The following is a 133,822-nucleotide window of genomic DNA, read 5'->3' as shown; positions in this document are numbered from 1 at the left end:
AAGTAATTATTAATGTATTGATATTTATTTTATATTTTTTTAAAATATAAATAAAAAAAATTAGAAAAAAACATTTTACCTAATCGCTCGATCAGCGGCCGCACTCTAATCCAAAAGAACACACATTGAATATAATTCCAACAACTACTCATTTTAATATGGTTTAGGAGAACGAGGACAAGTCAAACTAAAATTCGGTACGATATATATATATATATATATATATATATATCAATTTAAAAAACATAACGTGGGCACACAATTTGCAGGCTACTTTTGTTTGATCTCATGTTTCCAAGAAAATGTAAGATTGCTTGATCAAAGCTTGGAATGTGAAGAAACATGGAACGTATTTTTTTTTTCCTCAGCAAAAAAGATTTGGAGGGGGCGATGATGGTTTTTCTACCAATATGTGACCATAGTCGCACTCAATTCGTTGGAGAGCTAAACAGGAGAGACTTAGACGGCGAGAACCACAAGTGCTCCTACAAGTTGAACTTAAGCCATAACTTGACCTCAATCCCACAAGGGCATCAATTATCCATGAGTCAATAGGTCACTAATAATCTTGAACACTTTCCGTAGTAGAATTCAACCCCAAGACCTAGTTCCCACTACCAAATTCATGGACTACTGAGCCACCACCCTCTCAGTGGTTGGAACGTACCTTTCATGTACATGTATTTTTTTTCCCAAATATATTGGCCTCTCGTTGTTCTTGAGTTATCTGATCAAATTTAGCCAGACTTGTCATCAACTGCCCTTATTTTATTAATATTTATAAATTTTACATTTCATCTATTTTATTTTAATATTATAACGTAGTAAAAATATAATTTGATAAATAATAATACTAAAAAAAATTATTTATTTATGATAAATTATTTTCTATAAAAATTTTCACCACAAATAGTTATTATCCAAAATAATATGCATGTTTTTGAATGATCTCCCATAATTCCAATATGATTTAAGAGGAAGTGGACAAGTCAAACTGAAATTAGGTATGATGGATGCAGCAGCGATATTTTAATAAACACTTGTGGAGGCGGCCTTCCAATTTTAATGGTTCTTTTTTTCTTTCGGTCCAAAAGGTAAAAACAATTGCAGTACTATCTCATGAATAATTCCAAAACAACGTCACACAATTCCGACAACAATAATTTTAATATGATTTTTAGGGACGAGGACAAGTCAAACTAAAATTACGAACCATCGGATTTGTAAAAAAGAAAAAAAAAAAAAAAGTGGCCCCACCCAATTTACCGGCTACTTTTGTTTGATCTCTTGTTTCCAAGAAGGAAATGGAAGATCGCTCGAGCAAAGCTTGGAACGTAACTTTTTTTTTATACACGTATTTTTTTTAAAGAGAAATATTTTAACTATAAATAAATTATATAAAAATAATTATATATGTAATTGTTTTTGTCTAATCTCTTTATTACTATAGCAGTCATCTTTTTCAAATATATTGACCGCCAGTTTACCGTGAGTCCTCCTCCAATCAAATGGGACCAGACTTTACTTGCCATCCAAGACAACCGCCTTTAAATTCGACACTGCAAGTCCATGGAGTCTTCATACCAAATTACCAGTTAGTGTACTTCTCTTGATTCCCACACAGCCTCAATATACGTGTACCTAGAAAAACCTTCCAACCTCAAAAGATCTCGAACATCCAACCCCTCCGGCCTTCAAAACAAAAAAAAAAAAAAAAAAAAACAAATCCCACAATGTTGGCAACACCTATGACTCTGTTGTGGGCATCACTGACCTCTTCCGTAACCAGCATCCTGCTTCTGTGGCCAATCTTTGAACGATCTTGTCCTGATGGCCTTCGACGATACTTTGATAAATATACAAGCATAATCACCGGCTACTTCAATCCCTACATTGATATTTCGTTCTCTGATGTCTCTGAAGTTTGGTTCAAGCGTAGCGATGCCTATTTAACTGTTGAGACTTACCTCAGCAACAAGGCTCCCAAGAGCGCTAAACGACTCAAAGCTGAGTTGGGAAAAGAAAGTAGCAAAGTGGTTTTGAGTCTGGATGTGAATCAGAGAGTGGTGGATGAGTTTCGAGGTGTCAAAATTTGGTGGACGTCAAACAAAGATGTCAACAGATCAAGATTCTCCAATTCTCCCGACGAGACCACGATGTCGTACATGCTCACGTTTCATAAGAGATACCGTGACCTAATGGTTGACTCATATTTGGAGCATGTTATGAAGGAAGGGAAGGAAATTGGTGTGAGGAATCGGCAGAGGAAGCTCTACACGAATTGTCCTAATGACAAGTTGCCATGGTACATGAATCGAAGCCTGTGGAGTAGCATCTTTTTCGAGCATCCAGCTAACTTTGAAAGAATCGGTTTGGATCCAGAGACAAAGCAGGATATTGTTGACGACCTGTTGACTTTCAGCAAGAGTAAGAACTATTATGAAAAGATTGGGAAGCCATGGAAGAGGGGTTATCTTCTCTATGGCCCTCCTGGGACAGGGAAGTCAACGATGATTGCAGCAATAGCAAACCTGTTGGAGTATGATGTCTATGATCTTGAGCTCACAGCAGTGAAGGATAACACGGAGCTGCGAAAGCTTATGATCGAGACTACTGCTAAGTCCATCATCGTGATCGAGGACATCGACTGCTCACTTGATCTTACTGGTCAAAGAAAGAAGAAAACAAAGAAATCTTCAGATGATGATGATGAGAACGAAATTCCCAAGAAAGGTGCCAAGGAAGAGGAGAAAAGTAATAAGGTCACACTTTCTGGGCTGTTGAATGTTATTGATGGACTGTGGTCGGCTTGTGGGGGAGAGAGGCTGATTATTTTTACTACAAATTTTGTGGAGAAGCTGGATCCTGCACTCATAAGGAAAGGTAGAATGGACAAGCATATTGAGCTCTCTTACTGCAGTTTTGAGGCATTCAAGGTGCTCGCAAAGAATTACCTGGATCTTGAAAAGCATCCGATGTTTGACACAATACAGAGGTTGATCGGGGAGACGAAGATCATACCTGCTGATGTTGCAGAGAACCTTATGCCAAAGTCGTCAAAAGATGATGCAGATAAATGCCTATCGAAGTTGATAAAGGCTCTAGAGCAAGCAAAGGAAGAAGCAGCAAAGAAGAAAGATGAAGAGAAACTGAAAGAGGAAGAAGCGGCAAAGAAGAAAGATGCAGGAGAATTGAAAGGACTGAATGTGAAAGAAGAAGCCCAGAAGAAAGAAAATGATGAGGTGAAAGTGAAAGAGGAAGATCAAGCAGCAAAGGGGAAAGATGAAGATGTGAAAGTGGAATAGAATGAACCGAACCTATGGCCCGGAAGTGTTCGCCATGACCAAAAAAAATATATATATATATTCTAGCTCCATATTTAATTTGTATAGTGTGCGCATGTGGTCATGTTTATTATTTCTCGTCCAAAAAAAGTGTGTATATGTATATAGTGTGATGTGTGATGAATTTATTATTTGATCTAATGTAAGTATAAATTAGTCGTTGTAATGAATTAGCTATATATATTGTAATATTAGAATTTAAAATTGTTTTCTTGTAAGTAATAATATTCGTATATTACAAACTGTACTAGTTCTCGTTCTTCATTGCCCAAGTACTTAAACGTACTCCTGCTCACTTTTATCAATGCACGGAATTTTCGCAATTAATTAATCGTCACTAATGATGATCTTCAGGATCATCTGTTCACGTATTTATAAGGATAGTACGTACGTACATTAACATTAATAATGTTTATATACATATGAGACAATACTGTAGGTAGGTGTTCAATATTAATTAGATTCAGTCCAAATATATATATACATATATATTGTCGATTTATTGATCAATAAATATTGAATATTAAAATAATACCACTCCTCGACCATTGTGGATTGGAAGTTCCTCATCAACCGTCCGACCATTGTGGATTGCCATTTTTTTTTCATTATCTGCCACTTGTTTGCAATTTGCAAACCATAAAAAGCACCAGGCCAAGGGATAAGTTATAGTGGGAGGTTGACTATGAGTCCCAATGATTCAAGTTCCTTTTCTTAAGAAAGCCAACTTGATCAATAACTTCATAAACCTTATCAACTCAGAAAGATAATTTCTAATCACATATTAATTTCAATATATGCACTAAGATCCTGGATAATAATAAGAATTATTCAAGAAAAAAAAAAACATCTTTAAATTTGGAGAGATCCGACTTGGTTAGAAATTAATGGGCATATCTTAATATTTTACTTTAGCTCTAAGGCTTTACCAAACTAGAGTGACTTCTATGTTGTAATATCATATAACTTTTGTGACTTCTATGTTTTGGTAGTGTTATTTTTATTGATTGATTTGAAATTATTTTACGTTGTAACGAAGGATCTTATGTTGAGTTCGAATAATGATAAAATTGAGATAATAATTAGTAGAAACTGTCCAGAAGTTGAAGATAAAAGCATCGAGGCTGAAATTGTCGAAGAACAATGTGATGTAAATGTGAAGAGATAGAGTGAATGTAGGAGATGAACTGGATGTGGGGGATGGAGTGAATGTGGAAGCCCAAGTAGATCGAGTGAATGTCGAGGATGGAGTAAATGTGAGAGATTGAGATGTAGTCAATGTGATTTCTACTTCCAGTAGTGGTCTTTTTGAGCCATTCGTTAGGAAGGGATTTGATCAGGTAGAAGATGCCCAAACATTTTATAAAGCATATGCAAGACGAAAAAGTTTTGCAATGAGGACCAACCATACTCGATTATCAAAAAATGATAGAAAACCAATTGGAGTAGAATATGCTTGCTAAAGGGAAGGGTTTCGGTGTGAAAGTTGCAAACAAAAAAAAGGAAAAAATATTGAACCTACTGAGACAAAGATTGGGTATAAAGCAATAATGTACATAAAAAAAGGATGGTAAAAAGTAGACAGTATGGAAGTTTGTGCCTAAATACAACCGTAAGCTACTCACACTAAGAAGTACTAGTTTGCTCCGTGCACATAGAGGAGTGACATGTGTCTAAAAAAACCTTATTCTCTCTTTAAATGAAACCGGTGTACCGACAAAGAAGATAATGTCGGTGTTGAGCAAAGAATCTGATGGTGATATTAACATTGGTTGTATTGGTATGGACGTAAAAAATTATTTGAGAAATAAAAGAGGAAAATTGTTTGAAGAGAAAGATGCACAAATGTTGTATGTCTACTTTCTTGATAGACAGGGTAAAGAACTTGAGTTTGTGTACTCCATACAAGTTGATGAGAATGAGTGTATGAGAAGTTTTTAGGCGGAAGTAAGATCAAGGACTTCATATCAATATTTAGGATATCACATTTGATACGACGTGTCTAACAAATATTTATAAAATGTCATTTGTGCCATTTTTAGGAGTTAATCATTAGCACAAAACCATAATGTTTGGTTGTGCATTCTTAGTTAATGAAACAGCTGAATCCTATATATGGTTATTGAGAACATGGGAAGTGGCAATGGTTGGGCATGCCCCATTCAACCATAATTACTGATGATGACAAGGCGATGACCAAGGTTATTGTAAAGGTACTCCCAAATACAACTCATAGGTTGTACTTGTGGCATATTTTGCGAAAAGTTCTAGAATATTTGACACATGTATATAACAAGTTTCTAGGCTTTCAAAAAGAGTTCCGTTATTGTATGATACAATAACGAGTGATGAGTTCGAGTATGAATGAAGTTCAATATTAGTGAAGTATGGTCTAGTAAATAATGATTGGATGCAAAATCTTTATAGCCAACGGAATAAGTGGGTTTCGGCTTACTTGCGAACCAGATTTTGTGCCGGTATGTCAACGACTCAAAGAAACGAAAGCATGAATAAATTTTGTAAGGATTATGTTCATTCAATCACGATGGTGAGTAACTTTGTGCATCAATACAGAAAAGCATTAGATGTACGTTATTTCAAAGAGAAAGAGAATGACGTACGAACAAAATCGACACAGAAAATTCTGAAAATGTGTTACAAAATTGAAGAAGAGACGGCCTTAGTTTATTTAAGGAAGTCTTTCATGATCTTCCATGGGCTATTCAATAGCCAACGGTTCAAATCAACCAACTATTACAAAGATGGTGAAAGTAAGATGTATAGAGTGGCATCGCATGACAAAGAAAAGCCTATTTATTATGTAACCTTGGAAAGTGGAGAAGTGAAGGAAATATGTACATGTCATATGTTTGAGTTTATTAAGACTCTTTGTAGGCATATCCTATGTGTCATTGGAAAGAATTTGAAATTAGATACGTTGTCACATCAATATATTCTAGAGAGATGGGCAATCAATACTAAGAATCAAGTTATTCTTGACATACCAAATGTTGATGGGTATGTAATGACACAGGATGATTTGAGGATGAAAAAAAGTCAGTTGATGATGCCATTTTATGATATTATAGAACTTGGCTCACAATCAATATACAAATAGAACCACCTCTCTCTTGCCTTAGATAAGGTCCACAAACAGTTGCTCTTGATGGAAGATATTATTCCTTAGCTTGTAGAAGATGGCAACTACAATTAGAATAAGTAATAACACACGTGCAATTCTTTTTATAATTCTTTATATAACTATGTTTTAAATTGTAGGTATTTCTGTAAAATGATGTTACTTTTATAAATTATTTTACAAAAATGCCTCTCATTTAAAACAAGGTAGTGTATGTTAATCATTTTCCATTAGAATAATTTGCTATGGAATAACATCAGGCAAAGAATACTTAATGAAAAAATTAAGCATGATCATAATGGATATAAGTTTTATCAATTTTTTGAAGCAGTTATAAGTACTACTACATAAATCTCTCCCATATATATAAATATATATATATATATATATATATATATATATATATATATATATATACTTTCTAGATCAATTTTTACTCATTCCTTTCAGCTACATAAATATTCAACCACAAGTAGGGCAGTCTTCTTCAAGAGAGAAGTTTCCACCTCTCTTAATATAATGAGTCTCATATTCTGGCTTGGTGTGCGTGAAGTTTAAATTCACTATATAGATGGTCTTGTTTCATAATTTCTTTTAAACGTATGAAAAAGAAGAACCCAATCGGTACTCTAAGATTATATGCAACGTCTAATCCAAGTGTTAACATGCTTCCAAAAATATAATGAATTGCCTTAAAACAATCATCAAGTAGTTGGTTTTATTTTGGACCAAAGATCAATCCAAAAAAGGGACGATGTTGTGTATAAACCAAATCAGATTCTTATACGAATATAGGAAAATAAACAAAACAGATATGTTCTTTACAAAAACGACAAAGCAACTCTTCGTAAATCTCAAAGATCACATGCAAATGGAAGGAAAATTTCATTCAATGAGTGCTTTATAATCAAGCTTGATTTATGGAAACTTGGTTTTTCTAGTGGAAACCAAGTGCAATAAAGGTAGAATTGAGGAAGTCAGAGCCAAGTTGAGTTTTGATTGCTATTTGGCTGTGGAAAGTAGAGGGAATAGTGGTGGGCTTGGCCTTTTATGGAAAAAGGATTTGGAAGTGTTACTCATTAATTTTTCAACATGGCATATAAGCATTGCAGTCAAGGAAGCAAGCACTAATAACCAATGGATGTTTACTGGTTTTTATGGCCACCCTAACACGTCTAAAAGGGAATCTAGTTGGGAGCTACTTAAGCACATTAAGCATGTTACTAACATCCCATGGATATGTGCGAGGGACTTTAATGAAATCACATGTCAATATGAAAAAGTGGGTGTTGCTTTAAGACTTTACAAACAAATGGAAAGATTTTGTGAAGTCTTAGATTTATGTTCTCTCAATAAGATTCTTACAAAGGGTCCTAAGTTCACATGAACTAATAATATAAGGGATAAAAGATTTACCAAGGAGAAACTGAATAGAGCTGTTGAAAATCCAGAGTGGCATCAACATTTCCTAGATTCTCACTGCAATGTATTGCCAGTTGTCAAATCAGATCATAGTCCCCTCTTGATAGTGCTTGATGAAAGAGAAATGAGGTTAAGGAGAAAGCCTTTTTTGTTCAGGTATGAAGCCTCATGGAATCTAATGGAGGATTGCTCAAAGATTTTCAAGGATTGGGGATTTGTAGAAGGGCCAGATATATGTAGAAGGATTCAAACATGTCAAGATGCTTTGAAATAATGGAACCACTCTTCTAACAAGAAGACCACATGTGTTGTTAGAGAAAGAATGGAGAGAATCTCATACTTGCAAGGCTTAGCAAATGAAGATCAAGTCAACACCATAAAGCAATTGCAAAAGGAAGTAGACAACCTAATAGAAGAGGAAGAGCTCAAGTGGAAGCAAAAAAGCAAAGCAACATTGGTTAGCACATGTAAGTTCTATCACTTGTATGCTAACTAGTGGAAAAAGGCAAACTATATCAAGCATATCATTAATAATGAAGGAGTTTTAAACTCAAATCAATCAATTATAGGTGATATTTTCAATTTCAATTCTTACTTTAATGATCTGTTTCACTCTTCTAATTCTGCAGAGATAGACAATTGCTTGGTTCATATAGAGCCTAGAGTTACTCATGATATGAATTGCATGCTTTTATTTGAATTTTCTGAATTTAGAAGTGAAAGAAGCAATTTTTCAAATGGCCCTTCTAAGCTCACCAGGCTCTGGTGGTTTTCCTACTCAATTTTATCAAACTCACTGGGAGGTTGTTGGTAAGGATGTTTGCAAATTTGTGTTGAATTATCTCATGAAGGGAGGTTCTATTAGAAGTGTTAATAACACTTAAATCACTCTTACTCCTAAAATGAAGGAGCTCAAGAGAGTCACTGAATATAGACCTATTAGTCTGTGTAATGTTCTTCATAAAATAGTGGCCAAAGTACATGCTAATAGATTGAAACAGGTGTTGCCAATGATCATCTCTCCAAATCAAAGTGTATTCATTCAAGGGAGGCGTATAACTAATAATATTCTTATGGCATATGAGACTCTTTATACCTTGAACACTAGTAAGAAAGTTAATGAGAGTTATATGGCTCTTAAACTTGACATGAGCAAGACATATAATTGAGTGGATTGGAGTTTCCTTGAGGCAGTGCTGAATAAAATGGGTTTTCAACACAGATGGGTCTCTCTCATCATGGAATGCATTTATTCAGTTTCCTATTCTATATTAATCAATGGTGAATCTCAGAGCTCATTTTCTCCTTCAAAGGATCTAAGGCAGGGAGACCCCATTTCTCTATATCTATTTATCATTTATGCTGAGGCTCTTACTTCCTTATTGAATCAATTTAAGAGAGTTGGCAACATTTCAGGTGTGCCTATTGGAAGATCTTCAGTCACTATATATCAGCTATTATTCACTGATGATGGTATGTTATTCTGTAAGGCAAACTCTCTAGAGCGGAGTAGATTATTATCCATTTTGGGAGAATATAAAAAGGCATCTAGTCATATGGTTAATAAAGATAAGACATCAATTTTCTTCAGCAGGAACACTCCACCAAAAGTTAAAAGTATTATTGTGCAAGTGGCAAGTGTGAGATCAACAGGTACTTATGAAAAATATTTGGGACTTCCGGTTGCTGTGGGTAGATCTAATTTTTCAGCTTTTAACTCTCCCTTAGAAAAAATTTGGGCTTGAATATCCAATTGGAAAACCAAATTTTTATCTGTTGCAAGTAAAGAGATTTTAATGTAAGCAATCATTCAAGCCATCCCTACTTACACCATGGGCATTTTTCTACTATCCTCCTCTATCACTCAGAGCTTGAACAAAATGTTGAGAAAATTCTGGTCGGGAACCGAATGAGGAACATATAAAAATTCAATGGATAAACAGGGAACATATGAGACTATCTAAGGAGGCAGGAGGATTGAGATTTAGAGATTTCAAAAGTTTTAATCTAGCTATGTTCGACAAACAAAGCTAGAGGATGCTTACATATCCTTAATCCTTGCTTACAAGTGTTTAAACAAAAATATTTCCCACATAAAGATCTACTAGAGGCTACTTTGGGTAACAGACCATTATATGTTTGGAGGAGCATCATAGCAGGGCAAAAATCATTGAAAAAGGGTCTAATATGAAGGATTGGTGATGGAAGGAAAGTCATAATTTGGAAAGATCAATGGATCCAAAAACCTCACTCTTTGAGGATTCAATCTCCTACGATGAATGCTAATGAAGATGCAAAGGTAGTTGAGGTTATTGACAATGAAATGAATGGTTGGAATTTGAGTTAGCTGAATCTCCTCTTCTCAACCCAAGAGACTGCTGATCTAATTCAAATAATTCCAATTTGCATTGGAAGAAAGGAGGACAGACATGTGTGGTATTACACAAAGGATGACATTTTTTCTGTTAAAAGTGCATATCACTTAAACAGAGATATTGAACAGATAAATCAATGGGAGTAGCTCTAATGACAAAAGGAAGGAAGATGTATGGAAGACAATCTAGAAGCTGAATGTCCCAAATGTAGTTAAAATGTTCATATGGAGGGCTTGCAAACCTGCATTACCTACTCTTTCTAATTTGTGTAGAAGGAAGGTTATGGAGGAAGATATATGTCCCATATGTAAGCTACATTCAGAATCAGTGGGTTACTCTTTGGAGTTATGAAGGAGCAAAGGATGTTTCAGGCCAAGGATGATTTGGCACAGAAGAAATGATTTCATCCATTGTAAAAATTTTAGACATCCTATATATCTTCATCCTCAACAAAGCAAAGGAGAGTTGGCAAGCTTTTTAACATGCTCAGATTCCAAACAAGCCTTAACATCAGCATATTGCACATATTCAACAGAGATGGATAAAGTCTCCTGATTTAGTTTATAAAATTAATTGGGATGTTGTTATCAATAAGGAGAAGGGAAAGACTGGCATAGGAGTGATTATTTGTGATGGAAGAAGGCAGGTAATTGGATCTCTTTATGCTCCCAGAGCTGTAAATGCTACACCTCAGGTGGCTAAGTCCTATGCAGTTATGGTGGCAGCTAATTTTTATAAAGACATGGACATTAATTCATTCATATTAGAAGGAGATGCTTTGCAAGTTGTGAATAATTTGTCGTGCAAGCTCAGATTGGAGCCAGGTAGGTTGGTTAATTGAGGACACCAAAGCTTTGCTCAATTCCTTTGCTAAATGGTCAGTTAAACACACTAGAAGAGTCAGCAATCAAGCTACTCGTATTCTTGCTCGGGAAGTTTTATCTCTACGAAAGGATCTTATACGCATGGAAGAAATCCCATCTTGCATTCAAGCGATTGTATCCCAAGAGATGTTGTAAGACTTGTTGAGCAATAAAATTATTCCTTTTACCCAAAAAACAAAAAAAAAAAAAAAAGCAACTTAAAATGACCCTAGACTTGCCTTTTTATATAAAGTCCTGCAATTGAAGACCTTAAAATAAATATAACTCTACGATTAATCTTAATCAAATTCTGATAAAGCCTAAAGTATATATATATATATATATATATATATATATATATAATTAAACTCTTAATAATAATTACCAATTTCATAAAAAGTCCTAACTATCTCATACTCCTTAAAACTCAAATTGAACTAAAACTCTATAAATGATACGGATTTAAACTAATTTAGCCATGCTCGGTCGGTCGAGCTTCAAACGAGCTCTTTGCTAGCATGTCTTATTTATATTCTTGAAATATTACAGCAGGTAATGACCTGTACAAGGGAGGAAGTAAAACAGATTTCAGACCTATTCACCCCCTTAAATATATTTAAGATATGAACCATTGATTTTTTATCAACTAAATGTAAATTTAGGAAATGTGGATTAATGAATCTGATGGAGCTTATAATTTTATTTTCTTTTTAGGTAATTTATTTTACTATAAAAAAACTGTTTACTTGTAATCAATTATTTTTTATTAAAATAATTATTTTATGTTAAAATAGATTTATACTCGTCATAAATAATTATTCTCGTTATAAATAATTCATCATAAATATTATTTTTTTAATAGTATTTAGAGAGGTTGAATGCCCCTCACGCCATCTTATTAATATTATTATTGCGAAGAGGCATGATGAGATAATGACAGCGTGATTAAAATTTAAAATTTAAATATGTATCGGTATCATTAAATAATGCATTATATATATATAATATATATAACTATCCGGTGTCTTTATTTTTCAAAAGAAAAACATCTCAAATAATTGACAAGACCTAAAAAGCAAGACTAGATATATAATTTCAAGATTGCCAAAATAGATAATTTAAAGATTAGAAGGACAACCTTTAGAAGGACTCAAAAGTCGTACTTACGTTCCAAAAATATATGCCGTCTGCATGCTCTGCCAATCAACATTACATCACCAAAATAATTTGCAGTTTTGACATCTCAAGCACGCATGCACGCATGCATGATATATATCAATTATTTTATAGATTAATTACTTAATATATGAATATGCGAGAAAAAATTTGAATATAGATGAAAAAAGTTGAATATAGTTGAATATATATAGATGACTACGTACAACAGTCCACGCGGTAGTCCATCCACGACGCATTAATAAACTAAAAGTAGATGCGAAGAATTTAGGATTAATTTGTTTTTAAAAAACTTCTCTAACTCATATCATCTCATTTCTTTTAATTATTATAATTTTTTTAAATTTTAATAAAAAATTAAATAAATCAATTTTTTCAAATCACAAAACAAAAATAATATCAAAAAATATATTCTAACAATATTTTTTTCAACTTTTTAACTTTAATCTCAACTTTAAAATTGTTTTTTCTTGTAAGTAATAAGGAAAAGAGATAACTTGCAGACCGGTCGGGCTGTTTTAAGCAAATAATAAAATTGTGACACGTAGAGTTCTATTGAAAGTACTGTGTGGAACCCCCGCATCAGATTGTTTTTTTCTCATTTGTTTTTCCTCCTCACTTTCCCGAATTCCTTCCCATTTCGTAAGACCTCCTATCTCTGTTTTTACTCCCCCCAGTTTCCCATTTCGCAATCCCCCCAATTTCTCATTTCGCAAACCCTAACCATTTCGCACCCCCTCTCACAGCGCAAACCCTCACCATTTCACAGCCCCCGTAGCAAGGCCTCTCATAGTCGAGTTGCACAGCCCTCTCGCAGCCGAGTCACACGGCCTCTCGCAGCCTAGTCGCACAGCCCTTACTCCTCAACGTCCCTCGACACCAACGCGACTTGTGGAATTTCTCTGGTATGCCCTACCCTAACCTAGGTCTCTACTGTGATTTTGTTAGCATTTTTTAGGCCTCCTACAAACTTGGCAAAGGTCTCTTGGATTAATGTTGTTTTTGGTTTGCATTTTACGTGTTATCAGCCATCTCGCAGTCGAGTCGCACGACCCTCACTCCTCAATGTCCCTCAACGCCGCCGCGACTCGTGGAATATTCTCTGGTATGCAGCTGACTCGTGGAACTACATGGTACTTCATGAGCGGCTACGCATAGAAGAATCCAAATTTAAACCAATGGAGAAGAAGTACAACAGAGTCTTGAAACTGTTAATTTTATCATGGTTATTTTTTATTATTGTTTGTGGTGCTATTTTTATGTATCCTAATAATTACAATGTATTTTAGTCAACGCTACGACTCATGTAACCCGTTGTACTTTTTGTAACACTTTAATGTAATGGCTACTTTCTTTTTGTTATGATAGTTTGTGCTGTTTTGAAGATATTTTTCATCGTTGAGGTACAATTTATAGATAATTTGTATTCTGGAGCATTGATGTAAATTATCAATTAACGGTACTTGGTCCTATAATTACTTTGTGCTTACTTATTGTACTTTACCAAGTGAGTGCATTGAGTTAGAAGGACATTTGCTGGCACACAGAGATGCTAGTCTTATAGATGTAAACAAATATTTCTTTTGCATTTTCCCTAATTGGAAATTATAAAGAAGAGAATAAATTCAATAAAACAAAGTGCCTTTTAACTTTAATGGCTTCTAGCGAACTCCATCTTGTAATAGATGCAGAACTCCATCTTCTACATTTTCAGCCTCAAGTTCATCACTATCAATATTATAAATTAGTTCCTACCATATAAAACCACACGATTATAAACAAGCAAGTTTTGAAAAATTACCAAAATACATTGTCATTTGAATCTAAGGGCAAATTATAGATCGCAGAAAATAAAATAAACAAGTAGAATATTGTATTGTTGGTTTTTGATGCTAGGTTCTCTGAAGATGCAGCTCAATAGGTATATGACGTATCCTGACAAAATAAGTCATACTTTTTCTTTTTAATTTGTTTGAAAATGAATGGAGTTCTTGTTTCATCATCGGAGGCATTTATCTCATTGCCATTACCATTTACCAGCCCCATATATTTATCCTCTGCTTATATCAACCTCTAAGAAATGTTTTCTTTGCCTTGCAAAATATTTTTTTGCAAATAGCTTATTAAAGATTGTTTATTCTTTGTGGTATTGTTGTACTAGTTTTGCAGCTCCACTGGAATTTTCTTGAACGTCCATTAATTAAAGAGATTCCACTACCTACAACCCAGATCTTACATTAGCTTCTAAGAACAATCTCACAATAAATTCAAATGCTAGTATGGAAACAGTACCATGTATTCATTAGCCATCAAGCAAGATCAAGACTTGAAAAGATGAAAAGAAATCTTAAAGATTATAACCGTTGAGATCCGGATGTGTTTTTCAAACATTTTGTCAAACACATGGTCAGTCATGAACAACCAAAGCATATAACGTAAGAGAAATACCTGAGCAACACCAAAGCCACTAGACTCGGCCATGAACAACCATTGGTTGGTGAATGCTATGGTGGGCAATGGACCAATGGTGGTGGAGTGGCAGTGCATAGTGGAAAAAATTGTGGGCGACGGACCAGTGGCAAGGAACTCGTGGAATAAATTGGGAGAACTCGGTTGCGGTCGGTTGCGGTTGCGTAGTGGCCAACGGAGAACTCGGGGACATGGTGAACTGGTGGCAGTTGCCTTTAGACATGGAGGCAAGTTCATGTTCTGGAAGCAAACAGACGACAATCGCATTGACTGGAAGCAAAAACGCTAAGCTGAAGCCTGAAGAAGCACAACCTATCCCATGCGCACGAGTCTACCGTTACTTTCCTATATTTGCTGAGGTGTCGAGACATAACTAGAGAGTTGTTATTCATCTATTATCGGACCGACCGCTTAGCAGCAGAACTGTAAGGAAAATGCTTGGCCACCAAAGGAGGTTTTAGACAATTTTTTATTTATTTATTTAGTGATTAAGAAAATATTTTTTAACGGTATTGTGAATTTTTTATTTAAAAATATTGAAAAATATAAAAAAATGTATGAAAAAAAATTTTAAAAAACGATCAAATGACTTTCTCGAAAGAATTTATGAGACTGCATCCAGTGTAGCACCATTGATCCCGGTAATAATATTCCTATTACAAACAGTACTAGTACAGCTTGTTTCTCATTGCCCAAGTACTACTTATAATACGTATACGTACTCCTGTTCATGACTTAATTTTTTATCAATACGTACGAAAGCCATGCATGCCACCAATTAAGAATATTTCGCAATTAATTAATCGTCACTAAGTAATGATCTTCAGGATCATCTCATGTTCACGTACGTTTTTAGGTAAGTACGTACAATATTAATTACGTATACCGGCCTAACGAATATGAGACATGAATATTGTACGTGCTCAAATGTATTAAGACTCGGTTCAAATACACACACACACATATATATATATATATATATATCTCCTCTTTGTCCGATTGATCAATAAATATTGAATATTGTTGGGGTCATGTCTCAATAATACCACTCCTCGACCATTGTGGATTGGAAGGATCGGCTTTCCAATATAATATTAATTTTTCCAAAAGGTCAAACATTAATTACATTACAAAAAGAAAGAGAGAGATAAAAACATTAGAAAGGGGACAATCCAACAATCATATCAAAACAATATATAAAATTATTCAGAAAATAAATACAATTCGAAAATTTACATCATGGTGATGAGCTTCCATATATAATTCATTCAACATGATTTAGGAGGGCACGGACAAATCAAACCAACATTAATTAGGTACGTATGATCGATCGATGTATACGTATAATATAGCAATATTTAATTAAAAAACATGCCGTAGCCTGCCCCGGCCAACTTGCATGCCGGCATTTCTTTGATCTCATGTTTTCATCGAATTATATAGTGGAATATATATATATATATATATATATATATATTTATATATACATAGCTTGATGAGAGGAAAAAGAAGGAAAGCCATATCCAGAAAATGCAGAGGGATGAAGAGCAATTTCAAAAGCACCGAGAGGCGAGATGTTTGTGTGTAAAAGTGAGGAATAAAAAAGGCGAGAAGAGGAAGCAAAATATTAAAGATGAAAAAGTTCCAATTGGTGAGAGGAAACGATAAACTTAAAAAATGTAAGAAGACCAAACAGTTAGTCGGCAAAGCAAAAACACGAAGAAAAGAGAATGAAATAGGTTAAAAAGATAGGGTTAAAAATGGAAAAATAAAAAAGACAAAACAGACAGCTGATGAGAAAAGCATGGAAACTTTAGAAATAAAATGAAACGGCACCGTTTTCCATTTTTTTTTTTCTTTTTTACCAAAATCGCAAATTCGTTTCCCCCATTTCAGACTTGAGAAAAGCATTCCCTTCGTCTTCCCCACAGGCAAGGTTCCCCCATTTCTTCCAGTCACTCCATAGCTCTTCGTTCTCCAAAACCCACAACAGCTCATACCCTTAAAACAGAGAAGAGCAAGGTGGTGTCGTTGGGCTGGAAGATCCAGCTAGCCTCCTTGGTGAGCTCGCAGAGGACCTCGTTGATGTCGGTGCAAGGGGAGAGGTGGTAGTCGCCGTGCTTTCGCAAGCCGTGAAAGATGTTGGTGTTAATGGCCCTCCTCTGCCTCTCCCTCATCTTCGTCTTCTCCTTCTTGCTATCAGTCATTCCCATTGCACCCAGTTTCCAATAGATCTCTTCATGATCCCAGCATGGTCCTTTCTAGTGCCCCACCACTCGTGATGGGGGGAAGGGGAGACGAAGTGAACGACTGGAGGAGAAGGAACAGTCGAAGATGGGCAGTGTTTGCTGGCGATGAGGGGTAGGGACGACCACTATAGAAAAGAGGCGATTTCTGAGATTGAGAATGAGAATGAGGGATGAGGATGAGGTATTGTAGCTCTGATGTTTTTGAAAATATGACACATGAAATGGTTTTGGAAAAATCCATTACCCATCTTGTTCGCAGCAAATAAAAGTCAAGTTTTGGGGGAAACTATTGACGGGATTGCGAAATATTGTGGCAGGTATGGGATGGCTTGTCGAGTTATGATGGTGGTTGGAATCAGACTCAGTTGGCCGATGCTGCCCAAGCGAAGTATAGGCATTCAAATGGACAAGGGCACTGGCCTGCGAATGAAGAACCTGTCATCACCTTGCCATATCGAGTTGATCTTGTCTGAAAAGGAAGAACCTGGGAAGAAAGAGCCCGAGACCCAGTTGACAACTAACAAGTCTAAGAAGTCTCAAGCTCTACGAAGTGGTGCTTCATCTTGAGTGGCAGTTTTAGAACCTGTTATGTAGTTGATTTGGGTCACATTTATCTTATTTCAAATTTTGGTTAGTTCAATCTTCAGTGATATTTTTGTTGGATATTTTTGGTTGAAAAGACTATTAATTCAAGCGTTCTATATACAAGACCTCTCTCTGCTTCTTTTCTCCTACCCACGCAGACGACCACTCTCTCCGCTTTTTCTCCTACACGAAGACAAAGATCTGTCTTATTTCTTCATCTCGTGTTATTTCTTCAATGACAAATGATAGTTACAGTTATGATAGTTATCGTTGTAAGTGCGTAAATTTCATACAATCACTTTAAAAAAATTGAATAAATAGGAGACTCGTATAAAAAAAATTAATTTTTTTAATAATAAACCACACTCTTTATCAAAGAGACTGCATGATACTTGTATATATCATGACTGCATGTAGCATTATTCTATATATATAATCTTTCCAAATGTATTGAGCGCCCCTTGACCTAGCTAGCAAGACTATTGCTTTTAAATTCTACGCCGCACGTCCATGGAGTCTTCCCTCCCCCACCCAATAGTCTCTTGTACTTGATCACGCCTACCCGAACCCTCATTCAAAAAAGACGAAAAAACACTGATCCTTTTGACATTGACGCTTTTAATATAGAATATATATATATATATATATAATGTTTCCAAATGTATTGACCGCCCCTTGACCTAGCTAGAGCCCTCCTCCAATCAAATGCAACTAGATCTCACTTGTTATCCTAGACTATTGCTTTTAAATTCTACACCGCACGTCCATGGAATCTACATCGCTCACGTTTTAAATTCCAGCAGGAGAAGTTGTCGTGCATGCTCACGTTTCATAAGAAGTACCGTGACCTAATCACTGAGTCATAGCTGGAGCATGTTATGAAGGAAGGGAAGCAAATTGGTGTGAGGAATCGGCAGAGGAAACTCTACACCAATTGTCCTACTGAACAGTGGCCAATTCACAAGCGAAGCTTGTGGAGTAGCATCGTTTTTGAGCACCCAGCTAACTTTGAAACAATGGGTATGGATCCGGAGAAGAAGCAGGAGATTGTTGACGATCTGTTAACCTTCAGCAATAGTAAGAACTTTTATGCAAAGATTGGGAAGCCATGGAAGAGAGGTTATCTTCTCTATGGCCCTCCCGGGACAGGAAAGTCAACGATGATTGCAGCAATGGCAAACCTGTTGGACTATGACGTCTATGATCTTGAGCTCACAGCAGTGAAGGATAACACGGAGCTGAGGAAGCTTTTGATCGAGACTACCACTAAGTCTATCATCGTGATTGAGGATATTGATTGCTCACTTGATCTTACAGGTCAAAGAAAGAAGAAAACAAAGAAGTCTTCAGAGGATAATGATGAGAACGAAAGTCCCAAGAAAGATGTCGAGGAAGAGAAGAAGAGCAACAAAGTCACACTTTCAGGGCTGTTAAATTTCGTCGATGGACTGTGGTCTGCTTGTGGGGGAGAGAGGTTGATTGTTTTTACTACAAATTATGTGGAGAAGCTGGATCCTGCACTCATAAGGAAAGGTAGAATGGACAAGCATATTGAGCTCTCTTACTGCAGTTTTGAGGCATTCAAGGGGCTTGCAAAGAATTACCTGGATCTTGAAAAGCATCCTAGGTTTGACACAATACAGAGGTTGATGGAGGAGACCAAGATCACACCTGCTGATGTTGCGGAGAACCTTATGCCAAAGTCCTCATTAGATGATGCAGATAAGTGCTTATTGAAGTTGATACGGGCTCTTGAGCAAGCAAAGGAAGAAGCACAAAAGAAGAAAGCTGAAGAAGAAGAGAAACTGAAAGAGGAAGAAGCGGCAAAGAAGAAAGATGAAGAGGTGAAAGTGAAAGAGGAAGAAGTAGCAAAGAAGAAAGATGAAGATCAGGTGAAAGTTAAAGAGGAAGAAGCAGCAAAGAAGAAGGATGAATAGGTGAAAGTGAAATTAGAGAATATTGAACCAAGCTTGCAAAATGTTTCGGAATTAATTTATGTCAGAATAAATGTTTTGTTTATAAGTACTAGGTCCTATGGTTTTTAATATTTCTCTTCCAGTTGGGTCCAGCACATGAAAAAAAAAAAAAAAAAAACCAAAAAAGTGCAGTGTTTTGTGAGGAATGCATGCAGCATGTGTTACTTTGAAATGTGAGTTAGTCGTTCTAAGCTGTATATGTTATATTAGTAAAACAATATTGCTGCTGATATGTGAAATATCACACTTTATAAGAATGATTGATCTAGACAATTTCAGCATCTCTCTCTATATATATATATGAATTGATTGATCATCACTTTATAAGAATATATAGATTGAACAAATGTGAATACAAGTTTTTTAATTAATTGGTAAGATAGTTTTGTTAGAACCTAATCATTCCCTGATCTTGGTCTAGTATTTTCACTGATGGAAGATATATTCTTTGACTATATTTAGGTGGTGCCACCACATATATACATACATACATACATACATATACATATACATATATATATATATATAACAAAGCAAAAAAAATATATATATATAAAAAATTAATTTTCTATCACAACCTTATATATATGTGTGTAGTTATGAGAAGGTGACTAATATTATATCATGAAACTCAATGTGAAGTAATATATATTTTTATTAAATTTATAGGTAATTTATTATCTATATAATTTTTAAGCATACACTTTTTATTCTATTAAGCCATCTCATCATTTTATTTATTTACTTATCTCAACCCTCCACATACTATATGACCTTAATTGTATCGTATTATCTTTATTATCATAATAAACGTACCCACTCGATTTTTTAACATTGAGATTAAAAAATTGAAGGTAAATGGTTTCCTATTATGCGTTTATGATTAACAATTCAACAAATTAGAAGAGAAAAAGATTTTCATTTTTGAGAAAATCTTCACACTACAAGAAATTGGGTCTTTTCCGGCGCCACCTTTCGCCACAAATAACCCTATTTTTCGCTGCAAATACATATTAGCAGTGATTTATGCTGCACCGGAAGTTCGTCGCAATTCTAGACTCATTTAAAATATTAGCCAACGAAACAGAAAAATTGACGCGAAAAAAATTTATTTGAGGCAAAAATACTTGCCGCGGAAATTATTACGTCCGCCGCAAATATCCTTTGAATCCAAGTGTCAATTTTACAGCAAGCGGTGTTGAACTCAATTTTACACCCTTTAATAAAAGTGGACACGCTAGCTTTCTATGGTAACTACTGTAAAACTACTATTATGTAATTGTATGAAACTCTCAAGATTTTCTTTCTCCCTACTCAGTCTCTCTCTCTCTCTCTCTCTCTCTCTCCCCTCACTTGGGTATCATTTATTTTTCTTCGTTTTCCCACTGATCTATAGGGAGACCTGTAGGATGTTATGGTGCTCAATGTATAATAGGAAGGAAATAAATGACAATTCAATGTATATTGTAAATATCAGTGTAAGATTCTGTTGCCCAGAACTACACTTTCCCAAACTTCTTCCTTCCCGATCTGAGCCCCTAACATAGGATCTTGTTGGTTTGATCTAACGTTGAGGCGAGTGCTTCACATGACCGGATCATCTTTTTTCTTTTTGCATCTAATTTTCAAGAAGGGCCCATTTTTTGGATTTTGTATGCGTCTCTGAACTATCAATCGCATCTAGAATATTTTTTTTTCTCACTTTCCTTTATATTCTTTCTATACATTCTATTAAAATATAAGTTTAGAAGAAAAAAATCAAAAGAATAATTTAGGATGTGTATAGTTACTCCCCAAATTTAGGGGTGTAACTGTACACATCCTAAAATCAAAACTTAATTTGGGGAATCGGATGTAGATGAGTTTTCTTCACTTTTTTTTTTCCCCCCTATAATTTGGCTAAGGATTAGTTGTAGAGATGCGGATGAGGATGCTCTGAGTAGTTCGTTCCACTTCTTTATCTATTTTAAATCATTTTTTCCTACTTGTATTTTTGCGGACTCCATTTCTAGTAGTCTAAGCTGATACCATGCTCATGAAGTGGGTTTTGTTACTTCTTTTCTTTTCTTTCCCAACCTTCGGTGCTGGTGTTAAGGAGAGAGAAAGGGGCATGTGGAGGGAGGGCAAGAGAGAGCAAATGAGTGGAGAGAGAAAACCTTGACGGAGATTGGTACAATCACCTAAGATTAGTTTTACCGTAAGAATTATAGAAAGTTTACGTGTCTACCTTCTATTTGAGGGTGTAAAAGTGTGTTTGTCTCAATATTTTAAATACCGTTCCGGATGCCGTACTAGTCAAGATATTAGAACGAAATATTTCGATATCGATATCATTTCGTGTACCATTTTAGGATAGTCAATATATGAATAAATTATATATAAAAATATATATATAAATTATATTTCAAAATAATAGTCTATATATGAATAAATTATATATAAATACATGTATATATAAATTATAAATAACCTAGTCTAAATTGAGAGTTAAAAAATAAGCTTGTAGTTTGAAAAAAAAATAAAGGGCTAAATATCGGCCGGTACAGGCCTGTACAAGCCGAAATATAGACCGGTACGGCAAGTATTTGAGCCGGTATAGCTGGTATTTGATACCTGTACCGGCCCAATGGTCGGTATGAAAAATATCGACCGTACCGACCGATACGGTACAAGATTTAAAAAATTGATTTGTCACTCATCCAGCTAGAAGCATCACTCTTTCATTTTATAATGGTTATTGGTTTTCTATCACTCTTTCATTCTCACCTCTTAAGCCTATTTGGATTGTAAGATGGTCTCATCTAATTTCATCTCAATATTCAAATAGCATAAATAAAAACGCTTTTCAATTTTTAATTTTTAATTTTTTTTAATCATTACCTAATCATTATAATTTTCTTAAACTTCTAAATAAAATACAAAAAAAAAATTCAATTTTTTCAAATCTCAAAACAAAAATCATATTAAAAAATTATATTCTGATAATATTTTAACTTTATAATATTTTATTCAACTTTTTCTCTCTTTTTTCTCAAAATTTCATAAAATATCTTAACTCAAACCATTTCACTATTATTTACAAATTTCTTATCATATCTCATCTCAACATTCAAGCAATGCGCAATTAACCATTGTAGTTTTGGTTGACACCATAATACTTGAATACTAGTGTACTTCTTTGCAAGGCCACTAAAACCTTTTCATGACCATTTTGCCGAACCATTAATATATCTACATACGCACTTTATATTAAAAGAAATCTCGCATAGGTCGTAAAGTTTTTCTCAAATACTCATTAAAACTCAAATTGAATTAAAACTCCATATTAAGATATAGATTTAAACTAATTGATCAGTCATGTTCACTCAGTCAAGCCTCAAGTGAACTCTCTAGTTAATCCTCACTCGATCATAGGCTGTCCGAGCGAAGTCTCCAGTTGGTACTCGCTAGACTAATGATCGAGAGATCTTCAAGCGAAGTCATAGATTGGTCCTTAATTTTCTTTCCGAGTTTCTCCCCTTTTCAAGTCATTCTTGTCCTCTAAGCACTTTTATGTTTTTGATGGTCATGCACTTTGCATCATGACCGCACTACAAGGAAGAAGGCTTTTCCCGGCCTTTTTTTATGTGTCGCAAATGAAATCGATGCAACAAGCCACTTTTTGCGACAGTTCAAATTTCGTCGTTCACGAATAGTGCCATGTAACTTCTAAAGCGCGAGTTAACAGTAATTTTTCTTTTTCCAGCAATATTTCTCTTTATTACAGCAACTTTTTTTATCGCAAGTAATTGTTCTTTATTGCGTCGGCTATTTCCTTTGGTAAAGAGGATTAATTGCAGCGATTTTTTATAAAATGCCGCTAAAAACCTTAAAGCAATATATTTTTTCCCGTGTCCCGTTCTCATTCTCCTATTACTTTCCACCATCATTGACCTCCCTCTGTTATTTTCCTTTCGATTTTCCTTTCCCAAATCGAAGATGCCATCTAGCAATTCAGTGTTGTGTGGTTTGTTCCCCGAATCCTAAGGTAGGCGTAAGAAAGTCTCGAGCCCTATCTCCTTCCATTGTCTTCAATCTGTAATGTCATTCTTAGGGTTTATGGATTATTTTCTCGAATTTCTTGTTCTTCTCGGGTTTACAATCTTATCGGCACTACATTCCTTCAAATAATGCAGTAGAAGACTTTGGAGATAGGATCCCACCACTGACGAGGGAAAGCAGATCTCGATTTCTGGGAGGAGCAACAGTGACGAATATGAACTCCAGATGAATGATTTAAGGTATTTTCTTAACAGTTTCAACAGGAAAGTATATCTTATGGCGCTTGACCCAAAGATCTTTTTGTTCTCAAATCATCAAATAGTTTTTCTGTTAAATAACACGAATTGAAGATTCATGAGATATAAATTTGAAATCTAAATTTAAATGTTTGTAGCTAAATGGAAATTTGTAGTGAATTTGATGGAGCTCTTTATTTTCTTTTTGAGGTTCATCTAAATTTAGGGAATGAGATATAAATTTGAAAGATGTTGTGAGGGCTCTAATATTAGAGGCAGAGAGGTTTTTTTTTTTTTTTTTTTTTTGAAAAATAAGAGGCAGAGAGGTTGAATGGCCTTCCACGCCACCTTATTAATATTAAGATAAATAATACAAAAAAATCTTATATCACACATCTTTATCTAATTAATATGTGATTTGATATCTTTATTATTCTATTTAAATATACACATATTTAAGTATTAAAATATAATAATAAAAATAACAAATCACATATGAATTAAGTAGAAATGTATATGGAGTGAAGATTTCATATAGAATTTCTCTAATATTATTATTAGTATTGTAAAGAGGATGAGATCATGACAGCATCATGATTACAATTTAAAACTTTTAAATGGACATCATTAAGGTAAAATGTACGTTTACATGCAAGGACCTGCTAGCAGGCCCGCCAGCATAGTTAAAAATTTGTTAATTTTTTTCAATTTTTTTCTAGATTTTTTTAACATACTTAATCTTTAAGAAAAAAATAAAAAAAAATACACATCTTTATTAATGGTCAATTTCTTAATCATTAAATTAAAAAATTAAAAAATAAAAAATTAATAAAATAAAAAAATATACATAAACAATAAGATTAAGGTTACAAGTTCATAGGTTCAAGCATTTTCCTTACATGCAATTCCAAGTTTTGTATCGGTGGTATCGTGTGCATTACGTAACCATCCACCATCCACCGCGTTAATTATTTCATTAAAATAAAAAACTCTCCATTATTTTTATATAAAATATTTGACAAGACCTAAAAGCAAAATTAAAAATAATAAATAATTTTCATCTCATCTCATCATTACATATTTTTTAAATCTTCATACAAAATATAATAAATAATTCAATTTTTTTAAATCTTAATTCAAAATAATAATAATATTAAAATATAATATTTTAAATTCTCAAATAAAATACAAAATTTTTATCTCACCCTCCAAACTTGATTAGAAGGACGACCAAAAGTCCGTCCAAGTTCTGCTTTATATGCTATCACGCGTGCAATAAATCATGTAATCACACTTCCAATCATATAAAAAAAAAATAAAAAATAAAAAATTATCATTAAAAAATATTTTTTTTTCATATAAGTCTTAGGCTTTGTTTGGTAAGTAAACTTATCTTAATTCATTTCAACTCATCATTACAACTTTTTTAAATCTCAACACAAAATATAATTAATAATTCAACTTTTTCAAATTTTAAAATAATAATAATATTAAAAATTAATATTTTAATGATATTTTATCATCTTAACTCAACTCAACTCAATTCAGTTCAACATCTAAACGCAATCTAAACTTACCTACTTTTTATATGCTTTAGGACACAAGTTGAGCAATTACCTAACGCCCCCACACCACTCAACTTACTAATGATATTTATTAAAAAATAAAAGCCCTTAAAACTTCGAACAATTAATATTGATATTATAATTATTTAGAAAATAATATTAGAATGGCCCCAATTAGGAATTAAGAGACTTTCTAGCAAAGATAAAAAAAGACTAAAGAAATAAAAACATCTAGAAATACTATTTTTGATTAATTAATTTAAAAAGCAATTAACCTTATAATTAGTTTATATAAGAGAAAAGAGTTGTAAGAGTGTATTCAAGAAAATAACCTTAAAACTGCCAAAAAAAAAAAAAACTTAAAACTAAATGAAGATCAACAAAAGCAATTACAATGGTTAGTGTATAAATATCACATAATAAAAAAAAGTAAAAATTAGTTGTATTTATGTTCAACATATATAATAGTTTATTACATTATTGTGCCAAAATAAATAAAAGCAAAGCTTCTAAAGTTTTTATCTTAGACCTCAATATTGATTGAGCCAGTGGTCCTGCCTAAGACTATATAAATCTTGTAATCTTTATTTTAAATAATCTTGTTATCTTTAATCATATTACTGACGTGGCATATAAAATATTTAAATGGCAATCAATTAATATATATAGACGACAACGGTCCACGTACGTATATACGTAGTTCATCCACCACGCATGCATTGAGCCATGCATAAGAAATGGTGTGGGATTTAAAGTTGTTTTTCTCTTACGACATTTGCCTGTCAATTACAAACACTAGTTATTCCTCATTGCCCAATGTCGGCATACCCATTGATCAAGCCATAAATCACTCCAACGACATCAATACAGAATGTCAACATCCGATGATGATCAAGCTATGCAGGAATCAAGCCTGTCATTAGTGCTTCCCTTTCTTGCTGTCGTACGAGTACCGTGTCATATCCGGCATCCCACAATTTATGGCTTCATGTGTATTTATATTGTAATGGGTTGTATTATCAAATTCAATAAAAACAAGATACTGATCTGCTTTACCCAACTACTCTTGTTCACTTCTATCAAACATAAAGCCATATATATATGCATGCCAGCAAGAATACTAATCAATCGTCACTAATCATCAAAATCATCATCTTATATCTTTTCACGTATACACAACGTCATTGTTTATGCATGTCTGACTCGATTATAAGTACAAACCCAAAGGATAAAACATACATCATCATGTGATCATTCAACAAATCTTCTTAATTCTCGCTATTCTGAGCATTACCCACATCATCCTGCTTATTGAGCTAGGGATTGTTGTTCAGTCGTCTTAGGATTTTGCTCGACTAGATCAGAATTATCTTCAACATCCATCAGCAGCATCACCATCTCAAGAAATCCCACATGAAAAAACTCACATTTTTGCCTGGAAACATGGCTGAGACGTGGACATCAATGGGTTCTACCATAGCCAGCTTCATGTTTATGTGGGCGATCATTCGCCAATACTGTCCTTACGAGCTTCGCCGCTTCTTCGAGAGGTCTATACACAGATTCATGGGTTACTTCAATCCCAATATTCGGATTTCCTTCCACGAGTTCAGAGGAGATCGGCTCAAGCGTAGCAAAGCTTACTCTACCGTGGAGGCATACCTCAGCGCCAACTCTTCAACGAGCGCTAAAAGACTGAAAGCTGAGATGGGCAGCGACAGCAGCAAGCTGGTGTTGAGTATGGATGAGTACGAGAGAACCACAGATGAATTTCATGGTGTTAAGGTTCGGTGGTTGTCCAGCAAAGTTGTGTCGCAAACTGCAAGGTTGACGATTAATAATTTTCCTCAGCCGGAGACGAGGCTGTACAAGCTCACGTTTCATAATAAGTACCGAAAGATAATCACGGAGTCCTACTTGGAGCATGTTTTGATAAAAGGGAAGGAGATTAGAGTGAAGAATAGGCAGAGGAAGCTCTACACAAATACTGCTCACAGATGTTTGTCCAGCCACAAGCAAACCATGTGGAGTCATATTGTTTTTGAGCATCCAGCAACCTTCGAAACAATGGCGATGGATCGGGTGAAGAAGCAGGAGATTGTTGACGATCTGTTGACTTTCAGCAAGAGCAAGGACTTCTATAAAAAAATTGGGAAGGTGTGGAAGAGGGGTTATCTTCTTTATGGGCCTCCCGGCACAGGGAAGTCGACGATGATTGCAGCAATGGCAAACTTGTTGAACTATGATGTCTATGATCTTGAGCTCACAGCAGTGAGGGACAACATAGAGCTGAGGAAGCTTTTGATCGAGACAACAAGTAAGTCTATCATTGTGATTGAGGACATTGATTGCTCGCTTGATCTTACCGGTCAGAGGAAGAAGAAAGCAAACAAATCTTCAGAAGATGAGAATATTGATGAGAAGGTGAACAGGGAAAGTGCAAAGAAAGAAACCAGGGAAGAAGCAGGCAGCAGCAAAGTCACTCTTTCAGGGCTGTTGAACTTCATTGATGGGCTATGGTCTTCGTGTGCAGGACAGAGACTGATTGTTTTCACTACTAATTATGTAGAAAAACTGGATCCGGCACTCATAAGAAGGGGAAGAATGGATAGGCATATTGAGCTGTCTTACTGCAGTTTCGAGGGGTTTAAGCTGCTTGCCAAGAATTACCTGGATCTTGATATGCATCCCATGTTTGATGCAATCAAGAAGTTGATAGGGGAGACAGAGATTACACCGGCTGATGTTGCAGACAATCTTATGCCAAAATCTTCACTGGATGACGCGGACAAATGCCTGTCGAACTTGATACAGATTCTTGAGGAAGCGAAGGAAAAAGCAGCAAAGAAGAAAGATGAAGAGGGGAAAGTGAACGATCCGGCCATATAACCTGCTTGTTAATTAATTGTGACAAATGTCTGTATTTAGATTTTGTATGAAATACTGCGTTTCGTGGACTAAAACTCTCTACTGCTATGTTTGAGGAATGTGGTGTTAGTTTGTTATGAATGTTGTGTTTAATTTCTCTTAATCTATGGTGTAAGTTGTGTATGTCGAGTTTGTCGTGCTTTCGGGTATTGATCAGTAGGCGATCAGCTTTATGCCTGCTTTGACTTTTGTAAGGAAACACAGAATATTTTTTAAGGGATTTGTTAAATGTTTGTATCACAGTAATTGAATAAAAAGGAATTGGGAATGACATGAAAAATCAAAAATGGGAAACAATCCAACTTATCAGGGAGGAAAGAAACATCAACGAAGAAAGATTGAAGGTGTGAATGAGAATGATCCAACCACAGAATATGCTGTTCAGCTTCAAGTTCAACAAATAAACTTAAAAGCCATTGGGAATCAGAGATGCAACCTTGTTCTTGGAGATGATTTTCGTCTAAAAAAGTTAGCAGGCAGGTGCCAAGTTGGTCGGGGTTACTTTTCGCACGGTTAGGAATATATTCGAAAGCCAAAAGTTGATACACAAACCTGAGAAATTCAGGCAAAAGCAGTATAGCACAGGCGGTTTTATATGGGCATCTTCAACACAGAAATGAATTCATTAAACATTAGAGCATAAAAATTCAAAGACGATGAGAAAACAACAATGAATAAAGATACAAATTCGTTACCTTTCAAGGGAGGATGGTTCCATTACAATAAACACTACAGTTTCTAAACTGATTGCTTTACCAACAGACCCAACCAACCCAAATAATGCTCAGAGGCAGATCATTGTCATGAACACGAGAGAGAAACTACAAGGCTCGAACATCTAATCGCCAAATTTTCAGCTACAATATTTTAGCTAAAAAGGTTATTGTACATTGATTTGATGAACTACGGAACTCCAACAATTTCCTGATTCATCTGTCGTAGGTTTCTTTGAATGTAGTAGAAATGCTAAAAAATGACTACCTATTCTACATAACTCTCAGCATCACATTGCTCCCTGCAGCAAATCATGCACCAAGGTAGCACAGCTTAAACTACACCACGGAAGAATTCTGACGGTGAAATCCTCCATGGGCATATCACAAAATTTATAATCTTGACTATCGTACATACCTTCCCTGGGAGGAAACAAATCCCCATGCTTTCCAGCAGAGGGAAGCTTTAGAACTCATCTGTATCTTCATCTTTTACTACCGTGCTTGGACCATCCTCAAAACCGGAACCAGGAGCAAGCTCATTTAGGTCAAGAAAACGCCTTTTCTGTACACACTCATTTTCATCTTGGCCAGGGCTATTTGATTTATCAGGTGGCGGCTTTTGCACTTTCTCTACCGTCTCAGTATAAACTTTGACAGGCTGATCAACTTTCATTTCCTGGTCATTATCGTTGGCATCAGAATCCTGACTCTCCATTGAATAATCCCCATTCTCACTTGCATCAGTGTGTACAGCTGATGTGTTTGACTTCTCAGGCTTTGTAGACTCCGTTTCTGATTCTGAAAGCTCATACTGTCGGTAATTAATACGATTCCTAGTAGCCCTGTTACTGCGTCTTGGACCAGACTGGAGCTCATCAACTGACCTTAGTTTTGTTTCCCTCCTAGTACGGCCTGGCAATTTTCTATATTTTCGGGGCTCATCACTGTCCTCACTGATACTTGCAGAATCATCATCTTCTTCTTCATCTTCTTCTTCTTCCTCCTCTTCAGCATTTTCTTCATCCCAATGATACTCATCATCTCCTTCAGAGCTACTTGACAGCTTCCTCCTCTCTTTGCGTTTCTTCAGATATTCTTCATCATAAACAGCTTCCCCAACTATATCGTCATCACTGTCATAGTCTGCTTCATTATCTGAAACTCCTCCAACAAAATCTTTTGCAAAATACCGTTGAGGTTTCTGTCTCCGCCGATTGCTGCATTTCAATACAGATTACTCGATGCAGGGACGAGAACACACAAAAATAAATTCAGAACCATATATAAAAAAAAAATAACACCTTCGATCCAAAGGGTCTGTTTTATGCTCTTCCCGGGAATCACCAAAATCAGGTGATGTGGGAGATGGCGCACTAAAATTGACATGTTGAGAAGAATGTGAAGGGCCGCTCCATTTACCATTTGTAGAAGGTTCAGGTTTCACAACCTCTTCTCTTTTGTTTAGAGGTTCTGGGGATGGCTGTTTTCTTCTGAAACAAAAGTGAGAATGAGAATGCATCAAACGCTCGTTGCAGTAGCATGCAGATAGCCAAATCAATGTGAGAATGAAAGAGAAAAGGGAGGCTGGAGGGGAGAGTAAATCAATAACACCATATGTCTTGGTTATAAATTACATACTTGGTAATCTTGATAGCTTCATTTATGGACCGGTCATAATCATCTGCAAAGCCATGACAAACAATCAGATTGCATTATCCGTCATGTGAGAAAAGCAACCTAGCTGTAGCACTTCCAAGAAATCACTGCCAACCTCCATAAAGGTATTAGTATGTGAACCGCATATGGTACCCATAAAAGATGATACCACATATGGCTACTGCATTTTGGCTAGAGTCCAATAATTCTGTATTATGAGACACATCGAACATATGGCTATGTTCATTAAGGATACTATTAAGAAGAGAATGGCCACGGTTAACAAAAGTTCTGACTGCTTCATTCTATGCAAGACATCGTGATTTCCCATATCATGATTAGAACGGCAGAAGTCATTAGCAGTTGGAAAATAAACAGAATTAAATAAAAACAAAGTATTGACAGTTTGCTCTCACCAAAGGTATATGTGACAGGTTTTCGATCACGAAGGGAGCGTCCTGGAGCAAGCCCATCAACACTCAAGAAATTATCAAGAAGGAGAGCTTGTCTGTGTTGCTTTTTAAGCAACCTCTCTTTCCTCTGCAAAAAAAAAATTAATTTCAGCTTTTCAGTTGACATCATTTCCTTTCAGCACAGCAAAGTAACTATAAGAATATACTCCTTTTATGAACATAAATCCAGAAGACAACCCATCAAATTAAAAACGTTCTAATCAACATAAAGCTTTGGCGTACCTTATGATCCTTCTCAATCTCAGGAAGCATGTCTATCTTCAACCTTTTACCTAGAGAAGCTTCTGTTCTATTTTTACTTGAGAAAAGCTTTTCCTGCAATAGACGGACAAATTTCATATGAGCAGCAACAGTGAGAAACTTGGAATACATTTTCTTAAATTTAGCAATTGGAAACAAATTTCAAATGAGAAATGCTTGGGATCCCAATAATGGGTCCCGAGCATTTCTCCCGATAGTTTTTTTTTTTTTTTTTTTTCCCTTAGTGATTAAGTAAGTGCTTTTTATTGATGTTGTGAAATTTTTTTTTTAAAAAATTAAGAATGTCAAAAAAAAGTATGAAAAAAAATTTTAAAAAAAAAGGCAGTTTGCCTTGTAGGGAGAATCCCTCAGTGGGGATTCTCGGTGGCTGTAGTGCCACCCATTGGAAATTCACCTGAGACATAACAGGGAAATACTATAAAAGAATCATAGCAATCATCAGTACTTGGTAGCAAAATATTTTCCACACCAAAGGTCTCATCTGACAAGCTTAAATTCTACTTGACTCCTAATTAAGTATATTGGAAAATATGCACTTCATCTAATGAAAAGCTAACAGTCTTTTATAGGTAATTGAAGATTTTATTGAAAATGCATGGCCCAAGTACATAGGACATGCAAAGAGGAAACGAAAAGCTAGCATTTATGAAACAATTCAAATAAATGATCCTACATACCACCAAAAAAATCTTTTATAAGCGGTTGGTGTTTTCTTAATGAATGCAAGAGGCATAGCAAAAGTACACAAGTATTATATATGCGGTGGAACACTTATTTTTACTTTGGACAAGTAAACTCAGCTTATTACATATGAAAAGAGAAGTCGGAAAACTTAATTAGACATAGGTAAAGAGACAGGAAAATCATGAAAAATAAGCCCATTACAATCTATAGAAGCTACCCAAAGGAAAAAAAAAGTACTAAAGAAGAACGTTTTAAGCTCCTCCAATGTCTGCTCATGACCCTCAAAATTTGTGGGCCGCCATATAACCCTCTCCAATTGGTAAAGAGATCTACATCTACTATCCTTCTGGGCATAAACCAAGCTTACAGAGTCGGACTCTGACACCACCCACTAACTTTGATACCACTCCGGTAAGCCCCATTTAGCCACTAAAACCAACTCAAAGGCCCAATATTTCAGATCTAGTGACTCAAGTAACTCACTAAGTTTTACGACCTTATTAAAAATTTCTATCCTTCATTTTTGTAAAGCTTTTTAGAACAAAAGAAACCAAAAAATTCAAATTGGCATAATCCTTAATAAAAATTCTGGGATTTGGAGGGTCAATAAATCAATAAATAAATCAAGTGTATTTTTTGCTTTAGTGCACTCCGTCACGATAGACAGCTTGGCCCAATGAACCGCACACGGACAAAGAAAAGAGAGGGTTTTAAGCTTAGAAAAATAAATCAGAGATGGAGACTAAGAGAGACGTCTGGAAGAGTTTGCTTTAGTGCACGCCTTCACAATAAAAGGCTCAGCCTTATGGAATGTGCAAGAATAAATTTATTAAAAAAAAAAAAAAAGGTGTAAGCCTGGAATCGGAGAGAGAGATTGAAAGGGAGGTCTAGAAGAGTGAAGAGAATAAATTATAGGAGTTTAATTTATATGCATATATTCTATTGAATTTAATTTAAGAATTAAATTTGGAGCACTTTTTTCAAAGTCCCATTCACACTCTGACCATATAGTTAATCCTAACACAGGCTCCAACAAACTCCGACTCTGGTTGGATTAGAGATTGAGCAGGCTCAGAGCGGTGCCTTTTGCAAACCTCTACTACTCTCATTGTCGACAAGATCACCGGTGAACTTCAGATACCCTAGGCCTACCCCCAACTCAAGTATCAATTTTAGTCATGAGTTGCTTGTGTGGGAATCAAACTCAGGCCTCTCAAGTCTCAACTAGATGGTGTTGCGCTTGGACAATCCATCCAGGCCCTAAGGGGACGCAAAATTCCAGCTCAAATATGCCTTAGTCCCAACCAGCCACAACTCCTCTTTAGAAAACAAAGTGGTTGGCTTCTAGCCTCTGCTGTAATTCTTTTTCAATCACAAGAAATCCCAGAGACCGTGCAAACACAACTTGTCATTTTTTTTTTTTTTAATAGGTAAACAATTGTATTAATAAGAATAGGCATAGCCCAAGTGCACAAGATGGTACACAAGAGGTAACACCTATTTAGGAAGAAGAAATGGAAACAAGAAAATCATGAAAACCAAGGCCATTAAAATCTACAGCTTTGGCCCATAGAAATAAAGTTCTAACAAAAGAAATCTAAGCTCCTCTAATGAGCACTCCTGGTCTTCAAACGTTCAGTCATAGCGCTCTTGCCACAAGCACCACAGAATACAAATGGGGGCCATCTTCCTCACAGCTGTGATTTGTGGCAAACGCAACTCGTCTTATATCCACTTAAACCCCAGACCCTTCTAAGTTGTAACGCATCCCATCACACGGATCTGGTAAATCGACTTTTCACCTATGGCATGCAGCCCCTAGAAATTGTTTGCACCAAAAGGTTCAAACCTTAGACCTGAGGGGAATACCACCAAGACCAAGACTATTACCACTTGAGCCAACCTTTAAGGGTTACCCTAATCTACAAGCGACCATTGATTTGTGCCAAAATCAAGAAGTTGCCATAGGTAAATTGAACTTTGGGCTGTATTTTGGCATCCATATCATACACTTCTATACCTTTTCTCTGAATAGGTGATGATAATCCTTCAATAATATCCCCAAAAAGAAAACTCCAATAAAGCCCCAAAAGGCCAGCCACACTTGTCAACAGCAGAAGTATTTCAGTTTTCTACACTCCATTTGAAGTTCAAATATTAGATTGATGAAAATTTACAGCTTCAAAAACCTCTTCAGAATTAATATAAGCTAAAGAGAAAGTGTTAATAAAAACTTTTGAGTTCAAGCTTGCATAATACCAGTATAAATTCAAAAAGATAAACTAAATATCGTTGTATACATTACAATGGTAATAAGTCCAACTAAAACTCTAGTTAGGTATTTCCCATGTATACTTCCTGTATACTTGGGTTTTGCCTACTTTTATGAATAAAATACTTTGATTACCGATCAAAAAAAAATAAGTCAACCTACCCACATGGTAAAGACAGTGATCTCAAAGTTTAAGGTGCACAGAAACACGAAAGAGGTTCATGAAAAGATGAGCTAAAATTGGTTATCACTTAAAACATGAGTTACAACTATGAAGAGTACTTAAATGACTTGAGGGCACCAACATTATCATTAACATTATTAACACAATTAGGAAGATCTTCATCTGCATTGTGGAACACATTAAACCACTTTAAAAGCAATTGAAATCCCAACATTCACCTGAAAAGTGACCTATATAGGAGAAACCTAAGACCTGATTATCTGGCTTAAGAGGACGTAGACTTGTAGATGATTTTTCAAAATAAAAACCTTTTATGTTACCACAAACACTTTCACCATCTTTTCATTGGAAGTTCCAATGTAAATTTTAACCTTGAATCAAGCATCAAATGGCAAGGCCACCTAACAGGGTGGTGGTAAACACCATAAATGTTTGACACGCAACATAAGTACAAACACTTGAAATTGCTTTATAATGAAAAAATGATACATAAACAAAATCTTGAAACCGTCATTGATGAACATCATATAGTACAATGTACTCTGCAAACATGGATGATCCTCCAACCACTAGTGATTTGAATCTCCCTCATTCGAAATGTACTCAAAGCTAAGCTTCAGTTTTCATAACAAATTAGAGTACTAAGAACCACAAAACAGTCCCCCCCCCCCCCCCCAAAAAAAAAAAAAAAAGAAAATCCAATTATCAGAAAACAAACATTTTAAATATGGGATCAAAGAGAAGAGTTAGCAACTTACAGAAACATCTTGAAATTCATCAAAATTGGTTGCCACCGTTTCCCACTGGTAAGATGTACTTGGAAGAACCTGGGAACCCTTTGTCTTTGCTTTCTTCACCTCAACTTTCCTTATCTCCCGATACAAACGATGACCAATCATAGGATCATCTTCATACCTGCACCAACCACATTTACCAACTGATTATACTCTGCTACACAAAAATGCACAATACGCAAAAGCCTCCCATTCCACTCAAATTAAGATATGCAAGCTATAAACCTTAATGGATATGGCCTATGAGAAGATTAACTAAATTACCAGTAAGAAATTCCATGTGAATCACCACCCACACGTTCTTTACGAAATGCCGAAAGTTGAACACCGTGCTTAATGGAGTTGTCAATAAAGTTCCTGATATCTTCTTGCTGCAAAAGAAGCATAGAAGAAACATTCAAAGTACTGACATTTCATTTTTTAAGGAAAGAGCATTTATGGTAACTTTGAACTATTTGCATTGTTCATGAACAAATTTAATAATTGCAAGGCTTCATGGAACTAAGAACAGTTTTCCATATAAATCAGTCCAAAAAAATATAAATTAGCCCCTCCTAATAATGCATGAAGGATTTAGACTTGACATAACCTTACTATCATCAAATGGAGTTTTGGGTTAGAGTGAAATAAACATCAAGTTAAGTGGCACATGCTATCAAGAGCTATGACATAATATTTATTAACAATGCTACCACGGGTTTTTGTCTATTTCATGATCAATAAAATTTTTGTTTTTTTTTTTATAAGTAAAATTTTTGTTTATCGATAAAAAAAAACAATGCTACCTCAACACGAATGTCACAGAGTGCTTTCAAGATGACCACACGAACCCCAGGATCAAGCGTTTTATATATTTCAACCTCCACTCTAACAAATAAGAATAGTTTGACACATTAGAAACACACAAAAGTCCATATATCAAAGAAATCAATAGCTACATGGTTACTTACCCATGAGAAGCAATAATCGGTAGATCCCCATCTGCAACCTACAATTAGATACCAAGGCCAAGGTAATTTTTCACAACCAATAAATTTACATTCAGGCAAAAATAATGCTAATCAACAGTAAAATGAGTAAAATGATCTAGTTACCCAATGCCACCAGTCTCTCAATTTTCTACATAAAACAGTGACCCAGGTGTCACGTGTTAGTGCCATTCGCGTAACAGGAGGGATCGCCTAAAATCAGAGAAGTTTAAAACTGATGAGCAAAGACAACTGCAGTAGCAAGTGACCATATCTAGAAAAATGCAAATCTTCATGCAGCACAGGAACTCACAGGATTGTGCGGCCTCATAATTGCAAGAGGAATGTAACTTCATCAGCAACAGTTTAAAAAAATATTAATCCCAATTTGGGCAGTAAATGGGAGAAATTTTAACATGTGAGGTCTATAAGAATTATGAGACAAAGCAATGCAGAAGGAATAGCTCAGAGTACGCAAGTCTTATAGTTGACCAATCCATCACTTCCAACAGAATAAACAAATCGTGAAATAATCACTGATACAAGCCTGTCGCAGTAAATTATTAATCTTTATTGTTACAAACTAGACAAGACATAATTATCTTGCATACATTAATCATATTTTACCACTAAGGATAAATCCAAAATTTACACACAATGCCGGCCTACATCAGCTATGTTGACAGTCAAATGATCAAAACCATATTGCATGCATGATGAATAAAACCATGGCTTTACAGAGTAACAAACATCAGGAAATCAAACTTCTATCATGTACATCAATTTTTTTTTTATACATAAGAAGTCAATTATATTGATATGAATGAAATAGGCATAGCCCATGTACATCAATTATTAAACAAAACAGTTAAAATAATTAATTAATTACAAGAAGATAAAAACTTCCAGCATACTTCGACTGTCACTATAGAATCTACCAATAAAGTACTGCAATCAATCAGCTTCACTTCTGCATTTCAAGCACAATTATGATTGTAAGATGGTTTGTTTGTCTACTCCTTGATTGGTCATAAACACTTTTGGTTTCTTTCTACTTATCAAAAAAAAAAAAAATTATGGTCTCTTTCTTACGTTGTCATAAAGATGGCAAGAGAAGATACTTTCCAAAATTTGATTGCATGAACAAAAAAATTATCTCACAATTAATAAAAAATCAATCACTACTCAAGATGACCCAGGGAGCACTGAAAAAATACAGTCTTCTATTCCTATGTTGCTCTCCCGTTCTTAATTAGCACATACTACAAATCAAGTTTGTCACCATAAAATAAACCATCACCATCTTTTTCTAATTGCTGTACAGAAGACTTACAAGGTATAGGGGATTTTAGATGATCACAAAAAGCAAGCCACCCTTGAATGAATGAGCCTCCAGAAAAATTCATTTGTAGAGTAACTTGTCTCCCTTTTTTCTCTTTTTCCCCATTTTCAGTCATAAGTTGTATAACAATTGATCCAGAAATTAAGTAAGAATTTTGCAACAACATCCTCCAAAATAGAAATCTTTAGTTATTTAAAATCTGAGGCCATTAAATCAAAGGTAGAGGAATCAAAACGAGAAACTCCCCTGCAGAAAACGAAAGTCCATTCCTTCTCAAAATCTTGATTCTCACTTCTTAAGTTCTATGAAGAAATTATAAGCCAAACAATCTTGCACTAGATATTAAACAGGTCATGAAAGTTGGGTCACAGTCAAAACAAGAACTCAATTGTATCAGGTAGTGTCAGTTTTTACAACCTCTTCTACTAAATCCTACATTTCTTCAATACCCCTTGAATTCCATGATGGGCATCAGACACTTTATAACACTTTTTTATATGTAAGGCTTGTCCCTAACATATGAACCATACACTTTTACCTATCAATAAACAAATATATGAACCATACACTAACCAGTAGTTTTGTGACCTTCTAATAAGAAAATTATATCAGAGACGAGATATGTTGATCTCCCCTACGTATCTTTCTTCCAAGGTGCTTAAACGCTTCTCACAAAACTTAAGCATGAGATTTAAACTAAAATTGCATTTCAGAATTGTTTGGCCAACGATCAACTATTTAGGGTATTCGTTTAAGTAACAGGGCATTGCAATGCCACATGCTCTTTATTATTAATCAAACAACCAAGAAACCAGAGCAAGAGAATTTTAATATATTTATTAAAAATGTAAGGCACTCATCTTGGGCCTATCCCTTTTACAAGCACAACTAGGGCTGAGCAAAAATTCTCTATTGAGCCGGGGCAAAAATTCCCTTTTACGAATGAATGTTGGCTTGATTTGTGAGACTTGAACAGTTGTAATTGGTATTACAAGAATGTAAAGGTGAGGAAGAACAAAATTGAAATAGTTGCATTGTAGCAGGCATCCACGCTTCTCTATCCTACAATTCATGGAAATCGAGGTTTTCATGAATGATGCTTGCCACCCAATATTGAGTTATAAGAACTCTTATATGTAACTAAGCAGCAATTCTAATTTCGTGAATAAATATACTTCCAAACTTCGAAAAAGAAAATAAAATATGCTTAGCTCATAGATACTTTTCTCACTATAGCTCAGAAGTCGACTGGAGTTGCATAAAACTAAAATAGCATCATTGCCCCACAATATATACTACCGCCACACTCAAAGAACGCATAACCAAGGTTTTAACAGTTAAGCATTGCACAATGTACAACCACCATGAAAACACATTAAAAGTGAAGTATACATTTATCAACAGAAAAGGCTCAAAAGAAGCTTTAGAAAAGTTTAAACTCTGTAAAACAAAAAAAAAAACTTTATGCTCCAAAACCAAGCACCAACCTTCAATAAAGGTATATGTATGTCACTCAAAGTATCATTCGGCGTAATCAAAGCTGTCTCAAACTCCTCGGCAGAGAACTCCACGGAGATATTCAGAAGGGGCCTAAATACCTGCAACAGAAAATGAGCAAAAACACAAAATCAAACATAAACCCTAAAGCACCAAAAGACGAATACAAAAAAGACATTGAACAAAGATCACAGCTTCGGAAGCTCACATGCAAGAAATTAAGTGTGGAAGAAAACTCCCACATCGACCTGATGGTCCAACGCGGCAATTGAGACGGCGGAGGCGGTGCCACCAACGGCGTGATGATCTTGGTACATTGCTCTTTCTGCTGCGGCGACTCATCCTGCCGCTGCTGCTCCTTCTTCTTCGGCTTACCCGCTGGCGCGGGAGCCACCGCGGCCTGTAGCCGAGCCGCGGCGCGAATGGTGCACGCGCGCGACGGACGGTTACTCCTATTAACAAGAGGTGTAGGAGTGGTGACGGCGGCGTCTTTTTGGGCTATCGGGGCATCATTTTGGGAATTGGGCATGTGGGTGTGATTTTCCGGCGACGAAGACCGGTCGTTGGGGATCAGTGAAGGGGAGGGATCCCTGGACATGGTTATGCGAGAGATCGGAGGGTTCAGAAGAGTCAAGGTGGGATTATACGTAGAGGATGATGGGTTTGCATTGGGAAAAAAGAGAAGGGTTTCTCGTCGTTTTGGACTGCGAAGAAAAAGCAAGAGAAGGTAAAGAAGAGAGAGAGAAAGACAAGGAGATGGAGGACCCAAAGGTCCAAACCATCATTCAAAAATATTAGGTTTTCAGAATGTCTTTATCTATGTTTGTGTTTCCTCTCCGCTTATTTAACTGGAAAAAATAGGAAACAGAGGACGAGATAGAGAGAGAGAGAGAGAGAGAGAGAAGTGGGAAATGAGAAGAAGAAAGGGGTAGAGATTGGGGGAAAGAGGCTCCGCTCCAGTCCCTGGAATTTGGCAAGAAGGGTTGGATTCTCGTTTTTTAACTTGGGGTAATTCTCTTATTTTAATTTCTATCATGTTGATTTGTACTTTAATTACTATATTTACTCTATAAATTTCGAATAATGTTTTTATCATTCATTTCCAAATTATGTTAAATTTGAGTCAATGGATCGCGACCCTTTTATCTTGGCCATTGTATCATATGTCTCCTAAGATATAAGGAGCATGATGACTTGGCGTCATCTTCACCTTCTTCCAAACTTATTACCGGCATTATGTCAAGGATTTTAAATTCAATAGTTGCAACTAAACATGAGAATTGAGCTGATTGTTGTACTTAACATGTTATCTTACGGCCACAGCTAACGACATCAATCCACCACTTGTATTCGCGTTCCCAAAGGCGTGCCTCTCTTTCAAGAGATTTTGCGGCATGTCAAGCACAAGTAAAGTTCTCCGCTTTACATGGAATTAAACCGCATGAATTACTGCCCCTTCGACACTTAAAAAGCATTGGCAATGGTCAAGTATAAATTTTAGCCAAAGCTTCAAGTTTTAGTTATAGTATTAATTTTTGACTAAGTGAATCTATATTGAACTAGTCATTTTAAAGTTAAAATAATAATATAATATTATATATTTTAATAATATTTAAAAAAATTATAATATTTTAAAAATGCACTTTATATATTAATTAATAATTTAATTTTTACTAAAAATTATTGTTTCCCAACTATCGGAGCTATAATTTGTCCCTCTACTACTTGACCCAATTTGTTCATAACCTGTAGAGAATTTCTTTATAATGAGGTTGGCTAGATGTAAGTTGGTTGCAAATTTGACCATAACGACGTAATTGTAAATAGACCATACAAAATATAAAGTTTGCAAATTCTGAAAAATAGAGTTTACTATTGTGATTAAATACAAAAAATAAATGTCCTCTTTACATAAGTTTCTGTCAAACTTTCCTTTCCTTTACTTTCGTATTTCACAAGCACACTGCTTTACATTGAGAGAATACAAATATATAGAAACTTGCAATTCCATTTTTGGCTATACAAATATTTAGGAAAGATCATGTCATACTTGTCTGGGATGTTTCTAGCTTTACGTCTACATAAAACTATACCTTTCCTCAATTGGCATCTAACAGCTAATCTATATTTACATCTACAGTTGTATCTTTCCTAAGTTGGTTTCTAATAGCTCACGCTAACACTCCCTCTCAAGTTGATGCATACAAGTCTTGGATGCAAAACTTGTTGAGTGAGCTGTGAAACTCTTTGCTTGATACCACCTTTGTGAGTATGTCTGCTAGTTGGTCTTCGAACTTCACAAATGGAAATCGAATTATTTTTGCTTCTAGGTTTTTCTTGATAAAATGTCGTTCCACTTCCACATATTTTGTACGGTCATGTTGGACTGGGTTGTGAGACATTGCAATAGCAGCTTTGTTGTCACAAAAGAGATCCATTTCTGAAGTAGAGGCGAAGCCTAGTTCAATAAGTAGTCTCTTGATCTAGAGTAGTTCACAAAGCCCTTTTGCCATTCCACGGAATTCTGCTTCGGCACTGGAAAGTGTTACCACCTTTTGTTTCTTACTTCTCCATGTAACAAGATTCCCACCAACAAACATAAAATAACTTGAAGTAGATCTTCTGTCTGAGATATTTCCAGCCCAGTCTGCGAGGACTTCAAGTATCTAGGTTACAACATCCATGTGATCTTCACTAGGATTTTGCACAAATTGGCTAACTACGCTTATAGCATATGCAATGTCTGGACGAGTATGTGAAAGGTATATAAGTTTGCCTACTAACCTTTGGTACCTCCCTTTATCCGTTGGTGCTTGATCTGAGTATTCTCCAAGTCTGTGGTTTTGAACAATTGGAGTATCCACTGGTCTGCACTCCAACATTCCTACATCAGTTAATACATCCAACACATACTTCCTTTGGGAAAGAAATATTCTTTGTCTGGACGTGGCAACTTCAATTTCCAGAAAGTACTTGAATCCTCCCAAGTTCTTCATCTTAAATTCGGTGGCCAACTCCTTCAGTAGTATGGATATTTCTTCATCATCATCTCCTGTGATAATCATGTCATCCACATAGACTATTAACACGGTTACCTTGCCCAATTTGTGCTTTAGGAACAATGTATGGTCTGAGTTGCTTTACTTGAACCCGTATTTCCTTATTGTCAGACTAAATCGCCCAAACCACGCTCGAGGTGATTGTTTCAATCCATATAGTGCTCGTTACAGTTTGCACACGACCCTGGTTTTAGTAGATGCCGTGTAGCCCGTAGGAAGGTCCATGTACACCTCTTCTTCAAGGTCACCATGTAGAAATACATTTTTTACATGGTGATCCAGTTTTGTTTGTTGATTTTTGTGAAGATGCACATAAGCCACACACCTAAATACTCGGGGATGGAGCATTAAGGTTATGGGTGGGGAGAGATGGGACGCCAGAACCTGGAGCAGAGTCTTAAAATCTAAGACTTTGGAGGGTAGTCTGTTGAGTAAATGCATGGCGATGGACACCGCATTAGACCAGTATCGAGTCGGGACATGAGTTCCATGTAGTAAAGCTCATGCAGTTTTGAGAATATGGCTGTTCTTCTACTCAGCTACACCATTTTGCTGAGGGGTCTGAGGACACGATGTCTCATGAACGAGTCCTTGGTGTTCGAAATAGGTGCGGAAGTGCTAATTAACATATTGGCCCCATTATTAGAGCGAAGAACTCCTAGCTTGGCTGAAAACTGAGTTTGGATCATCACATGGAATGATTGAAACAAGTGTAAAGCTTCATTTTTATGTTTCATCAAGTAAAGCCAAGTCATACGGGTACAGTCATCAACAAAAATGACGAACCAACGAACACCAGAACCAATAGAGATAAGGGAGGGACCCCACACAATAGAGTGAACTAAACCAAAGGGAATAGTGCTTTTATTCATACTCAGCGGATAAGAAGTTCGGTGACTTTTAGCTAAAATGCAGGTATTACATTTAAGGTCAGACAGCACCATATTATAAAAAAGATCAGGTAGTAGATGTTTCAAATAACCAAAATTTGGATGCCCCAAACGGCGATGCCATAGCCAAATTTGTCGTTCCCTTCCATCACTCTTTATGTGATGAGCATGACCCACACTGACGTCTTCCATGTAGTATAGGCCCCCCTTTTAGTATGATGCCCAATTATCTCATTGGTGAGAATGTCATAAAGAAGACAAAATGTAGGATAAATTAGGACAGCACAATTTAATTTTGTAGTAACTTGACTAACAGACAGTAATTTATACTAAAGTGATGGTACAAGTAACCTATTCAACAATTAGAGAGAAGCAGACAGATACACAGATCCAGCCCCTGTGACCGAAGAGATAACCCCATTAGCATTTAAAACACTGGTGCGTCGCGGTGGAGATGTCGTAGTAAAATCGGTAGCTGCAAAAGTCATTTGGTCAGTGGCTCCAGAGTCAAGGAGTCAGGCACCACAATCAAAGAGGAGGTAACTAAACCAGAACCACAGTTACCTATATTGGAGATGGGTCTTGTATCCTGGGAAGACTTAGCCTGAGGAATCAAGAAAAGGTGGGGTTCAACTGACACTACAGCCACCTTGCCCGTGTTCGCATCCGCACCAGCCGAGTCTTTCTTTTTCTTTACCTGCAACTCATACCACCAATCGGGATAGCCAATTTTTTAAAAACAATTTTCACTTGTGTGGCGCCGGTTGCCACAATGGGAGCATTTCGTTCCATCAAGAACAGTCCGTGACTTAGATGTTGTAGTGGATTTTCCAATGGGCTGGCTAAAGACCACAACAGAAGGTGAGGTGGCTAAACTCAATTTCAGCCCCTTGGTGGTCAGAACCACGCTGGAGGTATTGTTGGGGTCGCTAGCGCTCATGACTGCCTGCCGGAGAGCCTCCCTATGAACATGAGCATAAGCTTGCTTGATGGAAGGAAATGGGCACATCTGAAGCACATCGTTGCGGATGTTGTCAAGGCAATCATCAAGACTGTCGAGGAAGATGTAAACGCGATCCTCTTGGAGTAGATTGTTGTAGTGGTGGATGTCGATGGCGCATTCCATCAGATTCGGACGGTAGAAATCGATTTCCCGCCGAAGTCCTTGTAGTTCGGTGTAGAACTTCTCAAGGGAGCCACCGGCTTGTTGCAGGCAAGCCACACGTCGCTGGAGTTCGTAGACTTGAGAAGTATCGTTGTCATCGAAATAAGTTGTAGCAATGGCATCCCAGACCGATTTTGCGGTGGGAAATCAGATGAAATTGCCAATGAGTGTCGGATCCATAGAGGCTATCAACCATCCTTTGACAATTGCATTATCGGTATACCATTTTCGAAAGGATGGATCTGTCAACGGCGGTGGTGGACAATCACCGTTGATATAGCCCAGTTTTTCTTTGCCAGAAATGTACATCTCGACAACCTGGGATCAAAAGGCGTAGTTGGAACCATCCAACTTGATGCTGATTAGAGCGGTCGAGTTTTCAGTGGTCGAAGTTGAGACCTGGACTTTGTATAAAGCATTAGTCATTTGGTTGGTAAGGGTGGTGAGGATGGAGTTGGTATGTGGTGGAGGTTCATCGGAGTTGGTGGTAACGCTGGTGTCGGCCATAGCTGGAAAGCATGGATCAAACAAGGAAAGCTAGAGTTTTTCGATGGAGGGAGCCAAGGATCGAATTCCTTGCTCTAATACCATGTGAAACTTTACTTTCTTTTCCTTTCATATTTCACACACACACACTGCTTTACATTGAGAGAATACAAATATATAGAAATTTGCAATTCTATTTTTGGCTATACAAATATCTAGGAAGATCATGTCATACTTGTCTGGGATATTTCTAGCTTTACGTCTATGTATAGCTATATCTTTCCTCAGTTGGCTTCTAACCAATGTTTTGAATACCGTACCGGACACCGTACCGGTCAAGGTACTAGAACAAAATATTTCGGTACCGGTACTGTTTCGAAATAGCATTTCGGGATAGTCGATATATAAATAAATTATATATATAAATATATATAAAAATTATATTCTAAAATAATAGTCTATATATAAATAAATTATATACAAATACATATATATATAAATTATAAATAGTCTAGTCTGAATTGAGGGTTAAAAAATAAGCTTGTAGTTTGAAAAAACGAAAAAAAAAGAAACACAGGCCGAAATATCGGCCGGTACCGGCCGAAATATAGGCCGATACAGGCCGAAATTTAGGCCAGTATGACCGGTACCGGCCGGTACGGAACAGGTATAGTACCTATACCGGCCGGACGGCCGAAACAAAAAATTTCGGCCGTACCGGCCGGTACAGTACGGAATTTAAAACTTTGCTTCTAACAGCTAATCTATATTTACATCTACAGCTGTATCTTTCCTAATTTGGTTTCTAACAGCTCACACCAACAGTTCCTACCAACATATTTTCTACCAACATTGAAAATGAAAAAATTGCAAATCTACCAACACAATGGATGCGAATCACCCAAAGAATTGCAAATCTGCCAACATAGTAGTTCTTTACATGGAAAATTACAAATCACCCAGAGAAAGAAGAGAGGATGTGAAAACAAAGAGAAAAAAAGAAGGAAATGTGGGAGTTTAAGAAGAGAAGGAGACGCGGGTGAAGGAAGAGAAAATAGGAATAAAAAAAAAATTAGTTGATGAACAGTAACTCACCAAACTTGACTTTGCTTTTCCTTTTATTGTAGCTCACAATTTGAGTTGAAGTGCTAGTCCAATGCGGCCAATTTTGAGAAAACTTAGTCAAAATTTAGACTTGGTTAGCATTTGATAAGTCCAATGTCAATACTCTTATTATTGCCACAAACATGAGACTCATTTTCCAACTAAAATGGAAATTACTAACAGATGATTCCACCTTGATCCTTTATCGTTTGTTGGGCTGGTCTCTTGTGCTAATCTTGGCCCTCTTCTCCTGTATATATTTATTTTGGGTAAAACAAGGCATGCGTCGTAAGAAAATAAGAATATAACATTTATTGTGTGGGATCTAGCCCACATCTCCACCCCCTTGAGCAACAAGCATCCTGATTCCCGACACACTCTCTCACCACTTTGCTTATCTTTTTCTTATTATTTATGTAGCTTTCTTTGCTCTCAATATACTTGAAACTACCTATCTTTGACTTTTTCTTTGATATCTCTCTCACACAGACACACGAAACACTTGAAACCTTCCATTTGGCTAAATGAGATTTTTTTATGGTATTTGAGCAACCTAGCTAGATTTTAGTCATGGTTTATCCCCGATAAACTTAAAAAAAAAAATAGAGAAGAAGAGGAGCCTTCAATGTCATTGTATCTCATAGAAAGAAACTTCCTTTGGACCTATGATTGAGGCCTAGGCTTGAAAGCTTTGAACTTGAAAGTGGGATGCGCCTAACCTAGCTTGAACCAATCAACGATCAGTCGTGTTGTTCTTCGATGTTATGAGTATGTTTCATTTAATATTGCTTGTTTCATCTTTAAACGACATGGTATGCTTTTTTTATTAGTGAAATGTATCTCAATAAATGAAGACTATTTGATGAATGGTGTATTAAGGAAGATTGCAACAATTATGTCAAGAAAAATGAATCAAGCTCCAATTATGCCAAGTCAACTGAATCATGCTCAAATATAGAATCCTATCTGTTTTTTCATTTATTGTAAATTGCATTCTTGCACAACTCTAGTATCCGTATATATGTAGTTACCAAAAACAGTTCCTGTACTTGTATATATTTGATTCAAAGGTCAATAAAAGTGTGTGTTGTTTTTCATTGAAACCGTGTGTTTTTAAAATTTTATATGGTATCAAGAGAGCCCTACTCTCATGAGCAAACAGATCCTCTTCTCTAAGATGGCTTCCTTATCAGACCAAATATCAACCCTTCGTCCACACACTCTTCTCGTATCACCCACTAAAAATGCCTTTATTGGCCTCAATATTTCTACACAAATCAATGAGAAAGTGATACCATCTACCTTCCCTCAATGGAGAGCATAATTTGAAGCTCTCCTTATAGGCTATGATCTCCTTGACTATGTCAATGGAATTTCACAGTGTCCCTTCCCTGTCGGCACCTCTTCCACCTAGTTAAATAAAACTCACTAGGTTCGTCAGGATAAATTAATCCTAAGTGTTATTCTGGCTTCAACCTCCACCACCATTACTCCCCTCATCATCACTGCCAAAACCTCCCATGAGGCTTGGAAGAAACTCAGTCATATGTATGCCAATAAATCTAGAACCTGAGCCATGCAACTCAAGGAAGAACTTACCTTGATTCAGTGAGGAACTCGTTCCATCACTGATTATTTGCATGTGACGAAAGCCCTTGTAGATGAAATCGTCCTTATCGATCATCCCATATCTGATGATAATTTTACCCTTTATATTCTTAATGGACTGGGTTCTGATTTCAAGGAAATTGTAGCACCGATTCGTGCATGGGAAACATCTTTGGCCTTCGAAGAACTGCATGACATTCTTGTGGGGCATGGAAGCTACCTGTGGCGCTTGGAGTTGACAACCCAACAACTCGTAGCTTCTACAAACTATTCTCACTGCAACAAGGACAAATATGGTGCCTCTGGTGGGTCTCAATCAAAAGGAAATTATAAGGCCAGTGGGCCTCCTCAGCCTCAAGGCTAGAATCACACCTCTCAAGGCCCGCACAAAGAAAATCGAAGGTACTCCCATACACTCGCTCGGCCCAATCAGCAGTGTTACCAGCCAAAATGTTAATTTTGTGAACAAATGGGCCATACAACCAAGTCTTATCCCCAGCTTCATTCATATGAAGTCAGGGTGAACTGTGCAACTACATCTAGTCAACAGGATCAGAAGTGGCTTTTGACTACGCTACTTCTCACAATATTACTGGTGACTTGGCAAATTTATCTATTCAGTCTGAGTATGATGGCATTGATGAAGTTGTTATTGGTGATGGGTCAGGTTTGACCATCTCACACATTGGTTCCTTGACTTTAAATTCACCAAAACAAACATTTATTCTTCGTGATACTCTTTATGTCCCAAATATTTGTAAAAATTTAATTTTCGTTCATCATTTCACATCACAAAATAATGTTTTTGTTGATTTTCACACTTCTCATTTTCTTGTAAAGGACCAGATCATGGGGCGACCCTACTAAGAGGTGCATGTGTAAGCAACGTTTACATTTTTTCGAGATCACTGGTGAGCTCCTCTTCAAAAATGGTGGCCAACGTGCATGAACAGACCTCATTTGATGGGTGGCACAAACATCTTGGACATCCATCATTTAAAGTTGTCCAACGTCTTGTCAAAATATTTTCTCTTCCTGCTATGAATAATAAAATGAACTCTTTGTGTTCATCCTGTTCTATTAATAAAGTCCATCAACAACCTTTTTAGTCCACGAGTTTTCAAAGTCATGCTCCTCTTGATCTTATTTATACTGATGTGTGGGGACCTGCTCATTGTCTTTGTCTCGATGGTTCTCGTTATTATTTACTTTTCATTGACCATTATATAAAATATATGTGGTTCTATCCCATAAATGCAAAATCTTGTTTAGGACCATCTTTCCCCAATTCAAAAATCTTGTTGAGAAAAGTTTTCAAGCAAAAATTAAAAGTCTCTATTTCGATAATAGTGGCAAATATATCAGTTCCAAACCGTTTCTCTCTCTCCATGGTATCAGCTACTCTACTGCCCCTCACACACCTCAACAAAATAGTATTTCTGAATGTCGTCACCGTCACTTAGTTGAGACTGGTCTTACCTTACTTCATGATGCCAACCTTCCTCTCTCGTATTGGCCTCATTCTTTCCATACTGCCACCTACCTTATAAACCATCAACCCACCCCTCTTCTTTAAAATAGATCACCCTTTGAGATCCTTTTTGGACAAAAACCCAACTATTTCAAATTAAAATCTTTTGGGTGTCTCTATTTTCCGCTCACCAGGCCTATAACACAGAAGCTCCAGCCCAAGTTCAACCCATGTGTCTTCACTCATATTGCAAGTGCATTGAACTCGTTGACCAAAATGTGAAACACGGCGTTAACATAATCAATGTCCATGTATTCAAGGATTTTCAAACCAAAAATAATTTATTTTGCTCTCAAATCGTCATTCATTTTAAAATAAATGATAGGGAGGATGAAAATGCGGATATTGAAACTTTGGCAGCCCTAGAGGTTCCCAATTCAAAGGCCTTGATCATGATGGTGTCTCAGAGATTCTTCGACAGGGCCCAATATTGGATGATGTTAAAGAACTTATTTTCTGGGTTAAGATTTACAAAATTAATCATCTAGGCATGTAGAGAAGTAAATGAAGCCAAGCAACAAATAAACTTGCTCCAAATGCCAAAAGTGTGGCTAATATGTCATAAAATGATCTTGCAACTTGCAAGCAAGTCCTGACCGAAACTTCTATGTAATTTCGTATTAAAAATAATAATAATTAAAACCCAAAAAAGCAGAACTCTAATATTCCTTACGTCAATTCATGACGTATTGTACGTGTCGTCAGCAAAACAAGTGCCTAGTTGACTTGTGTTCTTTTTATTTTTCTTATTTTTTTTCGATTTATATACTAATGACGTGTTGAGTATATTTACTACACGGCAAGAATCATGTTTCTAGAACCATACACGACTTTTTAGCAGATGGATGATGATGTCTTGAAAACAAATACAGGTTGAAAAATAGCTAATGCTCCATATATAATTGATGTTTTTGACTTTTTTCTCCTGCAAAGGTAAAATTCTTCAAGAAATTTTTTCCCTAAAATATACACTGAAAGTACACTAAAAAATATCTAGAACTGGTTGCTTTTAAGACTAAAATTCAAAACTTTAAAAACCTCTCATTTAATCATTACAAATTTTTCAAATTTTACACAAAATAAAATAAACAATTCAATTCTTTCAAATCTTAAAACAAAAATAATATTAAAAAATATATTCTAACAATATTTTATTCAACTTTTTAACTTTAATTTCAACTCATCTAATCTTTGAAAACAAACGAGGCATAAATCTCTACAAATCCTAACTAGTAGATCCTTTAAATAAACAAAAGCAATTTAAATTGTAATAGAATTTTGCTGACGGAGTGTCTCTGTCGCGATGAACTGTTGACGGAATGTTTACACCTAGCACTTTATCTTTTTAGCAGTAGCAGTTTCTCATTCAAACTCTTCTCTGAATAATACTAAAACTCTTAGAACTCGATTTTTACACTCTTGACTTATTTAAAACACTTCCTAACAACTTCTAGATAAAATCAAAATAGTTATAAATAAAGTCAAAGTGTTTTACATTCATCCAAATTACAAAATCAAAAATAAGATGAAACTATCATCTTAATCACCTAGTCCTAACCAAACTTTTGCATCTACAATAATATTATAAATTAGATCACCAAAACAAAGCATTTGTTAAAAGAAATCAAGTGTGTTTATAAAATTGAGAATCATGGTTCCTTTCTACTTTGCTCATGAAAATGGCTGCCTCTTCCTGCTCACTGTGCATGCTTGGGTTGATGTACTTTAAAGGATCTCTCACGTTTTTTATACACAAATTGTATGTAGCAGAAAATGCAAATTATAAATGGTTTTGATTAATTTGCAAAGCCTGCTGTGGGAGGAGATATCATCGTATTCATGAGAATATCAGTGTGATGGGAATGCTTTCAGTTATCCATAATTTATAAAAAGGTTCTTTTATTGCATGATGACCCAACAATCTCTCCTAGATGCATGATAACGCTTTATAATTTGAATCCATAACTCTTTGGCACTAATACAACTTAATAAGTTTGAGAAGCTAATCTATCTAAAAATTAATTGGTGTTGATAAAAATATACTCCCGTCTTTCATGGCATTCGAACCTGTTTTTAGAGCAGTCGCAGAGAGCAGTATTGCGCGGTTAGAGATACAACATGACTACTACTTTTATTACTGCATGAACAACATTAAACTTGATCCTTTTCCAACAGATGCGTCTGATCATATTAATGCTGTGTGAGAAAACTCAAACCTAGACCCTTCCCTTTCTTCATTCGAGCTAATTCTTAGGTACTGTGGCACCACTCCATGAAGAAGTACTGTTATTGACATTGTTAAAAGCAAGATCTAGTAGTTTAATGTCTTAAGCAATAAGCATTTCTGAGTTGATAATTGACATAGTTCTAGAGACTTTCATGCCGTGTAAGAAGCAAAAGTGAAAGATATATGTAAGAGATACTAGAGATCCTACTTATTTATCTTTTGAATAACTGCTACCTAAGATATTATTAAAAAAACTATATGCAGTGAGAGAATGAATGAAAAAGCAATAAAAAAATCTTTAAATCAAGGGGGAAGAATATTCCAAAATGGGTTCTATATTTGATTTGATTAACAGAACCAGCAAGCCAACTCTTTGTTTGTTCCTGATTTGTGAGTTTCCCATTGGATATTTTCTTAATACTTTCCACCATTCTTAATCACCATCATTAGCAAGATCATCTTTCCGCATGGGATACAAATCCACAAAGGATGTTGGCAGCCGCAGGAGTGAAAATAAGCAAGCAGAAAATCTGTCTGGTTTTAACCACAGTTTTACTCCGGCACAAGCGAGGGTTTTTCAATAAAATTTGGGTACCGTCCTCTTCTTAAAAAAAAAAAAAAAAAAAAAAAAAAAGAAGCAAGCAGAAATGAATGAGAAATGAATGACTTTATTGCTAAAACAAATGGGAGATTTTTGTTTCATTCCCATTTCAGTACTATTCCATTTTTCAGTTATTTAATTAGATGCTGATTCTCTGTAGGAATATCGTCTATATATAGAAGCTTAAGCTCAGCAAATGAGGCCACCAAAAACTCCTTTTCCAACACACTACTAGTAGCAGTAGTAATCCTCTCAGAAACACTTTGCCATTCATTCTAAAGTCCATGCTGTTGTACCCACAACACTTCTCTTTCAGCTGTGTTTGAGACTGCTAAAGCCATGCAAAGCTTAGATAAATGAAATGAGGGTTTATATGGTGGAGCTCTGTCGCAAGAGAGATGACACCAGGTGTCCCCGAGATTACATATTTTTGTATGTATGTGGGACACTCTTTGTCATCTCTTTTGGACAGAACTCCCCCTGTCCCCTCCCTATCAACCTCTGCCTTTTATAGTTAATGCTCTGCTAGTTGTTCGATCTATAACTATATGTAGGAGTTCTTCAAATCCTAGATAGATATATATATATATTTTTTTTTTTTGCTAAATTAAAGGTTTAGATTTTTTTTCTCTTTAATATTTATTGCATCTTTAGAAGATCTTAGTTAAATTCAATATAATATGATTCTAATATACACACACACACACATACAGAGATATATATCTAGAAATTCCGAGCTTCTTGTTTTGGTAAGATATTTATGTTTTACATTAGAAATTAAGTTATTTTCATATTAACCGGATTGTAAGAGTCAATTTAAACCTGTTTTATGCTTACTGGTTTCAGCCTACAAAAACTTGATGAGTACTGCCAAAAGACCTTGTCATTCTTTGACAACTTTCTTTAATTACCAATGGCCATGTTCTTGTTCTTGTTCCACAGGACTGGACTGGTTCTTCAAACAAGCAGGACCTAACTAACTTGATGCAAATTAACTGGTTTTAGTTTGAGTGATCCATCATCAAGGTGCTGTAATGCTTTTGCATATTTTGATTGGTTTCTAGCTTGTATCAATTCGGTCTTTCTCTTTTGCTTTTATCTCTGCAATAGATAAATGAATAAGTTATGCTATTTATTAGATAGTGGCTAAATATATTAATTAATGTTGAATCTACTACTGTTATTGGAAAAGTTATATCATAAAAATACTTTTTATATTCGCTCATGTAATAGGCTGTTGTGTACTAGGTGTGACAATAAATGAATACGCAAATATACTTTTGCTAAATGAATAAACAAAAAGTCAACGAAAATTCATCCATGCACTCTAGACAATCTCATGATGATGTTCATAAACATTTTTCTTGATAGTAAAGTACTTAATGTTTTGGATTAATCAAATCTTCTTCTTACTGTGGAGACTGGATTTCAGATGAAGCAGAAAGACCCATCTATAAAAGCAATGCATCCTTAATGGCTAACGCCCGTTTGGATATAGAAACGGTTTCATCTCATCTCATCTTTACAACTCTCTCAAATTCTCACACAAAATATAATAAACAATTCAACTTTTTCAAATCCCAAAACAATAATAATATTAAAAAATAATATTCTAACAATATTTTATTCAACTTTCAACTTTCATCTCTCTCTTCTTCTTCTTATAATATAATTTATTTATGTATGTTTGATAGAGTTATCGAAATATTCTCTGAATCTTTATTCTAAATACAATAAAATCGTGAACATTTTAATAACTAGTACTTCATACACACACACACATATGTAAAAGGAGTTGTTGGAGTGCATGTTGTAGATATGGAAGAAGATTTTTCATGTGTCACGGATTTGGCTCACAAGAACCAAGAGTTGGACCAGCAAAGCATTGCCGGATTAGAAGTCAACTCACAAATTATAGTGAGCATTGTTATGAAAGATGCTTTGAAGATTTGGATCCTTATTCCAAGATCATGTCGAGTAGATAGCTAAAAACAGTGAGAGAGAGAGAGAGAGAGAGAGATTGTAATTTATACAATTGCTTTAAGATTTTGTTGATACTATAATCAGATATCTTTATTCATATACCTGAAGATGTTAATAAAAATAAGATCTACTTCTTTCCTGCATCTGTTTCTCTGAGACTTGCAGTTTTGCAATCGAAATATAAAGAATTTACCTCTGCAAGAAAACTTGACATACATACACATCCAGAAAATCTAAAGGCCAAGTTAAATTTCATTTGATCAGTCTTGTTGTACAAACTACAAAGAGAGAAATGAAGTCACATAGCAAAGCAAGGAAAGAAAAAAAAAGGGTCACATAGTACAAACTTATGCCATTGTAACAAAGCACTCACTCTTTCTACATAACATCGAAACGTTGCAATATACTAGACGAAACCCAGCAAAAGCAACAATAAAGAAGCAAAAAGGAGCACTAAATTTTTATATGGGTCGCTCAACTGGCTTGCAAGAGAATTAGAGGGAGAAGGACCTGGGCTAGCAACAGTTGTGACATTTTCCTTTGAGCAAGTGTAATTACAACGACTAGGGCTGACGACTCTGTAAACACCACTGCTGGTAAGGATAAAAATATCCTTATTGTTGTCCTCCGCGAATGAGAAAGCATAACCCAAAGCAGGAAGAGTACTTCCTTGCAACAAGCTGCATGGTAGAGGAGAGTCAGCTGCACAACTGAAAGGAATTTCACTAGAGGTAAAGTTCCCACTGTCTTGTGGAGACTCGGTACCAGCCCACAGGGCAGCTGCATACAAATCTGCATACAAGTACCTGGAAAAATTGAGATCAAGCAACTTGTTAGCAAAGATCAAGATTATTGCAAAGGTCATCATGGTAGTCCAAAGAACAACCTTCATTGTTTTTTTTTTTTTTTTTTTTTTTTTTTTTCTTGGCTGACAATCATAGATTTTGTATCTTTCTCAACAATGTCATTACTCTTAGGAGGCTCTTCGACTGGTCATATCTAGAAATAACAACTAAAAGTCTCATCCACTGTGGTATAAAGATTAGAAAAGCTTAATTACCTTCCATACATGCAAGGATCAGTCGTAGACCGATAAAAATAGCCAGCAGTGATTGATGCAGACCCTTCTGCCTTATTTACATCAGAATGAGAGTATCCCATTACTGGCAAAATTGGGCTTATGGAGCTTGGAGTTGTATTGCCCCCAGGTGCCTCAGGAGGAGCATATGAATAGGGGCCCTCATAAACACGCCAGCCATAGTTTCCATTCTTAGTGATGAGATCCACCTCTTCATATTTATCCTGCAGGTGATAGAAAATGTTCGACATGTTGTTCAGAAACTATTTAACACATTCTTGGGTTCGTTTCCTACCGCACAGCCTTTCATCAGACAAGTTAAAAATTAAACAAAGATGCACGAGCATCATTATAAAAATGGAGAAATCCTTGAAATGTGAAATTCTCTTACTCTAAAAGATAATAAATTTTTTGGAAACAGAATGGACTTGCTTTATCTAGTTAGTGCGCATGATTACAAATTTAATGAGCAACCCCACACACCACGGAGAGTATGCAAAAAAGGTAAGAAATAGCTCAGATCTCTGTAATGCCATTTGAAGATGTTGATAAACAAGACTAAGCTAGCTAATCCATGGCAGTAAGCAATATAGTTGATGCAAACAAGATATGTTCCACTGGTACAGAAATCATTCTAAGGTATTTTTCAAACAGCCAGTTGCAATCATGTTTTCTTGTGAAGAAAGTTTACCAGATGCTTTGTAAAACTGAGATTTTTTAATTGATTCACCACAATTGATTCCTCAAAGTTACGACTGTTTGTAGTGTTGCTTACAAGATTGATTAAAGAACGGTTGTCATCTAACACATACATGAACACAAAAGAAGAAGTATAAAAAAAGCTCTTGAAATAGAGGCACTTTGAGTTCACTTAAAGGGCTGTCTAGTTTACTAACAATAGCACAGTAACTTCCCACAAAGACTATTGAAAGATAAATATCTCAAACCTGCCCAACATCCCCACACATGAAGTAGGAAGGCCTTTCTGAATCAAAACTGCAGCGCCAAGGATTTCTTAATCCATAAGCCCATATTTCAGGCTGCAATTCTGTATCTTCTTTGTAGGGATTATCCGGGGGAATAGAATAGTTTCCCCAACGACCAAGTTTATCAATTTCTTCAGCGCCTGGAAAGATATTAAATGGGACGAGTGAAAAAAAAATATAAAACTAATAAAACTATGCAAGTAAACCAGCTCCTTATTCATGCTACTTTATACAGAAAAGGAAAAAAGTTCAATCTATTCAACCACCATATATAGTCTGCTTCCGTATCTTGAATATTTTCTTTCTAAATTTCCCCCTTTTTTCTAATTGATCAGCATAGAAGCATGAAAGCAGACACAATAATTTTTATGGTTCCTAATAGGGCAAACAAATTGGAGGGATCATTGATTTCTTATTCTTAGCCTTGATAAGGGATCAATATCAGAACAAAAGGGTATATATTGAGATCCAAGAGGAAGTTATGAAAAAGACAGCAGATTGGTTTTAGTAACAGAAAAAAAAAAAAAAGGAGCTAAATGCACAAAGATTCTATGCTTTGATACTTACTGGGTATGCTATTTATGTCAAGCCTCATAATCTTTCCAAGCACTGACTTCTTGTTTTGGGCAAAATTGTAAGGATCACCTGTACCACCACCATCTCCCATCATGAAGTACAAATACCCATCAGCAGGTCCAAAGAGTATCTGCCCTCCATGATGAGACGTAAATGGAAGGCCCATCGTAAATATCCTTCTCACTTCTGTTGGTTTGGCATTCGTTGCCTGGAAAAGAATCAAGAGTTAGTCAGAAATCATTCGAGTTTAATCAACAACTTCAAAGTGTTGAACGTAGAAATTTGTACCAAAGAAAGCTGGGATGAGGTGCCGTTAACAGTATACTCTGCAACAACAGTTTGATACTGGCATGGCTGGGCACCATCATCAGGATCTAGCTTTGAAGGATCACAATCAACGTCAGAGTTACATGAACATCTTCCAGTACATCCTGGCCACTTAACCTTATCACAATTGAAGGAAGCAAAGAATCGCCCATTTTGTGCAAAGTTTGGATGAAATGCCATACCCATCATCCCAAATTGAGTATCAAAATATACTTCATCAGTTAGATCTAAAAAGGGATTGGATTCATCAAGCTCCAATGTGCTTCCCGCTCTTTGTTTAGGAATAGTTGCCAACCAAATCTTACCTTGCTGGTTAGCGAAAAATGCACGGTTTGACCCATCAGGATGAGCAGCCATGTTGAGGTAAGATCCATTCCCTATTTTCTCAAGGCACAAGCCATGTGGAGGGCTAGGAGTTCCAGTGTTATTTAGCATAACAGGTTGCCCATCAAAACATACCGATCCATCACTAGACGCCCCACCAAATGCATTGCAGAAATCAGTTTCTGATTGCCAGTACTGGGTCAGTTTGCTAGCATTGGAATTGGCAGGTAATCCAACTTGACCTTTCAGTGAAGGGGCAAAGGGAGAATTCACGAAAGACACATTTTGGCATGTATCCCATACACTGGAGCAGAAGTTAGTTGCTGCTTGGGTAGATTGGGATGAATTCACTGAAACAGTGGAGTTGCAAAGTACAGGAACTGGCCGGGGCGTAGAACCAACTGTAAATAGCTCAGCCGAAAATGGATCGCATCTCTATAAATCATGATAACAAAGCAATAATACTCGTCACAAATATTCACCACCAAGTAAATGAAAAATCGATGCGTATAAAAACAAAAAGAAGGTTCACGGAAAGATCAATTACATGTTTAAGAATGACAACTTCTATTCATCCAAATGGCAAGTTATAAATTGGCCATGAAAAGGGAACAACAGACTAACATCGAAGATTCACAAGGGGGAAAAAAAAAAAAAAAAACAGAACTTTCAAGTTGTTGCAATACGAATTTGGGATGAAATTTTCAAGAGTGCCATGCCACTCATTTTCTCGAGAAAGGGCCATATAAAACGAAGTCTGGAAGTCGGAAAAACATTTATATAACTATTTATCTATATTGTGATACGTGCGGCAATTATAATGAACAGTACAAAAAGAGAAAACAAGAAAAGCACACAAATTTATCGTGATTTGGCATCAGCCTACTTATTCTATATACGTGTTGTACTATATGAGTCACATACTACAACAATCTATAAATATAAAAACTTACCGCACAGAGTATTGATTTCACAACAGAAGCACAGTTAGGATCAGAGATATTCATGGCTTGGAATTGCTTCTGTAATTGTAAATCTTCTGCTGAGTTGCAGCACGCGCTCCCATTGTAAGAACAAAACTTTAAAGTGGTGTTCAGGGTGAAGGGTGCCGCTAGACGAATCAAATTAATAGAATAGAAATGACAAGTCAGTTTAGAAGATAGATATTCAAACATAAGACACTGAGATCTAAAATCAAAAAGTGTGAGAGCAGAACGTACTTGAATCAATGCATAAAGGATGCGAAAAGGAAGGAACAAAAAACAGCAGCAAGGTACAAGAGAGGAGGGTAGTTGCAAGAACTCGTCCCATCTTAGTAGACAGATATAGAAAAGCAGATGTTTTAGTATTACGTCCCTCTCTGTAATGAACTCCGGGAGAGTCTAAAGCAGCAATAGTACGGGACTAACTTTCTGAAACAGATGAAGATTATATACGAAAGTGAGTCTTCCTGACTGCTGAACATGTTGCCCATAAACAAATCCTGGTCTTTCATTTAGCTCTCGAACGTTGGCCAATCTACATCCTCTCTCTCTCTCTCCAAAATTTCATACTTTCTTTATTCAGCTTGAGGGAATTCCTTTACAACACTCTCTGTATTGGTAAATTTAGCTTCCAGAAGAAAAGTTCATTTAATCACCCCCCCCGGCCGACAAATTTATTTTCAACTCCATGAAATGAAGAATACACGTTCAATTAAATATTGATAGAGCTACTGGATCCAAGAAGTAAAGATACGGGAAAAGGATGGAGGAAGCAAGTTGAACAATCTAGTTGACTTTCAGGAATTCTTTATTCAAACTATTTAAATAAATTGGGGTGGTTGAGAAGATTATCCGCTGGTTTTTGCCACCAAAAGAACTTGGATAGATCTTGGTTGTTTTAATTTAATATGCCTTCAGCCCATATTGATTACCCATGTGGGTTCAGCGTTTCCACTGCAACCCGACACCAAAACACGAGCCTAAAAACATGACCAACATTCAAATATGAATGAAAACCCACTTGCATTTGCATCCGAGAAAAGACATAAAAAAAGGCCTTCAAAGTTCAAACGGCGACCATGACATAAATAATAGGACAAACTAACAAAGATAAGATTGTTCCACAATACATACATACATATATATATATATATATAAGTATTGAGGTTTTATGTTAAAGTCGCGCTCTTCTAGAGAAATATTGAGGTTTTCCAGCACAAAAATATTACAATAACATCTGGGTCAAGCTCTGCTCAGAATTTTTTAGGGAAAGGTCGCTGTAACTTTTGAAAATGAAGGAAGAAGATAGGAGCATTTGGCTTGCTTTTGGTGCATGAAAACTGTGTTGTATTGTTTGCAGAGATGGAAAAGGGAGGAAACGAAAACGAAAGTTACCAGGCGAAAGTGGGCCCCAGTCTCGTCTCATCCATTGGTGGATGGGTCGAAGACTTGATAATTTGCACTTTGCAAGTACAGACGCCGTCAGATTCTGCTTCTCTGTTTTTCTGACTTTCTGGATGTGGTGGGAATTTGGGAAGGTCAATCTAGGGCCCTAGGGCTTATCTAAAAGACCCCGTATATTCTGTATTTAAAGTTACACCATTGATTTTAGTTTTCTTTTCAAATGTGACCCCAAGTTAACAGCTGATTGATATAATGATTTTCTGCTAATTTAATTTGTTTTTGTATAGGTAATTTTTTTTGTAACCACAGTAATTTTTCACTAAAAAAATAGGGTTTTGGTGAATTTTGAGCTGCAGTCTCTTCCCCTTTTTTGTTTTAAAAAAATAGCATGTGTTAAGTAATTATTATTATTGTTGTTATAATTGTTATTATTATTATTATTATTACTACTATATTCATTGCATGTGATAATAATTTGAAGTCAAAATAAGAATATGCTTTGTGGTTTTATATATGTTGCATATACGTAGTTGCTTAGGTGATCATGAACATGAAAGTCAATGAAATCTTAAATCTTATTTGGCTTAGAAAAAAAATATATAGTAACCATATGTTGGTTTGGTACAACAGTAATCTGGCAACATAATGTCCAAAAAAATAAGCTGTAATTAAATACTGAAATCAATTCAATCAGAGGGGTAGAGATCAACTTGTAAAATCTTTATTGAACGGTCCAATTCATTAATTGGGTTAATTTAGTGCATAGTTGTGTATATGAAAACTAGGGTGTACTGGGTCCAGTTCGGTCTAGTTTTGGAGAGATTTTAGAACCGAAACGGTATATATCTGTTTTAGAAATTTAAGAATCAATACTGACTGATTCATCACAAAAATTGAAACTTTCAATTTTTTCAGTTTCGGTCTGGTCCAGTTTTTTGATTTACCATTTACACATGTGACACTATGTATGTTTAATATTATAATTTTTTTAATACTAAACTTAATTGTGAGAATTTAGTATTTATTATTAATAATTACTAATTGTTTAATATTATAATTTTTTTAATACTAAACTTGTGAGAATTGTAAAAACAAAGCCAATTATTATAAAAGTTAAATTAAAAACCAATTGTTCCTAACTTTAAGCCGAAGAGCTTGCTTTTGACTTTTAACATCGACTCTCAAGAATTAAGGTTTTTTCATTTTTTTTTTTTTTTTTTGGGCTTAAGTGAAGCAAATAAATATATAAAATAGACCAGATAATATTTATTGAGTCTATAATGTTATTCAGAAAATTTACAGGAATAATATTAAATATTGTAAAATTCATTTTATTTTATGTGTTTATCTTTGTATTTCTTAAATTCATACAAAAATTGAAGAGATCATTTCTAGTTTTTACACCAACAATATAGCTTGACTCAAATTGAACAGCTAACACTAACTTGCTTTCAGTCTGACCATAATATTTTAAGCAAGTGTGTAATGAAGTCCCGTGCGGTGGGCGGCGTGCTCCAAGCAATGGTGCAAGAAGACAATGAAACAGAGACATAGCGATGGTGGTGTTTGGCAACTGATAAAAAGGTCTCAAGGGCTCCACACTTTTTGCAACTGACTGAGACAGTATTCTTTCTTTCTGATACATTACCCTCCAATCTCTGATAATGAAACCAGTAGCTAGCTTGCCATCGGCTGCATCTGTCCACCAAAATTGACTTGTCAACGATCATCTGTGGTGGTCTCCACTTGAAGTTTACAGTCTTTTCCCCGTGAAGGCAGATTGACTTATTTATGAGTTCCAGCAACAATCCCTTTTCATTGACTTTTAAGTTTCAAGTGCATTTTACCACCAATGTTGGCGTTGCCTTTAATGCCATGGAGACAGGCAGCAACTATCAAACCTGCAGCAGTCGATAACTCAAAAGTCGTAGGAATTTTTTCATTTTTTTATAATGTCAAGAGCACATGATTCACACTGCTCACTTAACACAAAGAATAATGCTACTTCCACCGCTCCAGCGAGAGCTGGGCCACTGTTAGTTATTTTGGTATATTATTTTTAAGTTTTTTTTTACATGTATTTTTTAACACTTTTAATTTTTTTTTAAAAAAAAAATACAACATCATTAAAAAAAACACTTCCTTAATCACAAAGTAAAAAAATAAAAAAAAATTGCTAGCAGGACTAGCATTATTCTAATGAGATTGTATAAAGAGGTATGAATGCCTACCGAGAAAGGTTTCAATGAAGAATCATAAACAGTAAACTCTGCAATTACACCAAGCTTTGCAGGATCACATTGCACATCTGCACACTTAAATGAGAGAAAGAAACACCCCTTGTCTCCAAAATTCGAATGAATGTCAAACCCCTTAAAACCGTACTCAATTTTCAGTAAAAAAGGGCACTTCATCCGTTGTGTCTACTGTCTAGAAGGATTTTGGATTCAACAATCCCTAATAATCAGGAACAGTTGAATGTCAGCCACATCTTACAAGTCTTCTTGATCAGACAAGAATGCTTGGTTGGAGACGTCAGAATGTGGAACATATTAAGATAAGAACCATTTTCTATTTTTTCTCATCCACAGAGACAGAAAATCATAAGTTTGCATCTTCAGCATCTATTGACAATCTGGAGAGGGAAAGGGAAAAAGAGTGTCTTGAGTATTATCAAAAGCATGAGTGTCATTATCTCCTAATTCAATTGTAGTACAGCCTCGAATTTGCTTACACAATCTACCATTCTCTCATGGATATCAGCTCTAGTTACACATTTTTCTCAGAACTAAAATTTTTAAAACAAAGCCGTCAGAGAAATTAATTACCACAGGTACAAGAGAGGTTCTCCAATGAAACAGCACCAAAGCAAACAGAGGCTACTGCCAACAATGAATAAAGCTGCAATTCCCCAGATCAAATAAGTAACATGTACACTTGGTTTCTTTTGATTACATGCGTGCCTCCTCTATATTCCTTGCACCTTCTCAGCAGCTACAATAGTCTCAACCATCAAGTGCACCAAGCGCTTTCATGTCCTCCAAAAAGGCCACATATGAGTCATCAATGCTCTGTTTCTTTGGTGCTGATGATGAGTTTGCTGGTTCTGGCTTCACGACAGTTGGACCAGTTGGCCCACTGACCATTGCAGCACTTGTGAGTGATGATTTTGGCTTTCCTTTCGGGACAGCAGTCTCTCTCCTCACTCTAACAGATGCAGGAACCTGAGCTCAGATCCAAAATAAGCTCGAGTCATGGAGGGTATATCACAATGAAAGTTCAAATAATCGAAGTTCAAATATCAAGCCAGACAAACTGGAGTAGAACTTGAATAAGGAATCTTTTTTACCCATGTCAGCTCCCCACACAGATGCCATTTTATACTATTACTAGATTAGGTAGTCCAGTAAAAATCACAATTTTTTTTTTGGATAAGTAGAAATCACAAATTTTGACAACCCAATGAGTATGCTATTTATAAGCCTAGTGTGGCTACTTAGTGTAGGACCCATTATATTCATGAAAAAAATTTAAATTACCAATCATTCTTATGTAAGCTGATGTGGAAGGTTTTTACATCTGCAGTGTGTTTCAACAGGCTTGCAAATAAATTTACATAAATTTACTAAAAAACTATATGGCTTCAGAACCAGTTTATACAGACTCACTCACCTTGCTATGCTTTTTAGAACACTTCAACATATGCCAATGCTCTTATATTGAAAATTGTAGTGACAAACTTCCCAACCCACTGATATTGTGCCTATTCATACATGTAAAACAGTGTCCTTTATCTTTTTTTGATAAGTATTCTATTTCTAATAATGCCTCAACAGTGTCCTTTATCTATTATGCTACAAGTTTAATGGTGTAATTTAAAAAATGTGGATCATTCGTAATGATACACATTCAGATTAAAACATCTTATAGGTCTATAAATGCTCACAAATTCATAGACGCAACATGTTTATTCTCCCGGATGTGTGATACGGAGATGGAATAGCCAGGAATTATTGGAACTCCTCCATATGTGCAATTTTTTATTGTCTTCTTATCAATTTTTAATTGCCCCAAATTAGTTGGGCTTGTTGCCTCTCAGCAAGCTGAATAGATGGACAGAGAGGATGCAAATGTATTACTTATATTTTGGCATACTGATGCAAACACATTACTACAAGAACTTGGAAAATTTGGACATATAACTAACAAAGGAGAACCAACTAACCATAGCTGTAAGTTCTGGAGTGTGCTGAGCTAGTGGCCTCTTAACAACAGTAGATGCAGCAGATTTGATATATGAAGGTTTCTGAGGAGCAGATGGTATATTAGAAGCATGCTCATCTTCTTGGAAGGTAGGCGGAGGACCAGGTGGAAGTGGTGGTCTCATCATCGGGGGAGGCCCAGGGGAGGACCATATGGAGGCCTTGGCATTAGCGGATGCATAACTCCAGGGGGACCTGCTAAACCGGGAAGTCCAGGACCAGATAATGGAGGCCGCATATCTGGAGGAGGTAGCAGTGGGGGATGCCGTGATATTCCTGGGGTAATACATCAGGCTGTAAAGTTGGGAGCAGGCTGGGTCCAGGTGGAGGTTGGTGGCGTGGAGGGGGTGGGGGTGGAACCATTCTTGAGAGATCCTGAGTTGCTGAAAAATTATTGGTATCAGCATTAGATGGTGCACCTTCTGACTGGTTACTTGATTTCAGTGGCAGCCCAGGCGGGGGAGGAGGAAGCACGGCAGGCACCTACAAAGGAGATATTATCACTATCAAGTACAACTTGGAATAACTACAATTAAGTCATGGAGTTAGATTTCCAGCCAAGCATATACTTTTTTAGGGCATGAAAACCAAGAAGATATTAATCCTGTCCATTAACTTTCCAATTTTCACGAGAGCAAGCCTACTTAGCAAGGTGTGATCAATTTTTTTTCTGACAATCTTGTTTTCTTTTTTTTTTTTTTTTTTTTTTTTTTTTTGGGTGGGGGGGATAGTTAACCTCTTTTCCAACAATCTTATGCATTTCATTGTAGACCGAATCCCAGAAAGTATGTAGACAAACTTACCTGCGCTTGCTCCTTGGACTTCAGGCCGTCTAACAGTGCGGGTTGGTTTGTCTCCTTTTCACCTCCACTGGTACCAGGTGGAGGTGGCAGAGCAGACAATTGGAGTGGAGGAGGTGGAGGAGGTGTAGGGCGATTAGCAACTTGCTCTTTTGGTGGGGGCCAGGAGGTGGTGGCGGCGGCGGCAAAGGTGGTGCAGGTAATGGCATAACCAAGTTTGGTGGGGCAGGCGTTGGGGGCATTGGAGGTGGAGGAGGTAGAGGCAAAGATGCAGGTTTAACAGAGCCATCCCCAGAGTCAATGCTTTCAGTATCTGGCAAGGGGGAGGTGGTGGAGGTGGAGGAGGTGCAGCTAACTCAGCATCTTCTAACTCTGTCTTTGATGATGATGCGGAAGCACTGGATGAAGCAGAAGACAAGGGAATTCTAGGCCCTACAGTTCAAATTCAAAAGCATAATCAGAGAGAGAGAGAGAGAGAGAGAGAGAGAGAGAGAGAGAGAGTAAACTGAAAATATCTAATTAACATTTAATGAAGAACTTATAAAAAAAACATTTAATGAAGAATGAAGGAATGCAGAGAAAAGGGACAGGCCTATTGATGATTTATACATGGGAGGCTTTCCTGGTGGTGGGGCACCAGTAGAATTCAGTGTGGGATGATAGTAAACAGAGTCCTGCAGACACAAATTAGGTGAGTGCGGGTTCAAGAGCAAGCAGAAAAGAACTGGAATGATCTTCACAGGACAGGTCTTACTTCAGGCTTTGGATGCTTGACTTTCTCTTCTTCTTCTGCAGTTGTCCGTCTTCGAGGAGGTCCCAAATGGCTGAGCAGAAGATAAGCTTAGTTTGTAAATTAAAACAAACAGACATTAAATCTAAAATCCAACCACATGCACAGAAGTAAATTAGGAAGTGATATGCTTCTTCACCTGAACATAACAGGGGCCTCACCCTTCTCCCGCATTTTCTCTTCATATTCCTGTCAAAGAGGAAGTATGTGATCATCATGTACAGACGATCAATGCTGATAAATAGCAGAAAAATATCAAGTCAAACTAGTTTGACATGCAACAACAATAAGATCGTTGCCTTTGTAAAGGGCCAATTGATTACACACTAAAGATTAAGATCATTTTCCTTTAAAAAAAAATAGATAAATCCTCTCAATTACTACTTAATAGGGGGTTTTGCCTTGCAGTAATTACTCAAAAAAAAGTGAGAGAATCAAACTATCACCAGCTATGCAGAGAATATAAAAAAATGGATGAAGATATTTCAGCCTTTTAGAGAGAGGCGGAAAGGAAGTGTATGCTCAACAACTTTTTTCAGTTTACAGAAAAATACAATTGCTTAACCTTTACAAGAGTTCAGTCAATTAGACAGAATAAATCAGAATTTGATGTAACCTAGAAGCATTACATAAATTCAAACTGATGAAGGGCAAAAAGAAGAAAGATGCCAAATTTATGGTCAAAAAGTTGCATATCTTGTTTGCAGGTCTGGAATTCTCTCAGCATTTTTTCTTTTGGCTTGAAACCATGGGCTATGGGACTCAAGATAGAAACCTTTAATTATCAAACCCTTGTACTTGTCCAAAGACACCTAAGCATAGCCCGTTACAAAGAAATAAAACTATTGATGGAAGACACACTTTACTGCCCAGTTATAACTATGCTAACGATTCCTAAAATACCCCTAACACACTAACCCTTGATGACCTTCAGTTTTCTCCCCCGATTTGTGCTCATCGATTTTAATCACATCAATATTACTATTTCATGACTTGGTAAATGGTACAAAGAATGAACAGTGATTAGATAATGATCAATGGATGCTGTTATGACTAAAGACTTTTAAGAATGATGCAATGACTACTCTTCATTCACCAATTACATGCCACCCTGTATTTGTGACCAACTCAGAACTATATTTCATCAGACAAAAAGCCACCCTGGTACTTTTTCAAATATGCAATGAAATGGATATGAACATTATGATTGGCAAGTTTTTAGGGGTAGCTTAGAAATATGGAAACTATGTAAATTTTTTTTTTTTTTTTAATAAGTACTAAGTAAATTATTCCCAAGATAAAGGTATAGGTAAAGCATAATTGATGAGAACCAACACATGTTGACATTTCCACGGATGCAAGAGAGAAGAGTTGCAAGGAATTTGTAAAAAAATCTCATGTGTGACTATACCTTCCTCTTTTTTAAAACAAGGTTATATGTGTCCTCTAGTTGCCTCTTCTTGTGCTTTCTTGCTTTGTCCAAAGCACCATCAGCCTCTGCACCGATTAGTAACACACATGGAGTTGCATATTAGCAGCCTTTTTGACATAATCTTTCTGTATTATGCATTATGTTCTCATGCAAGAAATTCTGATTGTTTTGTGATAATCATCTTATAATTTAAAAATGACATTTTTTGAAATGGATGACCACCAATGTCGCTGTTATCAAATGGGGATTATCAAACAGAACATAACTTACTCATCATTTCCAACTTCTCAATTTGCTCCCTAAGAGTTTCAGGATCTTTCTTCAAGAGCCCCACCTCTCTCACCTTTTTCCTTTCTTTCTTGTTCTGTTAATCAAATAGCACGACGTCAAAAAAAAAAAAAAACACATAACACAATGTGCATATGTTTTAGAAAACCACACATATGATGATCACAACATTACATTTGTGAAGTTAGATGAACACATATGTAACTTAGATCTTAGTGAACTAAACAGATATAGAAAGAGCAACAGCCATATCTAGTACCCACTAACTAGAGACTGACCATTTCACAAGCATACTTACGTGCTTTGACGTCCTCATTAAAATTAAAATAATGAGTATTCAAAAAAGTTTATTCCTACGACTCTTTCTCATAAGCTAAAGAGTGATTACAAATGAACCTCAACTTGAAGCTGCCATTAACTTAAGAGAAATGATTTGTACAAGTCCCAGATAGACAAGCCTCATGCAAGCCCTTGTAAAAAAAGTGTGAAAAAAATTATTTTTTATTAGTGGGACCCACTTTTTTACAAAAGCTTGTATGGAGCTTGTCTATTTGGGGCTTGTACCTAGAGCATTACTCTTAACTTAATGCCACACCATTCAGAACTAGTTTTTTTTATAGGTAATCAAGAAATTTTATTCATAGGAAAATGAGGTATAGTCCAAGTACACAGGAGAACTAGTTAATATATGTAAGGGGCCCAATAAATTGAGAACAGAACAAAGAATTCAGACACGACAATGGTGTAGTTATTTAGAAGTGATTAACCCCCAGGGGTTGGTTCAAGTGGTAAAGGTCTTGGGCTTGAAGGTATGCTCCCTCCAGGTCTAAGGTTCAAATCCTACTGGGTGCAAACAATCTCTAGGGGCCATGCCTCCAATCGCTGAGATGGGGGGTTTTACCCTTGAATTACCCAAGATGCACTTGTGGAAAACTCCTTACTAAGGGCCTATGCAGCCCCGAGATTAGTTGGGATGCTGTTCTTGGACACCCGGTGCCAATAAAAAAAGAGTTATTTAGAAGTGATTAATCAGTTCCATCTCACAGCATTCCTTAAGAAACTCATTCTTAAGGTTCATCACCCTACCTCCAATCGCCAGCTCATTTTTCTCTGCTCAAAATGTCCCTCTTGTTGTTTTGTTTGTTTTTCTAAGGTCTCGTTTGGTTTCACAAACTTTTAAAACCATCTCATCCGATCTCATCTCATCTTAATATCCAAACACCATTCAAACACAAATATTTTTCAATTTCAAATTTTCAACTTTTTAACTTTTTCATCAAATCATTACAAGTTTTTCAAACTTCCAAACAAAATACAAAAAACAATTCAACTTTTTCAAATGTAAAAAAAAATACTATATTAAAAAATTATATTCTAACTCTCTTTTAACTTTATAATTTTTTTATTCAACTTTTTCCCTTCCCTTTCCCAAAACCCCATAAAAATCTTAACTCAAATCATTTCATTACTATTCACAAATTATTTATCTCATCTCATCTGTGTAACCAAACAAGGCCTAAGTCTACTTCTTCTCCTCCATTTAAATCCCAGGAATGCAAAGCAAAACAGGCTAACAAAACACTCTCTAGCAAAATTTCACGATGGTCCATGATCTATTTGTGGACATTGGATAGATAAACATGGAGTATCTTAGCGAGTTTGGTCGATATAATTTCTTTACCCCCCAAGTGTTTTATATGATAGGGGATCATGCCCTTTACTTAGGGCACCGGATTAAATTCGAGTGGCCAATCCAGTGTTCATGAAAGATTAATATATCTCATAAGGCTACAAATTTTGATCAAAAGTAACAGAACTCCCCAAAAATCCAAGAGAAAGGAAAAAGAACGAGGGAGGTTTTGAATCACAGATATTTCACTCACCGAACCCACCGAACCCGTCCAAAATAAAGTAGCTAAAAACACTAACAAACTTTATAAGTCGAATAGTGCTATCGAGGCTTCATTCTATCCAGATTGTATCGTTTTTGAGCAACAAAGCGACCAAGAAAAGCATGGAATTTTTTTTGTTAAAAAATAATTCCATATCACTTTCCCAGTTTTATATGCAATTAAACGCAAATCAAACTTATTTTAGGGCAAAAGCAATCAGCGCAACGCCGCACAAACGGCGAAAATCGATTACAAAATTTCACGAAACAGTGCAAAAAAACCAATAAAACAGAACACGTAATGACGGGTTCAGACACGAAAACGGTGTAGTTTAAGAGATGGGAATTACCCGTTTAAGCTCCCTCTTGCGGAGCTCCTTACGGAACGCGTCCGTAGGGTTCATCGCCTTGCCTCCCTTCGTCGTCTTCATCTTTCAACTCAGTATCTGCCTCTCTCTCACTCTCTCTCTCTCTCTCTCTCTCTCTGTGTGTGTGCTAAAAAATCCCCTCTTCTTCTCCTTCTGCTTTATCTTGTCCGATTAAAAAATCGCAGCCAAAACGGAGGTCACAGAGGCACAGAGCGAAATGGAAACTCTGTGCTTGTGGATGTTCTTAATTTGTAATTACGTATGTAACCCCTACTGTTTCTGATAAGAGAAGTAGAACTGCTAACCATGTCGTTTTAGTTCGTTACGGGCCACGGCCCTACAGAAGCTAGCCCACTGCTTTTTAGTTCTGGGCTTGTGCCCGAAGAGAATAGAATTTTTTATATATAAGGTACATTTCATCTTAAATTTTAAAAAAAACTTATATTCTCAAATTAGTATATAGAATATATTTATGAAAATACTTACATTATATAATTTAATTTTAAAAATAAATTTTAAAAAACAATTCTTACAAATCAAATTTTACAATTTAAGTTATGTGGATGATACACTCTACACACCGTCTTGAAAATAGAATAATTCTAAAGTGAAGTTTAGATAGTGAGATGAGATGAGATAATTTTAGATGAAAATTAAATAAAATATTATTAAAATATTATTTTTTAATATTATTATTATTTTGAGATTTGAAAAAAATTAAATTATTTATTATATTTTGTGTTAGAATTTAAAAAAATTGTAATGATAAGATGTGATGAAATAAAATACTTAAATTTTATTATTCTTGATCAAATTAGTCTGACATTTTGCATATTAAATGACTTCCTATAAAAAGCAGTTCAATAAATAATAATAATAATAAAAACCACTTAAACTGTGTGACAACAATTGGTATGATTGGAAAGGACAATCTAGAATGAGCGAGAGCATATCTCTTAAAAAGAAAAAAAAAAAAAAAAAATTGTTCAATCCATAATTTATTTTAGAAAAATAGTATTTGTTTCAGCATTTTGACAAATCCAAATAATTATAGATCTACAAAAAGATCTTATAAATTGAAGTAATTTATCAAATCTACTTTATAATAAATATAACTTTATATTAAACGTCAATTTATAAGCTTAATTTCTTTATAAACCAAGCACTTCTCACGTTTTTTCTTTTTTTCTTTCATTTAACAAGGATTCCTTTTATCATGTATTACATCTCAAGATTTGCAAGGAAAAATAAATAAATTGTCTAATCAGAGCTTGGGCTCCTCAAAGTTGTAGCTTAAGTAGTTGTTGATTTCTACTGCCAAACTGTAGCTTCCTTAAAATTTCCACCTCCTGAATCAACAAGTTCTTATCATGGTCGATTGTATGACCACCTTCTTACTTTATTTGATTGTTTTGTGCATCGCCCAGACAGAGAGATCTTCTATAGTTCTTTGCTCGAAATGAAGAACCAATGATATGAAAATTGAAGAGAAGCTCTACAAACCTGAAAAGGGTAAAAAAAAAAAAAAAAGGAAGAATTTTTTTTCATCATTTGTTACAAAATAACACCTTCACGTATATAATAACAATGCAAAAGGGTATTCAAAGAGAGTACGGCTATATCTACAAAAAAATTACACAAAAATAATCTTATAAATTAACGTGACTTCATTTTCAAAAGTGCTAGAGTATTTTCCATCCAAAAATGCCTTGAGGGTGATCTTCAAAAGCATCACCAAAAGACTAAAATGCAAATACTGTTGCATCTGATAACTGGGTAGAGAAGAACTCCCACAGCAACATCGGATTCATATACAAAAAGAATTATCACCCACCTTGCTAACTCCGCATCATGGGATCTCTTTTATATTAGTCCAGTTCTGATTCAAAAAAATGGACTCTTCTGATTTCTTCTCCTCTGACCTCTGTGGCTTTTGCAGCCTATGCCTTCGTCACGATCCAAACAACTGGTGCATTCACCATATCCTTCATGCCGGATGTTTCAATCCTCCTTCTCATAAAATGTTTCTCAACTCAACAGCTTCAAACGCAGCTAGAGACACGCACAGTTAAGAGGACTGTAAACTCAGTAAAACTGAATGTTCTACTTAGATCCAATAGGCTACAACTGCGCTATAGATTATATCAAATAAAGCTAGAGATGGTGTGGATTTTCAAATAAAGGAATTTATCATCCTTAAGCTAGAAATTAGAACGAAAAAAAAAATAAAAAAATAAAAGAACAAAACTAAACATAGTGAGAAGTTTTACAAAAGAGAAATGGTTGGTCTACGACTCTACACAAAAAACAAAAATCTTAGACAATAAAGTTTACACGCTGACGATCCATTATTAGTCTCAACTGGTGTAGCCAATATATAATAATGCCTCTAAGTTATGCCCCTGCAGACACCTACATTACTGAATTCCCAACAGTCCTTAACAGAAAAATTACAGCCTTTTAAGGAACGTGTGCTGTATCCTAATGCAAGTTTTCCATGATAAATATGGATTCTTGAACAGTTTCAAGCCACATGGATGCCAAGTTCCTCCAGTCTAGTTAACTATCCAGTCTAGTTAACTATAACGATATATCTGGTCATTATTATCCATAAACTTCTAACTGTCTATAGTCAGAATGAAATAAGTTGAACCTACAAAGCTACCTTATGAAATGCTTTTTCCAGATCTAATACTAGTTCTCATGCAGGAGATTTTGCAATAAACATTTAAATCCATATTGGTAATTATTAACTGAACTTAAGAAGGACAGTGTTGACGACTCCCTCTGTTCCCTGATAGCCCAACTAAACTTTCACACAAGAGAGAGAGAGAGAGAGAGGGCGTGTGTATGCGGGCGTGTGTGTTTTGTCATATACCTCGTTCTCACCAACCGGCAAAAACTTCATGACTCCTTCACAGTACTTAGCAGTCTCAGCAATTTACTCACTGAAACAATGTAGCAGTCTTCTATGTACAACCTGATTATAGAAATGTTTAGTCCGAAAGTACAACCCCAAGGCAGCAAGAGAGCCCAGAAGAGTAGCAGATGCCATGATGATAAAAGATAACATGAAACAATGTGTTCCAGTGCATGTGTTGCCCTCCGCTGATGATTCCTCATCATAAAGATACCCAATAACCCTCACGGAAAATATATAAGATCCAACAGGATTTGCTATGGTAATTGTATTGAATATGGTACCCATATGTACCACACCAAATATCTCGGAAGTGATTGTAGGCATTAATGACCACTGGGAACCATAACAAACACCCACCAATATTGAACCAGCAAACAGAGCTCCAGGAAAACCAGAAGCAATCACCACATGACCAATGCTCATGGTTGCTAGAGTGATGACCATGAACAATGGCCTTGCCCATCCTCTAGTATGCAGGAAATAATCTGACACATAGCCAGCTCCAAAACGTCCAAGAAAATTCCAGATACTCCACAAAGAAACCAAAGTACTTGTCTCGAAGCTAGTGTAACCAAGAGATCCTCCTATCTGGCTGATGTTATTCACTGTGGCAAGTCCTGAGCCCATACCACATGCCATGGCAAGAAACAAAATCCAGAAGTCTATCGTGCGTATGGCTTGCAACAGATTCAGGTTTTCTTCTGCTGGGAAAGGTCTTTCTTCGTTACCATCCACCTCTTGATCAGTACTGCTGGGCGCACAGCGGTACCCAGCAGAATCTTGTCTTACATACATCTTCTCAGCATCTGCTTGGTTAGGATCATCCATTGGTTGGTCCCCCTCAATAAAGAGGTTATGTGAAATTCCATTAGAATCCCTTTGATGGGCTCTAATCGATACGCAAAATGGTGAGACAAGCAACAACACGAGCAGGACAAATGTGACTACACGTATTGACAATCGAAAGGTAATAACATTCTCCAAAATTATGACAAGCATAAGGTAGGCAGCGATAACCAGAGCAATTAATGAGAAACTATCTAGGTGCTTCTTTTCATCTCCTTCAATTGTGTTGTGGATTCTCACAAACCACATGAACAACAGGGCATTGACACTAGGCAAAAGAGCCAGCATCAGCAGGTAGGATGTTGGATCGTTATTGAATATTGTCCTATATACTTGAACTAAAATTGCTCCACTCAAGCCAATAAAACCCTGAAAATAGAAAGATATGCATCCTCAGTATCCATACTTCAATCAAAACAACCCACAGGCAGCAAACTTGAAGCTAAACTATCAAACACTTAGCCTCTGATCATAACAACCCAACAATCAAAACCCAGAAGAAAAAGCATACTTCTTGTATCAAGGAACTCATGTTGCTGCAGATACATTCTCTTTTCCACAGAGAATTAAACTATCAAACACTAAGCCTCTGATCATCATAAAGAATCGCAAACTTTTTTTACACAAAGCAGAAGCTTTTCACATCGGAACTGAAGTGGAGGTACCTTTATAATGCCAACGATAGTGCCACTGTAATTGGAAAAGTTCCGTACGCCAGTGACCACATTCGAAGTGTTGAAGAAGGTCGCTGCGTGGGCTGCCACCAACATGAACAAGCACATGGCGGGCACAGGCGGCCGGGAGATCAACCCGACGACGGAGGCCCACATAAGGAAGAAGCCAACGAAACACTGGACCGCACCCGCGAGGTGGACCACCCAAGGCCCAGTACGGCGGCGGTGATTCGCAGTGGCGGCGGAGTAGAGGAGACCGGAGAGGACGCCGAAGTTGCCGCCGATGTCCTTGAAGACGGAAACGGTGTCGAGCGTGGATTGATCGTAGCCCTGGCTTGATTTAAGAAGGGAGGAGTAGATGGAGAAAGTGTATAGGAAGCCACTGGTGCACTGGATCCATATGCTGGCTGCGGTGGAGACCCATTTGTTATGGAGCTTATCCATTTTAGTCTTGTTTCGACTTCATGGGATTCTTTGAATTTGATCTCTGCTTAAATAGTAAAGTTCTCCACAGGTTATACGATGTCTACTGCATACGTTGTTTCTGGATCAGCAGCTGTAGCCTGTTTCTTCGTCGACGAGTTGAGCTGGTGGCACTCCTGAGTCCTGTGGTCTTGACAATTGTACACTGCCTCTCCTGAACAGCCCTTTGTGTTTTGTTTTTTCCGTATCTAATTGCAAATGTCATACCAAGTCACAAGTCATCCTTAGCTTGATGACCCACATAGAGTCACCTCTTGGCCATCTAAAGGTGATTTTATTTTATTTTTTTAGATTTATGTGAATTTTCGCTGTGTTTCATTTTCGTTATTTAATTTTTCAATTCTTCTTTGTTATTAGTTTAATTGTTTCAATTTTATAGATATAGTTATCATTACAAAAATAAAAAAAAATAAAAAAAAAAACACAAAAAAGCTTCTAAAAAGCCTTTAAAGTTTTCAAAAAGATACGAATAAAACACTAGTGAAATAAGCTCAAGCATGAGCGATTAGGATATCTGGGTTTTGATATTAGGATATCTGCCTATGTTAGATCTAGAGTACCCCAAACAAATATCTGGACTGTACTTAGAGTTTGTTTGAGAATACAACTGTTCTCAAACTATTTTATTATTACGATGGATCTCTATCTAACGTTAGTTTGTGCTTTGTTTATTTGAATAAAGGGGAGGGAATGATTAAGCACTATTGAATGCGTGCAGCTTTAATTCTTCATATTAAAAATTCTATTTACTATTTATAAAAAGCTGCATCTTTATTTTAACTTTAACAAATTAAAAGTTTAAAATCAATTATTCTTTGAAAATAAAACTTACCATATAGTCAATAGTGATTTAGAATGTGTTCTCTTACACCAATCTGTAAATATAATTTTTCTTAGAATAATAACTTTTATTCTATGGCTCGAGTCCTATGACTATAAACTCTTGTAACTCCACTTTTAAATTTGATTTTTCTTTTATATTTTCTTGAAAAATAGAGTACTGGTGGTCCCCCACAATAAGGGGAAAAAAACAAAAAATAAATAAAAGAATTAGTTTCGGGACAAAAGATCAACGCAGAAAAATCAAGTTTATTTTGCTCCAAAAAAAATTAATTTTGCTAGAAAACACCAGATGTTGTAAGCTTTGGGCTTAAGTGAGAATAAATTTCCGTGTACTTACCTTGGTGTGCCGTTACATATTGGTAGACTTATAGCTTCTATGTTGAAACTGCTTGCTGAGAAAATCAGAAAGAAGGTTGTAGGTTAGAAGATAAATCTTCTTTCTTCCGGTGGTAGATTAGTGCTTTTGAAATATGTCATCAATAGTATTCCGATTCATGTTCTGTCTGTGCTTAAAATTTCTCTTATAGTGTTTACAGAGATTCAACATATTTTAGAATTTTTGTGGGGTTCCAAAGAGGGGGAGAAAGAAAAAAGTATGGGTTTCATGGAGAAAAGTTTGCCAACCAATTCAAGAAGGTGGTTTGAGGGTGAGATATCTTAAGGAAGTACAAGATTTGCTTTTATTCAAGTTTGCCTGGAAATTGACTATGAGTGATTCCCTTTGGGCTAATTTCTTTAAGAGCTAGTATTTGAGAAATATGTCTCCTTTAGAAGTTGTTCAACTTCCTCATGGATCTAACTACTGAAAAAGTGCAATTCATAGAGTCCCTTTACTCTTTACTCATGGGCTTTGGAAGGTTTGGGAGGGCTAAGTCAATTTCTAGTTTGAACCTTGGCTTCCATCTGGTGTCCTAGCTAGTCGAGTTCAAGTGATTGAGTCCCCTTTGCTACAAATTTGTGATTTATTATCTCCAGTCAGTTGGGATATTCCTCGTCTTTCTACTTTGGTTGGGGCTGATTTATGCAATGAAATCCTATAATCTAATATTTGGCTGAAGCAAGGTTTAGATATTTTTATATGGGTTAGATAGTAAATTTTCAACTAAAAGGGTATGGAATATCTTCAGACTTCATTCGAACCCTCCCCATTGGGTAAAATGGACCTGGCTTAGAGGTATTTCAAGTAAAATATTTTATATTGCTTAGAAATTCTGGAATCATGCGCTGTCTGTTGATGCAAATGTTAAAATCTTGGTATTCATTTACCATCCCGCTATCATTGTTGTGTGGATAAATATGCTATTGAAACGGAAGAACATTTATTTCGGAATGGTTTTCTAGCTGAAAACATCTAGGAATTCTTCTCTAAGAGGTTGGAGGTGAGATATAGGAGAGGTCAAAGTATTTTTTATCGAGTATTTTTTTTTTTGGTAGTCGAAAGCCAAATGCTCTTCTCAGCTAGGGATAGTGCGTGGTTTTATTCCAACTATGATTATTTGGGGACTTTAGTTTTTTCGTTGTAAGATTCATATGGAATAGAGTAAATTCACTTGAGAGCATATTGTGTCGGCTATTCTATTACGGATTCAAAATATGTTTGTGGTGTCTATGAAGTTCATATCTTGTTCTACTCGGAACCAAGAGATATTGCGGAGCATTAGATGTCCTATCATTGTGCCGCGGGTTACTATAGCTAAAGCTTTTGCTTGACAACCCTCCTGATTGTGGTATTAGAGATTAAATATGGACAGCTATTTGCTTGGTAACCCCGGCTTATCTGGTGGTGGTGGTGTGGTTTGTGATCATAGAGGAGATTTATTTTCTCTCCAATACCAAACTCAAACCAATATTGTAGTTGAATTTTGGGCTTTGAGAGATGGCCTTAAACTTTGTAAAGATTTGGGATTATCGGATATAATAATTGAGACAGATTCTATGATGATGCTTTGATGGATTAATAGTGGTGAATGTTCTCACTGGTACTTATGAGATTTTTTGGAAGAAGTGATTTAGCTTATTCAGTCTCTTAATTGTTGCACTTGTCATGTCTTTCGTGAACGTAATATGGTGGCTATTTTTTTCCTAAAGAAGGAGCCCATAATTCTTATATGGATCTTCGTGCTCATAGTCTTATTCCTAGAAGACTTAAAGGTTTGTTGCGCCTTGATAAATGCTTTTTACCTTTTTTGAGATTAGAGTTTGCTTAGTGCAGGTTGCAGGGGTCTTATTCTTCGCTGAAGCTATTCGGCAATACCAATTTGGATTATGCAGTTTTTCTGTGCAGGTTATTTAGTACACTATCCGGTCTTATGCAGATTTAGTTGGTTTAAATTGATTCATTAAGATTTGAGTTCTGTTTATTTATATTGAATAACTGTATAGGGTTTGAGTTAGTCTATATCTTTTTCTGATACCTAGGTTTGAATTCTATGATTGTATGTTACCCCTAAGCATCTGCTTGTAATCACGGTATTCATTTGTCATAAGTGAGGACTATTAATAAAATTAAGGTACCGTCCTCTTTTTACAAAAAAATAAAATAAAAGAAAGATCTATACTTGTTATGCATCAATTACTATTTACTCTCACACCCCACACTTATAATTTTTTCATAGAGTGCATGTGAAGTGATGAATAGTGACTGATAAGAAGAATTTTTCATATTTAAAAATACAATAAAATATGTATTGGCTTTAGCCATAAAACAGTACATAAATGGATCACAATTGAGAAAATATATTTACTTCATTTGTTGAAATGTCGTTTTCTATTGTGTCATTAAACATTTACAAGTTGACAAATGAGTAGACAATGAGGTGATAATGGACACATTAGCCGTAATTTCCCTTCACGAGAATATTAATAACAATACTGACAATAATAATTATGAAAAAAATCAACCTTAGTATTATAGTGATTATGATGTTTTAAGCTCTAAAGAAACACGCGAAGTTGATCTTTCGATACACTCTCGAACCTTCTTTCAGATTCCTTTTATCGATCAATTCGCACTCAATCTCTTCACTCTTTACGCCATCCTTATACCCTGTAAAGTTGTCTATGGTAACTTAAAAGTTGTGTTTCACAAAAAAAAAAAAAAAACATAAAAGTTGTGGTTAAGAAGTAAGAACCATCATAAAAGCCAAAACACGATTTGAGAAGCATATCAAAAGTGGGCCCTAAACTAAAGAAATTATTTTTGATAAGATACTATTCATTAAGAGTGTAAATTCAAATCGAAAAACCGGACCAGACCGGACCGGTTCGGAACTAGTTTTTAAAATCTAAAAACCGGCCGGTTCCAGTCCGGTTTCGGTTCCAGAATTTTTTGGACCGGACCGGACCGGACCGATTGATTAAAAAAAATAAAAAATAATATTTTTATATATAAGTTTTATACAAAATATTTTATATATATTAAATATTAATATATATAAGTTTTATATATAATGTATAATTATAAATTTTTATGTGAAATTTTTATATATAATATATATAATTATATATATTCATATATGAAGTAATTTCTTGTTATAATTTATAAATTATTACATAAAATGTTAATATTAAATCACTAAAAGTTTATAACTAATACTAATATATAACTTATAACTATACCAATAGTCTAATATTAATACTATTATATAGTCTAATATATTAATAAAAGTATAAAACAATTGTTTTTAAATCAATTTTTTTTTATAAACAAATTTTTAATAACAAATTGTGAAACTTACATTTTAAAAAATCGGAAAACCGGACCGGACCGGACTGGAAACCGGTAAAACCGGAAGTATCGGTTTAGGAGGATAACTGGTGCGTAATCAGTTTTGAAAAATACAAAACCGGTACATACCAGTTCGGTCCTAAATTTTATCCAAAACCGGACCGAACCGGACCGGTTACACCCCTACTATTCATCACTTTACGCTCTATATTTTATAAAAAATATCTCACACTCTGGAAAAAAAAAAAAAAAAAAAAAACAAATTTTTACATCATATGATGGGGTGTGTGATATGAACAATGGCTGATTTATAGCAAAACTCAAAACGAAAAACATAATAAAACAATCCATCGATGTATGTATGTATGTATGATACGATTGAAATTCCAAACACATGGCATGTACTTGTACACTCTAGTTTCTTACAAGTAACCCGCAAAAAGAATATCTAAGCAAATACTTCTTTTTTCGGGCACAAAGTTGGCGTAGCATCGGCATCCCATTTGATGGACAACAATAGAACTAATTTTTTCATTTTTTTTCTTCCAACCATATTCGACAAATATTAATAAAATGCCATTTTCATTTAAAGAGAATGAAAAAAAAATCTAAAAAATCACATAAAAATAATAATTTTATCGAAAGTATAGAGATATATTGGTTATCAAATGGGATGCTAAAGAATTATTTTACCTTAAAGAGTGGTTTAACCTTCTGAGCACAAGTAGCTGATAGATTTGCTTAGTACGAAAGAACAAGGCAATGGCAACAAGAAACCCCAAAAAAGCCACAAATGACATTATCAGAAAAGAAAGCATAAAGCAATGAGTACCAAAGCAGAAGTTATCTTCACCACCAGCTTCCATGTCGTAAATATACCCAATTATTCTCACAGAGAAAATGTAAGATCCAACAGGATTTGCTATCCCAATTGCATTGAAAATGGTTCCAACATGTCTGACCCCAAACATCTCAAAAGCGATGGTGGGCATTAGCGCCCACTGTGAACCATAACAGATGCCCACCAGAATCGAACCCACATATAGAATTCCTGGAAAACCAGAAGCAATAACAGCATGGCCAGCAGCCATTGATGCAAGAGTAATGCCCATCAAAAATGGCCTCCCGCAACCTCTTGTGTGCAGCAAATAATCTGATAAATTCCCAGCTCCAATACGGCCAACAAAGTTCCATATTCCCCACAAAGACACCAAGTTACTGATCTCCACACGTGTGTAGTTGAAAGATTCCCCAATTTGGCTCAAGTTATTCGCCACAGCTTGCGCAGTTCCCATCCCACATACCATGGCAGCAAACAGCAACCAGAAGTTTAAGGTGCTCATGGCTTGGAGAAGATTCATGCCCTCTTCTTCTGGTAGATTAATTATGTCATCTAAAGTAGCATGATTAACTTGATCACCCTCACCACCAGGCAGTTCTTGGTATGCCAGAGGATCCTTGGCTGCAGAAGACTTTGATGACTTCATTAAAGGATTACTCTCAACAGAAACCTTCTTAAGAGATCTGATCTTGTTGTAGTCCTCTTCCCTCTGGGCTTTGATTGAAATTCCAAGAGGTGATGCAAGCAGAAGCAAGAGCAGTATGAAAGTAAAAATGTGTGCCCATGATGGCAAAGTGAAGATGTTCTCCAAACTAATGATGATCATGAGATAACCAGCAACTATCAGAGCCACTGCAGAGAAACCATTTAATTGCTTCCTGTCATCAGTCGTGTCCGCATCTTCATAGATTCTCACCAAAAACATAAGTGCAAGGGAGACGAACGTAGGCAATAGAGCAAGCATCAGCAGGAAAGTGCTCGACTTGTTCTTGCAGAATGTCTCGTACCCTTGGATCACTATTGCTCCACTAATACCGAGAAAACCCTGCGACACAAATTAATGAAGATGTTGAATGAAAACGGCCTCTGTATACCTCAAGCAAGGCTGCAAAATATAGCATCGACGAAAAGACATCTGAACAAGCATTTAATTTTTTAGCTAATAACAAATTGTTCGTGAAATTAAGGTTCCATTCTTAAGTTGTAATGGATATTTATTTGAATAGAGATCTTTACTAATTTCCAACGAATTAGATGATCAAATTTTGGAGAGATAGACATTATATATGTGGACTCTACAATATTTGCAGCAAGCACAAAATCTTCGAGAAGCATATGAACTCACATGAGCAGTTTGTCTCTAATCATCTAATTTGCTTAAATAATTAGAAAGGATGTGTTTATTTTAACAAATAATTAAAAGAAGTGTTTACTAAAATGTTAGTAACTTTTTTTAAGCATGTGTGTTGGATGTCTACCTAAAAATGCTCCCCTATTGGCTTAGCTAAATGCTATTTCAGTTCATAAAATGGCAGTTTTTGCAACTATTATTCAACAAATTAAGGTCTTATTTGGTTACGCAGTTTAGATGAAATGAGATGTTTTGTTGAAATTGAATAAAATATTATTATAATATAATTTTTTAATACTATTTTTATTTTGAAATTTGAAAAAATTAAATTGTTTATTATATTTTATGTGAGAGTTTGAAAAAATTATAATGATTATATAAAATGAGATGAGATAATTTTATTTTGTGTAATCAAACCAGTCCTAAGATACCATTCCTAGAGCTTTAGGTAAAGTATATTTTATTCTTTCTTCTCTTTGTTGGTGTTATAAATGGTAAGATTTGCATTTTCACTTATCTAACCAACATAAATTTGTATTTTATATATTTTTATGTATATTTGAAAATTATGAAAATTAAATTAAAAAAAATAAAAATTATATTAAAAAATAGATAAAAATTAAAAAAATTAAAAATTATTATTATTATAGAGAATTATATAGCTAGTCGTAGTCCAATATAGAGTTAAGTTTTAGGTGTGGAATTCAAGACTGTTCATTTTACATGGCTTTCTCATGAAGATATTTTATGTACCTTCATGATTCCCACAATGGTCCCGCCACATTCTGCAAAGTTCTTCACACCACAGACCATGTTGGTTGTTGAAAAGAACGTCTGAGCATGAGCCGACAAGAAGACAAAGAAACACATCAACGGCACCGGAGGCCGGTGAATTACTTCGACGACGGAAGCCCACATTAGAAGGTACCCCAAGAAGTTCTGGATGGCCCCGGCAAGGTGGACAACCCATGGCCCAGCGAAACTCCGGGATCGAACAGTACCTGACCGGTTACTGTTACCAACAGCCACGGCTGAGAACAAGACGCCGGAGAGAACGCCGGCGTTGCCACCGATGTCCTTGTAGACAGAAACCATGTCGAGCATTGACTGGTCATAACCTTGGCTGGATTTCAACACAGAGGAATAGATGCTAAAGGTGTATGCGTCGACGCTGCACTGGATCCATATGCTTGCCACCGTTGCTATCCATTTGCTGCTCATCAGCAACCTCTCCATAATCGAATATTGATCCCTCCAAATCCTTCTCCTCTCCTCTCCTTTTCTGCTCGGATATTTACAGCTTGTTATGCCTATCTACGCGCGCAGCATCCTAGGAGGGCATGTGATCTTCTTTTCGATCCTTCTACGGTCCATGTCCCCCATGAAATACTTGTTTTCAAGTGTTGTAGGCCCGACCTTTGCTCTTTCTTGCATTATCGGAGGGTTTGGAATGTTTTGCAAGCAACCGAGATTGCCTGTCATTGCACTGTCTGACTTAGAATTACAGGGGAAAATCGGATCGGACAACCGAATCACAGGGAAACCCCGATTTCACTTGTCACATCTATACCACTAATGTACCTTTTCTCTCAAAAGTTTACTGCACGACGAAATTAGGATTCTTGAATAAGAAGTTCCAAATATGTATAAAATTAGAGAAATCCTTAGTGCCCGTTGGGCTGATTTTCACACAAAAACAACTTGCTACTTATACAACATGTATATCTTTCACCATATCTATCATAAACCAACAAACATCATAAAACTGATTTCAAACAGAGAAATCTCCGCACCCACCTTCATCCCTCGCACCCCCTTTGTCCCTAGTCCCTCGCACCATACAAAATTGCAACCCCGAATTGCACCCGCACCTGCACCCCCCTTCGTCCCTCGCACCATATCAAATTGCAATCCCAAATCGCACCCACACTCCCGAATCACACCCCTGGGTCGAAGCTCAACCCGAAGGAAATCAATTGCACCCCATTTGTCGAAGCTCAACTCGAGATTGCGGGTTTGCGATGGTTTCACTGTGATTTTGAGCTTATTCTCTATACTTGATGATCTGAGATTGCAGGTTTAAGATGATTTTCACTATAATTTTGAATGGATTATGGTTTGATTATGGGTTGATTTTGATTTGATTGTGGATTTTAGTTTGATTGGGTTTTGATGGAGAGGAGATGGAGATGATCAATACAAATGGGGGAGATCGGCGATAGAGATGCGTCAGACTAAGATGGTTGAGTTCGCATCGGCATCGGACTAAGAGGCTTGCGTCGGCGTTAAATTGAGGGCAGAGAGAGCAGCGAGGAAGAGAAGGCAGGGGACGGTGCAAATGAGGAAGAGAAGGCTAGCACATACGAATTGATTGTCTGTGGTGGGATATATTTCTTTTAGAATGTTTTTTCCAACATGGTTTGAGATGAATGGAGGGCTCTTTTTGTGAGAAAACCAGCTCGACCAGTGTGAAGCGATTCTCATAAAATTATTGCGATAAATTAGTAACTATTTACATCACACACCCATACATGACATGGAATTTTTTTTTTTTCGTTTTTTTTTCATAAGGAGTGAGGTGTTTTTCATATGATGTATGAGTGTTTTTCATAGAATGTGGACTGTGGGATTGTGAATAGTGACTGATGAGAAGAATTTCTCATAATTAAAAATGGTCGTTTGCAAATTTGAATGTATAATAAAAAAAATAAAAAAATGATAGTAATTATTTTAATTAAATTTGCAAAAATTTTGTATACAACCGCCCTGTGTCCCCGTTGCGGCATCGCATCCGACATATCAAAAATTAAAAACGGCTTTATTTCTAACACACTACATCCCTCCTTTCAGGTTCTCTCGTCTTCCCATTTCGCCCAACATTCTCTCTCTCTCTCTCTCTCACATCTTCTTCTTCTCCCTTCTATCATGATTACCCTCAAGAAAGCTGCAAATCCAACCCAAAGTAGTCTATCTTTGTCGTCGAGAAAGCCGCAGCGACACCTTCGAACTCTTGGCATCTTCTTCTTCTCCCTTCATCTTCGAGAAAGCCGCAAATCCACCCACGAACACACGGCACTTTTATCACTCTGTCTCACGAAAATAGCCACAAACACCGCCGAACCCACGATGGGTCTCTTCTCGTCGTCGTATTCACTAAGCCACAGAGCCACACCCACAAATCGACAAAGCCCCTTTTTTCTTCTTCTCCACCTAGATCTAAAACAAATTTCCGACAGAGCCCCGAAACCCTAACCCAAAACCTAACCCGTACCCTAAAATCTCCTTCCCACAGAGCCCCCGAAACCCTAACCCACGAACTAACCCGTACCCTTTCTAAGTTCAAAACTTCAAACACACTCCATACACTCACTTACAGCAACAACAAAGTTATGAGAGTGAACAGAGGAGCTAACACACGAAGACAAGTTCTCCCAGGTAAGGTTCCATGTCCGTTGGCCTATTTTTTTTCTCCTTTTTGGCGCAATTATTTTTTACAAACAAACCTTAGCTATACTTCAATTTTTTCCAATTATTTGAATAGCTCATATATATGTTCGATGGAATCATAGTCTTTGAACAACTCAGATAGGTGGAATCCTTTTTTTTTTTTTTTTTTTTTTTTTATAATTTGGTAGAATCATTGTTGCCACATATAATTAATTATTTGTATGACTTATTGTTTCTCTGTTGATAGCTATGAGCTAAGTTCTTTGAATATATTCTATATATTCCTTTTGCTATTTTTAGATCTTTTTCTGTTTTTGTTGGTTGTGTGTTTCTGTTGTTCCGAAGATTTATTTTTGGTTGCTGATTTTCCTGTTCTTTAGATGTGTGTTTGGTTGCTGATTTTCGTGGGTCTTAGTTGTTGATTTCCATAAATTTTGGTTGATGTTTTCGTGAATTTCGTGGGTTGGGTTGGGAACAACCAAAGCCTTACTTATTTATGCTCAAGATATTTCTTTATAGACGAGCTTATACCACGTAGAAAAAGGAAGAATCATATCAAAGTTTTTTGAAAAAGTTTACATCTCATGAGTGGACTCTTTTCAAGTTTTGCACCCTAATTCTTTGAGTTAGGATCATTTTGCAGCAAAGTTTAAAGAGGAATAAGTGCAAATTAAGAGAAAAAAACTACTATTGCTCATTTTAGATTTAAACAAAATTCACTAGGTTACAAATGAATGAGTTGTGCCTCAATGCAGACAGGTGTAAAACTAGACAAGTTTTGCTAGCAGATGATTAGAGAATTAAGTTTTAAAGATTAGGGGTGGCAAAAATGGTGCCAGCCATGGTTGAACAACTCTTTTAATTTTTACAGTTTTTTTGAATAACTCTTGTTTGAATGTCATGATTGCATTCCATCTTTTGTGTTTATTTAATTTTTTATTCTTTATTTTAAAAAAGCGAAAGAACCTGTAATTTTATAAATAGCCGTCACTTATCATGCATATACCAAAAATTGAATACAAAAACTTTACTTTTTGTTTATGTACTTGGGTATATATCGGAACCTAAGATTAAACACCTTATTACTTGAGTTATAATTCAAGTGGTGATCAGTGACCATAAATAAAACCATATAAAAGTAAGAGTGTTTGGAAGATCTATTAACCTCATAATTTGAAATGAGTCCTTCAAATTTAATACTAGTAGGATCTATATGCCATCATTGATACACTAACTATATTTATGAAAATAGTTAGTTAATAGACACAGGTGATTCAAAAACTTCGATAAACAATTCCAATACATTCCCTGTTCTGATTCTTGCACTAACTTTGAAACTTTTATGGTTGCAATTGTGTGGCCATTTCCTATTAAACAAGGTTACTTTTTATGGTTTCAAATATGTCATCGACCATTGTGGAGTGAAATTCTAACTAACCCCCGAGCATCTGGGTCATGATGCAATGCATGCAAATACCCATTTACCATAAAGAAATTAGAAAAAAAAAATGAAAACGAAGAAGAATGATAAATAATTACATTTGAGAATGCTAGAACTTATATTTTCTTAACAAAAACCACAAATACAGAGAAGGAAAAGAGAAGGCATCAAAATCTTGCAACTTACAGATAGAACCACTGATTCCTCAAAGATTTTCGGGTTGCAAGCAAGCTTTTTTTTTTTTCTCCTTTCCTTCTCCAAATACTGAAAACATAGACAGAGTCTAGAAATTCAAATGCGGAACATAAGGTTGTTTAAAAAGAAACTAAAATAGAAAAAACGAAAACGAAGAAGAAGAAGAAGAATAAATAATTAGATCTGAGAATACTAAAACTTAAATTTTTTTAACTAAAACCAAAAACACAGAGAAGGAAAATAGAAGGCGTAGAAATCTTGCAACTTGCAACAAGCTTAGCATGATTCCTCATTTGATTTCGCGACGAAAGACGGAATGCATAACGTTTCTCCCTCTCAGGTTTCATCTATAGCAAGCTTAGCACGATTCCTCCTTCAATTTCGCGATGGAAGACGGAATGGAATGCACGGCGTTCCTCCCTCTCTGGTTTCGCTCAACAACAACCTTCCTTCCCACGATTTTCGTTCCATTTCCCTCCTTTCCGCATATTTTGGTTTCTTTTCTTCGAGCTTCTCTTTTTCTTTCTTTCTTTCTTTTTTAATATTAATGAATGACGTGGCATACAGCCACATCAGCAAGTTCCACGGCAGGGACGCAACATGGTTGTCCTTAGAAGAATTGTTAAATTTGACATTCTTTGAACTAATAAAAGTATTAAGTTATTATATTTTATATTAAGCTTCTCAGTAATTTTTTTTTCAATATAAACTTCGAGATAAGTTTCTCCGTTTGGATGTTGAGATTTATCTTATCTTATTTCAATCTATTTTATCTCATCTCAATATTCAAACATCACGCAAATATATAGGCTACGTTCGAATGTTAAGCTGAGATGAGATGAGTTAAGTTTTTTTATGAATTGTAGCGGCAGAGTCCACTTAAGATGAGTTTAGATATATTTATAAAAAGTTAAAAAAGATTATGAGTCACATGTTCCAAACGTAGCTACACTTTTCAATTTCAAATTTTTAACTATTTTTATCTAATCATATTTAATTATTATAATTTTTTTAAACTTACAAACAAAATACAAAAAATAATTGAAATCTTATGTGATATTCTCAATCAGTTTTGGATGCATGCAGCTTGGCTTTTAAGGGAGTTGTGAGATAACTACGTGGATTATGATGCTATATTGACGGCATATAGATCAATCCCGAACACATTTCTCCACAACTTCTTCCAAAATTCTATCTGCAATTGTATTTTTGGTTAATTATATGTTTACTTGTTTTGTTCTATGCAATCAAAATGAAATGCATTATGATGATTTAATTCTTCGAAAGTGTGGCCAATACAATAAAATTACATTTTCCATCTCTAGAAGCAAATTAAATTTAGTTTGTCACGTGCGTTAAAGATGTGGTATAGGCTCATTTTATGTGTAGAAATCATTTACTTCATATAATTCTATTATTTTATGATCGCTAAAATCTAAAATTTGGATATTATAAATATCGACTTTACGATCTTTCTTTTCACTTAAATTTATTGAGAATTCTAATATAAATACTTGAACTTGAGAGACAAACATGGTGCAAGGGAGGTGGATGAGGGTGATGAAACAAAGAAGTTTTAAAAGAATAGAGAATGCACAGCAGGTATTCGATAAAATGCCTCAAAAAACAACTCAAGCTTTCATTTCTATTTTTTTGTATTTCACCACTCTGCACAACCTTTTCTCAGCATATTTATACAGAGTTTAGAAAGAGAAAACAAATCACAATATTTTGATCACAAGGTTCACATTATCCATTCGATTATGCAAGAATATTCTAGAGCTATGACAGATGTAATGCTATGATTTGTGCTTGCTGGATTCTTTTCTAGAAGCTTCAAATTCTAGTATCTCTTCTGGTTGTTGCACCATTCTTCTGTGAGCATTCTTTTGGCATAACTTCTACTTGAGGAATGGTTGCTTGGGCAAATGCCACAAAATGCAAAGCGTGGAGTGACTAATTTGTTATTAGTTGGCCAGAGAAATCAAGAGAACAAACCTATATTCTAAAATGATTAATGAATGTGAATTTGAATTCAATCGAATTATTATAAAAAAAAAAAAAAAAAAAAAAAAAAACTTCTCCTTACCAAAAAAATGTAAAATTGTTTTTACTAATTTATGTATTTAATTCGGCTTATTACACTACAAATCCATTACAAAATAGAAATAATTACATGAGCTGAAAGAATTCACACAAATGAAGTTAGAGATGGGGCTTCTCTTTTTTATTTTATTTTTTATTTTTTATTTTCACTTAGCACTAGATAGTGGAGAGGAAGGTGTCATGCACATAGAAAGTAATTCCATAAACTCGAAGTTGTCATTAAATAGAAAGTCATCATATCATGCCTTTCACACAACCCAAAATTAGCTACTGTGATCAGAGAGAATGGTGGGCGATGATGGCAATGGCCATTAACCCGGTTTTAAAATCCAAAGTCCTGTAAAACAAACAAAAAGTTGATAAAAATAACAAAATAAAAAAAATATTAAAAGGATAATTAGTGAATAGTAAGATAAGATGAGATGAGATGGTTTTAGATGAAAGTTGAATAAAATATTATTAGAATATTATTTTTTAATATTATTATTATTTTAAAATTTGAAAAAGTTGAATTATTTATTATATTTTGTGTGAAAATTTGAAAAAATTGTAGTGATGAGATGAGATAAAATAAAACCGTTTCTATATCCTAATGGAGCCTAAGTAAGAAATGGAGAGAGAAATGATCATCACCGAAAATGACACAGAAGAAACGCTTGAAGCCTAACTTTCTTAATTTGTTTCTCTTTCTTCTTCCTTTTTTCCCCTTTTGATTCCAAAAATGTAGTTAATATGGAGGTTTGATGCATTGATGTAACATGTTGCATGGTTTTTTCGTATGAAAAATAAATAAATAAATTGGGTAAATTACAAAATCACACATATCTCAATATATTGAAATCAAGATATCAAAGCCTAAACCAGGAGGAGACTAGGAAACCAAACTGAGTTTCGGCGGTTTGGAGGATGGTTGTGCAAAAATTAAAAACCGAGGCCTCGATTTGTAAAATTGTGAATCAAAGGTATGGACTTGGGCTAAGACCCTATTGAACTGTTGGCCTCTTATCATAAGTATCCCTTTGAGATCTACAAACAGATGTCTAATCTTTGTTCACAGGCCTTGTATGAATAAGAGCGTTCATTTTATGAACTGTTTTGATCATTTTATCTATCAATATAATCCAAAAGCCTGAAAAATCATTTTTTTTTTTATTAAGAGACGAGGTCACATGTCCAAGATTGACCCCGGCCCACTTTTATTAGATAAGGATTGCTTCAATGAATTGAAAATTTTAATTTGTTGAAATGAATGATTTATAACAAGTTTTCTATAGTTAAAACTTCTGTAAGTGGCCTACTCTTCTACCCTTCAACTGTAGTGATAAACTGTAACTACAGGAAATAAGTATCAATAATATGACAGACTTCTGAACTGTTATTTCCTCCTCAAAACTGAGATGCCATTCCATCCCTTAAAAGCTATGGCCTCATCTAATACCTTTCCATGTACACAAATCTTTCATATGTAGTACTCATCAATTTGGATAATGCACAAAACGTCTAAGCACAACCAGCTGATAGAACCTCTTAGTACGAAAGAACAATGCAACAGCAACAAGGAAACCAAACAAAGCCACAGATGCCATGATCAGAAAAGATAACACAAAACAGTGAGTACCATAGCATGTGTCATCTTCACCAGAAGCTTCTTTGTCATAGATATACCCAATCAATCTTACAGAGAAAATATAAGATCCCACTGGACTTGCTATGGCAATTGTGTTGAAAATAGTACCCATGTGCCCAGCACCATATATGTCCGAAGTGATCGTGGGCATTAACGACCACTGTGAACCATAACAAATTCCCACAAGGATTGAACCAATGTATAAATTTCCAGGAAAACCAGAAGCAATAACTATGTGGCCAACAGTCATTGTGGCTAGTGTGATAGCCATCAACAGTGGCCGTGCCAAACCTCTTGTGTGCAGCAAATAATCTGATACATACCCTGCTCCGAAACGGCCAAGGAAATTCCATATACTCCATAAAGAAACTAAGCTATTTATCTCCACAGTTGTGTAACTGAGAGATTCTCCAATTTGGCTCATGTTATTAATTGTAGCCAGCCCGGAGCCCATTCCACATATCATGGCAATAAACAGCAACCAGAAGTTTACAGTACGCATGGCTTGCAATAGATTCAAGTTTTCTTCATCCAGTAGCATGTTTTCATCTGAAGTGGCCTGCAGTTGGCCCTCACCACTCTGCAATACATTATTCTCTATAGGATCCTCTGATGTAGAAAACTTTGGTGATGTGATTTGCTCGGCATTTTCAGTTAACAGATTACTATGGATTGAATCCATTTGTGGTAATCTCCTCAAGTCCTCCTTCTGGGCCTTGATTGCAATTCCAAGAGGCGATACAAGTAGAAGCAGAAGAAGTATCAAAGTAGAAATACGTGCCCATAATGGCAGAGTGAATATGTTCTCCAAAATTATCATAACCATGAGATAACCAGCGATGATCAGCGCAACAGCAGAGAAACCATTTAAGTGCTTCTTGTCATCCCACGTGGTTGCTTTATAAATTCTCACACAAAACATAAGCACAAGGGAGACAAATGTAGGCAACAGAGCTAGCATCAGGATGTATGTGCTTGGCTTGCCCTTGCACACTGTGTCATACACTTGGATTAGTATTGCTCCACTGAGACCAAGAAATCCCTGTCCATCAAAGAAGTTAGAATGGCAAATTTTCATAGGAAAGTATTTGAAGTTCCATGAAGAGAATGGTTAACTGTTGGCTGTGACTCAGTATTTGTTTGTAACAATTCCGATGCGGATGTTAATTTTCCTTGTGAAGTCACTGATGAACAAAATTCCCATGCAATGCTTTTTAATGCGCAAATAGCTCACAAATTGACTAATAAAAATAGTGGATGGATATAAACATACGCGAGAGGCGCTGAACGCAAACATAACCTTTGTTAAATTTTAGTTTGGTCATGCAGAGCATTGAGACCCAGCTTAAGGAAGAAAAATAAGAGCTAGGGATTTTTATTTAAAGAGCTTGTATTCAGCTATACAGATCATCTATTAATTCTCCTCAAACTTTACCTGGTAGGCCTAAAATAAAACATTTAGGGGAAGAAACGACTAAACCAGAGGAAAGTTCTAATCCAAAAAAGCCCTCTATGCAGAAGCCATTGAATTTCGAGAGCACTTGCATAGCGCCTTGCCCCCATTCTAATTCTAACTCTGAGTGGTGGCCATCACGTCAAAGTCCACAACCAAGCATTAGTACACTTACAATGATCCCTTCAATCTTCAATGATCTTTATAATGTGTTGTAATTTTATTCTTTTTATCCTTCTTGGAAAAACATGTCGAGGAAATGACTTCACGGGTATTGCTCCATGGAGTCGTCTCTTTCTATGAAGAACAGAACAGAAAAAAGCGTCACATCGCGAAAGCCATTGCTGCTGCACCTGTCCGTTACTCTGCTCATAGTTGCCCATTCCACTGCGCTAATTCGTCACACTTTATCTCCCATTGAATGCAATTAGTCTCATGATTTTTAGATCACCATGCAAAGCTTAAGAGGAATTTCCTTCGCAGTTTGGAAATTTGTTTTCTTTCTCTTAATGCAACATCGAAACTAACTAAAAATCCTATGAAAGATGTTTGAGTTTCCAAGGGCGTGTTTGAAATAATTTAATGGGAATACCCAGAACAGAAGCTCAGAGCTCCGATCAATCAAAGCAGAATACACAAACAACAACACCCACACGTTGTACCTTCATGATTCCCACGATCGTCCCACCATAGTCTGGAAAGTTGTGTATACCAGTGACCACATTGGCGGTGTTGAAGAACGTCTGAGAATGAGCCGCCAGAAACATGAAGAGGCACATCAGCGGCACGGGAGGCCGATAAATCAAACCGACAACGGATGCCCACATGAGAAAGTATCCCAGGAAGCACTGGACGGCCCCCACGATGTGGACCACCCATGGCCCACCGAGACGTGGGTTACCGAGGGTGACGGAGGAGTAGAGGAGGCCGGAGAGGACACCAGCGTTGGCACCGATGTCCTTGAAGACGGAAACGGTGTCGAGAGTGGATTGGTCGTAGGCCTGGGTGGATTTGAGCTCAGAGGAGTAGACGCTGAAGGTGTAGGATGAACCGCAGCTGCACTGAATCCATATGCTGGTCACCGTAGCTATCCATCTCGTGGTCCTTAGCCTCTCCATCTCTCTGCAATTCTCTCTGTTGCGCCTTTCTCCCGGCTCATTACGCCCGTTTGGAAATAAAATGATTTTGTACTACAAAAATAAATTATTTGGCCATCCACCCTCTGCTATCCTTGACAGTAGGATAAAATATCCAGCTGTTTTCATCCAACAACAGAACACATGTCTAACTTAAAAAACGTTTGTAACTACTACCTACCATTTAAGTTGTGTTAAGTTATTGAGGTAAACTCAATTTATCTTCAATTAAATTAACTATTGATAAGATTTATTATTTTTTAAATTTATCGTAAAAAATTTACAATCATCTTAATCTATTTCATACATTTAAATATATACATTAACTTATTTACATTTAAACACATTTTAATGAGATCCATAAAATATTACTATTCACATATCAATTCAGATCATCTAAAATCATCTCAACATCTAAACGCAGACAACCTTTAAAAGCATTAGACCAGCCATCTAAATAATTTTATTTGTTGTATTATTTCTTTTAAAATAGAATTTGAAATTAGCTTTATCACTAGTAAAATGAAAGACTTTACTAGTACCAACATATGGTCATAAGAAAAAATTATTTACAAGTCCGTTTGTTATTGAAGTAAAAATCCGTTACAAAAAATGTATTTGTATTTTAAAATTTTTATACCTATGTTTAATTGTGCACTAATCATAACTTAATTTCGTAATTCAAGGAATATAAGAGCCACCAAGTAGCATTGATCATCACTAGGATTGCGATAGTCTTATTCGTAAGTCTCGAAATATATTTTTTAGACCAGACCGGACTGAGACTGACTGAATATATGTATATATATATTTAAATATTTATATATATAATATTTTTTATAATAATTGTATAAGTTAATTATGTAATTTTCATTCAATAGATCACTATTGATCATATATACAATAAAATTATTTAATATTTATTAACTATATATAAAATATTAAAAAGATCACTTAATTTTAATTTTACTAATTTAAATTTATTTTTTGTATTAATTTTTCTATAAAAAAGAAAAAAGTGAAAAAAATATTTATAGATCGAATCGGGCCGATAGTTAATGATTCGGTTCGACAAAAATGATAGATCAAAAACCAATTACACACTCTCGTTACAAACTTTATTTTTCATATCAATTAGAATATGCCGCTTTCGCTCTCACCTTTTTCTTTCTTTTTGGACACATTATTCCTAACTCTTATTCCAACTGACCCTACTTATTTATGCAGTTATGCTTGTCCAAAAGATAGATTCTCTTTGTTTTTCGCCTCCCTTTGTTAAGGAAAAAAAAAATCATACAAACGATCTACGGTCAATATAATATAAATAATTAAATTAATTAATGCGAATGATAATTTAATATAATATTAGAATAGTGATTCTGTATTCGAATCTAACTCGACACTCCACTCTATTAATTAAATAATAATATTATTACTCATTCTATGTCATCCCTAACTGGTTGTTGGCTTAGCTCGATAATGCATATGTTGCGAATAGACATTTATGATATAAAAAATACTCTAACTACAAAATGATTACATAAAAAGATTTTATAAACTGATATGGTTTGATGTGATTCGTCAGATTGTAAAGTTATTTTTATTATAAAATAGATTCAATAGATCAGATGAAGTTATGCCAATTTATAAAATTATTTTTATGTAATTTATTTATAAATATAGCAGTCCTCAATTTTTTGGGTGCTTAATCATTGCTGCCTAAGCCAGAAGTGTGAAACCTGCACATGGAAGTAATCTCTTTTAAGCTAAGAAAAACATGCCTTCAACATTTTTTCTTGAATTTAAAGATTTCAAATGAGAAATATGTTCATGAAGTTAAAATAGACCTTAAATTATATATTCTGAACAGTATTAAATATTTAATAAATATTATAGAGTTTATTTCATGTAAATCTCTTGCTTGAGACCCTTAATTTCCAAAAAAACTAATTAAAAGATTTAAAGATATCTAACTCTAATGTTTACCTAAACTTTGTATTGTTTTGCCCACCTTGAAAGGGATTCGAGATTTTGGAAGACGTCCGTTTGTTTTTAGAGATGAGATGAGTTGAGATTAAAGTTAAAAAGTTAAATAAAATATTGTTAGAATATATTTTTTAATATTATTTTTGTTTTAGAATTTGAAAAAGTTGAATTATTTATTTTATTTTGTGTGGAGATTTGGAAAAGTTGTAATGATGAGGTAAAATGAGATAAGATGTTTCCTGAAAACAAACGAGACAGCTCTGTGTGATGGGAAAAACCTGCAAGACAATTTACTCCGTTTGGTTTTACAAATGATCTTAATTTATCTCATCTCATCTTAATATTTAAACACTATTAGAACACAAACACTTTTCAATTTTAAATTTTCAACTTTGTTATCTAATCATTATAACTTTTTCAAAATTTCAAATAAAACACAAAAAATAATTCAATTTTTTTAAATCTCAAAACAAAAATTATATTAAAAATATATATTTTAACAACATTTAATTTTATAATATTTTTATTTAAATTTTTATCTCTCATTTCTTAAAATCCTATAAAACTAATTATCATTTATAAATTTCTCGTCTCATCTAATACGTGTAATCAAATCAGATTGTAAGTTTGCACTTAACCCGATACTTTGCTTACAAACTTTGTAACCTACCCTATCACGTTTCAACTGAACCCTATTCCAGTTCTAGTTTAAAGTTAAGATCAGATTGCACCAACCAGTGTGCATATCTGCATATGCAAAATGGATAGTTGAGGGTTGAAGGGTAGTTGATGGGATCATATTCTGCATGGACATGCAGGAAAAAAAAAAAAAAAAAAAAAAAAATAGAGGCATGTGAGAAAAGAGAAAAATAAAAACATAAAGATATATATAGAAAAGGACAAGCTCCTACATTTCTTTGTGTGGAATAAAATGAGTTACACCTTTATAAAGAATTCTACATTTAGAGCACTAGTATTGATATATTCAAAATTTGAAGAAATAGAGATGAAATAATTTATATTGGAGTAGTCAATTACTATTGACTTCAAATATGAGCTATAGTATTTTTAAGTGTTTATTCATATTTGAAGATGTACTATTCATCTTTAAAAATAATATTTTATTCTGAAATATCAAACTCAACTGCTCATAACTGTTTGGATATATTAAGATATGCTTCTATATTATACTTGGTATTGTATATTAGGTTAACATATTAGATTCACATATCAGTCTTCAAGAATAAGTAGATTTTGTAAATTAGGTTGAGAAAAAAATTAGTTAGGAAATAATAATTTAAGTAAAAATTAAATTATTAATTAATATATAGTTAGTGTAGTTGCAAGATATGAAAAAAAAATTGTAAATATTATTGTTAAAAAAATATTATTAGATTATTATTTTAACTATTCGAATGTGAGGTTATGGCTTGAATGTTTTTGAATTTATAAAAAATATATACTTTTAGTTATATTTTGGAGATGACTTTGATTGTATAGCAAAACTCAACGTAATTAGTCATGCTTATGAAATTACTTAGTAATAACAATTCAATAATTTCAATTAACGATTTTACTTGAGAATATTGAACTCAAAAAATAGAGATAAATACACGTGTCGAACAAGTATAGATTCTAATGTCTTTTTTATTGAGAAATGTTGATCTTTCTTACTGTATTTTATCATTCTCGAGTTATATTTGTTGATGTGAAGGATTTTAAGTGATTTACATGACAAGTCAATTCAAAATTGCAACGAGTTAGTGTGACTAATATAGCATGATCAGTCAAATAAGTCAATTCAAGTACGAGATGAAAATATAGCATCCTTTTTCTTTGGTTCTGCTTATACTCCGTGCCCATTTTGTTCTCTCAAAGTTATAACTAATGCAATTATACTTTTTTTTTTTTTTATCTTTCAAGTATTTTTATAAACATGTTTAAACATTAAAAAAATATATAAGTTCATTAATAATTATTTCTTTAATTATTAAAAAATAAAAAATAAAATATATGAACGCAAAAAAGGCAAAACCATAGTATTATCCTTTTTCTTTTACTAAAAAATGGCAGAATTGTTTCTTGCTTATGAAGTGTTACGTAAGAGGTTCAATAAGAAGCATCAAGCAAGGCCACCAAGTCTCTTCAACTCCCCGGTCTCTTGCTTAGAGAAAGAAACTCTCACTTTTCTCTAGAAAACTCCATCTTTTCAAGTGCCTTCTCCAAGAAAGTGTATACACAATGTAGGTATATACTGTGTATACACTTTCTTGTAGTATTTTTTCCCCCCTCCACCGGTTCAATTTTGGTCAAATATATTGCACTCCGGCCGTCATCAGTCAACGCACGCCCCACCATGCCATTCTACAATCGCCGATCTACTGATACGGAGTGGAATCGTGCCAAAAGGCTCAGCGCGTGGCCCTCACGCGCAACTTTTTGGTCAGATCTCTTCACGTGCCGCCGCACCACGACGCCTCCGCCTGTTACACGCTCCGTACAAGTAGATTCCCCACGCCAAGATCTTCCAGATCTGCCCGACCTCGCATCCATACCACCGGCACGTGGTTGCCATGCGCCACCACAGGTGAGCGAAAAGACAGATGACTGGCTGCAGATCAGTCCTTCCAATTCCATGCTTTCGACTATGTTACCGCTTTTCATATCTGATGATCTTGGAAAAGAGACTACGAATCTCTTCAAAAATATCTCAAAACAACAAACTGCAGTGCACCCATAACTTTCACAACTTCCAGCGGAGGTTCCACCTCCATCAGCGGTGGTTCCATAGTTCGCATGACTTGGCGAGCTGCTAACTACTGTCTTTTAAGACAATGCCCTCTTTGTAGGGCATAGATGTGGACCAAGAAATTGGTCTAAAAATCCGTTTTATTTTTTCTTTTTTCACCACTTTTGCATTGTGGTTATTATACTGGGACGTTTGTTGAGAAACCTCACCCATTTCTCATATATCATCATTTTCGTTTCTAATGGAAGTTTGCTTGTTGAAAAAAAAAAAATAGGTAAGAGGTTCTATAAAGTTGGCTTGAGCCGAACCAATGTCTACCAAACCTAAGGTCCATTTTTAAAATAAAGAATAAAAATATTTAATATATAATATAAAACATTAATATATATATATATATTACAGTCTGATTTAGTTTAAATCAATTTTCAAAACATAAAAACTGGAATCGAACCAATTTCGAACCGATCCAACCGATTTGGTCGGATTAATAGGTTTTTGGATTTTTTTTTTCCACACCTGTGTGACCTTCATCCAATTAAATACATACAATCACAATTCCCAATCATGGAATTACAATCTACTTGGCAGATTGTATGCAAATTGCTTGGCAGATTGTATGCAAATTGCCAAGCAGATTGTATGCAAATTGCTACGTAAGGAATAATTCATCGGTTCCGAAGCCAATTTTAAAGGTGAGAAATGATATTTGTTGTATTGGAGTAGGCAGCTATTGCTTATTTTTTTTGAATAAAATGGACAAATTTAGAATTCATATAAAAAATTATTTTTTTAATAGTAACCTCCACTTTTTTCAAAGTGCGCAGAAACTTCACATACAAGGATTGTATATACTATATAGCGTTACCTTTTTATAAGTTTTATTTTGGAATTTTATAATTTTTAACATATCAATAGCTGATATGTATAGAATTAAGTTATTTTATACATTTTTTTAAAGTACCGTTAGCATTTCTCAAATATAAAACATAAAATATTATATCAGTTAATATTATCAATAAAAAGCTTACTGAGAAAAAAACACACGAAAATATAAAACTGATTTGAGATAATATCAATGTAAAACCATATGCAAATAATATGTCTCAGCTGAAACATGAGCAACAAAATCTAGCACCGATGAGAGTCCTTTCCTTCTTTAGAAGGGTGAGGCATCGTCCTTTTTTTCTCTATGAAAGGTAAGGCAATGGGTTAGGGCACTTTGAGATAAAGTTAGAATACTCTAAAGCATAATAAGATGGCAAATAAACTAGAAATCATGTGGGCAAGATTAAAGTTGATAGACACAAAACAAGAAGTGGAGAGTTTGACAGAGGAAGAAACAAAAAGAGCAGATGCTCGAGGTCAAAATTGCTTAGTTATGCTAGTTCTCTTGGACAAAAACATTAACAAGGAAGCATAAATTTAGAATCTAGAAGGATGGATAAGCTTCAAAGAGGTAGGGAACAATAAATTCATAATGGAATTCCAGAGAGTCATAGATATGGAAGATACTAAATGGAAGACCATAGACTTTTGATAGACACCTAATCTGTATTCAAGAATTCGACAGTAACACCTCCCTTAATGAAATGAATTTTAATTCATAAACCTTTTGGATTCAACTTCTGGGTTGTCTTTTGCTGCTATGACTTATGAAGGGGAAGAATCAGGAACTCAATTGGAGAGGTGATGATAGTGGATGTTGATGAAGAAAGAGTGGGATGGGGAAAATACCTAAGGGTTAGAGTAAAGTTGGACATCTCAAAACCTCTTTCTATAGGTAAAATGATTAGAGTTGAAGGAAAACTAAGGTGGATAGAATGTAAATATGAGAGATTACCATTGTTTTGTTTCCTGTGTGGTGCTATGAAACATGTTGACAGAAACTGTGCTATAGAAAAAAGTAGAAAAAATCTTACAGGTAAGGGTACAACCCAATATGGTCAATGGTTGAGGGCCTCTAATAGCAACTTTAATGGGGAGGGAGAAAAAAGGTTGGGACTAAGAGGAATGAAGTAAGTTCAATCAAAGTTGCAAGTTGGACCAAAAGAGGAGCAAAATATTGGTGGGCTTAATACTGATGTTCAGATGATTAAAAGTGGCAAAGACATAACAGAAAAGGTATATAGTATCAGGGAAGCTCTTTTACACATTGATAAAGATCAAGTTGTACAGGAATCAAAAGATCACCTTCAATTAACTGCACAAGGCAGGTCGGGAAGGTGAGACCAGTAACTCATTGAGGGAAGACACAAAGACTAGTATTACATGTCCAAAGAATGAAAACCGATTAGTTCAACGAAGCAAATTAGTTACAGTATCAGAAGAACCAGTGCTTAAGAAGATAGGTTGGAAAAAAAGAGCTAGGCAATCACACATGAGCAGGGTAATTGACATGGATCCTATGGATACTACACAACATAAAAATGACCTAAAGAAAAGGGACATAACAGAAGTGATGCAGGTGGTTCAACATGGTCCTCTTAAGAAACACAAAAATACACTCAATCCTACAAAGAGTTTAACTCAGGAACAAAAAGTGGTGGCTGCTGAGCAGCACCACCCACAAAAATGAAGTGTATGAGCTGGAACTATAGAGGGCTTGGGAACCCTCGATTAGTTCATGAACTTCATCTTTTGGTGAGGCAAGCACTCAAATGAAGTCTTTTTTTATGGAAACCAAATGAAAGGAGAAAATGGAAAGAGTAGAAATAAATTGGGGTATGACAAAAGCTTTATTGTAGATAGTAAAGGTTTTAGTGGTGGAATTGCTATGATATGGAACTCTGATGATCAAATTGAATTGGATTCCTACACTAGAAACCATATATCTGAAAATATTACAGTTCAAGACAGTGGGAAGAAGTGGCTAATCATTGGGTTCTATGGAAATCCTTGTACAACTTTTAGAAAGGGGAGTTGGCAACTGCAAAAGCTTTTGAAACCAGTGGATAATAAACATTGGCTTTGTATAGGTGACTTTAATGAAATACTATACCAACATGAGAAGTTTGGAGGGGCTTTGAGACCATATGCTCAGATGAAGTCTTTTGATCAAGCTTTACAAGATTGTGAGCATTTGGACATGGGTTATAAAGGACCTAAGTATACTTGGTTTAACAATAGACAGGGTACTGAGTTTACTAACGAGAGATTGGACTGAGTGATGGCAAATCATCAGTTCAGTAATTTGTGTCAAGACATTCAAGTCCACAACACTGTTGTTTGTACTTTAGATCATAACATCCTCTATGTCTATTGCAATACACAGTTTATAGAAGAAAAAAGAAATGGAAGATTGTTCAGATATGAGTATAATTGGGGAAAATAAACAGATTGTCAAAAGCTTGTTTTTAATGAATGAATTCAAGACACCATAAATGATAGTTCACTAGAGGTAGTCACAAATAACTAGCACAATTATAGGAACAAACTCATTAGTTGGAACAGATCTCAACAGCAAGCTACAAAAGGTCTTATGGAAGCAAAGAAGGCAAGGCTGCTTCTTTTGCAACAAAGCAATAATGATGAGGATATATAAGAAATTTACCATATTAAGCAACAAGTGTCTCAGATTCTGGAGGAAGAAAATTCTAAGTAGCAGCAAAGAACTAAAGAAAACTGGTTGCAATATGGGGACAGAAACACAAGCTATTTTCACAAATGTGCTTCCCAAAGAAGGAAAACAAATCAAATCAGGAGTATTAATGATGAAGGTGGACAAATTCAAACATCTTCTCAAGGTATCAAGCAGGTTTTTTAGACTTATTTTAACAATTTTTTCACAACCTCTGATCCTAGTGAGAGTTTGAAACCTATGCAAAAGAAAATAACTAAGCAAATGAATCATAAATTGCTGAAAGAGTTCACTTTCAATGAGGTAACAGAGGCAATTTTTAGCATGAAACCAATGGGATCTCCAGGACCAAATGGGTTTTCAGCTGGGTTTTACCAACAACATTGGCAAACTGTGGGTAATGGGGTCTGTGGAGCTGTATCTAGGGCCTTAAACACTAATTATTAGGAGAGATCAATCAATGACACTTATTTGGTTCTCATACCAAAGAAGAAAAATCCAAGTCAAGTGTCTAATTATAGGCAAATTAGTTTATGTAATGTGATATACAAGATAATGTCAAAAGTGATAGCCAACAGATTAAGGAATATTCTGCCAAACATAATCTCAGAAAATCAAAGTGCTTTTGTGCATGGGAGATACATTGTAGACAATGTCATAGCAGCTTTCGAGATCCTACATTCTATGCAGAACAGATTGAAATGTGCAAAGGGATACATGACTATGAAAATGGACATGAGTAAGGCATATGACAAACTAGAATGAAACTTTATAGAAGTTGTAATGAAGAATATGGGTTTTGCAAGTAGTTGGATACAACTTATTCTCAATTGCATAAAAATTGTGTCTTACTCCATTTTAAGAAATGGAACTCTACAACCTGTTTTTAAACCATCGAGGGGCATAAGACAAGGTGATCCCCTATCACCCTATCTTTTTATTATGTGTTTAGAAGCTCTCACTTTTATTCTCAACAATTCAGAGATGATGAAAATCTTTTCAAGATTTCCTATGAGAAGGAGGAAGCTTACAATAAATCATTTACTTTTTGCAGATGACAACTTTCTATTTTGTAAAGCTTCCCCCATAGAATGGACCAGATTGAAATCAATCATTGAGCAATATGAAATGGCCTCAGGACAAAGAATGAACAAAGAGAAGTCATCCATTTTCTTCAGCAAAAACACAAGTAATGACACAAAGGATCCATTCTAGACATAACAAGTATTAGAACTACTAATTCTTATGAGAATTATATGGGTTTATCTCCAGTGATAGACAAATCCAAAATGCATTCATTTCAAAATGTGATTGATAAAGTGAAAGTAAAATGAATAACTGGAAATACAAGTTCCTCTCGAGAGCAGGCAAAGAAATTTTCCTCAAAATAGTCATTCAAGCTATTCCTATCTATTCAATGGCAGTTTTCAAGATTTCCAAAAGATTATTGAAGGAACTTACCAAGTTGATGAAAGGATACTGGTGAGGACAAATCAATCAAGAGAGGAAACTCAGCTGGATTAATTGGAAGGAAATGGGGGAATAAAAAACTAAAGGGGGCTTAAGGTTCAGAGATTTTGAAAATTTTAATATGACTTTGTTAGCAAAACAAGGGTGGAAGTTATTGCAATTTCTCAACTCTATAGTTGCACATATACTACATTTAAAGTATTTTCCTAATTCTGATTTTATGAATGCCAAACTGGGTTATAATCTATCTTATATTTGGAGGAGCTTGTTAGCAGCTAGATCTTTACTTTAAGAAGGAACAATCTGGACGATAGGAAATGGCAAATCAGTCAGAATCTGGATGGATAAATGGTTGCCAAATCCCACCTCTTTCAAACCACAAAGTGGTCTTAATCCATTGTTTTCAGAAACTATGGTTGAGGATCTCATTAACCAAGACACAAAGGAGTGGAACCTGAACTTGATCAATGTTATTTTCTCACTAGAAGAAGCAGAAATTATAAGGAAGATACCTCTTACTCAGAGTGACAGACCTGATAAACTGATCTGTAAAGGCATATGAAATGGGATTTTCAATGTCAAAAGTGCATACTGTCTACAAGGTGAATTACAAGAAAGAAAAAAGGGCAAAGTTCTAAAAGTCCACAAAAAAATTAGGACTGAACTTGTATATGGAACCTACACATCCCTCCAGCTACAAAAATTTTTATGTGGGGAGAATGCCTTAATATCCTACCTACCAAGGTAAATCTATGCAAAATGAAGATATTGATTGATTATACTTGTCCCTCGTCCTTAAGTGAACCAGAAACCACATAACACAGTTTATGGGAGTGCATTGCCGCAAATGACATTTTGGAAAAAAACTCCAAACAAATTTAGAAGAGCAAGGCATCATGTCAAAGTTTGAAGAATTTAATGACATATATGTTCAACAAGCTTGAGAAAAAGGGAATGGAAGAATTAACTCTGATTTTGTGGAACATATGGTAGAGAAGGAACCAACATGTTTTTATCAACATTCTCATTGATCCTAAGACAGTCTTACAGAGAGTACAAAATATGCAACAAGATATGGAAGGGATACAAACTACATCCAATACTAACAGTCGAAGCAGTACACAAAGATTTGCAAATTGAGATCTTCCCCCTCCTAATTTCTGTAAGATAAACTGGGATGTAGCAGTTGATAACAAAAACAACAAAATTGGTAGTGGGATTGCAATCATAGATGAGGAAGGAAACTTCTTAACAACTATGAGGAAGAACCAACCTATGTGTTATGAACGTGTTTCATCACCACCACCTCACGATCGATTGCAACCAAAGAATAGAGGGCTTAGTGGTTCGAGGGAACGCCTCCGATGCCTAAGTCAGTAACTGAAGATAATAATAATAATATCAATAAATTTGATCCATTTTACGTACCTGGGCTCTCCTCTTATATAGAGATTCTGAATCATTCTGTTGTTTAAGTGAAAATAGACATATCTATTATTAAAATTCAAACTTAGGGATGAAGGTTCTTGCTCTAATGAATTGTTGTAATAACTGCCCTTCCTTTATTGCTGTTGGATGGTTACTTAGTCGGCAATGGGAAGTGGGTTGGGTCCTTCTCAGCTTTAATGGGCCCCTTCGGTATTGGGACTCAACTCATGAGTAGTTGAAGGCCCAGGCCTGTACTGTATGGGCGAGAGGAATGTCCTTTCCAGTTACCCCGCGAAGTCTCATTACATCTGGTGCGATGAGACTTGAATCTAAGCGTTGTTTCAGTTTTTGAGGCGTGTCAGAGCATCATTTCACCTTTATTTCTCGGGCACGTCAACCGTCATCTCTTGTACATTCCTATTTAATGCCCCTTTGCTATTCATTTTCCCTCCTCTTTGAACTTCTGCCTCTTTTGCATTTCTCGCTTTCTTTCTGAGTTCATGTTCTCCTTTCAAGTTCTTGCTCTCTTTTCGAGTTCTTATTCTCTTTTTTTTTTTTTCCATGGCTTCATCATCTTCTAAAGGTAAGGGCATGGTTTTTACCTCTGAAACTTCACCACCCGGCAACTCCTCTCCTTGGATTGTCGTTGCTCCTCCTGCATCCATATTTACGGGCCCTCATTAGTCTTCAACCATTACTCCCACAAACTAGAGAATGCGCAAAACAACTTCAATATTACCGACTCTGTCAATTTGAGGGCCCCTACTCCAAACCAGAAAGCTGTCGATGCCAAAGGTATGGATGTTTCTATTGCCTTCTACTTTACTGTGTTTACCATGAGGCTTCGGTTGCCCTTCGTACAACTAGTCCGTGATGTGTTAGACGTCCTAGGGTTTGCCCTGGCTCAATTAGTGCAAAACGCTTGGAGAATTTTGATGTCTTGCTGCATTTTGTGGCGAAAGGTCTTGGAACCCGTGGGTGATCAATATCCAGATTTAATAGCTCGTGAGTTTTTCTCCCTACATGGGTTTAGGCATTTGGATGGGAATCTTTGTAGTTTTAGGACCAAAAGGGCATTGGTTAAGTTGGAGCATTAGTATTCGCATGTGAAAGATTTGACTAATAATTTTTTTCTACTTACTGGGGAGGGTTGGGAATTTCTCGCCAATGAAGCTCTTATTCGGGAGTTTCCTGTTAAGGTGTGTTGGTCTCCTGCTCCCGATGGGGATGACTTTGAGGTTATTCTTTCCCCTCGTGAGGAGGGTCATGTGAGGTTGGCTGATTCCTGGGCTTAGGCTCACCCCAACTTATGCTTTTCGGATGTGCTTTTGACCCTCGACAATATTGAGAAGTTCCTAATGGTTTCCAGTCGAGCCCATATATTAGGACGTGAGTTTTTGGGTGCCCCCCACCAGTGGGTGACTTGAGGAAAAAGAAGCGCCCTGGTGGCGATGGATCAAAGAAGAGAAAACTCAAAATGGCTTGTGTCTCACCTCATTCTGATGAGTCCATCTCTTCGAAGCGTGACTCCTTACTCCCCTTTGCGCCGAGTGGAGGTAGTAAGTTAGCTCCTCTTCGGGAGAAACAAACTGAATCGATGCCAAAGGCAAGCAAAGGTGACATTAAATTGGCCTCCCCTCAGTCTAAACATGGTGGAAAGACTTCCTAGGCAAGTGGGAGCACGAAGGTGGCACCTCAGGATAAATTAAGCAAACTATCTATCTTGTGGCGCCATCAACTCTTTCCTTGGATGATGTGATGTATCTGACCGACGAGGATCTTGAGACCATTATTACGGTGAAAGCTGCAACTACGGCCGCTGTACAGCCGTTAAGCACATCGGGAGATGTTTCTACAAAGAAAGGCGATGATAATCCTCCGGGAGGGGATGATATGGTCCTTCTGAATCCTGACTTGTTGGTGCCTCCATCTACTCAAAAGAAGTTCCAATCTTTCGAGGCTTCTTTGCATGTATTGCCTTTGTCCCTGCCTTCCTCTGCTCTGTCCCTTGATGTTCCTGTCGAACCTCCTCAGGTGGAAAATGTTGAGGAGAAAAATGTTTAAGAATATGTTGAGGAAGCGGCAGCAGGTTCTGGCTCGCCACTTGCTTCGACGATATCTGGTGGGGCTACTCTTGATTTACCTTTTATTTCCCCGGCCCTTTCTCTCTCCAGTGGGAGTAATGTTTCGATCCCTTCTCCCTCATTTAGTGTTTCTCCTAGGGGAAGGCGAGCCACCCCTAATTGTTCCTGAGGAAGATTTTCAAGTTACTCGGGGACTATCTCACTGAGATGAGGCTGAAGTGTATTCGGGCCCATATGTTGATGTACTTGCAACGCCTGGCCAGGCTGACGAAGTTTCTCCTCGGGGACTTTTCGCTACTACTCCTGTTCAGGCTTCTAACCCAATGGTACCTCCTAGCCCTCATTTGTCGGGTTCCTTGCCTTCCTCACATGCTCTTCGTGAAGAGGCTTTCAACGCCGTCATTCAACATCTTCGGAGTATTTTTACCCCGATAATCATCTTGTATCCACTTCCCCTTTTCTACGTGCTTTCCTCGTTGTTGTGGTTTTTTTTTGAAAAGATAACATTCTTTTCTTCTTCTTCTTCTTCTTTTTATTTTTTTTTTCATTTATGGTGTCAATCACCTTGCCTTGCTGGAAGCCCGTACCCACACGGCTAACCATGAATTGGTCGCTCTCCGTGTCTAGGTTGAGTCACTTTGGGGAGAGTTGGCGAGCTCTGCTGTGGACGCCGACTACTACCGCCAAGAAGTGGCTATACTCGTGAAAGAGCAAGATGATCTTACTACCTAGCTAAGCCAAATGAAAAAAAATTGAGCAGGAGCGAGATGATCTTGCTACTCGTCTCCGCCAGGCTAAAATGGTTGCGCAGGACAAGGATGAGTTGGTTGCCCAAGTGGAAGCCTTCAACAAAGAGAATGATGATTTGGCTAGTTGCCTTCATCAAGTAGAAGTGGCCGTGCGGGAAAGGGACGATTTGGCCACCCAAGTGGAAGCCTTCAAAAAGAGGGATGAGTTGGCTACTCGAGCAGAGCTTGCTCTAAAAGAGAGAGATGATCTAGTTGCAAGCCATGACCGAATAAAGACAGAGCTTGAAGAGGCAATGATGGCCAAGTCTGACTATGCCTCTCGCCTAACTTCCCTAAAGGACGAGCGAGGAGAGCTACTTATAAACTTAGGTGTGGTTAAGGGCGTGAAAGCAGAGGCTGAAAAGGCTTTGACTGAGGTGAAGAAAAATTTCAAAAATAGCGATAACGAGTATCTTCAACTCAGCTCGGTTGTTGATTCTGCCAAAAAGAAAATCTCTATTTTTGAGAAAAAAGTATCCGAGCTAACTCACGCCTTGGAGGAATTGCAGCAAGAGCTCAACCGGGTTCTTCCCCAACTGGCCGCCGCTCCCAAAGTTCGGGCGCGAGCCTGGGGTATTGGTTTCAAGCTTGGTGTGAAACAACTCCGAGAGCTTCTTCTTGCCAACCCAGAGACGAATCTGCAAACTTTGGATTGGAGGTCTATTCGTGCTAGTGAGGTTGCTTTGCATCTTTGTGATTCCTTAGGTCGGACTGAAATGCCAGATGCTATTCCTCACCTTTCATAAGACTTTGTCTATTTTGAAAGTTTTGTACCCGTGAGGGATTTGTTTAACTTTTGTGAAGTTTTGTATGTGACAAGACTTTATGTTATTATTAATGATAATTTGCGATCATCATCGTTGATGCCTTGTTCTCTTTTGAACTTTGTTTATCAAATAATAAGCACTCTTTGTTGTCTCTTGGTAATCTACGCATAGATATAGACATGATGTTGTTCATACTTTAAGTACTAGGAGAAGCTGTTCATACCTTAAGTGTTAGGCTAGTGGCAGATCCCTTGACCATATCGCCTTTCGGTGAGAATGTGTTAACGAGAGATCTATCGACCATTTTAAGCTTTAAGTATTAGGTTAATGGGAAATCCCTCGACCACGTCGCCTTTTGGTGAGAATGTGTTAACGAGAGATCCCTCAACTGTTTTAACCTTTAAATATTAGGCTAGTGAGAGATCCAAAACTTCACATACAAAACTTCATTGAAACACGTTAAGTGTTATGGACGTGTTTCACCTCCACCACCTAATCATGAGGCTGTATGAGCTCTAACAACAACAAAATTTGGAATGACACTCGGCATGAGAAGAGTAATTCTAGAAGGTGATTCCAAAAAATTAATCATGGATGTTCAAACACAAAAAGAAGATGACAGTTGCTATGGTTTGATCATCTCAAACATTAGAGATAGGGTCAAGTGTTTTGATACTTGTGTTGTTAGACATGTTTTTAGAGAAGCCAATGTAGTAGCTCATAAGTTGGAAAAATATGCACTGTATATCAGAGTGCAATGTGGAATTGGAGGAAACTACTCAATGTTTAAACAATCTATACCTGATTCAGTCTAATGAAATGAGTTACTTAAAAAAAGAAAAAACAAAATCTAGCATCGATAATTACAGGATTGAGCGGTGCTACTAAGCCGCCTGAGTAGCGTTTGTATCACTAGTTATTTTTTATATTTTTTTAATATATTTAAATATTTTTAAAAAATAAAAAAAATATTAATATACTTAAAATCACTTCCTTATTTACTAAGTAAAAAAAAAAAAAAAAAATTTTGTCAAAACAGTATACTGTAGCGGTCAAGTTTGGAGGCATACAAGCTTCTCTCTACGGAATTATACATTTAACGATATGATAGGATCACGTGACAGTGAAACCCAACGACAGAGATATTTGCTTGGGCAAGAAGCAACATTTGACCACCAAATGTCGCATGAGAGGTGCTCCTTCGTCCACGTCCGCATCATTTTTGTCAGTGACAGTTGCGTTACCATAACCGTTGGATTGATTCCTCATGATTTTCCTAACCACACATAATGGACATGCAATATTTTCAGTGTTTTTGGATATTTTTCATTGTATAAAATTAAAACATTTTCTAATATATAATAGAATATCAATAAAATCGACATTTCACATTTATTTTAGTATGGTGTAGATTCAAGATAATTTCATGAAATTAAAAGGAAAACAAAACCAATTTTTTTTTGTAATTTTATTCAATAATTAAATTAGTGGATATTTAATACAAGTATCAAATTCGTTCCAAATCTTTAACAAGTTTGTACAAAATAATTACTTGGTATGGGTAAATAGAGAATATTATCTAATGATGATAAATATGTCACGTTTTACATAGTAAAATAAAAATAAGATGAGAGTATGGTATATAACATTTCTCTTACTTTAAATATACTCTACATCAGCTAATCTATTATTTTTTATATTATTTAAATATTATTATTATTATTTAATTACTTATTTTAAAAAGTAGTGTGATGGTGAGATATATAGAGAAAAAAAAAGAAAAATTAATAATTTTTTGTTATCATAGATAAATAGTGCTTATCCAAATAAAAAATAATTACCATAGGAAACATTATTAAATGGATTAATAATGTATGCTTTATAGGAAAACTTATAAACCGTTATTATCGAATTTTCAATTTTTTTGCGAAATGGGTTAACCATTGTCAATTTTTTTTTTTTTTTGAAAGATTACCCATTGTGATTGTTTGAGAATTGACCAAAAATATTTATTAATTTCCATAAAGAGAAAAAAAAAAGAAAAAGAGAAAGCACTGGCAGTAGAAGTCTCCGCCCGTCACGTGTGAAAGCCATGAAATCATGAATGTCATACCACGAGTTCTTCTACACTATCATCCCACAACACGGACAAAAAAATTACTCAAAAAATGAAAAAACAAAATAAAAGCCGTGCGTGTGATATCAGGGCTCACCTCACAGCCTCTCTCTCCTCTTCTCTCTCCCCGACTTGCTTGGAAAAAACACAGGGTTGACGGCAGAGAGGCGAGCCGCCACCTCTATCTCTCTCTACATCTATCTCTCTACCTCTATATCTCTACCTCCATAGACAGACCCTGTAAGTCATTCACCATTTCAGGTACCTCTCCCTTTATCCGTCTATGAGTATTTTTAGTGTTGTTTTGCTGGTTATGAGCTGTAGATGTTTTATGGGAACCATTTGTTTTGCTAGTTGAAGAGGGGGTTGTTTTTATTTTACATCTCTGGTGATTGAGATAGATGAGTTTGTTGGACAATTTTTAGATTTGGTAAAAAGGTTGTTCTTTTGAGTCTGGTCTTTGTTATAACAGGTGTAAGAACTTGTATTTAAGAGGTGAAGTTGTGTTATTATGTTGTTCTATATGTGTAAATTAAAGGAACCCTGACAGTAAAATGAAGGGATTTAGATGGTTTAAGTTTATTTTTCCTTTTCTTTTTCTTATGGTAATGATTATGGCTTTATCAGCAATTGGGAGTGCCCTTTTCTTTTCTATTAGGAGCAAGGAAAAGAACATCTAAAATCTACCGACAGTGATCCATTTCAACATTTTGTTCTTTCAGGTTTTGATGGCCGTGGGACTATGTTGGTTTAGCGGATAGTTTTAAACAACATGTATAAGTTGTTTAAAAGCGAAATCGAAGTGACAAAATTTACAATTTGAAGTGGGTGGATTGATTTTTATTAACATCGGGTTCACCTTGGGCTGACATTTTCTTGTTTGTTGCTTTAAAATTTATTATTTGAGGAAAAATATTGTGTCTCTGTTTTGCGTACCACTAGAGACTCCGTCACCATTATAAAAAACCATCTCTGACTTCATTTCATGCTTACAACAAGAAATAACTAATTGCATTTGGTGCTAGCTAGAAGCAAATTTTGAAAGTGTGCTGGATGATATTATAGGACATCTGTGGAATAATGTCAAATTAAATCGATTATGGTACTAGTTAACTAATCAATATAAGTTACTAGTTTCATATGCGTTTTGTATCTTGTTGAAGGATATCAGTTTTGAATTCTCCCAGTGAGAAATTCAACAAAATATGTGCTTTTAACACAAATTTGCCCCTCAAAGATAAGACATCAAGTTATTTGAGGTTTCAGGACCACTTGAGGTGTCAGTTCAAGTGAAAATGCTAATGATGTGGAATCGCATTCATACAAGTATAGGGAAATTCGTGTGTTAGTGGTAAGTTGTGGTGTTTAGGTATGGTATTGTCTGAATTCTTTGCCTCATATTGTGTAACAAAGACAATGAAGCAGAATATAAAGGAAATCCGTTAGCATGTGTGGAGGATGCATTATGGGCTTTAACACTTTATTTTTATATCAAGCCACAATAAGGGCGCACGGTTTTTTTTTTTTTCTTTTATCAGTAGAGGGTACCCAGTTACTGGGAGTCATGTTGTGACAGAAATCTCAGTACTCTTTTCTAACAAGTTCTTGCCAGGAAGAGCAGCATCTGAGCTGATTGTGGACGGTGATTACTTTAAGAGGTCATCTCTTGTTGAGAGAGAGAGAGAGAGAGAGAGAGAGAGAGGGGGGGGGGGTGTGGGGGCAGGATTGTCTATACTCACCATGTAGTTTTTAACGTCTGAAAACACAACTCCGATAAAAATTGTTCGAAAACACATCTTTGAATTGGTGACTTGTGTGATTAAGATAGTGTGCATAATTTCACGTCTCTTTGGAAAATCACAAGGTCTGGTCTGTCAGTTCAACATTTGCTTGGAAAGAAATTTCCATCAAGGAATAATTGATGGTTTAATTATTTTTTTCCCTTAGTTTTCACCAATCAATGTGGTTTTGGATGTTCTTCCATATGCTTTGCCCAACCTTTGTTTTCCCCTGCAGCTTGTATGATAACACCATCATGGCTATATAGGGAAGAACCTAACACCCTTGGTTCACTTGTATTTAGTTCATCCCTTTACTTGTATACACTGCTTTCAACATTCTAGGTTTGATGAAATGGACAAAAACCCACTGAAGGGCTTGTTATAAACTAAACTTACATATAATTGCATGTTAAGTAGTATGTGGATCGATATATGAGATGTTTCTTTGTTATATATGAATTCTTGTTCTTTCCTTTTAATTTACAGATTTTTAACATATTTTTGTAATCTCATATAGTGTTTTATTGTAGGTGTAATCGGTCTGGTCTGGTTGGTCTTGGATGGAGGTTTTGGATCGGACCAACCGTTAAGGCTTGAAGACCGGACCGGACCACTTTGGCTCGGTCAGGCCGGTCTTATCGGGCTGTTTCGGTCCTGGCCACTTTTTTTCTTTTGTTTTTTTGTTTTAAGTTTTTGATGAAAAAAATGTATGAAATGATAAAAAAAAGTAATTGGGTGATTTAGTCTAAGTTGTCTAACTAAGTTTAAGTTGTCTAACGAAGTTTATACTTTACTAATTAATTGTAATAAATTAATAATGTTAATAGTATGTGTATTATCAATGTTCAATAACAGACATTCACATATAACATTTTAGTTAATAGTTAATAGCCTATCTTAACATATTACACGGTAATAACTAAGTATAGATACTTAGGTTACGAAAAAATTTACATAATTTTTTGGTTACGATTTACATTACTACATAAAAAAGTCACAAAATGTATAATATATTATATAAAAATTATTTAAAAAATGATCTAGTGGCCAGACCGCAGGTCCACTCGGTTTTCTAGGTCCAGTCCAATATTTTTACACCCCTACTTTATTGCAAACAAGAGCAGGAAATCATGTTCTTGATGTATTTGGATAGATTGACAAACACTTTCCTGGATATAAGCATCGGCAGAATGTCCTTATATAGTAATGCTACTATAAGAAAAAAAATATGATCCTAATGCTACTATAAGAAAGAAATATGCATTTTCTTTCTTGCAATGATGAGATTGGTATGTTTTAATACTTTAATGTCTATGCTTTTAACTTATTTGTGATCCTTGAAACCTTATTGCGAAGGTGCTACAATATCTGCAGATGTTAAGAGCAAAACAGATCGGTAGTCTTTCCAGTAGTGCTAGGTCCTTTTTCCTTAATGGGTCACGATGTGGTGCCGCAGATGGAAGTTCATGCACTTGCTGCGAAGATGAAACTTGTATTTCAAGAAGACAGCATAAAAGAAATGAAGTTCTACTTGCACAAAAGCCATCCACCTTAGTATCCACATCTTCAGGAAGGGTAGGAACGTTGGTTTCAGAGAAGTCAGTTAAAGTGCTAGGCTCTCAGAAGGCTGAGAACGTTGGCCACCAGAGTCCTCTAAAACAGGTTGTTTCTGCCCCAAGTTCGTTGCGGAGATCCGATTGTGTAAGTTATGCTAGTGGCATTGATGCTGCTCAGAAGGATGTGGTACAGTCATCTCCCCTGGTTGCCGATCAGCTTGTCAAGGCTGGTATTGCAGCAGTAAATTTTCTGTCCGATATTGTAAATTATAAGATTCCTCTATCAGGTGGGGATGGAATACTAAACACACCAATGAACTGTATGGTTGATCCCACTAGGCCTCTTTCCAGCATCAAACCATCAAATGTGAGACGCATCAAAAGAGAGAACTTTTCCAGTGTTCATCCGAAATCATCTGTTGTGCAGATAGCAGATGGGTCAAGCCATACGACAAACGAGCATGCTGCAAGGGATAAAGTTGATAGATCAAATTTGGTTAAAAATATTAAACATGTTCCTTACACTGAAACTGGGAATTCGGTGGCAACTCACAGTATATCTACGGATACTCGTGAGAAGAAGACTGTACCACAGAGACCAAGATTTCATTCGAATCGCTTCACATCAAATATTAACTCCAACATGCAGACTTCAGATGCAGAGATTTTGGGTTCTAACAGTAGAGGTTTCAACAAACAGGGTAGAGGTTTTCACAAAGCCCCCAGTAATCTGACAATGACGACTGGAATTGCTCCAATCAAGCGGCAGGTTGCAAATACTGGATATACTGTGGATAGTGTTTATCAAATACTGCAACAACTGAAGTGGGGCCCTGCAGCAGAAAAGGCTCTTGGAAATATCAGATGTTCAATGGATGCATTTCAGGCAAACCAGATTCTCAAGCAACTTCAGGACCACTCAGTTGCTCTTGGCTTCTTCTATTGGTTGAAACGGCAACCTGGGTTCAAGCATGACGGGCACACTTACACCACTATGGTTGGCATCCTTGGTCGTGCCCGGCAGTTTGGCACAATAAACAAATTACTTGATCAGATGGTGAAGGATGGCTGCCAGCCTAATGTTGTGACATATAACCGTATGATTCACAGTTATGGTCGTGCAAACTACTTGAAGGAGGCGCTCAATGTCTTCAATCAAATGCAGGAGGAAGGATGTGAACCTGACCGTGTCACCTACTGCACACTTATTGACATCCATGCAAAAGCTGGATTTCTTGATGTTGCCATGTGTATGTACGAAAGAATGCAAGAGGCTGGCCTTTCTCCTGACACATTCACTTACAGCGTTATCATCAACTGCCTTGGGAAAGCTGGGAATTTGACTGCTGCCCACAAGCTATTCTGTGAGATGAGAGGTCAGGGTTGCATTCCTAATTTAGTCACCTACAATATCATGATTGCTTTGCAAGCCAAGGCAAGGAACTATGAGACTGCCTTGAAGCTTTATCGCGACATGCAGAATGCAGGATTTGAACCTGATAAAGTGACGTATAGCATAGTGATGGAAGTTCTTGGCCATTGTGGGTACCTTGAGGAAGCTGAAGCAGTGTTTGGAGAGATGAAACGGAAAAACTGGGTCCCAGATGAACCTGTTTATGGTCTTCTAGTAGACTTGTGGGGAAAGGCTGGTAATGTTGAAAAGGCTCGGGAGTGGTATCAAACAATGCTCTATGCAGGTTTGCGGCCTAACGTGCCAACTTGCAATTCCCTGCTCAGTGCTTTCCTTAGGGTGCACCTACTGTCAGATGCATATCACTTGCTACAAAACATGGTGGGTTTGGGTCTAAACCCTTCTCTGCAAACTTATACCTTGCTCCTCAGTTGTTGTACAGAAGCACAATCATCATATGACATGGGGTTTTGTTGCGATCTCATGACCATCACAGGCCACCCTGCACATACATTTCTACTGTCCATGCCAGCAGCAGGACCTGATGGTCAAAATGTGCGGGATCATGTAAGCAGGTTCTTGGACTTGATGCATTCTGAGGATAGGGAGAGCAAGAGGGGACTTGTGGATGCAGTGGTAGATTTTCTTCACAAGTCAGGGCTCAAGGAGGAGGCAGGTTCAGTTTGGGAGGTGGCTGCACAAAAGAATGTGTACCCAGATGCTGTCAAAGAGAAAAGCTCCAGTTATTGGCTTATTAACCTGCATGTTATGTCGGATGGTACTGCCGTGACAGCACTGTCAAGGACGCTTGCTTGGTTTCGCCGACAGATGCTAATTTCAGGGATAGCTCCCAGCCGAATTGATATTGTAACTGGATGGGGTCGGCGGAGCAGGGTGACAGGATCATCTTTGGTGAGGCAGGCCGTGCAGGAATTATTGAATATATTTAGCTTCCCATTTTTCACCGAAAATGGCAACTCTGGGTGTTTCGTAGGCTGCGGAGAGCCTCTTAATAGATGGTTGCTCCAATCTTATGTGGAGCGGATGCATCTACTGTAGTTGAAGTCATGATTTTGTTTAATCTTTGATTATAGCTCGAGCACAGTTTTGTAGCTGCCTCGTGCATTAGTATGTTTCTATGTATTTAACCTTGTTCCTGTGTGTAGCTATTTTAAGTTTCAGTGGAGAATGTGTCAATTTTGTGAGGTTCCAATATGTTAGAACTAGATGACATGGTGTTCTGCCTGACATGGATTGGATGAGCCAGACAACAATCTCATTATTTATTGCTGCTTGATGCACTGTCATAACATGGATCTGTAATATTTATTTATTCACCAACCTATTTGCTCTGGCCTTTCGGCTTTACCCAGTTGCATTGCATTCACTTTTATGGTCATCTTCTTTAGCACAAAACTACTTGCATTCATTTCTTGTGATGAAATTTAAGGCGCAAACATGTTTTAGAGTAGAATCCAGCAACTTCTTTTGTCTGTCATTTCCAGCATTTAAATCAAGTGTTCTCAATTAACTAAAGTACTAGTTGTTTGAGAGATTTTGATACTTCTTGAGAAGATATTAAACTCTTCTACTATTTAAATGAAGTAATTAATTTCCTTGAGAATCTATGAGGTTTAATCGAATATTACAAAATTAAAAATATTTGGAAAATAGAAAAATGCCAGAGGGAATAGTTTAGTACCATTCCATATGCCCAAAAAATGATTTTTTATAAGGACAATAAACATTGATGGCTTGACCATATTTGTGAATATTAAAGTCTTCATAGTTACATATACAATTAATGTAATCATATCACGACTTAATCAAGAAAATAAAAAGCACTAAAATTCATATTTCTGTATATTATATTTAATATCCATTTGAATTATATTCAAAAGACATAGACACAGTCTAAAATATTTATACAGAAGAGAAATTCTACTCATCAATCACTATTTACTTCCACACTCTATACTTACAGTTCTTATTTTTTTTTTTATAGGGTGTGTAGTATGAGATGATTAATAGTGATTAATGAGAAGAATTTTTTTATGCAAAATTTATACTGATTGAGAATTTTACACAACAACGATAAATATTGAATTTTAAATGATCCAAATTGTAGACAATTCAAAAATTCAAATTTAAAATATAATGGAGATCACATTTTGATACAGAGTACTAACCTCTCATGATCTAAGATATCTCAAATAAAAGAAAAGAAAAAATTAAGGGCAGAGAGAAGAAAAAGAAAAAGAAAAAGAAATGGTTAATTAAATCAATACATTTTGTAGATGATGGGGCACATATATATATATAATCAGCATTTTGTTAATCTCTGTGTTTCACCCAATCAAAGAAAGAAAGAAAGAAAGAAAGCTTACCCCCGTCTGTGGGTAGGTGCCTGTCTGTCGCACACAGACCACCACTCTCTTCCTTTTTTCAGTTTTCTTTGCCTAGGTTTCGCCGCCGATCCTTCTCCGTCACCGTCTCCGTCTCCGGCTAAGTCCCTGCTGTCCCCTCACATTTTCTTTATATTTCTCTATTATTCAAAGTAAGTCTCTTCTTCTATAGTCTATACCCCACCTCTCTCTCTATATATTTACACGCGCGGATATAATACATGTATATGCATGTGAATCGGATTGCTGCAAACTCGATTGATGGGGCATAAGAAGCGAAACGTCGCTCGCTCCAAGCAATCACCGGCGGCTCAACCGGCCGCCGGCGGCGGAGCGGATTATGCTACTCAAGCGGAAATCGACTCCTTCCCCAATCCAAATACCAATACCCACAAGAACCAGACTAAGATCGAGCCATTGGTGGAATCGAACGGTTCGTCTTACTCCACTGTCAAGCTTGAATGCGAGAAAGCCCTAACTGCGCTGCGGCGCGGTAACCACACCAAGGCGCTGCGGCTCATGAAGGAGTCATGCACTCGGTACGAGGGTTCGCCTCACTCGGCGCTGATTCACCGAGTCCAGGGAACAGTGTGTGTTAAAGTAGCCTCCATCATTGACGACCCCAACGCCAAGCAGCGGCACTTGAAGAACGCGGTGGACTCGGCGCGTAGAGCTGTTGAACTTTCGCCGAATTCAGTCGAATTCTCGCACTTCTACGCGAATTTGCTCTACGAGGGGGCCAACGATGGCAAGGAGTACGAGGAGGTGGTGCAGGAGTGCGAGCGGGCGTTGGCGATCGAGAAACCGGTCGATCCTGCCAAGGAGAGTTTGCAGGAAGAAAGCCAGCAGAGGATATCATCGGCAGAGGCGAGAATTGGGCATGTTCAGAACGAGCTGAGGCAGCTGATTCAGAAGTCGAACATTGCGTCCTTGTCGACTTGGATGAAGAACTTGGGGGGAAGTGGGGAGGAGAAGTTCCGGCTGATTCCAATTAGGAGGGTTGCGGAGGACCCCATGGAGGTGAGGATGGTACAAGCAAGGAGGCCGAATGAGATTAAGAAGGCCACCAAGACACCCGAGGAGAGGAGGAAAGAGATTGAAGTGAGGGTGGCTGCGGCGAGGTTGTTGCAGCAGCATAAGTCGGAGTCGGACAGGGCCCAATCCCATAATGGGGGATTGGATTCGTCTTCAGGATCAAAAGTAGCTGAGCAGCGACGAGGCAAGTATGGGGTTGTCAGGAAAAATGGGTCTAGGGCGGAGAGGAGGGATTGGGTTTGGTCCTATTGGAATTCTATGAGTGCTGATATGAAGAAAGAGTTGCTTAGGATTAGGGTTTGCGATCTGAAGGCCCATTTCGGTTCATCCAAGGATGGTTTAGCTAATGAGGTTTTATCGGAGGCCCTGTCATTTGCCGAGGCTAATAAGACTTGCAAGCTCTGGGTTTGCTGTCGATGTAACGAAAAGTTCTCTGCTTCAGAGTCTCACATGCAGCATGTTGTGCAGGAGCACATGGAAAACCTCTCACCCAAAATGCAGTCAGTTTTGCCTCAGAATGTTGATAATGAAGGGACTGAGATGCTTCTTAATTGTCCTTGGAAACCGCTAGATTTATCAGCTGCTGTTAGGATGCTTGAAATTCAAAGAAGAAGCAGCTGCAAGGATTCTGAGTTTGCAGAGGATTTCTATTTGGGGAATCGTACAGAGGAGCGTGAGGACTGCTTCAAGGATGCATGGGAGTCCTCTTCCCCTGAGAATGATAGTTTCAAGGATAGTTGCAACAACGCTTCTTTAAAGAGCAGCAATAGCAATGATAAAGTTGCCAACATTGAGAGTAGAGAATGTGATGACGGCCATGTCTCTTTGACGTATTCCCCTTCTCATAGCTGGCCAATATCTGATGATCCTGAGCGCGGAAAACTTATTGAAAGAATTCGTGCTGTGTTTGAGGTGCTTATTAGACAAAAATATCTTGCTACAAGTCATCTTAACAAGGTGCTACAATTTACAATGGATGAGCTGCAAGGTCTTGTTGCTGCTCTTGCTTCTGGTTCCCAGCATCTGAACCTTGGTTTGGATCAAACAGCTATATGTATCTGCTTTTTGGGAGCAACCCAGCTCAAGAAAATCCTTAAATTCTTGCAGGAATTATCGCATTCTTGTGGTTTAGGTAGGTATCCTGAGAAAAGCAGTAGTGGTCCCATGGATGATGCAACCAGTGGTACTCAAGCGCATGAGATTAAGGAGAAGATTGTTCTTAATGGAGATGGATCTTATCTTCTTTTGGATGAATCTTTGCTGCCAATTGAATGTACTCCTGGCATGGGTCATGGTGCTGCCATTGATGATGTGGCTGCTGATGGCATCGCAAATGAGGATCAACCTGATGCAGATGCTTTACTATCTTGGATATTTGCAGGTCCTGCAAGTGGGGAACAGTTGTCTTTCTGGATGCGTACAAAAGAAGAAAAAATGCAACAAGGATTGGAAATTCTTCAGATGCTTGAGAAGGAATTCTGCCACCTACAAAGTCTCTGTGAGGGAAAGTTTGAGCATTTGAGCTATGAGAAAGCATTGCAGACAGTGGAGGAGCTGTGTTTTGAAGAAGGTAAGAAGAGGGAGAATTTTGTAGAATTTGTGCATAGAAGTTATGACTCTGTTTTGAGGAAGCGTAGAGAAGAGCTCCTTGAGAGTGACAATGATGTACTTATCAAAAAAGAGAGTGAGAATGATGTGATGTTCCTCAGCAGTAGGTTTGAGCTCGACGCTCTTTCAAATGTTTTAAAAGAAGCAGAAGCGCTAAATGCTAATCAATTTGGATATGAGGAAACATACGGTGGGGTGACTTCTCAGTTATCTGACTTGAAACCTGGTGAAGTTGTTGATTGGAGAGCGAAGGAATATTTTCACCCAGTGGACACTTGTATAGAAGTTGCGATTCAGAGGCAGAAAGAACAGTTATCCATAGAGGTTTGCTTGTTCTTCTTGATGCACTTTGTTTTAAGGTTCTTGACAATGATCACTGCCATTTAACTCACTCATTTTGTTATGCAGCTCAGCAAAATTGATGCACGAATCATGCGAAATGTTTCTGAGATGCAGCAGTTGAAACTAAAGCTTGGGCCTGTTTCTGCCCTTGATTATCGGTCAATATTATTGCCTCTAGTCAAGTCATACCTGAGGGTTTGTATTGAGCCTGTTTTTGCGACGTTACTCCTTTTTATGGACCTAATTTTTTTTGTATTCTTTTGCCACTCTTTGTTTTTAGGCACACTTAGAGGATTTGGCTGAGAAAGATGCCACAGAGAAGTCTGATGCAGCGAGAGAAGCCTTTTTAGCAGAGCTTGCTCATGATTCCAAGAAGGGTCTCAAAGGAGGAAGTGATAGTTCCAGGCATGCACAGGAGAAGACAAAGGATAAGAAAAAGAACAAGGAGTACAGGAAAACCAAAGATTCAAAGGTTTCCTTTGTGTGGTCTGGTTTTGTTTCTGACTGCAGTGCTAGTTATTCTATGTAGAAAATCCATTATTATCTGATGTTTTCTTATTTTTCAGGCTACCAGTGGTCTCGAGCCGCACACACTTCGTCCTGAGGCTGTTGAGCCAACGTAAATCTTCCTCTTACTCGTAATATGCATATTTGTGCCACTCTTTCCAAATATGCAACAATTTGACTCTGAATGCTTATCTTTTTTTAATAATTCTTGATATGACTCTTGCAGCAGTTCCTTTCCAGTTGAATCTGATTGTGATCATCAAGATTCTAAGATTGTTGTTTCTGAGAATGGCAATTACTTAATACAACAGGAAGAGGAATTTAAACTTAAATTTAAGCTTGAGGAGGAAGAAAGAATGCTTGAAGAAACCTTGGAGTATCAAAGACGAATTGAGAATGAGGCTAAACAGAAGCACCTTGCTGAGCAACATAAGAAATATACTCGACCATATACAGAGGTGGCAGAAGGATTGCATGATGTTTACTTGGAGTCTGGTGCAGATGATCAAGATGTGCATCAGCAGCTGATACCTTGTACACAGGTAAAATATTTGTTCTTTGGCTCTATTGTTTGATTTAATTCGATAGTAGTTGTGCTTATTTTTCTTAAGTTCCATTCTCCATGGATGATTGGAATGTTGAACTGAAAACTGGCTATAATATGACAACCAGTGCTATACTGTTCAATCTAGAGTAACTTTTATTTATATATCAAGGAGTATTTTATCAACTTGCACCTTCTCAGGAGCACTTGGCACTGGAGGATGGAGTCCCTAACGATCTAGAAGACATGCTTCCAAATGGTTCCCCTCTGCCAAAAATATCTACTGTGTCTGGTGCTAAAAAGATGAGTAATATGAATCACACAACAGCTAAACAAGGTTGGTAAACTTATGGTTCTCAGATGAGGCTTGGGCTGATTTTGATATTAGAGGATGTTATAATTGTGTTGTTTGTTATGCAGTCTTAGCTAATGGAGGGATTGCAGAGGATGGCCTTTTGCCATCTGATCAACGAACAGGAAAGAAAGGTAAACGGCGAAGGAGTTCCTCCAAATTGGTCGATGGAAAGGGTCAAGCTATGTCACCTGGAAAGGAAAATATTGATGTTGGGAGTTCACATATTGAAAGTAGCTTAAAAGAGCAAGATAGATTTCATGACCCCCTCTGTGCAGACAGCGGTATGCCTTACACTTTCACCCGGATTTTTTTTGCTTTGGTACTAGATTATTTGAAGCATTTGAAGCTTTTTCAGCCATTTTTGGGCAAGTTTTGTTCTATTAATCTTTACAATTCCTTCTATGAGATGTTTGTTCTATTAATCTTCACAGTTCTTTCTACGTGATGCACATAATTTTTCTTGGCCATTTCGGGAGTGTAGAACTAACATCACATAGGTTCTTAATGTGAAAAACAGCTGGCTCTATTCCGGTAGACAATGGAACAAAAACATTGAGACAATTGCAAGTAGAGGTTGACGAGGAAGAAAGGTTCCAAGCTGACTTTAAACAAGCTGTGCTCCAAAGCCTTGGTAATATTCTTCTACCATCTCTCTCTCTCTCTCTCTCTCTCTCTCTCTCTCTTCATGTTAGCCTATTGATTTATGTATTGTTAAACTTGGCATTGAGACCTCTACAAGTCAACTTATGGGAGCTGTATCATTAGAATGCTGACCAATTGATTAGTTGTTCAGCTAAGATGTGCTGAGATCTTTCTTGAAAATTATCCATACTGGGTATTTTTTCCTGGGTAAATTGTTAAGTCACGCATGAGTTATTTTTATACACTATGGTTCCTGTCTAGGGTGAGCTTCAGCCTAATTTCTAAGGATTCTTACTGTAGCTAAGTGGTTCAATTTGGAAAAATATGATTGATGAATAATGTAAGTGGATATGGTTACCTATCAAAACAAAAGAAGAAATAAAGATGAAAAATGTATGTCGTGTGTATGAAGACCACTGGCCAGGTTTGAGAAAACCAAGTGCAAGTTATGTGACTATACTTTCATGAAGGTTCAGTGGTAAGAGAGCCTTGGTCTTGGTGGTATGCTCCCTTTAGGTCTAAGGTTCGAACCTTTAGGTGCAAACAATTTCTAGAGGCGATTGGATTGGGGGGATTTCCTATAATTTTCATTTTGGTAAGTGATTTCCTAGTGAATTTATTAGGTGCTCATGAATTTCCTATTGAATTTCTTGAGGTGTACTTGCAGGAAACTCTTGCCTGGCTTGTGCACCCCTGGGATTAGTTGGGACTTTGTTCCTGTACACTGGTGTCAATAAAAAAAATTGGAATAAATAAAAGAAAAATATTTAGGCTTGCTAATCTGACATCTCTTGTATGTTGAATATGTGAGCCTTGGTCAGGTTGGTTTTGCCTTATCTGAACCATTCTAAGGGACTTTAAATTTTAATATGTTGTATGCAGTGTTCTTTTTATACATTATAAATGCATCTATATATATATATATATATATATATATATATATATATATTGTAAACGATGCTTAAATGAACTGAATATGTGAGAACTGAGAGTGGCGGTTTTCACCTTTAATAAAATTTTCTTATCCATCTAAGTGACCCCCGTCTTGTTCACCGTCTGTTATATATCCATCTTTATGCATACTTTCAAGTGATAAATTTACCTGGACTTACCTCATAGATTATACCTCGGTCTCATTTAGTCTTGTTGATTTTAGTATTAAATCACACCTGACAACCTACTTTAGGCCAATTGATTTAGATTGGATGAAATATTGTCAAACTGCATTGCAATAGCCATATTAATTCATTTACCTGAATTCTGAGTGCATAGATTCAACGTCTCCTCTTCTTTGAAGTAGAAATTGTTTGCTTACCCTCTGATCTTGTATATATATTGTTCTTCAGACACATACAACGCTCAAGCGCAGAAGAAACAACCTGTGGTTTCAAGTTTAAGGACACAACAGAGGATTTGTCCAGAAGCAGATAAGTTTGATGTTTCACCAAATGAAGGCACAGTGGATGTGAATCATGCAGATGTCATTGGTACTGGCCTGCAGAATGAAGTGGGCGAGTACAATTGCTTTCTGAATGTTATCATACAGGTACTGAGTTATTTTTCCAATTTATGATTTGTACTATATGATTTCATTGCTACTTATAAATTCATTTCTTCTCTTCTGGCACTTTGGCCTCAATATTGTTTTTCCTTTCTCCTCTGCTTGAATTCAGTCCTTGTGGCATTTAAGACGGTTTCGAGATGAGTTTCTGAGGAGATCAACATCAGTGCATGTTCATGTGGGTGATCCTTGTGTCGTTTGTGCATTGTATGAAATCTTTACAGCCCTGAACATTGCATCAACAGATATGCGAAGAGAAGCAGTGGCCCCTACTTCTTTGAGAATAGCTCTAAGCAACCTGTATCCTGATAGTAACTTCTTCCAGGAGGTAATTTGATGGGGCTTTGATTGTATGACTTGCCTTTGATATAGTTTTTACATGTGTTCAGTTTCCTGATTCTCATTACCATCAATTTAGTCATGGCATTGCTCTTGATGTGTCTAATATATTGTCAACTGCCAGGCTCAGATGAATGATGCTTCTGAAGTACTAGCAGTGATCTTTGACTGCCTTCACAGGTCATTTATTACTGGCTTGACTGTTTCTGATACCGAATCGGTGGAAAGCGATTGCACGGGGTCTTGGGATTGTGCAAACAATTCTTGTATAGTGCATTCCCTTTTTGGAATGGACATTTTTGAAAGAATGAATTGCTACAATTGTGGTCTGGAGTCCCGACATTTAAAGTATACTTCCTTCTTTCATAATATAAATGCCAGTGCCCTCCGAACCATGAAGGTATCTTGATGGAAGATTTCTTTTTCTACAAACACTTATTTTTGTATCTGTAGGAGGTACTGTTTCAGGGACATTTTTTTATTTGTCAAGTCTGTTTACTGCTACTGATTTCCATTCACCCTTCAGGTTATGTGTCCTGAAAGTTCCTTTGAAGAGCTTTTAAATCTCGTAGAAATGAATCATCAGTTAGCTTGTGATCCCGATGTTGGTGGCTGTGGGAAGCTCAACTACATCCATCACATTCTCTCAACTCCACCACACATTTTCACAACAGGTGAATTATGAGTTGTTATGAAAATTTTCACTATGGCACTAATGCGTTATTTTGAATGCCAGAATCTTATGTTTGGTCTTTCAGTCCTTGGTTGGCAGAATACATGTGAGAGTGTTGATGACATAACAGCAACTCTGGAAACCCTAAGTACTGAGATTGATATCAGTATCCTTTATCGTGGTTTGGATCCCAAGAGCACGCATAGTTTGGTTTCAGTGGTATGTATGCTGGGATGAATCTCGAATAAGCTTTTGATGTAAATATTTTAGAACTTTTTTCATATGACTGGAAAATAAGAAGATATATGCTTTGTTTGTTTGGCATGATACATTTTCTCTGTATCAGAGAAGATTGTTTTCAGGGAAATAATCTATTTCCTATTTTTGGCTGGAAGTAAGGAATATTTTTGGCTGCTGTTTGGTGTTAATGGGTTAGGGGATGGAGGAAGGGGGCCAGATCTTTTGATAGATGGAAACGGTGAAACAGTGCCAGAACCTTAGTAGCAATGGAAGGGTTCAGATCGAGGGAGACTTCATAACTTGTGAAGGCAATGACAAAGAACTTCCCTTTTTCTTTCGCCTTCTAGGGCTTACCATTTTAAGGCCAGAAAATGACATGCTTTTCCAAGGAGTAACTCATCTTCCTCCCATTTGAGTTTAGTTTTCAGTTGATAAGGAAAACATTTTTCGGTGACTGGGTTTTAGATGGTGTTGGAGAACAAGCAGAACATCTTCTGAAAATATTCTAAACCAAAACAGATGAACCGTGGTTTGTTTGTTATTTTCCTGGAAAAAAGATGACCTTTTTGTGTTTGGGTTGATAAAGATTTTATGACTGAAACCAATATTGACCTGTAAAAAAAAAAAGAGTGAAACCAATATTGGTTTTAAACTCTATTATTTCTGCAAGCATAGATTCCATCAAGACCAATACACCCAATGATGTAGAGGTACACACAGCCAAGCTTATCGCATGCATAAACTTCCCGCAGCCCACCCCCCTTCCCTTCCAAGTTGCCTTCCAAGCAAAAATGTAATCTATGGTTTTGCACGTGTGTTGTGGAACCATGAACCGGAGAAAGTTTCAGTGTAACCTCCAGTTTTCTATTCTATCTTTACTTGTACAAAGATTTCTATTATTCTCTAATATGTTTCCTGTAACTTTTAGGTTTGCTACTATGGGCAACATTATCATTGCTTTGCCTATAGTCATGACCATGAACGGTGGATTATGTATGATGATAAAACTGTCAAGGTAAATTCACCTTATTTCATAAATATTGCTTTCTGTTCTGTCCATCCAATTTGTGTTACAATCGATTTATTTTTCAGGTCATTGGTGGTTGGGTCGATGTTCTTTCCATGTGCAAAAGAGGGCACTTGCAACCTCAGGTTCTTTTCTTTGAAGCTGTAAACTAGTTTCGTGTTGGAAATTGTCATGCTGGATTAGGGAGCAGAGTTTGACATTCATCTGCTGTCTACGGTGAGGTGTTAATGCATTATTGCTGCTGAAGCTGGTGCAGTTCAAATAGCGAAACCTGCAAGACTTGGTTTTAGGAAATATTGTGAAGTTTTGATATAAAATTGAGTTGTGGAATTGAACTCAAGAGTTTTGGAGCAACTGGTCCTGGCAGGAAAAGATCTTGTATTAAAAGAGAGGTTTTTGTTTGAACGTAAGGACGGCAGATGACTGAAGAGCCCGAAGCATAGATTTTGGTTCTCTTGCTTCAGATTGTTTAGGAATAGTCAAGTCATCCTTGGAGTTGTCGTTTCATTCCTTGGACCTTTTTAATAAGATGGTTGGTTGGGGATGATGGGGGGAGGGGTGGTGGTGGTGGATAGAGTTACTATAAAGATTGCATGGCCGTTTATACGTTGGAGGAGCATATCGTAAGCTATTTAACGATGTAAATGAGTGCAGGTCCTCGGGAGCATATAGCCAGTTGTAACAGGGTAAAAATTCAGTGAATTAGGTTCAAAAGCTCTTCAAAATGTTTTTTTTTTTTTTTTTTTTGGAGTTTTGAATGCCTACCTCCCCCTCTACCCTGTATAGATCGGATCATGGTGCTGCTTATAAAAAGATCGTTACGGCATCATCTTGATAATGCCCATGTGATTAAGAATTGGAAAACTTTTGCTCCCAATTTCTGATTATTAATGTCAATTATCGTCTAAAATTTTGCTTGTCTTTTATCACCTCTATAGTGGAGGATTTGTGCATTGGCTGAAACCCATCTATGGTCTATGTTTTGACCTTTTTTTTTGTTTTGACAAAAAAAAATTTAATACGTCGGTTTCTCTGTACGTTGAGAAGGTTTTGCTGCAAGCTTGCGTGGAGATAAGATGGACCCAGCTTTTGTTCGTTGGAGATAGAAAAAGGGGGAAATCATGTATTGTAAGGTGGGCAATCATGAATTTCTATTTCGAGCTCTTCCGTATTACAACTGACAAGGATGCTTGAACCCATCTGGAATTCATTTGGTTTGGAAAGCTTAGGCCTTATTGATCAACATGGCCACGCTAAATATACTGTAAGAAGAGTGGGGTTTGCTTATTAATAAGAACCAAAATAAAAGACGTGAAATTGCATTATCACCCATCTGATAGAAGAAAAAGGAAAAGAGTTTTAAAAAGTGATGCACAATTACTGTCCAAGACGTCCCAACTAGGTTGGGAGCTGGTGAGTGAGAAAAGGAGTGCAACACTGGAGCTTATATATCAAAGAAAAAAAGAAAAAAAAGGAAATGACACGACCACAGACACCAAAATGAAGGAGTTGGTGTGAAAAAGCTATATATGAGGCTATGAGCAAGGTGCAACAGCACTAATGAGGTGGCCCAAAGAGTTAGGCCTCTCCTCTAAACTCCGAACATTTGTCCCCCAACGGTGCTGACACATGACTTCCATAATCAAAACAAAACTAAATAAGCAATCACCTATTATCTCGCTTTCGCTTCCTTCTTCTTTTACTCAGTCTCTTCCTCACCCAGCAAAATCCGGTCTTATTAGACCTGTTCAGATCATATTGCTACCCATTTCAGTTCCAACAGCCCCACCCCCTCCAACCTCTCTCTCTCTCTCTCTCTCTCTCTCTCTCTCTCTCTCTCTCTCTCTCTCTCTCTCTCTCTCTCTCCCCCCTATACCATTTCTTCCACGTTCTTCCTTATATTATCACCATATCATATCTCTATGACCCCTTAGTTGTTATACCATTTATTGTTTTCACCCTTCTTCTTATCCATCGTCTATCATGATCGTCATCTTCTTCCTTAAAACATTGCTTCTTGGATTCCTACTAGCAACACCATAAGGTGTTGGGAACTATGACCCTTAAGGGTGGCACGAGCCACGCTTGCGCTGCATGCAAGTATCAAAGGAGAAGGTGCTCCGCTGAGTGCCCTCTTGCTCCTTACTTCCCTGCTGAACAGCCAAAGCTATTCCAAAATGCTCACAAGTTATTTGGTGTCCGCAACATGTTGAAGATACTAGAGCATTTGGAGCCTAGTCAGAAAAATGAGGCAATGTGGTCTATCATCTGCCAAGCCAACATCCGAGACAAGTCTCCGGTGTACGGCTGTTGGGGGATAACGAGGCAACTACAGTACCAAGTGCTTCTGGCAGAGGAGGAGCTTCAAGCTGTTAATGCACAGCTTGAGATGTACCGGCAACAACATCAGCAGCAGCAGCAGATTTCTTCTATGCCCATTGATATGACCTCGCAGTTAGAATTAGGTATGGCGCCCCCCAGCAATTCCCTTTCACTTTTCAACCATACTCCACAGCCTTACAATGTCGTCCCTGCTTTGCCTGTAACGCAACAACAGCAGTCTTACTCTAATAGCAGCAAAGCTGGTTACAACTCCTCTGCTTTCATGGATACCAAGGATAATACTGCAAACCCTTTTTGGGTTCAACATTCTTTTGCCAATAACAATAACAATTCAATGGCAACATTTCAGTCTCAGTTGGCCGCCTCCCAACCACTCGCTATCCAACAAGTAGTTCAAGACTATGATGAGATGCGTCCTTTCTTTGATACCATTGATGACAGACAATCATACATTGATTCCAAAGAGGCTTATGAATCAAGGTACATTTATCATTTTGGGTGCTTTCATCATTACATAATCGTTTAAACTAATCTGAACAATGTTGAGGTTGGGAGTTGAATATATGGTTAATAGGCTTCATTCGTCGCGATGATGATTAACTTCTCTTAAATTTGGAACTGCAGTTTTTTAGTGTGATTTTCATTTGATTCTCAAATACTTAATGTTTAATGTGACCCTGCAGCTCGGAAGAATCCTTGAAAGATACAAACCAGTCAATTGAGCACGTTGCAGAGAATGAATTGAAGAGTGCTGCTGCATGCTTCAGTCTTACCAGCGTCAACTGATCAAATGAGGCCAAGAACTGTAGCTTGTTTTCCCATTCTTTATTCTATTTCCCCAAAGTTGGTGCATAGAATAAATTCCACAATTTTGAGATTCTTTCTTTTTAACTTAATGTCACCTATTCTTTGAACAGCTCATAGTCGATTTTCTAATCAATATTTGAGATATTCCATGTTTCTAACTACGTTGGTATTCTTTTGTTTGTGGGAATCAGTGAATGTTTCTCAAACTTGGCAGATTTAAAGCAGAGGTGCTAATTGTCGCCACATTTTATGCCGATCTATTTTCTTCTTCGCTATCCACCTATATAAGTTTTCACTTAAATTTATCATCGGATTTGGGCCAAATTGGATAGAGCTTTGGCTTATCAGTGAGTATTGTGGATTAGGAAGACTTTGACTGCAAGCAGTCCTATGCTCATCTCTGCAGAACCTGATTTTGTTCATTACATATGGTCCTACCCCATTTTGATTCTTGAGGATGTGATGAACCAACCCATAATGTTTTCAAAAAAGTGGTGGGGAAAGGCTGGTCGTAGCCTGTTCTTGGAAGTCATGGGTTGGTGAAACTTATTGCCAAGCTTAATTAAGAATTGGAACAAGACGGTCCTGTTTGGTAGAGTGGAGCAACAACTGCAGCAATTAGAGGATTCCATTGTAGAGTTAGAGGTAGATCTTGTTAACAAAGGGATGGAGCTGGAGAAGTCTCTTCTACAGGAGGAAATACTTATTAAAACAGGAGGCCCGAGAGAAGTGGTTCAAGAAAAGAGAGATGCTAAATACGATGAAATTTCCTCATGCTACTCTCCACAAGATATACATGATGATCATGAAGCAATCAAGTATTTTTTTTAATGATCTGCTCTCTTCAAGTGATTCTATCCCTAGCTAGTCAGTCTTGCTTATTTTATTACTCGGTGTTGTTGTATTGGAAAGGAAAAATGAGCAGTTATATAGAATAATGCCTTCAATTGAGGAAGTACTAAAAGAGGTTTTGCATGCAAGACATTCTTCTTGATAGCAGCACGAGTTCGGATGGGTTTATCTCGAGCTTTTACCTTGAATATTGTTGCAGGTATATCGTGAGGGTGGATGTGTGCATGGGAGGCTACAAAAGATTTCATTAATGATGCTTCTTTTCCTCCTTTTTCTTCCTCATCTTCTTGGAAGGGAAGAAGTATGGCTGAAAATGTGTCCCTTACTCAGGAACTTGTGCTTTGTCTCAATAAAAAGAGTTAAGGGGATGCAATTTAATGGTTAAAGTTGACATGGCCAAGCTAGCTAGGTAAGTATATGATTGATTGGAATATTGAAAATTTTTGTCCAACAGTTTGGAGGAGTTTGGATTTTCTGCGCCATATGCAAGAGACTGTTTTGAATTTCATTTATTCAACATGGTTTTTAATTATGATGAATGAGACATATAAGAGGTCTTTGTCGTCTGGTGGGGTTAGTACGCAGGGGGGTTTATTGCCCGTCTATCTTTTTTGTGCAAAACGAAAAATGAGTTAATTTCTTTTGTGAAAAAGTAGAATAAAATAAACTAGAGGAGAAAGAATAAAGAATGAGATATATGTTGTTATGATGGAATAGTGAAGGGTGATGGTTGATGGAATAAGCATGACCAAGTTGAATTGATGGGCCAGCACCAGCTAGCCTTTGAGTTGAGGTGACGTTTTGGGTCGAACAAGATTGTTAGGTTAGGGTTTAGTCATTAATTAGATTGATGGGCAAGTGGGGAAAAAGGATGAGGACAACAAGAGAAGTTGTGCTTTTGTTTTCTTCGTAATTTCCTTGGTCATAGATCATGCAAGTCAGAGGCTAGATGGCTACCCAATCAGCCAGATTTGCATGTTGGATTGAGTAGCAAATGCAATATGATCCAAATCAAGTAGTTTGCATGGGTGGGCCATATACTAGAGAATTAATGTTGTCATGTTAATTTGATTGTTTAATAACCTCTTGGATTGAAGTTAATTGGGAGAGCTAGCTAGTTTGAACAAGTGTTTTGGGTATATAGAAATTTCATGTGGAGTTGGGTTTATATATAACAGTTAAGCGCCCACGACTATATGTTTGGATGAAACGCGCATGAGATGCCCTAGACAGATGGGATTGTGGCATGAGAACATGCTCGAGATCATGAATATTATTGGTCATGTGTGTGTGTGTATATATATATATATATATATATATATATGTAGGGTTTGTTGATATTAGTTGTCACATATATTAGTATATATAATATACGTACGTAACTACTAATTAATTAAGGAAGACGATGGGGCTTATGCATGCGTGATGAGCATTTCGTGTTGCATTTGGTCATGAGATCACGACGTACGTACGTGAAAATGCATGATATTGTGGCTCACGTACCTAGTTTTTAAGATTGGATGTTGTTGGTCCAATATGAGTACTAGTACTATAGATTGACGTACGTTATTATATATGGAAAATAAGACAACTTGAGAGAGAGAGAGAGAGAGAGAGACTATTATATATCCTCATTGGGTTAGCTAGCTGTCTTCTCGACTTGTTACCATGTTTAAATGAGATTTGGTCGTTGATGCCCCACCTACATGACTTGTGTGATTTAAGAAGAAGATGCATCAAAAAGATCAGGAGATGGCCGGAGTTAGCCTAGCTTGAATAATATATCATTCATGGCAAATTCATCAACGTTAGAAGAGAAGGAAATCTAAGGAAATCTTGGGATGGATGGATTGCTAGCTATATATATATATATATGTGTGTGTGTGTGTGTGTGTGTGTGTGTGTGTGTGTGTGTGGCATATTGTACGTATTAGATCTTTTCTTTTAAAGAAAATGGCCAATGGCACTGCCTATATCAAATTCTTGATTGGGATATTTTACTACAAGAAAAATGAGCATTTGTAACAGATTATTTGTGACGAAAATAGACTTATTTTAGTAGAAAATAATCATTTTTACAAGAAATAATTGATCATAAATAAACAAGTTTATTGTAGTGCTTCCAAGTGAAAGAGTGGATGTTGCCCATTGTACAAGAGGTTGTGCATCTTGTTTTTGAGACCGATGTATTTTTTGGACTTTCCAATCTTAAATGCCAATGCTATTAGATGTTGATAGTGGATATTTCTAATATATTTTTTCAAACTATTTTACATGTAGTTTTGATTAAAAATTAAATGTAACATAATCAAAGAGATAGATATCCATTCATAACATCTTTTGGACTTTCCAATCTTAGAATGCCAATGCTATTAGATGTTGATAGTGGATATTTCTAATATATTTTTTGAAACTATTTTACATGTAGTTTTGATTAAAAATTAAAAGTAACATAATCAAAGAGATAGATATCCATTCATAAAGATCATGAATCATCATTACAAGAAAACTATTTATTTGTGGTCAGCTATATATATCCTGTGAAAATGATTATTTCCTGTCAAAATCAATCTATCTTCATCGCAAATAATCTATCATAAGTACTCTTTTTTCTTGTACTACGTTCAATTACAAGAACTTTATTAAGAATCCCATGATCCACCCGTGGTTAGGGGAACAATTGGAACTTTTGGAATTAGGAAAAGGGTGCCTCAATGTAGGGTAAGTGCACCTTTTGAAATTGAAAAGGAGCCGAAAAGGTTTGTAGTAATCCTAATTTGATGCAGTTGGCGTGGGAAGGATCACATGCTGCCTTGCAACCCCATCATCAAACATCATTATAGTGCCAACATCATCAACTTTCTCTTCTTTTTTCACTTGGAAGAAAGAGATTGATTGGCCATGCCATTGCCAGGGTTTAAAGTTTGCCTATACCTTCAAGGCCACCCTTTCCTCATCATTGCTACTCTTTCCCTTTGGCAAATGGTATATATATAAGATCAAGCACCTTTCAACTCAATTTTGAGATCTTTTATAGTTTTTTTTTAATCTGAATTTTAGGGTGAAATTAGACTAAGATAGTACTTTTTCATCTTATATTTTATTATTCTCAATTATACAGATGATTCATTTTAAGTAGTTGCATATATTTATCACTTAATAGACAGCTAGCCACTTAAAACGTGACATATCAAATATTATGACAATATAACTGAGATGATTAAACCTAAAATGAAAAATGAGATTTTTCAAGATTGAATGTTATTGTATTATTGGAAAAAATACAAGTTTTAAGTCCAAGCAATTATATATATGATATCAATCGATGATTTTTGTAGCAATTATCACGTACATGATGATCAATATGTATGTATAATCCAAAACAACATTAAATGCACCGATGAGAATTTGGATGTTTTCCAACCATATATGCTTTGGCCATCATCAAACATGAGTATTTCTAATCCAACGCATATTCCTTTAACCCCTCTAACGAAAGCAATTTACCTTGGTAGGAGGAGTCACGAGAAAGCATATGCAAGTATTATATATATATATATATATATATATATATATATAAAAGATAATATTATATATAATCTTAGAGTGTGTAGAATCTCCAGATATTTCATTTAAGAAAAAATAGAGATTATTATTAAAAAAATAATTTTTTCGTGTAAGACTTAGATTTATTATTTTTAAAAAAATTTATATAAGTGAAAATTGCACACATTTCAAGACACATTTCAAAACTGTAAATATAATTTATCATGGTATAAAAAGATTGCAATGATTGAAATGTCACATTAACGATGCCGATCGAGGACAGTCGCAAAAGCATTTTTGAAGGGTCGTCGTGAGATGTTTTGTGGATTATTCTTTATTTTAAAAAAGAAAAAGAGATACTTTGTGACACCAAATATGAATATGACTAATATATGCAATTTAATAAAAAGGTTATTCTACTCCCATAAAACTAAGGTGGTCCAAAAAGATTTTCTGAGGAGGAGAGGCCTTGAACATAAAGATAATAATATTCAACTCATGTGCCAAGCCAATTGCCCAAGAGTCATTAACAAATGGTTATAATGAAGAATATATAACCAAAAATAAAAGAAAAATATATGACTAGCTATTCAAATACAACATGATCATTCTAAGTTATATTTGCTAGCACTATACATTTTAAGTGATTACATGCGTCGACTATTTAAGTAGCGGTCGTTTAAATATACTGCATAGCAACTGTGATTGAGGATGATAAAATTTAGAATGAAAAATAATATTATGTATTATCACATTTTTTTAAGTGATTACATGTGTCTTCTATTAAGCTGCAGTCGTTTAAATATGCTGCA

General features: G+C 36.2%; 12 protein-coding genes and 1 long non-coding RNA gene across 24 annotated transcripts; 6 read left to right on the top strand and 7 right to left on the bottom strand.

Annotated features, from left to right (window-relative positions):
• Positions 1–1,491: 1,491 nt before the first annotated feature.
• Positions 1,492–3,548, top strand: LOC121233932 (AAA-ATPase At3g28580-like). The gene has a single exon (XM_041129707.1). It carries the CDS (start codon positions 1,734–1,736, stop codon positions 3,303–3,305), a length of 1,572 nt encoding a protein of 523 aa, XP_040985641.1. The 5' UTR covers positions 1,492–1,733; the 3' UTR covers positions 3,306–3,548.
• A 7,662-nt stretch (positions 3,549–11,210) lies between these two features.
• Positions 11,211–17,826, bottom strand: LOC121233937. The gene is made up of 3 exons (XR_005934267.1): positions 17,621–17,826; positions 13,799–13,804; positions 11,211–11,222 (listed from the first exon to the last, which is right to left on the bottom strand). It is a non-coding gene; the product is annotated as an uncharacterized LOC121233937 (long non-coding RNA).
• Positions 17,827–18,485: 659 nt separating this feature from the next.
• Positions 18,486–19,562, top strand: LOC121233936 (AAA-ATPase At3g28510-like). Its single transcript, XM_041129710.1, has one exon. The coding sequence runs from the start codon at positions 18,501–18,503 to the stop codon at positions 19,557–19,559; it is 1,059 nt and encodes a 352-aa protein (XP_040985644.1). The 5' UTR covers positions 18,486–18,500; the 3' UTR covers positions 19,560–19,562.
• Positions 19,563–26,656: 7,094 nt separating this feature from the next.
• LOC121233933 (AAA-ATPase ASD, mitochondrial-like) lies at positions 26,657–28,584 on the top strand. The gene has a single exon (XM_041129708.1). It carries the CDS (start codon positions 26,854–26,856, stop codon positions 28,327–28,329), a length of 1,476 nt encoding a protein of 491 aa, XP_040985642.1. The 5' UTR covers positions 26,657–26,853; the 3' UTR covers positions 28,330–28,584.
• A 459-nt stretch (positions 28,585–29,043) lies between these two features.
• LOC121233931 (DDT domain-containing protein DDR4-like) lies at positions 29,044–40,201 on the bottom strand. Of its 3 annotated transcripts, XM_041129705.1 has the most exons (13): positions 39,424–40,201; positions 39,206–39,316; positions 36,503–36,589; positions 36,359–36,396; positions 36,194–36,275; positions 35,673–35,779; positions 35,373–35,529; positions 31,436–31,528; positions 31,157–31,280; positions 30,723–30,765; positions 30,386–30,574; positions 29,500–30,301; positions 29,044–29,383 (listed from the first exon to the last, which is right to left on the bottom strand). In XM_041129705.1, the coding sequence occupies exons 1-12, from the start codon at positions 39,811–39,813 to the stop codon at positions 29,548–29,550; spliced, it is 2,175 nt and encodes a 724-aa protein (XP_040985639.1). In that variant the 5' UTR covers positions 39,814–40,201; the 3' UTR covers positions 29,044–29,383; positions 29,500–29,547. The 3 variants fall into 3 exon arrangements, with proteins under 3 accessions (XP_040985639.1, XP_040985638.1, XP_040985640.1); XM_041129704.1 differs by having other exon boundaries at positions 29,044–30,301; XM_041129706.1 differs by having other exon boundaries at positions 29,044–30,301; positions 30,386–30,571.
• A 13,897-nt stretch (positions 40,202–54,098) lies between these two features.
• On the bottom strand, positions 54,099–59,677 carry LOC121235807 (HIPL1 protein-like). 2 transcript variants are annotated; one of them, XM_041132230.1, is made up of 8 exons: positions 59,539–59,677; positions 58,381–58,572; positions 58,114–58,271; positions 56,798–57,595; positions 56,501–56,717; positions 55,895–56,073; positions 54,930–55,171; positions 54,099–54,675 (listed from the first exon to the last, which is right to left on the bottom strand). In XM_041132230.1, exons 2-8 carry the CDS (start codon positions 58,469–58,471, stop codon positions 54,276–54,278), a joined length of 2,085 nt encoding a protein of 694 aa, XP_040988164.1. In that variant the 5' UTR covers positions 58,472–58,572; positions 59,539–59,677; the 3' UTR covers positions 54,099–54,275. The 2 variants fall into 2 exon arrangements, with proteins under 2 accessions (XP_040988164.1, XP_040988165.1); XM_041132231.1 differs by lacking the exon at positions 58,381–58,572 and having other exon boundaries at positions 59,539–59,675.
• A 2,518-nt stretch (positions 59,678–62,195) lies between these two features.
• Positions 62,196–69,636, bottom strand: LOC121234683 (protein EARLY FLOWERING 5). The gene is given in 13 exon segments (XM_041130736.1): positions 62,196–62,771; positions 63,773–63,951; positions 63,954–64,091; positions 64,094–64,292; positions 64,613–64,773; positions 64,776–64,932; positions 64,935–65,041; positions 65,202–65,283; positions 65,364–65,433; positions 65,539–65,588; positions 66,811–66,896; positions 67,102–67,195; positions 69,361–69,636. Coding segments are annotated over 13 exon segments (1,623 nt in total). The 5' UTR covers positions 69,442–69,636; the 3' UTR covers positions 62,196–62,552.
• Positions 69,637–72,099: 2,463 nt separating this feature from the next.
• On the bottom strand, positions 72,100–74,487 carry LOC121235330 (protein NUCLEAR FUSION DEFECTIVE 4-like). The gene is made up of 2 exons (XM_041131679.1): positions 73,813–74,487; positions 72,100–73,516 (listed from the first exon to the last, which is right to left on the bottom strand). The coding sequence occupies exons 1-2, from the start codon at positions 74,263–74,265 to the stop codon at positions 72,320–72,322; spliced, it is 1,650 nt and encodes a 549-aa protein (XP_040987613.1). The 5' UTR covers positions 74,266–74,487; the 3' UTR covers positions 72,100–72,319.
• Positions 74,488–79,365: 4,878 nt separating this feature from the next.
• On the bottom strand, positions 79,366–82,657 carry LOC121235756 (protein NUCLEAR FUSION DEFECTIVE 4-like). The gene is made up of 2 exons (XM_041132143.1): positions 81,820–82,657; positions 79,366–80,760 (listed from the first exon to the last, which is right to left on the bottom strand). Exons 1-2 carry the CDS (start codon positions 82,300–82,302, stop codon positions 79,564–79,566), a joined length of 1,680 nt encoding a protein of 559 aa, XP_040988077.1. The 5' UTR covers positions 82,303–82,657; the 3' UTR covers positions 79,366–79,563.
• Positions 82,658–88,220: 5,563 nt separating this feature from the next.
• On the bottom strand, positions 88,221–92,623 carry LOC121235755 (protein NUCLEAR FUSION DEFECTIVE 4-like). 2 transcript variants are annotated; one of them, XM_041132142.1, is made up of 3 exons: positions 91,998–92,622; positions 89,874–90,924; positions 88,221–88,592 (listed from the first exon to the last, which is right to left on the bottom strand). In XM_041132142.1, exons 1-3 carry the CDS (start codon positions 92,451–92,453, stop codon positions 88,567–88,569), a joined length of 1,533 nt encoding a protein of 510 aa, XP_040988076.1. In that variant the 5' UTR covers positions 92,454–92,622; the 3' UTR covers positions 88,221–88,566. The 2 variants fall into 2 exon arrangements, with proteins under 2 accessions (XP_040988076.1, XP_040988075.1); XM_041132141.1 differs by lacking the exon at positions 88,221–88,592 and having other exon boundaries at positions 89,613–90,924; positions 91,998–92,623.
• A 16,841-nt stretch (positions 92,624–109,464) lies between these two features.
• LOC121234265 (pentatricopeptide repeat-containing protein At1g74750-like) lies at positions 109,465–115,365 on the top strand. 7 transcript variants are annotated; one of them, XM_041130141.1, is made up of 3 exons: positions 109,490–109,676; positions 111,748–111,868; positions 112,592–115,365. In XM_041130141.1, the coding sequence occupies exon 3, from the start codon at positions 112,592–112,594 to the stop codon at positions 115,241–115,243; it is 2,652 nt and encodes an 883-aa protein (XP_040986075.1). In that variant the 5' UTR covers positions 109,490–109,676; positions 111,748–111,868; the 3' UTR covers positions 115,244–115,365. The 7 variants fall into 7 exon arrangements, 6 of the variants coding, with proteins under 6 accessions (XP_040986075.1, XP_040986072.1, XP_040986074.1 ...); XM_041130138.1 differs by having other exon boundaries at positions 109,490–109,697; XR_005934353.1 differs by lacking the exons at positions 111,748–111,868; positions 112,592–115,365 and adding an exon at positions 110,703–111,108 and having other exon boundaries at positions 109,465–109,697.
• A 1,167-nt stretch (positions 115,366–116,532) lies between these two features.
• LOC121236126 lies at positions 116,533–126,365 on the top strand. 2 transcript variants are annotated; one of them, XM_041132635.1, is made up of 15 exons: positions 116,533–119,556; positions 119,641–119,769; positions 119,855–120,046; positions 120,141–120,193; positions 120,311–120,623; positions 120,827–120,962; positions 121,046–121,261; positions 121,498–121,611; positions 122,969–123,168; positions 123,296–123,511; positions 123,647–123,922; positions 124,049–124,196; positions 124,281–124,414; positions 125,364–125,450; positions 125,528–126,365. In XM_041132635.1, the coding sequence occupies exons 1-15, from the start codon at positions 116,851–116,853 to the stop codon at positions 125,612–125,614; spliced, it is 5,007 nt and encodes a 1,668-aa protein (XP_040988569.1). In that variant the 5' UTR covers positions 116,533–116,850; the 3' UTR covers positions 125,615–126,365. The 2 variants fall into 2 exon arrangements, with proteins under 2 accessions (XP_040988569.1, XP_040988568.1); XM_041132634.1 differs by having other exon boundaries at positions 120,308–120,623.
• Positions 126,366–126,786: 421 nt separating this feature from the next.
• Positions 126,787–130,031, top strand: LOC121236127 (LOB domain-containing protein 27). Its single transcript, XM_041132636.1, has 2 exons — positions 126,787–128,285; positions 128,489–130,031. The coding sequence occupies exons 1-2, from the start codon at positions 127,519–127,521 to the stop codon at positions 128,589–128,591; spliced, it is 870 nt and encodes a 289-aa protein (XP_040988570.1). The 5' UTR covers positions 126,787–127,518; the 3' UTR covers positions 128,592–130,031.
• The last annotated feature ends 3,791 nt before the right edge of the window (positions 130,032–133,822 follow it).

The sequence above is a fragment of the Juglans microcarpa x Juglans regia genome, chromosome 6D (assembly GCF_004785595.1).
Source record: "Juglans microcarpa x Juglans regia isolate MS1-56 chromosome 6D, Jm3101_v1.0, whole genome shotgun sequence".
Classification (NCBI taxonomy): Eukaryota; Viridiplantae; Streptophyta; class Magnoliopsida; order Fagales; family Juglandaceae; genus Juglans; species Juglans microcarpa x Juglans regia.
This window is presented reverse-complemented; position numbering and strand designations above follow the sequence as displayed.

Excerpts from the sequence above, each read along its gene's own strand:
- LOC121233932 (XM_041129707.1), top strand. The coding sequence starts at position 1,734 with ATGTTGGCAACACCTATGACTCTGTTGTGGGCATCACTGACCTCTTCC.
- LOC121233936 (XM_041129710.1), top strand. The coding sequence starts at position 18,501 with ATGAAGGAAGGGAAGCAAATTGGTGTGAGGAATCGGCAGAGGAAACTC.
- LOC121233933 (XM_041129708.1), top strand. The coding sequence starts at position 26,854 with ATGAAAAAACTCACATTTTTGCCTGGAAACATGGCTGAGACGTGGACA.
- LOC121233931 (XM_041129704.1), bottom strand. The coding sequence starts at position 39,813 with ATGTCCAGGGATCCCTCCCCTTCACTGATCCCCAACGACCGGTCTTCG. Across the intron at positions 36,397-36,502 it reads TGAGAGACTGGTGGCATTGG|GTTGCAGATGGGGATCTACC; the intron begins GTAACTAGATCA and ends ATCTAATTGTAG. Across the intron at positions 31,529-35,372 it reads ATGAATTTCAAGATGTTTCT|GAAAAGCTTTTCTCAAGTAA; the intron begins GTAAGTTGCTAA and ends CGTCTATTGCAG.
- LOC121235807 (XM_041132230.1), bottom strand. The coding sequence starts at position 58,471 with ATGGGACGAGTTCTTGCAACTACCCTCCTCTCTTGTACCTTGCTGCTG. Across the intron at positions 58,272-58,380 it reads TCCTTTATGCATTGATTCAA|CGGCACCCTTCACCCTGAAC; the intron begins GTACGTTCTGCT and ends TGATTCGTCTAG. Across the intron at positions 56,074-56,500 it reads TGACATAAATAGCATACCCA|GCGCTGAAGAAATTGATAAA; the intron begins GTAAGTATCAAA and ends ATATCTTTCCAG.
- LOC121235330 (XM_041131679.1), bottom strand. The coding sequence starts at position 74,265 with ATGGATAAGCTCCATAACAAATGGGTCTCCACCGCAGCCAGCATATGG. Across the intron at positions 73,517-73,812 it reads CTATCGTTGGCATTATAAAG|GGTTTTATTGGCTTGAGTGG; the intron begins GTACCTCCACTT and ends TTCTATTTTCAG.
- LOC121235756 (XM_041132143.1), bottom strand. The coding sequence starts at position 82,302 with ATGGAGAGGTTGCTGATGAGCAGCAAATGGATAGCAACGGTGGCAAGC. Across the intron at positions 80,761-81,819 it reads CCATTGTGGGAATCATGAAG|GGTTTTCTCGGTATTAGTGG; the intron begins GTACATAAAATA and ends TTTGTGTCGCAG.
- LOC121235755 (XM_041132141.1), bottom strand. The coding sequence starts at position 92,453 with ATGGAGAGGCTAAGGACCACGAGATGGATAGCTACGGTGACCAGCATA. Across the intron at positions 90,925-91,997 it reads CGATCGTGGGAATCATGAAG|GGATTTCTTGGTCTCAGTGG; the intron begins GTACAACGTGTG and ends TTTGATGGACAG.
- LOC121234265 (XM_041130140.1), top strand. The coding sequence starts at position 112,592 with ATGTTAAGAGCAAAACAGATCGGTAGTCTTTCCAGTAGTGCTAGGTCC.
- LOC121236126 (XM_041132634.1), top strand. The coding sequence starts at position 116,851 with ATGGGGCATAAGAAGCGAAACGTCGCTCGCTCCAAGCAATCACCGGCG. Across the intron at positions 123,512-123,646 it reads ATAGTAACTTCTTCCAGGAG|GCTCAGATGAATGATGCTTC; the intron begins GTAATTTGATGG and ends GTCAACTGCCAG. Across the intron at positions 125,451-125,527 it reads ATGATGATAAAACTGTCAAG|GTCATTGGTGGTTGGGTCGA; the intron begins GTAAATTCACCT and ends TTTATTTTTCAG.
- LOC121236127 (XM_041132636.1), top strand. The coding sequence starts at position 127,519 with ATGACCCTTAAGGGTGGCACGAGCCACGCTTGCGCTGCATGCAAGTAT. Across the intron at positions 128,286-128,488 it reads AAAGAGGCTTATGAATCAAG|CTCGGAAGAATCCTTGAAAG; the intron begins GTACATTTATCA and ends GTGACCCTGCAG.